At 43.3% G+C, this 119,716-nt stretch overlaps 3 protein-coding genes and 1 non-coding gene across 5 annotated transcripts; 2 read left to right on the top strand and 2 right to left on the bottom strand.

The window, feature by feature from the left end:
* Window positions 1-8,168: 8,168 nt before the first annotated feature.
* On the bottom strand, window positions 8,169-32,029 carry SNRNP40 (small nuclear ribonucleoprotein U5 subunit 40). Its single transcript, XM_045548442.1, has 10 exons — window positions 31,791-32,029; window positions 29,583-29,712; window positions 28,129-28,222; window positions 27,109-27,274; window positions 23,013-23,135; window positions 18,097-18,217; window positions 14,704-14,786; window positions 13,722-13,783; window positions 9,440-9,543; window positions 8,169-8,652 (listed from the first exon to the last, which is right to left on the bottom strand). The coding sequence occupies exons 1-10, from the start codon at window positions 31,932-31,934 to the stop codon at window positions 8,603-8,605; spliced, it is 1,077 nt and encodes a 358-aa protein (XP_045404398.1). The 5' UTR covers window positions 31,935-32,029; the 3' UTR covers window positions 8,169-8,602.
* Window positions 32,030-32,166: 137 nt separating this feature from the next.
* On the top strand, window positions 32,167-88,059 carry ZCCHC17 (zinc finger CCHC-type containing 17). Of its 2 annotated transcripts, none has more exons than XM_045548438.1 (8): window positions 32,167-32,255; window positions 42,826-42,946; window positions 50,153-50,210; window positions 63,359-63,459; window positions 65,176-65,267; window positions 71,288-71,388; window positions 73,519-73,664; window positions 87,150-88,059. In XM_045548438.1, the coding sequence occupies exons 2-8, from the start codon at window positions 42,881-42,883 to the stop codon at window positions 87,309-87,311; spliced, it is 726 nt and encodes a 241-aa protein (XP_045404394.1). In that variant the 5' UTR covers window positions 32,167-32,255; window positions 42,826-42,880; the 3' UTR covers window positions 87,312-88,059. The 2 variants fall into 2 exon arrangements, with proteins under 2 accessions (XP_045404394.1, XP_045404395.1); XM_045548439.1 differs by lacking the exon at window positions 32,167-32,255 and adding an exon at window positions 40,116-40,207.
* On the top strand, window positions 51,076-51,239 carry LOC123636056. The gene has a single exon (XR_006734298.1). It is a non-coding gene; the product is annotated as a U1 spliceosomal RNA (small nuclear RNA).
* A 684-nt stretch (window positions 88,060-88,743) lies between the features above and the next one.
* FABP3 (fatty acid binding protein 3) lies at window positions 88,744-95,909 on the bottom strand. The gene is made up of 4 exons (XM_045548441.1): window positions 95,736-95,909; window positions 92,007-92,179; window positions 89,998-90,099; window positions 88,744-89,062 (listed from the first exon to the last, which is right to left on the bottom strand). The coding sequence occupies exons 1-4, from the start codon at window positions 95,806-95,808 to the stop codon at window positions 89,009-89,011; spliced, it is 402 nt and encodes a 133-aa protein (XP_045404397.1). The 5' UTR covers window positions 95,809-95,909; the 3' UTR covers window positions 88,744-89,008.
* Window positions 95,910-119,716: the final 23,807 nt, after the last annotated feature.

Here is a 119,716-nt window from a genome sequence, read left to right as displayed (position 1 = left end):
ACAGGGATGATTCAGAGCAAACCCACACTTCCTGAGTGAGAAGGCAGGATCATGGTCAGCCCTAGACAGAGGCACGGTAGGTGCTGCCAAAGTGATGAGATTTATGGGCTGTTAAGAAGTCCCTCCCTACCCTCCCCTAAACCAAGGCTAGTCAGCAAATCCATCTCCCACCTTTAGTCCCACTGTGGGTTAAAACACTGAGGGCTTCTGAGAAAGTTCACTCACAAGATAGCTGAATGTTAAACCTAATAATTTCCCTTTCTTTCAAGTTAGAGCACTGAACATGCTCGCTAATTACAGCCTCTGGGATGTTTTCTAACACCACCCAATTCTTCACACCAGCTGGGTGGCCAACAGTCCAGTTCAATTCTGACCCTAACTAACTTAGGACTTAACTTAGACCCCGCAGGTTAAGGGCTCTGTCTCACAAGAATGTCCTTATTTCAGATGCCAGTCACAAGTCTCTGGCCACCCACCCATACTGCTGACCAAGGACCTATAAATTGGGGGTCCCTGACCCCCTCCTCAGTTTTGATAACTTGCTAGAATGGCTCACCGAACTCAGGAAGGCACTTTACTTATGTTTATGGGTTTACTATAAAGGACACAAATGAACAGCCAGACAAAGGGGTACATAGGGAGAGGTCTGGAAGAGTTCTAAGCACAGGAGTTTCTGTCCCTATGGAGTTGGGGTGCACTTGCATGTGTTTGCCAGCCCAGAAGCTCTCTGGACCTCATCGTTCAAGAGTATTCACAGAGCTCAGTCTTCAGCACCCCCATTCCCAGAGGTCAGAGGGTGGGTCTGAAAGTTCAAACCTTCTAGTCGCTTGGTCTTTCTAGTGACCAGCTCTATCCCAGGATCTGGGGCCCTACCTAAGTCACCTTATTAAGGTAAACTCAGGTGTGATAGAAAGGGGCTTATGAATAAAGAAAGAGACTCCTATCACTCAGGAAATTCCAAGGGTTTTATAAGTTCTGTGCCAAGAACCAGGCACAAAGACCAAACGTGTTTTGTATTATTCTACAATACCTAACACTTATTAAGAACAATGTGCCAGGCACTGCCTGAGAAATTTCTGTTCATTAACTCATTCATTAAACCTCACAACAGGCCGGGCGCGGTGGCTCACGCCTGTAATCCTAGCACTCTGGAAGGCCGAGGCGGGTGGATCGCTGGAGGTCAGGAGTTCGAGACCAGCTCTGAGCAAGAGCGAGACCCCATCTCTACTAAAAAATAGAAGGAAATTATCTGGACAACTAAAAATATATAGAAAAAATTAGCTGGGCATCGTAGCACATGCCTGTAGTCCCAGGCTGAGGCAGAAGGATCACTTAAGCCCAGGAGTTTGAGGTTGCTGTGAGCTAGGCTGACGCCGTGGCACTCTACCCCGGGTAACAGAGCGAGACTCTGTCAAAAAGAAAAAAAAAAACTCACAACAATCCTTTGAGGTAGGTACCATTATAATCATCTCCATTTTAAATTTTTGAGACAGAGTCTCACTATGTCACCCGGGCTAGAGTGCTGCAGCGTCAGCTTAGCTCACAGCAACCTCAAACTCCTGGGCTCAAGTGATCCTCCTGCTTCAGCCTCCCAAGTAGGTGGGATTACAGGCGCGCATCACCACGCCTGGCTAATTTTTTCTATTTTTAGTAGAGACGGGGGTCTGGCTCTTGCTCAGGCTGGTCTTGAACTCCTGACCTCAAGCGATCCTCCTGCCTCAGCCTCCCAAGTAGCTCGCGTGCTTATTCTCTTAAACCTAGCAGCTTCCCCCACTTGCCTTTCCTCTCTGGCCCCTGGATGGTGTCTGAGTTTGTGACTCTTGGGACTGTGGAGAAGCAAAACATATAAACAGACATTATGGGTGATGGAAGGAATGGCAGTAGCGTCTGTGAGGTGCAGAAACAGAATGGTGGAAAAAGTGATGAACTTTGCTTGGGATTAGGTAGTGAAAATTTCAGAGCAAAGACGATGCCTGAAAGACAGGTTGCCAGACAGGAAAAGACGTGCAGAGCAGAAATGTCTGACTTCCGCGCCCCCTGGTCTAGGAACTGTGACCCCTCTTTGCTTTAACCTCTGCCCATACTTTTTACTTCCTAATGTCTCCTTACTGCCACTGCCCCTCTCCAAACGTCCTTCAAAATCTCTGGTCCAGAGCAAATCCTCAAAGGGAAAAAAAAAAAAAAAAGGAATGGCTGAGAGAAAAGGAAGACGGTAGAAGAGAGTGCTTATGAATGGACAGGGTCCAGGGCAGGAAACCCTGAACGGCTCTGACGGCAGAGAAGCTTATAGAAAATTTCCTCTCCTTGTCTGGGCTGCGAGGTCCTGAGTCTCTAGCACAGAATCTGCTGACAGCTGAGACAAATCTCCCGTTCCACCAGCTCTTGGAGGCCACCTGGGCTTTCAGCTCAAGTCTGCCCTCAGGCCAGCCGAGCTGGGGACATTGAGAGATGGCAAGAGGGCCTCTCTCTGCACGGCCTCATACTGTTTTGGGCCTTCCTTATGCTGCACTGGGCTTGTGCAGGGGCCAGCTGGGGATAGGAGGACAGATGGGGTCAGCTCCAGCCCGGCCCCTCTCGCAGGTCCCAAATGTCCTGATGGGATTCTCAACTCCCTGCTGGCTCCCTATGCCTTGTCATTTTCCGTAGGCCCTCACCCTAGCAAACAGTTCACAGACTCTCAAGATTACCGTCTTAGAGTCTGAGGGTAACTGTCATCTTAAAATCATGTTCCAGTAGAGCGGAAGGGACCATGGAGGACCTCTAATGGAGTGGTTCCCAAATGTTAGTGTAGAGACCTCCTGCATTGGAATCAGGGCCCCACACCAGCCCAACTCAAGCAAAATCTCTGGAGGTGGGACCAACTTAAGGGTGTTTTTTTTTCTTTTTCTTTTCTTGAGACAGGGTCTTGCTCTCTTGCCCCAGGTAGACTGTAGTGGCGTCATCATAACTCACTGCAACCTCAAACTCCTGGGCTCACATGATCCTCCTGCCTCAGCCTCCTGAGCAGCTGGGACTACAGGCACGAGCCACCACAACCCAGCTAATTTTTCTATTTTTAGTAGAGATGGGGGTCTTGCTATGTTGCCCAGGCTGGTCTCGAACTCCTAACCTCAAGCAATTCTCCCACCTTAGCCTCCTAGAGTGCTAGGATTACAGGCATGAGCCACTGCGCCTGGCCCAGGTTATGAGTATTTTTAATGTACTCCCCAGGGATTGCGATGAGCAGCTCTAATTCTCTGAATCAATCCAACAGGAATTCCCGTCAAATGGTCACTCAGCTTCTACTTGCACACTTCCAGAGACGGGAAACTCCCTACCATTCTGTGGACAGCTCTCATTGTTGCTCTTTTTCTGTTCAGTATAAATCTGCCGCCTTGTAATTCACTTTGCCATGGCGCTGCGCTTTGAAGCATCCCAGAATAAGAGTATCTCCCCTCTTTTCCAAGGGAGCTTTTTGATATTTAGAGACAGTGATCTTACCTGTCTTCCCTGGTTCCTACAACGGCCCCCACAATGACTTCCTGAGAGGGCAGCCAGAACCAAAAGCATCCTCAGGTGTGGCTGACCTCGTGTGCAGAGCACCAAGCGACTGCTGGAGGCTCCCTTTCCATAGGATGAAGACAAACTGCCAACGTGGCTTTCCAGTCCCTTTGCAATTTGGCTCCAACGCTTTCCAAGGCTCCTACTCATCTGTCACTCCCCCAACGTGCTGTCACCACCATGTGTGTGTTTTTTTGAACACACCAGATTGGGCAATCTGTGCTGTTGCCCGTGTTTATTCCGCTACCCAGGTGATTTTCACCCCCACCCCCCCGTTCCTTCCCTCCTCCTCAATTTCTGGTCCTTCATTAAGATCACCTTAAGTGTTTACTTCCTCAGTGAAACTTTGCCTAATTCCTCCCCAGACACTGCCTCCCGGTGTGCAGGTATGCCTTTGACAGCATGGATTAGGTTATATTTGAATTGCTTATTGATATCTGGTCTAAAACAAGCACTTGAGAAGACACAAAGCACAGGATAAATATGCTACATCTTCCTGGAGTGTCAATTTTACTTGGTGCTCAGTCTTTGAAAACATTTTTTAGCATAAAACAAGCACAGCTATATTACAAAGCAGCGTACAAAACCACGTACATTTAAATAGTCAAGTTTACTGGGAAAAGGTAGGAGTACTACTGTTCTAGATTAAGAGACACTAGAGAGAATAGCTAAATATGTGAAACTTGATTGATTCCAGATTAAAAAATAGCTATAGAAGACACTTGACACTAGTGAAATGTTAATATGATCATTAGATGGTATTATGGAATTGCTGTTAATTTTCTTAGGCATAGTAATGCTGAGGAAGGAGAATGTTCTTAGGAGATGCTTGCTGGAGTATTTAAGAATATTTAGGAGTAAATAATTATGATGTATGAGCCAGGCGTGGCGGCACGCGCCTGTAGTTCCAGCTACTTGGGAGACTCAAGTGGGAGGGTCACTTGAGCCCAGGAGTTTGAGTTCAGCTTGGGTAACATAGTCTCTAAAAACAAAACAAAAATTATGAGTATGATGTCCGCATCTTTTTTTAAAAACTTTTTTTCACCTGAAAACCTGCTAGACAAAATTTTTCTTTTTTTTTTTTTAAGAGATGGGGTCTTGCTCAGTTGCCGAGGATGGAGTACAGCGTCAGTTTCATAGCTCAATGTAGCTTTGAGCTCCTGGGCTCAAGCAATCCTACTGTCTCAGCCTCTGGAGTAGCTGGGACGATGGGTGTGCACCATCACACCCAGCTCCGCTAGACAAATTCTGAAAGAGCTAACATTACATCTTACTTTCCATGTTCATTCAAAGTTGTAGGTCGGGGCACGGTGGCTCACACCTATAATCCTAGCACTTTGGGAGGCCAAGGCAGGAGGATCACTTGAGGCCAGGAGTTCAAGACCAGCCTGGACAATAGCGAGACTCCATCTCTACAAAAAATAGAAAAATTAGCCGGGCATCGTAGCACACGCCTGTAGTCCCAGCTACTGGGGAGGCTGAGGCAGGAGGATCGCTTGAGCCCAGGAGTTTGAGGTTGCTGTGAGCTATGATGACACAATTGCACTTTAGCCAGGATGACAGAGCAAGATCTTGTCTTAGGAAAAAAAAAAAAAAAGAAAGTTATATGTATGTATGTACATGTGTGAAAGAAAAGACCATTGACTTATTAAATCTAAGTGGAATATAGATGTAAATTTTATGTATTAGGCCGGGCACGGTGGGTCACGCCTATAATCCTAGCACTCTGGGAGGCTGAGGTGGGACAATGTCAGGAGGCCTGGATCTGCCTCCCTACAAGACTCACCCTTACATAACTCCACTAGGCCCATGGTCTCTGGGGATTACCTTCTCTCACCTCAAAAGGGGTCAACCATCCCTGCACCATCCCTGCAGGTAAGGGAAGATAGCACCATGTTGTGTTTTGATGGGTTGGCTTGTAAATAAATTGTTTAAGGGGTTAGGAGTGGATGGGATTAGGGCCACAGGCTCAGAGAAAAAACAATTATGTCAGGGAGGCCCCCAAAATGAAAAAATGATCTGAAAATCCACCTCCCTGAAAATGCAGCCCACAAAACTCAGCCATGCAGTGAAAACAGAAATTTGGCTCTTTAAGTGCCAACAGTATTAAGTGCTAGAGACTGTGGAAGTCATAAAGGGAAATTAACTGAAAACCAGAGATGCCATCACTCATTCGGGAGCAATCTCTCTCTCCCAAAGTGAGAATACGAGTTGTACCCCCTGGGGATGTTTTATACTCAAATCTTTATTCCCCAGGCTGGGGCTTCTATTTTCTTCAAGTTCTAAGTGGTGCTGCTATTTCCTGCTAATGGCTTCAGCCTCTTGAAGGCACTTGGGAGGATTGAAGAGGCGAAGGTTAGAGGAAAACCCTTGCAGTCTCCAGGGCCCTGGTTCTTCCCAATCACTGCCAACTTCTCAAGGAATTGGTAGACTTTTAAAAGTGCAGGGTCAAGGTTCAAGCTTTGTTTTATCCCAAGGCAAGAAAGGCGAGGGTGTCTGGAGGGACTGGACCAATTTTCAATTATAGGTTCAGTATTCCTTATCTGAAATACTTGGGATCAGAAGTGTTTCAGATTTTAGATTTTTTTTGCATTTTGGAATATTTGCACATACATAAGGAGACTATCTTGGGGATGGAACCCAAGTTTAAACATGCAATTCATTTTATACACATAGCCTGAAGGTAATTTTATATAATATTTTAAATAATTTTGTGCATGAAACAAGTTTTGACTGCAACACTTTACATGAGGTCCAGTGTGGAAGTTTCCACTTGTGGCATCATGTCGGCACTCAAAAAGTTCCAGGCTCTGGAACATTGTGGATTTTGGATTAGCATCCCTAGTCCGAACATAAAATTTATTTATGTTTCACATACACCTTATACCCATAGCCTGTCCACATTAGGGATGCTACCTGCATGTGGACCTGGTGCTTAAAAGGGATCAGGAAGTCACCTGTGTTAGTGCTGGAGGCGCGAAGAGCAGCTTGCATGCCATCTTTGGCCAAATCTCTGCCGGTAAAGGGCATAACCATATGTGTAAATTTTGCTCAGGTCAGAAATCTGAGTCACCATTCCCTGCAGAAATCCGACCATGCTTTGTACATTACTGGCTCTAAGCAGTCCTGCAGTAGAGAAACCAGCTTCATGCTATCTAACCCAGTCTTTCCCAAACTGAGTTGAGCATGGGACCTTTATGCCCCAAAGTACCTAACAAACTATCTGGGAAGCAGTGCTCTGTGGAATACCCTTTAGGAAATCTAAACCTGCAGGACTAAGCATATGAAGTACAAGTTCTCCAGGATTTGGCTCCTACTTAATTCTGCAACTGTACCATTTGCTTCTCCCCACCTCTAACCACACTCAAGTTCTTTTGGTTCATGAAATGTGCCACACTTTCAAGCTTGTGCCTCCTGTTTCTTGGAATACACATGTTCTTTGTCTACCTGGAAAGCCCTGCTCATTCCCCAAGTCCCAATCTAAGCATAATCACATAATCTGTGAAACTTCTACTCTCCTAGGCACAATAAATTGTTTCCTCCTGTGTTTCCAGTACACTTTATTCAAACTTCATTGACTGTATTGAAAGTAATTGGTTTCAGAGCTTTACCATCCTGCTGGTTCCTTCATTAATGAGTTAAATAAATCTTTGGCATGTGCTCACTTAAAAAAGTAATTAATTTGAGATGGTCTTTTCTACTGGTTTGGGCATTTCTCAAGATGACAAGGACAGTACCTTATCTGTGTCCTCAGCAACAATTATCATGCCTGCCACATAATGAGAGGTTGGCGCGTTTGTTGAATGATTATGTCCCAAACTCAGGGTAATATCCTCTCTCTACCTTAAGATAAATAGATGATTCAGGTTTGTGAGCTAAAAGTATAAAACCAAACATGCTCAGAACAGGTTGGAGCTGTGAAGTTCACTTTGTTCTGAGATAGGAGATTCAGAAAAAACACACGTCACTCTCCAGTGCTAGATGGGATTCATTAGTGTCTGTTTGTGTGCTGGGCACAGTTACCCAGTAATCCAGGGAGACAGTAACCTGTCTTAGTGGTAGAAGGCAACTATGAGTATTTTTTAATGTCCCTGTCAGTTTATGAAAAGACAGACAAGTAAGCAGAATCATAAAAAAAGTCTCAGATAGTGTCATGGCCAAGTTCCACCAAAACATTCCCATATTCCATTTGAGTTTGATGCAGCCCTCCAGCCAGTGTCATTTCTATCAGCTGAGACTGTTCCAGATCTGCTCACCTCAGGAGCCTGCACATAGGACTGTGGCTCAGAAAAGTGCTCTTGGCAGGAGGCAGAGTAGACACAGACTCTTTTCATTAAGCAGTGTGTGCAAAGTACACAAGAATCAGGTTCTTTTAGACTTTATCACCTCTTGGCTGCTCTGCTTCTAGTAGGAGAAAAGTATTTGTTACTGATAAGTAATTATTCTGTTTGTCACTTTCATGGAAGTAAACCTAAAAACACAGAAAACGGGGGGAAAAAAACCCAAGTGAACAGCTTCTTGGAAGTTTAAATGTATCCTATCCCTTGGCCACATCGTGCCCCACTCTGATTTATAGCACTCAAGCACTAAAGATAAGACAGCAATAAATCCAATCCACACGGCTCTTGTAAAAAGGCATCTATTTGGCTTTTAATATAAAATGACTCAAAGAAACACGGAAAGAACATATACAAGCCAGCTGCTGAATAAAAAAAAAAAAAAAAAAAAAATCCCAACCAACAAATTTGTCATATTCCCTGTCTTCGGCCCAGATTAGAAATCAGGAAACTACAAACCAATCAATATCTGTCCCTGTGAAGAAAACATATTAAAAAAAAAAGTCCCTGAAATCTGGCAGGTGGTTTTTAGAGGCCACTGGGAGCTTGCTTTAATCATCCTGGTGAAATGGGATAGAAGTGTTTTTTGAATAAGGCCATTGCCTCCTGTTTCCTGTTAGCGATGGTCATCTCAAGGCAGGATGCTAGCCTGGCAACACGTGACGCCACTTATGCAGTCTGAGGTCGCAAAGTCAAGCAGCCTTGTAGTCTTGCACCCCTTATCTTCACTGAATCTCACCCATGTATAGTCTCTTGTCACTGGATGCTGAGAGAACTGAGGTAAAAAGAACAGAGAAGATAACTGGAAATAATATAGCCTTAAGGAGACTTGGTACTCAAGGGTTCTTATGTCAAGAGTCAATTTTGGTATAAAAGAGCAATTGGATTTAGCTTGAATTCCCCTCCTAAATGCCATCCACAGGAAATTGTAGCCTGGCTTTTCAATTCAAGCCCTCTCAAAACCATGAGGGTGACTGTGCTATGGGAAATACATTATTAGGCTCTAAATCCTTTTTTTTTTTTTATTTTTACATCCATAAGCAAGAGAAAGGATCTAAATCCTGATGTCCCTTATCAGTCAAACCCCAAGAAAAAGACCTTGCCAGTCATTCTAGAAGAGAGGAATCTATGCCTGTGCCAGTCATTTTGTAAATGTGCTTTTACTTAGCCCTGGAGAGAGTTACATTTTCTCCTTAAATTTAAGTTTTAAATTATTTGGTTTAGCTAGCCAAAAAGATTTTAGTTGAAATTTGTATCTAAATATAAATTGTATTTGGATAAAAGAAACATATTCTTTTATCCAAATACCTCATTGAAGCATAGACTTGATGCAAGTAAACTCAAAAGAACTAGGAAAAAATAGACTAACCAAGCTCCCTTAGAGATGGAGAAGAAAATGAAACTTGCTCTTACTCTCACCACTTAAAACAACAATTGATACCCATAAAGACTGTTTGCATGGAAATTCACATAAAACAGATATCCACTTTTGCCTCTGTATTCCCAGGGCCCCTCCCGGGAGATTCCCAGTTTCTCTTTCCCCATAGTCAGGCCAGACTTACTGATTGGCTCTTCGGGGTGGAAAGCCACTTCATTGATGGAGCCAGCATGGCCAGGCAGCTTATACAATATTCTCCTGCTGGTGGTATCCCACACATACACAAACCTGCAAGGTATCATGAAGAGCAAGAGTAAAGCCTTTTAGAGCTAGGGGTAGGGCAGAGGCATGGCTTTTTATGGGAAATGGAAGCAACAACTATTTATTTACTTATTCTTAAGAGACAGGGTTTCACTATGTTGCCCAGGCTGGACTTGAATTCCTGGGCTCAAGCAATGCTCCTGCCTCAGCCTCTCAAGTAGCTGGGATTAGAAGCAATTATTTATTCACCCCATATTTACTGAACTGTGTTTTAGCTTTTAGAAACTAAGAGTTTGAGTAACGACATGGACCTTGCTCGTGAGCAACTAGGTAGAGACATAAACATAGCTAAAAATGTAAGTATCACTGTTTTTCAAACACAAGCTTCTGAAATGGGAAAGACCATGGAGAAGAAAAGAAAGTTTTTCATATGGACACCACACAAAAACCTTCTTTAAGGAGGCTCTAGTAGAATTAGTCTATAGTTAACCTCATAATCATCCGGGAATGTCTAAAAGGTAACCCAACTCATTGCATGTTGGGAGCCCAGGTTGTAGATCCAGGTGAATTTCTTAGTAGTGTATTCAAACAGAGCCCAAAGAAGGGATAGGAAGCTTCTGCTGTATAAACATTACCCAAATAGTCACTTGAGCCCAATTTTCCACAGATTTAATAGGCAGAAAGAATACTGAAATCTAGAATGGGAAGGGGCAAACAGAAATCAGCTAGTCTAAAACTCTCACTCTATAGACAAGAAAACTAGGGTATAGTGACTTATCCAAGGTGACACAGTTCATCAGTGGCAGAACTAAAAATAGAACTCTTAATATATTCCAGTATTTTCCTTTCTCTTAGCACTCTCAAATATCTTGGCCAAAATACAAAACAGTTCCTTTGACCCTGAACCTTGCCTGAGTCATTAAAGGGTAAAATAAAGAGTTACTGTCTTCATATAACCATGCAAAAGTAATCTGTCGGTAAATATAAAGGGCTGGTGGTTTTAAAGTAGGTATTAAATGTTATTTACATATATGTTCTGTTCAATCAGCAACTCACCAGTACTTGATTATAAAAAGGGTACATTTACCAGTACTGGATTATAAAATTCCTAGTTCTGATCCAACATTATACTTTTGGTCTAAAATGCAAATAAACAGGAGCTTCTTAATTATACTGTTTGGTTTTCATGGGCTAGGCTCCATAGGAACTAAGTGAAAGTTCCAAGCGAGATGAAAGAGAAGCAGGAACCCCATCTGTCTAGACTCCTTGGCTCTGATACTCATGCCCTCCCTACTGTCTGCTTTCCTGCCATGCACAAATAACTGGTCTTCATTAATCCAGCTAAGGGCAGTGTGGTGTAGTGAAAGAGTACAACTCTGGAGTCAGAAAGACCTGGGTTCAATTCTCAGAGCAACTATTTATTAGCTAAGTAAACTCAGACAATTATTTAACTTCTCTGAGCTTCTTTCCTTAGTTATAAGGATGGAAAAAATATTGATTTCACAGCTGTGTTGAGAAAAGTAATGAGATAATGTATGCAAAATGCCTGGCACATAAGATGTAATTATAGCTATTGTTATTATGAGTACATTCATTATCAACACAGAATCTCATGAAGTCAAGAGATTGAATAAATCACTCTTGACTGAGAGACTGGTCAGTTCCCTGGAGTCCTTGACAAGACCATTGAGGGTTTTAAGTTTGAACATGAGGAGGCGATTTGTAAGTTAGAAAGGAAAATTTGCCAAATCCAGGCCAAGCTGTAAAGCAGTTTTCTGAGGAGGAAGGATACATTTCCTAGGCACATAAAAGACAGCAGAACCCCAGATCTCCAAGGGTTTACTTCAAGGCCTCAGTCTTGATGGCTGCCAATTAGATGCTAAATTTAGAAGGGTTCCTTGTCCTCTTCTTACTTTGGCTTGGCAACATTCGGCAGGAACCAGGCTCCTTATGTAATGGAGCTGCTTGTTGACTTGGGGCTAACTGACAAGGTGGCCTATCAAATCTGGCCAACCCCAGCAAGTAGAAACAGGCTTTCCTCAGGCCAGAGCCATGCTTCTACATATAAAGTTTAAAGGAACAGTGGGGATGGAAGGAGGAAAGAGAGGACATTACAAGGCAGAAAGGGCCAATGTCAGAAGCAAACTGCTCATCAGAAAAAACACTTAACTCAAATATAATTTGAAAGCCTAATTAGAAAGGAAAGATAAATTATCTCTGCTGAAAATTACATAAAAATACTTGGAATGGTTCTTACCGGAATGCAAGATACCTTAGTCTGTTTCTTAGGGTCTTTAGTAACCTGACAACTGAAAATCTCTTAGATTCCCTATTCAAGGCAGCTTTCTTCTAAACCTGCGGTCCCCAACCCCTGGGCCACGGACCAGCAGTGGACTGTTAGCATAGCAGGAGAGCAGAGGCTTTCTCTGTATTTACAGCCACACCCCATCACGTGCTTAGCTCTCTCTTCTCCCACTCTCTCACTCTGAGGAAAAACTGCTTTCCATGAAACCAGTCTCTGGTGCCAAAAAGGTTGGGGACTGCTGTTCTAAACCACTTGGACTCAAATCATCAATGTGACACTGTTTCACCTGGACTCTTTCCTTTTCCTCCAGAAAATACCTGAATACTCATCCATTTTTCCTGGTATTAAACTTGTCAGGAAAAAAAAAGCAGACTCTAGAATTTAAGTGTATTCAGTATTATTCACAAATAGAAAGGTGCAGGACAGACCACAGTGAAACTCCTATATGGCAGTGCCAGGTCCCCAAATAGTGGAAAACCTTGGAATATGCTGAAAAGTCTGGGATAGTCCAGGAAAGGCTTCCCATTTATAGGATGGTGCTTGTTTCAGTAGGGTAGGAGGACAATCTCTAATGGGAAGAAGAATGGATGGGGTTAAACTAAAAAGGGTCCAGGCACCTCCCAATGGGAACTAAATCCACAATTCGCCATCAGAGGGTTTCACCATTCTTTACCAGCCCACATTTGCAGCCGATAAGCCTTGACACCTGAATATCCCTAATTAATCTCTGATTCATTCCTAAGTACAGGTCACCACAGACATACCAAATACAACAAATAATAACTAATAGGAGAATTCTCTCCTTTCTGCTTCTCATTTAGCACATAAATGCCTGAGACACTTTAGATTCACATTTCATAAAGCCTCAGTCTATTAATTCAGCACAGGGGTGGAACTACCTGGTCCACATAATGCTATACTCCTCACCTAGAAATTATCCCACTTCCTCTAACCCAGATCCAGTTCTGAATCATCCTCAACACAGGCAGCCATTACTAATAGCTCAGCCGATATGTAGGGTAAAATTTGACTGCCATCCTTGAGCTAGGAATTCATTCATATAATATTCACTAAGTGCTTGGAACAGCTCAAGCACTGACAAGCACTGCCCTGGGTTCAGAGATGACTACGGCTTATTCCCTGATCTCTAGGAGCAAATAATTTAGTGACTCACTATGTTTGTCTGACTGTAATACCTAATAAATGCTAATAAAGATGAGATGTATAAAGTGTGACTACAGCACAAAGTACAATTAAACTCCAGAGGTGAGGGCAAGAGAGACAGAGAGAGAGAGAAAGAAAGAGAGAGGGAAGGCCAGGGAAAGTTTACAGATAACATAGAGGTGGTTACTAAAGCGATATGGAAGTTTGGACAGTGGAGAAGAGTAAACACGAGAGAGAACTTGGAAGTGAGAATGTACAATGGAGGTTAGAATAGGAGTATTCCATGTGAGAAGCACTGTGATGATGGTGGGGGAGGTGAGTACAAATATGTACTCATTTTTTTTCTTATTTTCTTATAAATTTTTTTTCTCTCGTTTTTTCCCAGTCATGCACTTTGACTTTACTCAATATGTATTCAAATGAACTGAAGCATGGCAGAAAAATCTGATAAGGGAGACTAGAGATAGATTATTGAGTTTAAATTTTATTTTGATGGCAAAGGGAATCCAAGAGTGAAAAAAATTGTTGACCCTCCAGGTCTAAAATGTATCCAAAGAGGTTAGAAATGATGTGTTTATCTAACATGGTTTTTAAACCCTTCATACTGCACGCAGCTTCATCTCTGAGCATAGCTGTAACTGTTTGCACTGGCTCCGTATCTACATTTCATGTATTAAACATGAGAAGATACCTGCATAGCTACATCATTCTTTACCTCACACCCAGTAATCCTTACCTGTCAGCTGAGCCAGCTGCTATTTTGCTTCCATCAGGTGACCAAGAACATCTCAGAAGATTCTACAATGATAAGTATAAATCCACTGAATAGTAACACACCGAATTCCTCACTGCTAGACTACAGAATCACTGACTTTAAGTTTCCTAAGTAGTTTTAATTATTTTCCCCAGAAAGATGATCAGTAATTACCTTATACATTCTGTGGCCCCAAACAGCATACTTTGTTATTTTATACCATACAGAAACTGTAGAAAATGCTTAATTTACAGTTAATTAGATTGAACCTGGCAATAAAATTTTGTTCTTCCTATAAATGGAGGCTCCCTTTGCTCCATTTATCTTGATCCTCATTAAAATTTTTTTTCCATTTATCTTGAAGAAAAATAAAAACCAAACCCAACAAAAAATAAGATTTGATTTATAAAGTGAGACTGAATCTCAACAAGCTCTCAAAAAAACCCCATTAATCTCTATTAACAAATTCTCTGAGGGGAAAAGCTGCTTTAACAGAGCTGACCTGAAAATTTGAGGATTTGAAAAAAATCCTTCTCTCAGAACTTGGGCTGTGGTACTTACTGAAGGGAGAGATGTATTTTCAGGGCTCTAACACCTGGTTCCTTGGGAGGGATTGGGGAGGGAGGCCATCTGGATAACAGCAAAGGGAGCCTAGGTTCCATATGGAACACTGATCTAAGAGGGTGAAGTTCCCAAGTAATGTAAAGGCTGGGAAGATCCTGTTGAGGGTGGACTGAAGTGAGAAGTCCTCAGTATGAGGGATGGCCTCATTGCTATTGGGCTATATGACTGCTTTCTCCCCTATACCTCTATTAGTTTGATTTCTGGAACAGAACAGTTTTGATAAAGAACAGTGTTACTGAAATGCAGTCCATTCTTAGTAGAGCTACTCTATCCTTAGCACCACTTTAAATGTTTCTTTAAATTAGATAGACAGAAAACTCTTTTGCCATGCAGAACTCACCTTTTCAAAGTTGTGTACATTTCCTTGAAATATCTTCACACACCTCTCCTTGGGGGCAAATGGCCGGACATCCCAGACACGAACTGCAAAACAAAGCCAAAACCAACCAAATAACTATCACCCAGAGGCTTCCTGAGCAGCCAGCTGAGATTATTGTCAATGATAGATGATATCCTGGGTGGAGGAGGTCCAGCATGACACACTGCTATCTGTTAAGGCTCTTTTCTTTTTACAGCAGAAATGAAATGCATCCAAGTCCCATTAACTGGGGCTAGCTGAAGGGGCAGGAAAGAGAAATGTCAAATACACTGTTGGGGATTTGCAACAGAATGCAGTTGGGTGTGACACTAATTAAAAAAAAACATTTTGCAAATGATTCTTCCAACAACTCAGAGTCACATTCAGCAAAGATGAGTGATAATCTAAATACCACAGACTCCTGGGACATTGAATCCATAATATAAAACCAAACTTCAAATATATCAAGAGAGCACTGTACCAAGAATCAGAAAAAGTAAACTTCGATTCTAATTCTAGCTCTGCTATATATATGGGTGACATCAGGTAAATAGTGACATTGTTTGTGTCTTGGTTTTCCGCTCTGTAAAATGAGAAATTTATCTTTTTTTTGGTAATTAATTTTTAAAATTCTAAATTATTATGGGTACACAATAGTTGTATATATTTATATAGAGTACATCTGATTTTTTTTTTTTTTTTGAAACAGTCTCGGTCTGTCCCCTAGGCTAGAGAGCAGTGGCATGATCATAGCCAAGAGGATAATGGTGATGTTGTTGTCACCATCATCTAATACATAGTATTTACTTTTATGTCAGGTATCATTCTCAGAGCTTTACATCATTAATTCGTTTAATCTTTATGACAACCTCTTGCAATTTTTTTTTCCTTGAGACAGAGTCTTGCTCTGTCCCCCGGGCTAGAGTACCATGGTGTCAGCCTACCTCACTGCAACCTCAAACTCCTGGGCTCAAGAGATCCTCCTGCCTCAGCCTCCTGAGTAGCTGGGACTACAGCTACATGCCATCATGCCCAGCTAATTTTTTATTAATATTTTTTGTAGAGACAGAGTCTTGCTATTGCCCAGGCTAATCTCAGACTTTTAGCCTCAAGTGATCCTCCTGCCTTGGCCTTCCAAAGATCTGGGATTACAGGTGTGAGCCATCACACCTGGCCTATATATGATGTTTCGATACAGGAAGACAATGTAATAATCAGATCAGGATAACTGAGTATCTATCACTTCAAGTATTTATCATTTCTTTGTGTTAGGAACATTCTAATTCAACTCTTTTAGTTATTTCAAAATATACCATAATTACCTGTTCTTTTTTTATAGAACTATTTTAAGAATCAAATGAAATGATGTATGTGAAAAAGTTCTAAAAATTGGAGGCAACAAAGAAAGATAAAGAATCTACAATTTTATTATATAGCCATAACAAGAAATTCTTCTTACTATCATCTAATTACTTTTTTCTTATTATTATTTTAATTAATTAATTAATTATTTTTGCGACAGAGTCTTACTCTGTTCTTAGGCTAGTGTGCTATGGCGTCAGCCTAGCTCACAGCAACCTCAAACTCCTGGGCTCAAGTGATCCTCCTGCCTCAGCCTCCCGAATAGCTGGGACTACAGACACACACCACCATGCCTGGCCAATTTTTTTATAGTTTTAGTTGCCTGGCTAATTTATTTCTATTTATAGTAGAGACGGGGTCTTGCTCTTACTGAGGCTGGTCTGGAACTCCTGACCTCAAGCGATCCTCCTGCCTCTGCCTCCCAGAGTGCTAGGATTACAGGCAGGAGCCACTGCGCCCGGCCTCTTGCTATTATTTTAATAACCACTTAGAGAACCTCATTGTTCCTCACTATAAAGAATGCTAGAATTAGCCAGGTTCAGTGGTATGGTGCTATAATCCCATGTACTTGGGATGCTGAGGTGGGAAGTTTGCTTGAGCCCAGGAGTTTGAGACAAGTCTGGGCAACAAAGTGGGATTAGTGAGACTCTGAAAAAAAAAAAAAAAAAAAAAAAAGAGCTAGAATCAATCGTAAATCCACTGAAATCAGGATATGTGTATAAACATCCACTGTAAGTAGTAGCTGCAACCATTGTAACTGAAGCTATATCTTATAGCAGAATTTGAGTGATGTAATTTTGAATGTGCAAGAACACCAACCCTTGGAGTCACATAGGCAAAAAAGGCAAAGCTATGCATTAAAGTTTGCTATGAAGCTGAGAATACAGTCAAAAGGTAAACATGACCGTTCAATATTTATTGAGTATTAGATATAATTTTTATTATGAAAAGTCAGTGAATGCATTTTAGTTCCTGACAAGCCTATGAACTGTATACCAGGGCATTTCCAAACTCTCCCAATACTGAGCATATAATCCAACAAGTCTCCTGCCTTTTTTGCTATAGTAAACCCATTCTCCCACTCTACAACTCAGAACAAGCAAAGAGAAAGGGCAAGAGTTCTTGTTTGTGTAAATCTAGAATGTTGAGATGTTTTAATGAGAAGACACACACCAATGCTTTCAGAGTCGGGAGGGAAGATGTATAGGCAAGAAAGAACACAACAGGTCTACTGATCACTCAAGCTTGGCATGCTCTGAAATGCTTAAGAAATGCCTTAAATGGTCGGGCACAGTGGCTCACGTCTGTAATCCTAGCACTCTGGGAGGCCGGGGCGGGAGGATCACTCGAGGTCAGGAGTTCGAGACCAGCCTGAGCAAAAGCGAGACCCCCGTGTCTACTAAAAAAATAGAAAGAAATTATATGGACAACTAAAAATATACATAGAAAAAATTAGCTGAGCATGGTGGCGCATGCCTGTAGTCCCAGTTACTCGGGAGGCTGAGGCAGGAGGATTGCTTGAGTCCAGGAGTTTGAGGTTGCTGTGAGCTAGGCTGATGCCACGGCACTCTAGCCTGGGCAACAGAGTAAGACTCCGTCTCAAAAAAAAAAAAGAAATGCCTTAAATGGACCTCTAGACTCACTTCTTTCTTGTTAAACTAATCACCCAGAATTTCTTCTATACTGCTTGGATTAACAGCATACCAGAGGCAAAACGGGCCTTAAAGGTAAAGTAAAATGTAAAAACCGATGCTCAGAGAGAAGACATGCTGTGTGCAAAGTTGCTCAGAGACTAGATGGCAGATTTCAGACTAGAGTTCTACATTCTTGACTATCTCGTCTAAACCTTTCCCATTACAACATCTTTTAATTACTTGGTGGAATCTGTGAGCCATCCTCAATTTTTTCCTTGGACCCTCATTTATCCCAATACACATTTCTAGCACCCAATGCCAACTTTCTTTAGGGTCCACAGTGACTGGGCACTGGGAGAGCCTTCCTCTCCAAAGTTACCTGTATTGTCCATTGCATTGGACAAGAGATAAGAGCCTTCAGAACTTAAACTCAGGCCAGTCACAGAATCTGCATGGCCTCTCATGGTGTAAGTCAGCTTGTTTTGGCGCAGGTCCCAAACCTGCAAAAACAAAAAGGTGCTCCCAGAAATCAAATTTGCAACAGCAGAGAAACAGAATTATTCAAGAGTTAACTGCCCAGAGATACTGGTATCCCTTCTTTTTTTTTTTGAGACAGAGTCTCTGCTCCGCCCAGGCTAGAGTGCCATGACGTCAGCCTAGCTCACAGCAACCTCAAACTCCTGGGCTCAAGCAATCCTCCTGCCTCAGCCTCCCCAGTAGCTGGGACTACAAGTATGTGCCACCATGCCTGGCTAATTTTTTCTATATATTTTTAGTTGGCCAGATAATTTCTTTCTATTTTTAGTAGAAACGGGGTCTCGCTCTTGCTCAGGCTGGTCTCGAACTCCTGAGTTCAAACAATCCGCCCACCTCAGCCTCCCAGAGTGCTAAGATTACAGGCGTGAGCCACTGTGCCCAGCCTTGGTATCCCTTCTTAAACTGGCTTTCTGAGCCAAGTATTATTTTACCACAAGACACAGAATTTCTGTCAAAGAGGGAAAAAACTCATGTCTTTCTAAAAAGGGAGTCAAAGTTACTAGGTTGACTAGACGGATATAAACTAATGAGTGTCAAATATTAAGATAAAGTTCTAAACAAAAGATAATAGAATTCAGAGAGGTTATTTTCAAATCATAAAATGTATTAGGCATTAAAGAAATAACTAAATAGCATTTAAAATGCTTAAATTGTGATAATTAGCCACTAAAAAAATTATTAGAACTACATAAAAATGAGTAAACATTTGAAAAACGCATGTAAAACGTGTATGAGACAATATGTAAAAATATATATGCTTAAAATTTTTCATTTAGTGTCACAATATGTACACACACAATATGCATATGTGTACAAGTATATACATACACATATACTATAGAAAAGCATATTCATTACAAGAAAATAAATTGCAGATTCACTATTGCACATGTAGGAAAGGTAAGCTAAACAGCTCAGCTGAAAATGACCTAAATGTCAAACAGGAAAAACAGATGGTTTATTAAGTTACAGCTGACAAGCACACTGCAACACTATGAGTTCTCACACAAGAGATAGCATGACAGAGTGGAGATTTCTTAGGGTCAGAATGAACCAGTCTATCACTTAGATGTGTCATTGGGCTACTAACCCTCTCTGAGCCTGTTTCCTGGTCAGTAAAGACAGGGATAACATTATCTACTTTTTATGCTTGTTGTAAGGATGATAAAAAAGAGAGCGAAGCACATGCTTGGCACATGGCAGGCCCTCAATAATTTGTACCTATTATTAAAGCAGTTCCTAAAAATAACTCTGGAGACCAAATGTAAAAATATTTACATAATAAGCTATTAAGCAAAAAAGGAAAATACAAAACAGCATTTATATTTAGATAGACTGCAACTATGCAGAATATATATTCAAGCTGACAGACATAGGCAGGATGTCATATGGAAAAACAAGAGCAATTTTGTTAAGGTCATTCCTCTTATACAACATTTCTCTCAAATTTTATTTCATATTGCCATGTAGTTTTTCTAAGTGAATAAAATTTCTGCTGTTCCTTAAAGCAAGACACTTTCGCTCATCCAGAAATGAGTTAGGAGTTACATGCCAGGGAAGACCACTCCACTTTCTCAATCAGTAACTCTTTCATGTGTGGAGCCCAACACAAATGTTACACACAGTCATTTTTTGTGTCAAGATGTTTGCTGCCTCAGTAATCAGGAAAGCTTGAAATAGCTGACATTTTGTTCAAACTGTTTGTTCCTCCTCCTTTTCAGTGAAGGCACTATTGAAATCTTTAGCTTTGTAACAATTAGGAGAGAATGAATGCACTTTGTCACCCCTCATAGCACTTGTGTGCTATTTCCAGACTTTCCCCCTTGAGGCATGTATACCCTGTTTGTGCAGGGCCAAAAAGTATCCAGGATTTGGCACAAAAAGAATGGGTATGGCATTAATTTAAGCAAAACATTTTGCAAGCAGACTAATTAGCTGTTCAATGACAATTCAGACACCTGATTATTGGCAGGCACTGTTGGAGATTAAAAAACAAAACAAAACAAAAGACAGGCCAGGCACAGTGGCTCATGCTTGTAATCCTAGCATTCTGAGAGACTAAGGCAGGAGAATGGTTTGAAACCAGGAGTTCAAGACCAGTCTGGGCAAAATAGCAAGATCCCATCTCTTAAAAAAAAAAAACCAAAAAATTAGCTGGATTATGTTCGCATGTGCCCATAGTGCCAGCTACTCGGGAGGATGAGGCAGGAGGATCACTTGAGCCCAGGAGTTTGAGGTTGCAGTGAGCTATGATGACGCCACTGTATTCTAGCCTTGGGGACAGAGTGATAGGCTATCTCAAAAAAAAAAAACAAAAAAAAAAAGACATAGTCCCTGTTCTCAAGGAGTGTTCAGTTTAGCAGAGAAAACAGACAATGAGAGGCCTATACAAGGTGCAGTAGCAAAGAGGGCAGAGGGAGTAAGTCTCTTGTGAACAAGGATGACAGTGGGAAAGGGAAGCTTTCACAGAGAATAAAGCACTTTAGCAGGGTCTGGAAGAAGGAAAAGACTTTTTTTTTTCACTGTAACAAAGTGGAAGGGTATTCCTAGGAGAAGGTACATGTGTGAAAGCAGAGGCATGAAAAACTTGCTGGACCGTAGGGAACTAGGCACCAAGAGGCAGCAGATGATGCCTGAGAGGTAGGCAGAGGTGAGCTCACAAAAGGTTTTGAATGCCTGGCTTGGACTTTATCTCCCTCACTGCAGAGCTATAGAAGGGTTTGAAAGTAGGGGAATGAGGCCGGGCGCAGTGGCTCATGCCTGTAATCCTAGCACTCTGGGAGTCCAAGGTAGGAGAATCACTTGAACTCAGGAGTTTAAGACCAGCCTGAGCAAGAGCGAGACCCTGTCTCGACCAAAAGTAGAAAAAATTAGCTGGGCCTGGTGGTGCATGCCTGTAGTCCCAGCTACTCAGGAGGCTGAGGCAAGAGGATTGTTTAAGCCCAGGAGATTGAGGTTGTTGTGAGCTGTGAAGACACCACTGCACTCTACCCGGGGCAACAGAGCGAGACTCCGCCTATAATAAATGAATGAACGAATGAATGTAAGTATATGCATGCTTCAGATTTTGGATACAGGCTGCCTGATTGTTTTCTGGCAGCAGCAGTTAGCACAATATTTGAAATCAGGTTGCTATAGGTTTTTGTTTTTATTTTTGTTGCTGTATAACAACAGCCACTGTGCCCCACCCAAACTCTGGGTTTTGAATTGAGGTTCCATTAGTTATTAGCTATGTAACCCTGGGATAAGTTGTTGTGTCTTCTTTGGCTCAGTTTCTTCATCTATAAATGGCAATAATAGTATTTATTAATATTTCATGAGATTGGCTGGATACAGTGGTTCACACCTATAATCTTAGCACTCTGGAAGGCCGAGGTGGGAGGATGGCTTGAGGTCAGGAGTTCCAAACCAGGCTGAGCAAGAGCAAGACCCCATCTCTACTAAAAATAGAAAATACTAGCCAGGTGTGGTGATGTGCACCTGTAGTCCCAGGTACACAGGAGGCTGAGGCAGGAGGATCGCTTGAGCCCAGAAGTTGGAGGTTGCAGTGAGTTAGGCTGACACCATGGCACTCTAGCCTGGGAGACAGAGGAAGACTTTGCCTCAAGAAAAAAAAATTGCAAGAGGCTGTCATAAACATTAAATGATTTAATGATGTAAAGCTCTGAGAATGACACCTGACATAAAAGTAAGCACTACGTATTAGATAATGATGACAACAACATCACCATCATCCTTTTTCAAAAAATTTGGCCGTAAAAGAGAAGACTCACAGGGCAATGTCAAGAGAAGATGTGGAATTGAAGGAAGATTCCCCCTCCTGCCACAGAAAAGAGACCTAAGCATGATGAAATGTAGATAAGAAGTAGAAAAGCAGAAGAGAAGAGGTTAAAAGAAGGGAAGAAGGATTGAAACACTTCCATTTAAAGGAAGTGTCTAAAGGACTACCTTTAGACACAAGCAAGAACATTTCATCCATAGTAACAGCAAAGGAGGCAAGGAGGGATGGGAATACAGTACAATTTCTAGGTTAGGACAACACAGGAAGTTCAGTATTTACCTGACAGTTACTATTCTCATGACAAGGCAGAAGATAATGCCAAAGTCTTTGAGATCCTTAAGGAAACCAGTAAGTAAAGGCAGATACGAATTTTGTAGTCCCCAAATAACACTTCACTTTTACTGGCACTTGCTACGTCTAGGAACTCTAATAGGTGCTCTAATGCATTAGGCTCATTTAATCCCCATAACAACCCTATGAGGTAGATGCTATTGTTGTTGTTAGTACCACCCTCACTGTTCACAGGAGAAAACACAGGTTTCAAGAAGTTAAAGAACTCACTTGAAGTCATAAAACTAGAAAATGTTGCAACCGGGATTAGAACCCAAGTCAATTACTTGAAAGCTTGAGCTACACTGTACTGCCATATGGTTGGTAATATCTATACCTCTTTCTCTATTATCATTATTGTCTCTAATTCTTAGAGAAACGTACACAGTCCCCTACCCAGGGACTTCAGACTTCACGTTAACTGCCTGGTTCTTGACAGCACTTATATGAGCTGCAATGCAACCTTTGATTTAGGACGTCAATGAGGATAGGAGAGAAAGAAAATAAGTTCCAATAAATTCCAAGTTACTATCTTTCTTTTAGTTGCTATTAAGTGCAAAGTTATCACAATCTCTGAAATTTAAAAAGATTTGCTTCTGTGAGTGGAGCTAGATGAAAGGGAACTATAACATAAACATCAAACATACCTTGATATCGTTGTCTATTCCACCAGAAATAATCTGATCACTTGTATCATTGAAGGTCACAGCTAACACCTGGTATGTGTTCTGAAATGTTTGAATGGCTGCTTTCTTCCGGATGTCCCAAAGCTGAAGCAGAGGAACAGGAGAATGTAACAGTAACATTACTCTTAAGAAGTAACTGTACAGTATACTTATACAAGGACTGTGGACACGAACACATGTCTAATTGGGAAGCTGTTCAGAAACTTTCCTGGATATCCTAGTAAAACATAAAACACATGGTGAGAAGTGACCACAATTTTGCCAAGGGATTTGAAGGTTGGTGAAACAAATCACTTTGGTTGTATTTCCAGAATCCTTTGTCAAAGTCTGAATTAACAATAGTTAAGCAACATGCCCTAAAGGTGGAAGTCCGGTACCTACTTAGTTTATATATTGTTAGGACAAGGGTATTAACATTGTTTTTCAAACTGTAGATGCTGACTCATTAGAGGGCTGCAACCTGCATTTACAAAAATAGAAAGGGTACGTCAGTGAAAATGGCATAATAAGAAATGCCAAAAGACTGTTTCTCCACAAAGTAGTGTATTAACTGGCAAAAAACCCCCCATCAGAACCAACTGTCAGAACTCTAGAAACTAATCAAAATTTTATAGCAACCAGGCAATCCCTTAAAAAGGGGAAAAACCCCACCCAAGTCCCAGTAAGAGTGCTTCATGGTGTTTTAACCTAGGCTGGCCCCATTCCCTGCTCAGTTAAGGGTTTGAAAACAGCCAACATTCCCAGTATAGTTTCCTAGTACTAGAGGAAACAGAATGGGCCTTATTCGTTATTCTCAGAGAATTATAGTTGTTTATTTTTATCTGTCTGGTGGCTCCCTAAAGGATGAGCTTAAAGGGCTTGCATTTATTTTGCCCAATTTGGACCTTTCCTTCATAACATCTAAAGGCAAATGCATTAGCCTCTGCTGCCTGGGGCAAGGGATAGCAGTTGGGGCAAATAATATTAATGGACAAAAAAAAAAACGTTGGGATGAAAGGCTGGGGAAAGAGACAATTTAAGGAATAAGTTTTGAAAAGCTCTGACACATTCCTGAGAATCTAGAAGGCCACCTGCATACCCAGGGCTGCACACATGCTTAGAAAAGACCTTCTTGTAAGCTCTCTAGTTGACGTGAAGGCTCTACACAAGCAGAAATAAAGGATAATGCAGAGTTGTAAGCTACATAACTGAGAGCTGAAGGCAGCCCCCAACATAACACAGAGACAATCTGCAAAGACTGGGTGAGGTTTTTTTGTTGTTGTTCTCCTACGTGATTAAAAAAAAATCTCTTGTCAATCACCAGCTGACCATTAAGCTAATGGAACAAGAATTCAGTTTGTCCTACACAGGATAAAGAATACAGACTTTAGGCCAGGGGTGGTGGCTGACACCTGTAATCCTAGCACTCTGGGAGGCCGAGGCGGGTGGATCGTTTGAGCTCAGGAGTTCAAGACCAGCCTGAGCAAGAGCGAGATTCCGTCTCTACTAAAAAAAATAGCAAGAAATTATCTGGACAACTAAAAATATACAGAAAATATTAGCCGGGCATGGTGGCGCATGCCTGTAGTCCCAGCTACTCGGGAGACTCAGGCAGTAGGATTGCTTGAGCCCAGGAGTTTGAGGTTGCTGTGAGCTAGGCTGACGCCACGGCACTCTAGCCCGGGCAACAGAGTGACACTCTGTCTCAAAAAATAAATAAATAAATAAATAAATAAAAATAAAATAAAATAAAAAAGAAGAGTACGAGAGACCGGGTGTGGTGACTCACGCCTGTAATCCTAGCACTCTGGGAGGCCGAGGCAGGAGGATCACTCGAGGTCAGGAGTTTGAGACCCGCCTAAGCAAGAGCGAGACCCTATCCCTACTAAAAATAGAAAGAAATGATCTGGACAGCTAAAAATATATATAGAAAAAAAATTAGCCAGGCATGGTGGCACATGCCTGTAGTCCCAGCTACTCGGGAGGCTGAGGCAGAAGGATTACTTGAACCCAGGAGTTTGAGGTTGCTGTGAGCTAGGCTGACGCCACGGCACTCTAGCTTGGGCAACCAATCGAGACTCTGTCTCAAAAAAAAAAAGAAGAAGAGTAGGAGAAAATATTTACAAATCATGTATGTGATAAAGATCTATTATTCAGACTGAAGAATTTTTATTAATTCAACAACAAAAAAACAAACAGCCCAATTAATAAGTGGGCAAAGAACTTGAATAAACAGTTCTTAGATATAAAAATGGCCAATAACAGTCCTATAAGGAAAAAGAAAAAAAAAAAAACACTGAAATCAGTCCTATAAGGAAAAAAAAAAAAAAAGAAAAGAAAAATGGCCAATAACATGAAAAGATGCTTAACACCATGTCATTAAGGAAATGCAAATCAAAAAATTAGATACCACTTCACATTCCTTAGGATAGCTACTAAAACCCCCAAACAAACAGAAACTAAGAAGTGTTGGTAAGGATGTAGAGAAACTGGAACCCTCATGAATTGCTGGTGGGAATATAAAATGGTATAGCTGCTGTGGAAAATCTGGCTGTTCCTCAGAAAGTTAAATACAGAATTACCACATGACCCAGCAATCCCACTCCCAAGTGTGTATAAAAGAGCAATGAAAACAAAAAATTGTTTATGTATGTTCACAACAGCATTAATCCTAATAGTTAAAGTAGGCTGGAAGCAATGGCTCACGTCTGTTATCCTAGCACTTTGGGAGGCCGAGGTGGGTGGATCGTTTGAGCTCAGGACTTTGAGACCAGCCTGAGCAAGATCGAGACCCCGTCTCTACTAAAAATAGAAAGAAATTAACCGGACAAGTAAAATATATATATAGAAAAAATTAGCCGGGCATGGTGGCACATGCCTGTAGTCCCAGCTACTTGGGAGGCTGAGGCAATAGGATCGCTTGAGCCCAGGAGTTTGAGGTTGCTGTGAGCTAGGCTAACGCCACGGCACTCACTCTAGCCTGGGCAACAGAGTGAGACTCTGTCTCCAAAAAAAAAAAAAAAAATACAACCCAGAGTCCAAAATTAGTGCCAAAGAAAGAATAAAATGGTTGGTACCACAATGCAGCATTTCCTTGTGTGCCCCTCAGATTTATTTCTAGGCCTCATTTCCTTATTTGTAAAATGAGGATGCTGGACAAGGTCAGTGGCTCCCAAAATGTCAAACCTGCTACATCACAAATCATTTAAAGAACATGTTAAAAATTCTGATTCCTATTTGAGACCCACTGAATCAGAGTCTTTGGGTTATTAACAGGTTCTTCAGGTGATTCTCTCTATAGATAGGTTGGAAATCATCAGACTGAATGATATTTAAGTTCCCATCCTGCTTTACACTAGAATCATTAACAGTTTTTTTGTTGTTGTTTGTTTGCTTTAAGAGACAGGGTTTTACCTTGTCATTCAGGCTGGACTGTAGTGGTGCGAGCTCACTGTAATCTCAAAATCCTGGGCTCAAGCGATCCTCCCACTTCAGTTTCCTTAGTAGGCAAGACTACAGGCATGTGCCACCACGCCCAGTTCACTGCAAATTTTTTTTGGTAGTGATGGGGTCTCGCTATGTTGCCCAGGCTGGTCTTGAACTCTTGGCCTCAAGGGTTCCTCCTGCCTCAGCCTCCCAAAGTGCTGGGATGATAGGTGAGCTACCACGCCCGGCCCTGAGCATTTTATTTATTGTGCATAATCTCATTTTTTGCTGTCTGCCTGTTTGTAGGTATATTCACAACAGCCTTGTAATACATGCTTATTACCATCACTGTTCTAAAGATTAAGAAACTCAGAAAAGAGAACTGCCCAACGTCACACAATTAATGGCTGACCAATGATCAAACCCACAGAGTCCATTTTATTTCAAGTAACAATTTATTCTATGGTTTTAATATTATTCTGTATAGTAATTAAAACACTGATTTTAAACAGGGAAAATTTTCAGGTATCTGTTTTAGTAAATGACTACTAAAATTAAGTTGTGCAGAGGAAGGTACAGCACAGGTGGAAAGGCAAAATTAGATTTACCTTATGTTACCTCAGAAACTACAACACAGACAGACAATACCCACCTTAACTGTACCATCATCACTGCCAGTGCAGACAAGCTGGGGGCCCCTCCTGGCTGGATAACAGGAATTCACGAAGGAAGTATGTCCCTTTAGCCTTTTAACCCTCTCGCCTGTTTCACTATCCCACACTGCCACAGTTTTATCTGTGGATGCTGAGAAGAGCATACTAGGAAGAAGAAAAACAAAGAAATAAGCAAACATAAACAATAACAATGTATCTTTCCTACTTGGCCAAAATGTGCCAAATTCTTCAAGATCACTGACCTGTTGTGCTCAGCCAGTTTGGCCCACGATGTTGGAAGGCTTTACCTACCAAAATTCTACTTGTGCTCTAGGCCCAGTTATAAGGTCTATCCTGTGAAGTCTGAAATTAACTTGATATAACCAAATTTCCATATTATCTGTAGATATTCTAAAATTTTATATTCATTAAAATAATGTTTATGATAACAGATGTTAGATAAACAATGTTTTTTTTTTATTTTAAATTGGGCAGCCCTCAGAACCAGAAGAGGTTCAGTGAACACTCTAAACAATATTCAAAAAAAGGAGATGAGATCGTACATGTAATTCTAACAAATATGTAAAAACCTAAATAGTTTTGAGTAGAAAATAGGTGTTAGAAAAATATAAAGTTAATAGTGATTACCTTTGGAGTGGTATGAATGTAGTTTTTTTTTTCCTCGTTCTGCTTTTTTGGGTTTCTCAAAATAACTTATTCTATTTTGTTTATGATACAAATAGCTAACTTCTACATATAAAAATTACATTTTGCTTTACATCTTAAGAAAACAAATTTGTCTAGGCTGTTGAAATGTTAGATGACAGAGATGATATATTTGCCTACACAGACAATAAACACAGTGGGGTAACAGTGATAAGGATAATTAAGTGGCTACCCAAATGCAGTAGTTTTTGACAGCAACATCTCTTCAAAGAGGAAACTCAAGGTTGAAAGGTGAAAGGATGCTAAGAACTAGTAAGAGAAGCAGTTGTCATTCCGTTATGCAGGATACTCACCTGCCGTCTGTGTTATAATGCAGTTCCATCACTGCTCCACTGTGTCCCTTCAATGTGGCATAGTTATCACAGTCACCATAGACATTCCACAACACTGTTAGGGAGACAGGGGTTCTGTGAGCATTACCAGGCAAAAGAAAACTCATTGCTGGCTGTGGAAAGGGTACTTAAGAATTTACCAGAACAATAGTTCTCAAATTATACTCCCTTGGAACACTACTGGTTGTACCAAGTGGACTAATTTTCCTGACACAAAAATAAAAATAATGGCAATATTTTTACAATTCATAAGGCAAAAAAAATTGATCGGTATAATTTCTTAAAATCTTAATTTTTTTTTCTCCTGTAATTTAAAAAGAATTGGCACCTACTTGTCTGCACTAGGTTTGTAAGCAGACTACAAGATGATGGCACTTACAGAAGACCTAGGAAGCCACAACTTAAACATCACATGGCAATGACTTTATACTACATTTATTCATTCCACATGTACGAAGAACCTACTACATGCCAGGTGCTGGGATAAATGAGTAGACACAGTTCCTATCTGCAGGGAAGATGGTCTAGGAAACAGTGAAGTCTGATAAGCGTTATTAAGGATCACTCATATATTTATAAGATGTACATATAGACAATAGTTATTTTTCTGCTGAGAAAACTATAGTCCATTTGATGAAATTAATAACTCATATATATTCTGCAAAGATCTCTAAGCCTTCCAGATGCTTGGCCACTTATAAGCTTAAGGATCATAGAGCTAGAACATCCAAATCAAAATGGGTACTGAAGACAGACAGCATCCACCTTGAGGTTCAGAGTTAACAGAGAAGAGCCAAAGAATTCATTTCATCTCATAACCAGCAAATGAAACTAGAAGAAAAAAAAGTCAGAAGCTCCTGTTAGCTTTTTCTCATGACTCTCCCAAAATGACTTTTTCTACTTATTTCTCAAAAATGAGTATTCCTGACTTACATAACCGAGACTCTGGTAGCAGATCCTAACAAGGTACAGGTAGATTATTTAAGTGAGTTACCATTTTAGGATCCCCTCCTTCCTTCCCATATGCTAGGATCCTGGGAGTGGATCAAGAGGAGGATCTCATACTTTTGGGAAAAGAAAGGTTATCTCTCTCATTACTCTCACTAAACTTTTAAGCCTAGAATGCTAAGTGTCTTGCTAAACCAGCTCAAGATTTCCCTCCGTGAGGAAGATATTTTCAAACTAGAGCAACTCGTGTTCCAATCAGTAAAATTCCTTCCTTCTGTATTTACTACAGACACCAAGTTCTACACCCAAAATCATTCAGCATTTTCATGTTCCAGTGTTAGCATGTTAGCCATGTAATTTGTTATGTTGGCAACTTAAGACTGATAACTTCTGTGGCACCCAAGATTTTAAAAAATAGTCATTATCAAGGAGAGAACAATTACTCCAGATTAAAAACTATGCCTTACGTATCAGTCGGTCAAATCCTGCAGATGCTAAGGTGGATCCATTGGGGTGAAACTTGCAGCAGTATACTTCTCCTTCATGTCCTGACAGCAGCATGATTGGGGCTTGAAGGGAGGAACACCTTGGAGGCCCCTAAACAAAAGAGAAGTACAGCGTAGCCACCGCATATAGGCAAAGGAGGTTGCAAAATTGGGGGGTCAGGTGGGGTATGGAGGAAAAAGATCATGGAAACAATGATTGAATTTCATTTGATTTAGGGAATGGCAGGTGTTCTCCATTCTCTAAATCTAATCTGTCTCCAATTTGACACCGTCCTCAACTTTCCAGGATCTACTGTTATACCAACTCTCCTCCTCCCTCTCTCTTGCTCTTGTCTCACAACCAACTTTTGATTGGTCAAACTTGTTGAACTGATTTCTGCGTCAGGATCTTTATCCTTACAGTTGCCCCTGACAGGAATCCTTTCCCCCTAGATTTGGCTTCTTTCAAATATTCCCTCTTCAGAAAGTCTTGCCTTGGTCACTCAAAATCAGCAAGCATCCCACCTACACCCCTGTAGTGCATTAACTCCACTGTATTCCTCCCCAGCACTTATTAGTATCTGACATTACCTTCTTCATGTACTTGCTTACATAGTTTGTCTTTTTCCCCAGGGAATTCACATTCTATGAGTGTAGGAACCCTGTCGACATCATTCAACACTGTCGTCCCAGTCTCTGGCTCATTTACTGAATGACCGAACTGACGTTCCCAACAATCCTGCATGGTACAGATTATTGGGCAAAGTGGTTTTGATTAGGATCTTGGGCACTTAGTCTAGACTTTGGCAATTCATCTAAGCCTGGGCTTATATTCTTACTTGTCAAATAGGAAGAACAAGTATACTAACCATAGTACCCAAATCTCTTCAGTAGTTTCCAGCTAATTCATTTATTCAGAAAAATGTTATGTATTAGGTACTGTTTTAGGCACTGGGGAAACAGCACTGAACAAAATAAACAATGGAGCTTGTATTTCAGTGGGAAACAAGGAGGGAGACAGAAAACATGCAAAATATATGAATGGTGGTATATACTATGGAGAAAAACAAAGTAGGAATATGGGTTTCAGAATATGGGGTATCGCAATTTGAAATAGAATGGTCAGGAAAGTTCTCACTGAAAAAGTGATATTTGAGCAAAGACTTGAAGGAGCTGAATGTGTAAACCATGTGGACATTTTGAAGAAGAGCATTCCAGCTGAGGGAGCAGCAAATGCAAAGGCCTTCAGGCAGGAGCATGGAAAACAGTGACTGGAGCCAGGTGAGCAATGGAAAGTTGTTATATCATCCAGAAAAAGAGAATAAAGGCTAAAAGATTATGAGAATTTTGGTTTTTACTCTTAAGTGGAAAGCCACTGGAAAGTTTCAACAGAGGGTTATGTGATCTCATGTTTAGAAGGATTCCTCTGGCTGCTGGATTGATAATAGACCTTAATACAAAACAGCAGAAAATGGAAAACCAGTTAGGACCTTACTGCAATAATGCCAGATGAAATAATAATGGTTTAGACCATGAGGTAGTGATAGAAATTCTGGATATACATTGAGACCGGTGCCAGCAGGATTTGCTGAAAGACTGGTTGAGGAGTCGAGAAGAGTTTGCTTTCTCATTTGCAAAATGGGCTAATAACAATTGCTAAATCTTACAATATTAATGGAGATTCCATATGCAAAGCACTTAGTAAAAGGATCAATGCACGTTAGCTATTATTCAGTTATTAATGATATTAGTGCAGATAAATAAACGGAAAAGCAACTTGCCCAAGTCCCAAAGCGAGCCAATATCATTCATTTCCCTTCTTCCTCCCCTCATTCATTCATTCACTCTACGAACTTTTCTAAATGTTTATTCTGCGCTGGATCCATGGAAGATTTAGGATGCGTGAGCCCAGTCTCGGTTTTGAGCCCAAAGTTCTTAACTCGAATTCTAGTGCTACCTCACAGGGCAAACGAGAGGCTGAAAACCGGCACCAAACCGGGAAATAAGTAAGGAGCATCCGCAGGATATCGGGCACTTTTACAGTGTTTATCTGCTTTAACTCCAGGTTAGGTATTCTCGTTCCGCCCGGGCAATGCGGGAATAGGCCAGTACCGGGTCATCTATCTGATAGGCGCTCTGAGGGGAAGGCAGATGAGCTGAGGGCCCAACGCCGTCAGCTTCTTCACTTACCGCTTGCAGCAAAGCTCCCGGCGTCGCCTGCTGCTGCCCCGCTCCCGGGCCCGACCCCGCCGCTCCCAACAGCAATTCATGCCGCTGCCGCTTAACCGGGACCAGTGGCAATTCTGGGCCCTTACGCTTCTGCTGTTCTATCATGGCGGTAACCGCTCTCTTCAGCGCCGCCACGGACCGCGCCGACACCCTCAGGCGCCACGCAATTGGTTCCGACTTAGTTCTTCCTCCATAACTTCCGGCTTGGAGAGACCAATCGACATTCAATATTTCCCTCTGCACCGCCCTCTGGATAGTCTCTTGTTATTGGTCTTATCTTGCTGACGTCACGAGAACGCGATTCCAGGATTGGTGGACGGAGCTGGCGTCCCTCCTAGGCGCGCTGGGTCTTGTGGGTGGAATCGCGCTGACTGGGTTTGGCTTTTCGCAGGATGCTGCGGCGGGGAGACCTGGAGCTGACGCCGCGTAAGTGTGAGGAAGAGAGGGGGTGGTTGGCTGCATGAATCTGGAGGCGACGCCTTGGTTGTGCATTCCCTTCTCAGGTGAATGTGCTGATAGCAAGGGGCGGGAAACGGGCTTCGTGTCCCCAGATTGGGTGTGTAGTAGCCTGGGTTCCCTTTCCGGGCAGGAGCACAGCTTTGGGGTCTCTGGCGGCAGGACTCAGCCCCTGCTGCTGCCTGGGGCCCTTGTCGGATCTCTTCTTCAACAAACGTTTGATGTATCCGGCCCTGTGCCAGGCTTTCCCAGGGAGAAAGGCCTGTCTCCCAGCCCCTACCAGTGCCCGGATTGGCTGAGGAGGCCGACTTGTTTGTGTCACTGATTCTGCAGTCTTTTATAAGGACCTACTCTATGCCCCTTAGAGACTGTGATGAAGGCAATGTCCGATTCCTTCTCCAGAGCGCAGACTTGTTGAGAAATTTGAGACTCATCCACATGAGCCAGATCTTTTCCTCAATCGTCCAACTAATATTTATTGCGCAGAAGGTTGGGGATACGTTGTGAACCAAACATGGTCCCTGATCTCAGGGGGTTTGAGTCTGGTGGGGAAAATGTGTTAAACTATGATGTCACTAATAAATGGAAGAGCCCCCTAGGAGAGATACCTGATGCTATGAGTGCTTGAAATAAGCAAGAAGGTTTTTCTGAGAAAAAGATGCCTGAGCTGATATCTGAAGGAAGAATTCTAATGAATTAGGTGAAGAGGTGAAGGCAGAGCGTTCCATAGAGAACAGCATGTTCAGAGACTCTGTGCAGTTGGGAGGAAAATGACTAAAATGTCACAAAGAGCCAGTGTGGCTGCTACAAAGAGAATGAGGGGGAGTACGGTACAGGATGAAGCTGGATGCAGTAGAGGTCAGACCTGATAGGAATTTGTAGCTTTTGCTTTAAAACTGATGGGACACCACTGAGGCCCCCCCTGTCCTTGGAGTGCAGTAGAGGAGGGGTCTTGCTCCCTCCTGAACAGACTAGGGTGGGGAGAGCCCTAGTGGATGCAGATAGACAACCTAGGAGGATATGCAGTAATCCTAATCAGAGATGTCAACAAGGATATTGGTGGAACAGCATATAATTGGACAGATTCTAGGGATATACAGGAAGTAAAATGGATAGCACTTGGTGATGGATTGGATTCAAGGAGTGAAGAGAGAAATCAAGGATAACTCCTAGGTTTCTGTCTTATGTATTGGCTTATCTTTGTGGTTTTGGGGTTTTTTGAGGGGTGTGTGTGGGGTCATTTGTGGCATACAAGCAGCAGGTTGAAGTACAGCTTTGATGCTCAGAAGAAGAAATATAAATGGAAATTTATATTTCCATTTTTGTTGGAAAGATAAATTTGGGGACAATTTCCATATATGTGATAATTAAGCCATAGGTGTGGGTAAGGTCACCTAAGTCAGAACCTTGAGTAGTTCCAACATTTAATGGGAAAGAACAAGTGGATGAACCTACAGAAGAAACAGAAGAGCTAGGGAATAAGACTGGAGGAATGTCTCAGAAGCAAAAGAATAGTCTGTGATAGAAACTCCTGGAATTTTAATAACTTGACGATTGAAAAGTGTCTGTTCGCTTTATTATCATGGAGTTCATGGTAACCTTAGCATCAATGATTTTGTTGGTGTGATTGGTCCGAAAGCCAGATATGAGGCAAGGATTCAGGCAAGAAAATGGAAGCAGTGAACCTAGACAGTATTTTTCATTTATATATTGTAAAGAGAAAGAGAGGATGTGGTAGCTGATGGGGATGAGGGGTTGTCTAGGATCCACTTGAGAGAGCAATGGAGAAGTTGAATGTATGAGAAACTAGGTCATCAATGATATAAAATATCTGAGAACATAGGAACGGATGGGATTCAAAGTACAGTTAGAGGGATCAGCCTGAGGAAGATGGACAGTTTCTTCATCAAACAGAAGTGAAGAAGGCTATAGATAAAGGTTGTTTATATATTTGATGTTGGTAAGATGAGTTCCTTTCTCAAGACTTTTTTTTTTTTTTTTTTAGACAGAGTCTCACTCTGTTGCCTGGACTAGAGTGCCATGGCGTCAGCCTAGCTCACAGCAACCTCAAACTCCTGGGCTCAGGCAATCCTCCTGCCTCAGCCTTCTGAGTAACTGGGACTACAGGCATGTGCCACCATGCCCGGCTAATTTTTCTATACATATTTTTAGTTGTCCATATAATTTCTTTCTATTTTTAGTAGAAACGGGGTCTCACTCTTGCTCAGGCTGGTCTCGAACTCCTGAGCTCAAACAGTCCACCTGCCTCGAGCTCCCAGAGTGCAGGGATTACAGGCGTGAGCCACCGCACCCAGCCTTCTCATGACTTTTATTTTCTCTGTAAAGTGAGATCGTAGAGTGAGAGTTGAGAATATTGCAGATGTGAAAGTCACTGGGGAACGTGGGAGAATGAGTTTACTAGAGAAATATAGTACTGCTGGACAGAGTTAAGGGCCCATTTGAGGATCAAAATGTTTTTCCAGCACATTAGGCACTTTAGTACATACCCGTCTAGGTATGGCAAGGACTATGGCTTTGGCTTTGTAGCTTCATACACACTGTACCCTCTAATGTGTCCTCTTTTACTGAAGAATCTGGAAAGCTAAGAACCATTTTCTACACTCCCTTATACTTTAGGGGAGAACTGAATTTGGAACTGAGTTAAAAATGGAGAGAAGGAGGGTATGAGGCATCCAGTTTTGCTGGCAAATATGATATTGAGTTTTTCCAGTCAATAGCTTCCTGGTTTGGTGACCAGTGGAAGCCATAACTTTCTTGGATTATGGCAAAGGCAGTGTTATTTTGTGGGTTAGGAGTTGTTCCTGGATGTTCTGTGAAAGTCTGTTACTGTAGTGCTTCTAATAATTTTGGAAACCACATAATACCTGGCAATAAATCCCTTTCTACATAACCTAACTACAGTGGGTTCTGTTGTCTGCAACTGTCCCCCACCAGGGTAGAGGTATTGCCAGAGAGGTAAGCTATAATGACAGAGTTAAAGGGAATTTTAGGGTATTATTGGAATGATGGATTATGGAATCTAAGCTGAATTAGAAAAGTGAAGAAAAGGGGGAGGGCTGATAGACTGGCAGAAAATAGAGGCCAGTAGATCAGGGTTCTAATGAGATCAAAGAACTGTATTCTCTGTTAGAAGACTTCCGTTTATCCTAAAAGGCCTACTTTGTTGTCATCTCTTAAACTTTCTGGCTTGACACTGTAGTGTAATTGGTCACCATTATCCCTACCAGACCAGGAAGTCTTTGAGGACAGGGTCTATACTGAAAAGAGTGGTTTAGTGGCAAGTGTGTGTGTCCCTTGGAATGACCTAAGTCTTTGTCTTTTTGTAGCTTTGTGGTTTTGGACAAGTTACTTCATTCCTGTAAAACAGGATAACCTACTTTGTAGAGTAGTTTTGAGGGTTGAAAGTAGGTTTATAAAGTACCTAGCTTGGGACCTTACATATATTTACATATAAACACCAATAAATGTTGTACTGAATTAATTAACAATTTAGATAGAGTGGAATTAAATACTTCAGTATTTTAGTAGAAAGTCATAAATTTCTATGTGCCTTACCCTGTGCTAGGCACTGGAGATTTGGGGAGGAAGGATATGATGATGTGTAAGACAAGCGCATGCTCACAAGAGTTTCACAATCTAGAAAGAGCAGGGGGAAAAAAATCCATAAATATGATTTGAATCCCATTTCTATCATTCATAGTTTCACAATTTTGAGCAAGTTACTTAGCTTCTCTTGTGTCTTCATTTTTCTTTTTCTTTTTCTTTTTTTTTTTTGAGACAGAGTCTGGCTCTGTTGCCCAGGCTAGAGTGCCATGGCATCAGCCTAGCTCACAGCAACCTCAAACTCCTGGGCTCAAGCAATCATTTTGCCTCAGCCTCCCAAGTAGTTGGGGCTACAGGCATGCGCCACCATGCCCAGCTAATTTTTTCTATATATTTTTAGTTGTCTGGCTAATTTCTTTCTATTTTTAGTAGAAACAGGATCTCGCTCTTGCTTAGGCTGGTCTTGAACTCCTAACCTCAAGCGATCCTCTGGCCTCGGCCTCCCAGAGTGCTAGGATTACAGGTGTGAGCCACCGAGCCTGCCTTCATTTTTATTTTTCTTTCTTTCTTTTTTTTTTAATCCATTGTCAGAGTAGTGTCTTCATTTTTAAAATGGCAGTGATAATTGCCCATCTTATGGGGTGATCAAGAAGACAGTTAAGACAAGTAAAGCTCTTGGGTTAATACATGGCAAATATGAAGCACTCAAATATTAGCAATTAGTATTATGGGACTTTGAAGGGACCTTAGGGATAATTGACTGAAAGAGTAGTGTGGAGTAGTAGAATAAATACTGGTCCTGGGGTCTAGTACCATTGTTGCTAACTGTGAGCAACTTTTGTCAAATCACTTGGCTTCTCTTGGCCTCAGTTTCAGTTAATAAAGAGTAATAGGTTTTATGATCTACATCATTCTTTTCAGCTTTTACATTTGATGAGTCCATCTTTTGTGTTTCCCCCGGCTTTTTATTATTCTTCCTCTTTCCTGCTTCTGGCCATTTTCTCAATAGGTCCATGACTGGAGTTCAGAAGGAAGAAGCATCTGTCTAACATGGTCACTCTGGAAATTTGGTGGGATAGAGAAAGGTTAGGCCACCAGTTTGGCATTTGAAAGTCTCTCATCTGTTAACCTATTTAACATATTATATGGGACCCAGTTCCAGTTTCTTCTTGAATATCCTGTAGACCAGAATGCATTCTTTTTTTCTTTTCTTTTTTTTTTTTTAAAGAGACAGGGTCTTGCTTTGTTGCCTAGGCTAGAACCTCAGACTTCTGGGCTCAAAAGCAATCCTCCCACCACAGCCTTCTGAATAGCTAGGACTACAGACATGTACCAGGCTAATTTTTTTTTCCATAGAGGTGGGGTCTTGCTATGTTGCCCAGTCTGGTCTTGAACTCATGGCCTTAGGTGATCTGCCTTAGCCTCCCAAAGTGCTGGATTACAGGTGTGAGCCACTGTGCCTGACTCCCTTCTTCTTTCCTTACCTGTGCTTAGGACATATTAAGACTTCATTTACTCATTCAAAAAAACTGAGTAACTGTAGCATACCAGGCACTGGGAACACAAAATCAAATAAGAAATGGTTCTTGGTTTCATGTTTGAATGAATGGATCCAGATCTTGCTCATCCTAGCTTCCTCTATGAATGATGTCCTTCTGATTGGCCCATATTCATAGACTTAAAAGAATAAGTAAATTGACAAGGATTGAGGTTCACCATTTGGAGTTGCCAATCAATCCTTATTGATTCCTCTAATGCTGGGACATAGTGTTAGATGTGGACTGAATTCTTTTTAAGGTAGTGTAGCATAGTGGTTAAGAATGTAGGCTCTGGAGTCATTATTCTGTCTTTGTTCATAATCCCAGTATTTTTAATTAGCTTACTTTGAGTTCTAACACAGATGAAAGACAAACAAAAATTCCTTAACTCCCTTAGAGATGTAGTCAGTTATCCAAATAAACTTAATAACAACAAAAATCTTGACCAGATCAGTAAGGTGACACATCGAATGAAGGTCCAAAGACTATAAAGTATCTTGCCAATTTAATATTGTTCTTTAAACTTCTCATTGCTTAGGGATGGGAGGACAGGTTGTGTGGAGTTTCTTCCCCCAATTGCTTGCACACTTTTTTTTTTTTTTTTTTTTGAGACAGAGTCTTCCTCTGTTTCCCTGGCTAGAGTACAATGGCATCATCATAGCTCACTGCAACCTCACACTCCTGGGCTCAAGGGATCTTCCTGCCTCAGCCTCCCAAGTAGCTGGGACTACAGGGGCACACCACCATGCCTGGCTAATTTTTCTATTTTTTATAGAGAGGAGGTCTCACTCTTGCTTAGGCTGGTCTCAAACTCGTGAGCTCAAACAGTCCTCCAGCCTTGGCCTTCCAGAGTGCTGGGATTACAGGCCTGAGCCACCGTGCCTGGCCAACGTGCACACTTTTTAAAAAACTTTGAAACAATCACAAAATTATGGAGGTATAAATAACTTTTTTTTCTCAATTATTTGAGTTAAACTGCTGACCTGATACTCCTTGTTTTTCTACAAACAAGGACATTCTCATACGTAACCACAATAATCATAAAATTAATATTGCATTACTTTTCTAATCCTCAGGCCCCACCTCTCCATTCTTGAGCTCTGAGTCCCCATTTTGGGCTGCTCCAGTGTGTGGATTTATTTATCATCCTACTCTTCCCCACACTCTTTGCAGATTCTCCCCTTACCCAGCGTAGGCTCTGACTTCACTCTGGCCTACCATTTCCACTACTGTGCCTCCCACTTCTGCCCCCACTTTCCGTGCTCTGCCCCTCATTTTGGGAAGAGAGTGCCTAGTAATTGGCCCCTTATTGCTTCCCTACAAAACACAATTATTTAAAACATTCAAGTGAAATGAAGCCCTTGAGTTCTGCTTTCAGGACAATTGCAAGGCAACTCCAAATGGTATACCCAAATCCTTGTCAATTTACTTGTTCTTTTAAGTCTATGAATGTGGTGCTATCTAACTGGACTATATCTATCACAATATTTTATAAACTTTTTGAAAGTAGCAGAACTCCTTTTTTTCCCCAAATGAAGTCTTACACAGAAACTTAATATGTAAACTGGATCAAAACAGAATACACTGTTATGGTAGGCATCTCTCCAGTAATTCCCACCCATCTCTCCTCTTGCCACCATGGCCTACCCCAAGGATGGGAGGGTCAGTGGGAATCAGCACTAATTGACCTCTGCCTAATTACTGAGGAGAGGATCCTACCTGCCCAACTGCTCTGAGTTGGACTTCCCCCAACTATAGTTTCTTTGGGGTTCTGCTCCCTCCACTTTTGGTATGGAGGCTCTCCTCTGGTTAGCCGGCCTAGAGCCAGCCTCTTTGGTTTTCTTGAACCCTAAGGTGACCTAGACATTTCAGAGTAGACATTTAAAAAATAAACTTGAATTAACTGAGGAGCCTCTGATAACCACCATAGAATCCTAGGTTTCCACAGAACATAATTTGAAAAAAGATTTAAATCCCATGTTTTAAAATGGCAACCATCTACTTTCCTGACATTTAAAACCTGTTACAATAGTTTCCCGTTGTTTTGAGGGGATATGTTCTAAGACCCAAGTGGATCCCTGAAACTGGGGATGATACTGAACCCGATTGCTGTCAGTTGAAACATGTTTGTGTTCATATCTTCCACCCACAAATTTAATGCCATTTCCATCTTAACTAAGCGCTTATCATGCAGTGAGGCTGTAACTTCTGCAGTTTGAGGCACAATAGTAAAGCTAGCATGAATTTCTTTTTCCTTCATAATTTCACACATAGTAGATTTGTTTTTACAGTAGATATTAGCAACCCCAGGATATGATTGTTTTTCTTTCCTCCAGTTGAGAACTTTCACTTTTTCACTTAAAGGAAGCACTTTGCAGCTTCTCTTTGACCTATCTGAATGGCCTGCGTGACTGTTGCGCTTTGGGGTTATTATTAAGTAAAATAAGGGTTACTTGAACACAAGCACTGCAATACTATGACAGTCAATCTGCAATACTATGACTGAGAGGGCTACTAAGTGACTAATGGGTGGGTAGCATATACAGCATGGATATGCTGGATAAGGGAATGATTCATGTCCCTAGGTAGGACAGGTTGGGATGACGCAAGATTTCATTATGCTACTCAGAACAGTGTGTATTTTTTAATTTAAGAATTATTTATTTCTGGAATTTTTCTCTCTTTTTTTTTTTCTGAGACATGGTCTTGCTCTATTGCCCAGGCTGGAGTACAGTGGTACAATGATAGCTCACTGCAACCTTCAACTCCTGGGCTCACGCAATCCTTCCACCTCAGCCTCTTGAGTAGCTGGGACTACAGGTGTGTACCACCACACTGGGATAATTTTTTAAGTTTTGATAGAGTCAGGGTCTCACTATGTTGCTCAGGCTGGTCTCGAACTCCTGGCCTTAAGCAATCCTCCCACCTTACCCTCCTGAAGTGCTGGGATTTCAGGCATGAGCCACCATGCTTGGCCTGGAATTTTCCATTTAATGTTTTCGGACCACAGTGGACTGTGGGTAACTGAAACTCTGGAAAGTGAAACCGCGGATAAGGGGGACTACTGTACTGTTATATTTCAGGTTTTCCCTCAAAACTGCATGCCAGTTTCCTTCTTGAAGAATGGCACAGGGCTTCTCAGGTTACTGTTATACAGCAGGAGTAAACAGGGGAGCTTTAAACATAGCTTTTTATATGCTTTTCACAGCAGAAGTCTGTAAGGAGCAACATAAGTTCATTTCTGCTTTTATTGCTCTTTGCATGACTTTAGTGTGGAGAGGAACAGACGATAGACTAAGATGTTTGAGCCCAATTCATATGCCCTAGCTGCTGGTGCCTCTGTGGATTCTGTACCTCACTAATGTTCCAGATATTGGAGGAATAATAAAGGTCTCTTGATAGAACCATTGATCTCAGAGTAATAACTCCTATTCTAGCATGGGAGGTGAGGGATGCTGGGCAGAGAAAGGGAAGGGGTAGAGATGAGAACGCATAGCTGGGGAGTGGCAGAAGCAGGATTCAACCAGGCTGTAAAACTTGGAATTAACCTGTGTATGAGCCATTTCTCAAGAACTGACAAATCTGCCTCTATTCTCTCTATGTACTTTCAGTAAAGTAATAAAAAGACACCTCTGGCTGACCTAAGCAGAAAAGGGCAAGTTTATCATAAGGATAGAAGATTTTCTTATGGAACTTGAAGAAAGAAATGTTCCTGGGTCATACGATGATACTAGAACAAGGGTTTGGAAGTCTAACAGGATTTTCTTTCATTTCTGTTTCAAGCGAGGCTGTCCACTTAATGGATGGTCATTGTAAATCAGGAAGACTTGCCAACAGTAGGACACGAAATCATCATCTGAAAGTGAGAGGGAGCAGTGCGGGTTCAGGAGAGAAGAAAGTATTCACCTATGAAAACCCAACAAAAGTAGTTTCAGGTCTTATTGGTGCCAATTGTAATTGGGAGGCAAAAGAGAACTGAGAATAGTACTATTAGGTTTATCTTTATCTAGCAGTGATTTACCAGCAGAGTAAAGGGATGTGGTTAAGAGCCACTAGATTACTAGCTTCCTGTCTGTTTAAAATCAGGAGGCTGAGCAAGGGTATCTGTCAGGTCCCTTACAACTTCAAAGCTCTAAGTTTTGCTTCTTAGGCAGCATCAGCATCACCTGGGAGCTGGTTGAAAATGCCCAATTTTGGGTAACACCTCAGATAACTGAATTACAATCTGCATTTTTAACATAATTCATAAATAATTAAATGAATTTTATACATCCAACAATGTATTATTATGCAAGCATTAAAAAAGTGTATGTATATGATTTGGCTATATTATATTAAGAAAATAATGATTAATGATTTCATGATTCCATTAAAAAACCACTTCTATGTATTAAAAAGTCTGAAAGAATAAAAACAAGTTGAATTATGAATGATTTTATTTTCTTCATTATTAATGTATTTGGACTTTAAAAATGTGTGTTTTAATTTTATCGGGAAAAAAAGCAAGCTCTCCTCTGTCTTTTTTTTTTTTTTTTTTTTTTTTTTTTTTTTTTTTTGAGACAGAGTCTTACTCTGTTGCCCTGAGTAGAGTGCTGTGGTGTCAGCCTAGCTCACAGCAACCTCAAACTCCTAAGCTCAAATGATCCTGCCTCAGCCTCCCAAGTAGCTGGGACCACAGCTGCGCACCATGACGCCTAGTTAATTTTTCTATTTTTAGTAGAGATGGGGTCTTGCTTTTGCTTGGCTCATCTCCAACTCCTGAGCTCAATCAGTCCTCCCATCTCAGCCTCCCAGAGTGCTAGGATTACAGGCATGAGTCACCACACCTGACCTCCTCTGTCATTTTGAAGTCACTTTGAATTTGCTACTACTGCCTAGCGTAGTGGTTAAGAGCATGGACTTGGGTCAGCTAGGATTTGGCTACAGTTTGCTGGCTTTTTGACATAGGTTTAGTAATTTGACTTCTGGTCTTTCTTCTATTTAATATAATAATAAAAACTACATCTTGAGAGTTTTGAGAATTAAATAGGACATTGCATGTTCAGTGCTTAGCACAGTGCCTGGACATAGTAAGTGCTTGATAAATGTTAGCCCTTATTACTATTATTCCATGTTTTTGAGATCCATTTACACATACTACTCCTTCAACCCCCCCAAAATTCTTTTTCGGGCAAAACAGTAACAACAATAGCAATAAAAAAATTAAACAATAAAACCAGTAGTTTGATAGCCTTGGGTAAGTAACAAATTGTAAAGAAGTAATATCAAGGTTTCCAAAACTCCCCACAATTGGAATAGACAAAAGAAATTTGGATAAAAGCACATGGTGTTAAATCTAATGCTGTTATTCTGTAGGGACTAGCTGTGAACTGTCTGTGCATTCATTTCTTCTTTAATGCAGGTATCTCTCTCATTGTTGTCTAATTTCTTTGTGACAGGACACTCGAATTAGTTTTAGTAGAAGAGAAATGGAGGAGCCATAGAACATTAAGGATGAATTCAGGAAGGCCTGAGACCATGGAAAACTTGCCTGCTCTCTACACTATTTTCCAAGGAGAGGTATATTCTTTTCTGCTTTGAAAACCATTTATGTTAATGATAGATTGAGAGTGAAAAGCAACTGCATTTTATGCCCCTGTCCACTTGAGACTATCTTGAGCATTATAGATTAAATGGGAATGGCTAGTGGAGCATTTGGCTACCACATATAGCTCTGCTAAGCTGCAAACATCTAACTGCATACTAGACAACTTGACATACCTGCATACTTGGATACCTCACAGCATCTCTAGTTTATGTTCTAAACTGAGTTTTCCTTTTCTCACTGCTGTGGTTTGTATATGTACTCTAAAAAGCACATGTTGGAAACTTAATTCCCAATGCAATATGGTTGGGAGGTGGGGCCACCCTCATGAATGGATTAATGCCATTTATAAAAGGGCTTGAGGTTGTAAGTTTTATCTCTTTCTCTCCTCTTGCCCTCTTGCCCTCTTGCCTTCTGTCATGGGATCATGCAGCAAAAATGTTCTTGCCAGATGCTGGCACTTCGATCTTGGACTTCCCAGTCTCTAGAACCATGAGCCTAATAAATTTTCTTTTCTTTATAAATTATCTAGTCTCTGGCGTTCTGTTATAGAAACACAAACGGACAAAGACACCCAGCAATTCTATTCTTCTAGTCTTTTCCATCTCAGCAAATAGAACCATTATCTGTTCAGGAATTCAAGCTAGACACCTGGGTATCAACCTTGATTTCTCTTCTTGATCTGATCTTGATTTTCCCTTCCACTTCAGTTTATCCACAAATTCTAATTCTATCTCTGGCCTATGTACTTCTTTATCCCCTCGGTACCCCATTAGTGCAAGCTCTCCATCTCTTGCTTGGCCCTTACTGAGATCCCTGCTTCTATTATAACCCTTCTCTAATGTGTTCTTCACATTGAAGCCAGAATAACATTTTAAAAACAGATGGGTTCAGAACCATTTTATGGCACATAAAAAAACCCAAAACCCCCAGATTGGACATGCTGCTTTCTCACAGCTCTTCAGAGGCCTCTCATATAATTGAATACAAACTCATTTTCATGGCCCTTCTATGACTTGGCCTGTGCTTGATAATGTTGTTTTGTTCAGCCTGACTCATAGTCCAGCCACACTGGCCTCCTTATAGCTCTGAACCTTCTAAGCTCTTAGTTTCTCTTCTGGACTTGTGTACATGCTGTTTGTGTTAGTCTAGTTAGTCTGTTTGTGCTGCTATAACAAAATACCTGAGACTGGGTAATTTATAAAGAACAGAAATTTATTTCCCACAGTTCTGGAAGGCTGAGAAGTCCAAGACCAAGGCGCCACCAGATTAGGTGTCTGGTAAGGGCGGCTTTCTGCTTCTAAGATGGCGCCTTGCTGCATCTTACAGAGGGAACAAATGCTATGTCCTCACATGACAGAATGGACAGAAGGAGCAAACTCAAACCCTTTTTATAAGGCACTAATTCCTTCATGAGGGCAGAGCCCTCATGGCCTAATCATCTCCTAAAGGCTCCACCTCTTAATATCATTGCGATGGGGGATTAAGAGTGGGACCTTTGAGGATGTGATTAAATTACATGGGGCTCTGCCCTTGTGAATGGGATGCCCTTATAAAAGAGGCTTTAGAGAGCTGCCTGGCTCCTCTGTTCCTTCTGCCATGTGAGGACATAGCAACAAGGTGCCATCTGGAAGCAGAGAGTGAACCCTTATCAGACACCAGTCTTCTGGTGCTTTGATCTTGAACTGCCTAGCCTCCAGAACTGTGGAAAATAAATTTCTATTATAAATTATCTAGTCTGTGGGGAAAGGGGAAGAGTGCTCTGTCTGTGGTGTCTAGTCTATGGTGTTTTGTTATAGCAGCAGGAATGGACTAAGGCACTGTTCCTTCTATCCGCTTTCCCACCATCTTCCTTTCACCCTTTGGGTCTCATCCCTAATGTTGTCTCCTCAGAGATTTTTTTACCCATCGTGAATAAATGGGTTCATCCTGTATTGAATTATGTACTTGCTTAATGTCTGTCTTTTTCATAAGATACAAAGCTCCATGAGGGCAGAACTTTGTTTTGTTGTGTATCTTTTTTTTTTTTTTTTTTTTTGAGACAGAGTCTTGCTCTTTTGCCTAGGCTAGTAGGCTAGTATGTGGTGGCATCATTATAGCTCACTGCAACCTCAAACTCTTGGGCTCAAGCAATCCTCCTGCCTCAGCCTCCTGAGTAGCTAGGACTGTAGGAGTGTGCCACCATGCCCAGCTAATTTTTTTTTGTTTTTTGTAGAGAAGGGGTCTTGCTATGTTGCTCAGGCTGGTCTCTAACTCCTGGCCTCAAGCAATCCTCTCACCTTGGCCTCCCAAAATGCTAGGATTACAGGTGTAAAGCACTATATCCAGCCTATTGTTGTATATCTCAATCTTAGGTGGGTAGGTAGAAAATTACTATTGATTTTCATTCAGAAATGCTTGATACATTTTTGATGACTGAATGAATGCTCAACCTTTGGAGGAAAAGGCATTGTATTTATTTAGAGAGCAAAGGCTTTGGAACCAAACAGAATCTGTATTCTGTCCCAGCTCCTTTACTTACTGTGTGTTCTTTGAGACTGTCACTTAATCTCTTTGAGTCTGTTTTCTCATTAAATGGAGATAATAGCTACTTCCACAGGATTACAGTGATGGTTAAATAAGCTATCAACTATAAAAATACAATCCTTGAGACATAGGAATTCCTCAACCTTTTCTCCCTCCTCGTGAAGTGAAAGTAAAGCCAAAAATTGTATTCAGTGTCTTATGAGTGCCTATAGTACTTTAAGGATATCATTCATACTTGGCATTCATACTTTATGTTTGATAAAAGTTTCACCTCCTAATAATGTGAGGTCTTTGAGGGTAGACTTTGTGACTGTCAGTTGGTTATAGATAATTGTGGCTTTTGGCTTCTGTTAAGTTGATCCCAACTTATAACAGCCAAGATACAAAGAATAATAACATTTTAACAAATAGCAAACAGCTCTGCTCTTCAGAGCCTCTGTCATTTTTCTTTATGGCCCATGGTATGCCCAAAGGTTAGTAAGGTACCAGAAAAAGGAAGTGGTAACACTAGAGGTGAAAATGATTTTTCTGATCATGAAGCACTCATTTGTCAGGTGCCACACAAAAGAAAGGGGAAGAGTGCTCTGTCCTCCGCAGACTGACTCAGATTTCTAGTAAAGTAGCTCCTGACCTACAAGTTTTTCTAACGGGATGGGGCTTGAATTAGTGTAGGTTCTATATGTTACTATCAAGAAAGGATGGTCTGTGGAAATGTTCAGAAAGAACTTTATAGTTCTAACTTATTTCTAGAGCACATTTTACAATAGCATGGTTTAGAAGTGATTTGGAATTAGGGAAAGAGAAATTTTATGATGATTTATATTTTCAAGATATTCATCCAATCAACATTTAATGAGTGCCTAATATTTACAAAGAAGACAAGTTACATTAAAATTCACAAAATTGTTTTAGCTTAATGTCTGTTAGTACTTCCGTACATTCTGTGTTATTGAATTGCTCTGAAAAAATCATTAACCCTATTTAATGGATAAGGAAACTCTTCTCAGAAGTTTAGTAATTGCCCAATGATTAATAAATGATAAAGTTATTTCACAGAATCTGATATGGTATCTTGCACATAGTAGGTGCTTAGTAAACATTGGAATAAAATTGACCCCTGGCCTCATAGGACTGGTTGTCCTTGAAGAAAATAGTGGTGCAGCCCATATCCTAGCAGTTCCTAGTAGGCTCAATAGGGATTTGGAACCAAGTGATTACATAGCTGAGAAGCCAATATGCATCCTTTCCTTATCCTCTGAGAGGCATCTTTGTTCCAGAGTCCATTAAATGTGGTAGGAGGTACAAGCATAGCAATGGGAGTTAGGACTTGGCTCAGGCTTGCCATTGCCAAAGAAATGCTGAAGGGAGATTGGTGTTGGCAAGGTGGAAATAACGTTGGACTGCAAGTCAAAAAATGTCTGTGCTATACCTGGCTGTATTACTTTCTAACTTTGTGACTTTGCACAAGTAACTTATGTCTCTGAGCCTCAAATTCTTCATTTACATTAGGGGATAATGAATTTCAAGGCCAGTGCCACTTCTAATATGAAGATGAGAAATTCATTTTACCCAAGCCCTAAATTCAGTTGAGATAATTATTGAATTTTTTCCCCTGAGCTATTTGACTAATTGTTCTTGGGACACCAGGCAGATTGTGGGATCACCTACGGCAGGTGCCATCCTGTTAATTTCAACTCTGACTGCACCCTAGGAGACACAGTGATGGAAAACACCTGGTGCTGGAATTGGAGAGAATGCCTTTTCCTAGCTGAACAGTTGAGTGCATCCATTCTGGAGCACATTAACCTTTCCTTTTGGGAGAGGCCAAATTAAGGTCTGTTATATTACCTGTAAAGACCATAACATGACACTGGAGCTTTGGGACTGAAAAGTGAGATTGTCTTAATTACAGCAGCCGAGTGATTTGAGCTCCAACTTCCAGATGCTACTTTTAAGTTTGCTAGATAGTTATGCTCTTTAATGTTGTTACACAACATGAGAATTTTCAGCCCTCCTTCTAGAACCCTGGTGCAAAAGCCAATCAGAGGGCCTTGAGTTGGTTCAGAAAGATGGAATTTGCTTTGATTTTCACTAAAAGTGGAAACACTTATCTTTTATGTGGCCCTCTTTTACACAGAACAAACTGCTTGGTGAACTTGGGTAAGCACTTTGTGTCTTTGGTCTTCATTTTCCTCATTTGAAAAATGACAGGATTGGACCAGCTAATCTCTAAAGTCTTTCCTCTGGTTCCACCTTGCCTTGATTTTAAGTATCTGTGTGATTGTGCTGTTTCTTTGGGACTCTCAGCATAGCATGTTCATCAGTGTGAAACAGGAATATAGAACTTTTGGTTTGTAATGTAATCTTCATGCTGTCCCAATATCCCCATTAAAAAATCAGGAAAATGAAAGTTTTTCTCTATTTCCATCCTAATATTGAAGCAAGTGATGATAATATTTGGTGAAGTAGGAGGCACTGGAGTAGGAGTCAGGGGACCCAGGTTCTGTCTAAGTTAGCCGTGTGCCTTCTAACCAGTCACTAATCTTTTTGTACTTCATTATCTTGGACTGCAAATCATTAAAAAGTTGTACCTTGTTAATGTACAGTATGTGCCAGATGCCAGTGCCAGGCACTTTATGTACATCATTTGTTATCAGCAGCAGCACAGTGAGAACAAATGGGAACTTAAGCCTTGAAAGGCAAGTTGTGTTCAAGATCCCACAGGTAGGACATAGCATAGCTGGGATTAGAAGACACATCTTTCACTCTAAAGCCTATGCTATTTCAACACTTACTATGCTATTCTCTTTTTGAAAAAAAAAAAAAAAAAAAAAATTTTTTTTTTCTTTTTTTTTTTTTTCTTTTTTAAGTTTTCTTAGGGACAGGATCTTGCTGTGTTACCAAGGCTGGGTTGGAACTCCTGGGCTCAAGTGATTGTCCTGCTTCAGATTCCTGAGTAGCTGGGGCTACTGTGCCCTGCTATACCTATACTATTTTGCCTCATCTGCAACATAGGGACCTACCTTATATACTTCCTAGGATTGTTGCCAGGAGCAGATAGGATATCAGATATCATATTGCTTTGGGCCATTAGAGTTTTATAATTAAAGAGAACCCATGAGCAGCTCTAGTGTAGTTAAGATACTCTGGGTTCAAATCCCAGATCTGCTACTTACTAGCTTTGGACCTTGGGTAAGTTACTTAATCTCTTCATGTGTTATTTTGTCGTGTGTTGAATGGGAATAATAATACCAACTTCATACAGTGACATGAGGATTATGCAAAGCATTTTGAATAGCTTTGCATGTAGTGATTATTCAATATATATTAGTGAATAGCAATGCAGTAGGGATTGTCTTAGTCCTCTTGTTTTAGTTGTGGTAAAGCTGCAACAGTGATTGCCCAAGATGAAGCAACTAATTAAAGGCACTGAAAAGAATAATGTTTATATATATGTAAGATTGTATTGAATATTTTACAAATAATAATGAATTTAGTGATAAATTCAGTCTATAGTGACAATATTACCCCCAGTCTGCAGATGGCGGGTAGGGTGGGCTGAAGGAGAGAGATAGAGCCTGAGTTAAGTATTTACTTGGCAAGGGCTCTGGGCCTTTCTTTAGTAGTTGCCTGTTACATAGAATCAATATCTGTGCTATACCTGGCTGTGCTGCTAGGCTGTACTAGATCCATCAAGCCTCTAATTTATTTATATTAGACCAATTCTGTAAAAGACTTGGGGATAACTCTTTTTCTGTCTGATTACATCTTTTCAGGTTCTATCAGATGTCTGTGTATTGGCTTTTTATATAATTATCTTGATAAAACCCAAGACTCAGATTTGGAGTGAAATATAGTATGCTGTATGGTCTGGTTTGATTTGAAGCTTATGATTAAGGGATGTCCTACATGATGAATCCCAAATTATTAATGTTCTCTGTATTGGGATTGGAGGCCTCAGTCCCAGCTAATATAAAGTGTAACTTTTTACCTGGTTTTCTGCTATTTGTTCCTTTTGTTCATGAATCTCCTTTGGTGATTTCAGTAGTTGTAGGATTTGGACTTTCTTTGGTACCATCATACCAAATGACAACATTCCAAATCTCACTAGTGTTGGCCGGGCATGGTGGCTCATGCCTGTAATCCTAGCACTCTGGGAGGCCGAGGTGGGAGGATCACTTGAGCTCAGGAGTTCAAGACCAGCCTCAGCAAGAGCAAGACCTCGTCTCTACTAAAAATAGAAAGAAATTAGCCAGACAACTGAAAATAGAAAAAAAAATTAGCCAGGCGTGGTGGTGCAGGCCTATAGTCCCAGCTATTCAGGAGGCTGAGGCAGGAGGATTGCTTGAGCCCAGGAGTTTGAGGTTGCTCTGAGCTAGACTGACGTCATGGCACTCTAGCCCAGGCAACAGAGTGAGACTCTGTCTCAAAAAAAAAAAAAAAATCTCACCAGTGTTATTAATGTGTGTACACATAATCTGTCAGTCTAAATTTCAAAAAGAACAGAAAGAATATTTGACAGCGCATCATTTTTAGGCAGCTTTGTAGCAGACAGAGGCAGTTGGTACCAACTAGTAATTCAGGGAGACTAGGGTAAGTGCTATGGAAGAAAGATTCTCATTTGTGTGACGCTGATTTTTTTTTTGTCTTTATAGGTTGCTATGGTGACAGACTATGGAGCATTTATCAAAATCCCAGGCTGTCGGAAGCAAGGTGGGACGCTATAACTTGAAATTTAGCCCTTCCATTTCAACTCTCTGCTGTCACCCTCACCATATCCTAATTATAGGCTATACAATTTTCAGACAGTAATTTTTTATTTGTTTTTTTTTGGTCTAAATATGAATATAGACAAGTAATGACAGTTCATTTTTAGTTGGCAGGTCTTATCAGAAGAATGGCATTTTATGACTTAGGGGAGGGCTAGGGTATAGCTAACTGGGTTCATTTCTGGAACCAGCTCCTCCCTAGACTTCACCTGTGACCCTAGGCAAGTCACTTGACCTCTGTGGACACAGGATTTTGGGGAGGACAGGCTACTTCTCTTTGAGGCTGACATCGTAAGTTTTCTATTGTAAGGTACATGGAATGGAAATAGTATTGTAAATAATACATATATATTATGTATAGTATTTTAAATTTTCTTTGTAAACAGACATCTGTTGAGCATTTTTGGAGAATCCCTTTTATGTCTATAATCTTATTATTTCTCAAAACAATTGTGTTATGTAGAAAGGTAGGTTCTACACACTGGTGGCCTGCCCAGAGTGATTTAGCTAGGTATTGGCACAGCTGGGACTAGAACCCAAGCCTTCTGAATCCTAGCCCAGGGGGCTTTCTACTATATCACACTTCTGGTGGATCCAAAGACTCAACCTGCTAACTTCTTACATTAAAATAAGTTAAAGATTTATTAAAGATGTTAACATTTGAATAAAAAAAAAGGAGGTACAGTGGCTCACACCCATAATCCCAGCTCTTTAGAGGCTGAGGCAGGAGGACTGCTTGAGGCCAAGAGTTTGAGACCAGCCTGAGCAACATAGCGAGACCCCGTCTCTACAAAAAATAGAAAAAAATTATACTTCCCTGGCAGGGGAGATACCATGATCATGAAGGTGGTTTTCCAAGGATAAGGCTAATCCATTGCACTCTGGATGTACTGACCCCTGCCATTTCCCCAAATGTGGAAAACTTGACCGCATTATTTGTGGTAGCGGGGGACTGCATTTGTGCTCTCCCTTGATAAAAAAGACAAAAGTAGAAAAATTGGCTGGGTGTGGTGGCATGCATCCGTAGTTCCAGCTACTTGGGAGGCTGAGGCAGGAGGATTGCTTGAGCCCAGGAGTTTGAGGTTGCAAGGTGAGCTATGATGACTCCACTGCTCTCTAGCCCAGGCAATAGACTGAGACCCTGTCTCAATTTAAAAAAAAAAAAAAAGAACAACAAAAAAAGGCCAGGCACGGTGGCTTACTCCTGTAATCCCAACACTTTGGGAAGCCAAGGTGAGAGGATTGCTTGAGACTAGGAGTTTGAAACCAGCCTGGGAAACATAGTGAGACCTCATCTCTACAAAAAATAAAAAATTTTAGCTTGGCATGGTGGTGCACGTTTATAGTCCCAGCTACTCGGAAGGCTGAGGCAGGAGGATTGCTTGAGCCCAGGAGTTTGAGGTTGCATTGAGCTATGATGACACTACTGTACTCTAGCCTGGCTGACAGAGTGAGACCTTGTCTCCGAAAAAGAAAAAAATGTAGTATAAGAATAATAGAAGAAAATATAGAAGAATATTTCACTACATAAAAGTAAGAAACTTAATTGCAAAAATCCTCATAAGCAAAGTTAAGTTGGGAAAAAGAATTTGCAGTACATATGATAAAGAGGAAAAAGGGGCCAAGGATATGAAAAGACAACTCATAGGAGAAAAAAATATTTTTTTGTACTATATTAAGATACTCATTCTCAGTACTGATTAAAAAGTTACTCAGTTACTTTGTGGTACATTTGTATAATGGAATACTACTCTGTGAGAAAAAAGAATGAGAATGAAGTATTGATACAGGTAACAACCTGGATCAATCTCCAGAGAATTATGCTGAGTGGAAAAATAGCTAATCCAATCCCAAAAGATTATACAGTTTATGATTCCACTTATATAACACTCTTAATTTAAATGTTTCTTAATTTTTTAAAAATAGATTTATTGAGATATAATTCACTACCCCACATTTTACCCACTTAAGTGTATAATTCAGTGGTTTTTGGTATATTCAGAGTTTTGCAGTTATCACCACAATCTAATTTGAGAACATTATTGTCATCTCAGAAAGAAACCCTGTACCCATTAGTGTTCACTCCAGATTCTCTCTGTCCCCCAGCTTTAGGCAACCACCAACCTATAATACTGTGTCTCTGTATGTTTGCCTATTCTGCACATTTTTTATAAATGGAATCATTTCTAATGGAATATGTGGTCTTTTGTGAGTGGTTTCTTTCATTTAGCATAATGTTTCAAGATTCATCTGTTTTGTAGCATGTACTTCATTCGTTTTTATTGCCATTCCAAATTAATTTATTGCAGTTCCATCGGTTGATGGATATTTGGGTTGTTTCCACTTTTTTGCTGTTATGAATAATGTTGCTATGAATATTTGTGTACAAATTTTCATATGGATATATGCTTTCATTGCTCTTGGATATATACCTAGGAGTGGAATCACAGGGTCATCTGTTATGTATAACATTTTACAGAACTGCCAAACTGTTTTTCCCAAGTGACAGCACCTTTTTACATTCCCAACAGCAATGCATAAGGGTTCTACTTTCCGTACATCTTTGTCCACACTTGTTATTAACCATCTTTTTGAGTATAACCATCCTAATGGGTGTGAAGTATTGTCTCATTGTGGTTCTGATTTACGTTTCCATGTCCCTAATGGCTAATGATGTTGAGCCTCTTTCCATGTGTTTATTGACCATTTGTATATCTTTTTTTGAGAAATGTCCAAATTCTTTGCATTTTTAAAAATTGGGTTATTTTTCTTTTTATTGTTGAGTTAGGTAGGTGTTCTTTGTATAGTCTGGATACTAGTCCCATATCAAGTATATGATTTGCAAATATTTTTATGTAATTTTTTTTTTAACTTTTTTTTTTTTTTGAGAGAGAGTGTTACTCTGTTGCCTGGGTTAGAGTGCCTTGGCGTCAGCCTAGCTCACAGCAACCTCAAACTCCTGGGCTCAAGAGATCCTCCTGCCTCAGCCTCCCGAGTAGCTGGGACTACAGGCCGGCGCCACCACACCTAGCTAATTTTTTATTTTCTATATTTAGTTGCCCAGCTTATTTCTTTCTATTTTTAGTAGAGATGGGGTCTCACTCTTATTCAGGTTGGTCTCAAACTCCTGACCTCAAACTTGGATCCTCCTGCCTTGACCTCCCAGAGTGCTAGGATTACAGGTGTAAGCCACCTCGCCTGGCCTTATGTAACATTCTTGAAGAGACAAAATTACCTAAGTGGAGAACAGATTAGTTGGTAGTTGAGAGGGATTAAGGAGGAGAGAGGGAGTATGGGGAGGAAGTAGCAATGTGAGGGGCCCTTGTGGAGATGAACCTGTTCTGTGTCTTGACTGTGGTGGTGGATACACATGAAGGTACATATGTGGTAAAATTACATGGAACTAAATACATACAGATATACACACAAACCCAAATGAGTGCAAGTAAAATGGGAAATCCAAACAAGATCTGGTGGATTGTATCTGAGATGTTTTTTCCTACACCAACAATTCTCCAGTTCTCTGATTCTCCAACATCAATCGAATGTCCAACAATTCATTATATTTTATTTTACTTTTTGTTTGTTTGAGACAGGGTCTCACTTTGTTGCTTGGGCTAAAGTGGAGTGGTGTCATCATAGCTCACTGCAACTTCAAACTCCTGGGCTCAAGCAATCCTCCTGCCTCAGCCTCCCAAGCAGCTGGGACTACAGGTGCACATCACCACACCCAGCTAATTTTTCTATTTTTCGTAGAGACAGGATCTCACTACGTAGCTTAGGCTGGTGTCAAACTCCTGGACTTAAGCATTCCTCCTGCCTCAGCCTCCCAAAGTGCTAGGATTACAGGCATGAACTACCACTCCCAGCCTTGAATGCCCAACAATTCAGTTCAATTCAATTCGGATACTTACTACCTATGTGTTAGATTTCACAGATATAAGGGCTCACCCCACAAGACTGCCCTCACTTCAGATGCCAGTCCCAAGTATCGAGTCCCCAGGTTATGCATATTCTATCTGAATTTGCTACAGTTTAGGGATTTTCACACCCTCCCCCCAGGTTGGATAATTTGCTAGCATGAATTGAGAACTCACAGAACTCAGAAAAATGCTATACTTACTATTATTATAGTTTATTAGAAACGATAAAAAAGAACAATCAGATGAGGAGGTACACAGGCTGAGGCCTGAAGGGTTGTGAATGCTGGAGCCTCTGTCCCTGTGGAATTGGGGTGTGCTACCCTCCTGGCACATGGATATATGTTCACCGACTCTCTAAACTTCATTGTTTAGGGTTTTTGTTTTTGTTTTTTTGTAGAGATAAGGTCTCACTATGTTGCCCAGGCTGGTCTTGAACTCCCGGCCTGGAGCAACCCTCCTGCTTCGGTCAAAGTGCTGGGATTACAGGTGTGAGCCACCGTGCCTGGACTAAATATGTATTTCTTATACTGCAGTATCAATGCCAGCTTCCTGGTCATGACAGTATACTACAGTTCTGCAATATATTACCATTGGAGAAAACTAGGTACAGTGTACATGGGATCTCTGTTATTTCTGAATGCATATGAATCTACAGTTATCTCAGATATTTTTAAAAAGTGACTTAAAACACTCACAAAATCTTTGAAATTAAGAAATATTTAAAAAGATTGTTGTTAATACCAAGTGTTGGAAATGGGCACTTTTATTCATTATTAGGAACATAAATTCTCAGACTTTGGCAATGCCTATTAATATTTTTAATGTGCTTACTATTTTAATACAGAAATTCTTTGGGGAATTTAGTTTACAATAGAGTGTTAGATAAATTATGTACATCTGTGCTGTGGACTATACAGATGATAATAAAAAGAATGATAACTGTATTTCTGAACACTCTGATGCTTCATTTTACCAGAAAGTGTCAATGGAAGGTTTTCACACAATTCCATCACACTGCTGCCTGACTGATAGCAATAAGACACCATTGATTATGAGAAACATTTCAATTTCAGAGATGTTAAAGTGAGGGGAAAAGAAAGTGCATCTTAGAATTGATGAAACAAGATAGATCTCAATTTCCTGACATAGGAAGATGTCCCAAGATAATAAAATCAAAAAACATGTTGCAGAAGAGTTTACATACATACCCCTTCCCTACCGTTTTAAAGCAAGTGTATGTATGTCTTTACATATATATTTTCCTTTATATTTTAAAAATTATTGCCTATGTTTAAAGGAAAGTCAGGAAGTATATTCAACAAATTATTAACAATGGTAACCTCTGGGGAGTTTGGTTTGCTAAGGAAAGGATGTACATGGAAAAAGCACTTTCATTTTTGCAATTAAAAAAAAAAGTTTCTTTTAAAAAGTCCAACAGCTGATCTTTGGATAATAAAGCCATGCTGGCCGGGCGCAGTGGCTCACGCCTATAATCCTAGCACTCTGGGAGTCCGAGGCAGGAGGATCGCTTGATGTTAAGAGTTCGAGACCAGCCTGAGCAAGAGTGAGACCCTGTCTATACTAAAAATAGAAAAAATTAGCAGGGTGTGGTGGTGTGCACCTCTAGTCCCAGCTACTCAGGAGGCTGAGGAAGGAGGATTGCTTGAGTACGGTAGTTTGGTGTAGCTGTGAGCTAGGTCTAGCCCAGGCTGCAGAGCGAGACAATGTCTCAGAAAAAAAAAAAAAAAAAAAACGATGCCTCCAGCCTTGAAGACTACTATGCTGCAGATTACATCTTTGCATTAGGAATGGCTTACCAGTAGTTTTCAAGCTGGCAGTCAGCAGCCTAGAATTAAGTTTCTCATTTTATATTGTCTCAGATTTAATGAGGTGGAACTCATCCCTACCCCATGGGTTGTACATTTCTTTTTGTCTGAGGACAGATTTTCTTGGTAGTGTTCTTGCCAGTGCCTGAGAGTCTCGTTCTTGCTTGAACATTTATGTGACACTTTGGGGACTATGTGGGGATTAAAGGCCTGTGACCTTCCAGCAGTCAGTCTTCATCTCACTTGTGTCCATACCCTGTCAGGTGATGCCTCTGATTGGGGCTGACAGGTTACAAGTGAATCTGTCAGTCTGACAGCTGTGCTGAGACAAGCCTCAGCGGGAGAGCTCAGGGAGCCAAATAATTAGGTGGAAACTCTGGGAGCTCCAATCCTGAGATCTTCTGTTCGTTTATTGGATAACTTGAACAGTTGACTTCCTTATGGTGTATCTTAGCTTCTCTGCCTGTAAAGGAGGAAGATTAAGTCTCATCCTGAAAGGACTGAGTTAGGAAATAATTCTGGTCTGATTAGATCCTAACATCTTTGATTCAGGAAAGTAAACTCTGATTTGAGTTAGTTTCTCAAGAGTTCTTTAGCCACTACTGTGCTGAAGACTCCTTCCTAGTACTCAAATCTAAACTAGATTTTTCTTTCTCCTCTCATAGTGTTGTCCAGTAGAACTTTCTGCAATGACAGAAATGTTCTATATCTTTTCTGATTTGTTTTTCTGACACCAATTCTCTGGACACCAATTGGATGTCCAACAGTTCCATTCAATTCTGACATTATCTGCCTCGAATTAATATCACATCTTACGAGTTAAAGGGACTTAGTCCTGCAAGATTGCCCCCACTTCAGAAGGCAGTCACAAGTCCTGGGCCACCTGTATTTCTTTCTGACCAACCAGCTGTAAATAAGAGGTTCCCACAAGCCACCCCTTAACTTTGAGACTTTGCCAGAACAGCTCACAGAACTCAGGAAAACACTTTACATTGTTTCTTTTGAGTGCATATGAATCTGTAATTATCTCAGAGTTTTAAGAAGTGGCTTAAAACACTCATAAAATCTTTGAGATTAACAAATGTTTTAAAAGATCACTATTAATACTCAGTGTTGGAAATTTAGTTTTAATTTTTTTGGCTGGGCTCAATGACTGACGCCTGTAATCGTAGCACTCTGGGAGGCTGAGGCAGGAGGATTCCTTGAGTTCAGGAGTTTGAGACCAGCCTGAGCAAGAGTGAGACCCCGTCTCTACTGAAAACAGAAAAATAAGCTGGGTGTTGTGGTGCACACCTGTAGTCCCAGCTACTTGGGAGGCTGAAGCAGGAGGATTGCTTAAGCCCAGGAGTTTGAGATTGCTGTGAGCTAGGCTGATGCCATGGCACTCTAGCCTGAGCAACAGAGTGAGACTCTGTCTTAAAAAAAAATTTTTTTTTATTCATCATTAGGAGCCCCTTATCTGAGGCTTGGCTTTCTGTGGTCTCAGGCTAGATCAACTGAGATCCAAAAATATTAAATGGGAAATTCCAGAAACAATCATAAGTTTTAAATTGCAGTGTGATAAAATCTCTCGCCATCCTGCTCCTCCCCACCTGGGACATGAATCATCCCTTTGTCCAGTGTATCCATGTTGTATATGCTATTCTCATGTTAGTCACTTAGTAGCCTTCTTGATTATTGTCACAGCTGTCTGGTATGGCAGTGCTTGTGTTCAAGAAAGCCTTATTTTACTTAATGATTCCAAAATAGAGCAGTCATGCTGCAATTCAAATATGCCAAAAAGAAGCCTTAAAGTGTTTCCTTTAAGGGAAAAGTTAAAAGTTCTCGATAAGGAGAGAAAAAAAATCCTATGCTGGGCTTGCTAGGATCTATGGTAAGAACGAATCTTCTATGTGTGAGATTTTTAAGAAGGATAAAGAAATTAGTGCTAGTTTTGCTGTTGCGCCTCAAACAGCCACAGTGCATGATAACTTGTATTACAGTATATTGTAATTATACAGTTTATAGTAAAGGATGTAACCCAGGAACAGCCACGTGGAAGAGATGCATCGGACAAGGTATGGGTGGAGTGGAGTAGGGCAAGTTGTGGTGGCGAGCTTTCATGCCCTCTCTGGTATGCCACTTTCCCAGCACTAGGATGTGTTTACCAACCTCAAAACTTTACAGATTCTTGAGTTTTTCCAGAGGTCAGTCTCCAGGCCCCATCCCTCCCCTTCCTTGAGCTGGAGGGTTGGTGGGTGGGACTAAAACTTACTACTCTCTATGCTGGGTGGGTGCGTGCCTTTAGTCCCAGGAGGATTGCTGAACCCAGGAGTTTGAGTCTAGCCTGGACAACCTAGTGTGAGACGTTGTCTCCAAAAAAAAAAAAAGTTCCAACCCTCTAATCCTGCAGTGGTGAGCAAGCAAATATAAATAAAGCAAGTACTTTATCTGTATTTACAGCTGCTCCCCATTGCTTGCATCATCGCCTGAGCTCCACCTCCCGTCACATCATTGGTGGCATTAGGTTCTCATAGCAGCACAAACCCTACTGTAAACTGCGCATGTGAGGGATCTACGTTGCGTGCTTCTTATGAGAATCTAATGCCTAATGATCTAAAGTGGAGCTGAGGTGGTGATGCTAGCACTGGGTAGCGGCTGCAAATAGAGATTAGCATCTAGGGGCCTCATTCTGTCATCTCATTAGTGTAACCTCAGGTGTGATCAAAAGGGTCTTATTGTGAATAATAAAATATACTCTTATCACTCAGGAAATCCCAGGAATTTTAGGAGTTCTTTGCCAGGAACAGGGACAAAGAGCAAATATTTATTTTTGTATTGTACCACATCTGTGCTATCTATTACAGTAGCCACTGACTTTTTCATTTTATTTATTTCAACTAATTTAAATTTAAACTTAAAACAGTTCTGTGGTTAGTGAGCATCTTGGTAGACAACGAAATTGTCTGTACAATTGTGCAGTTCTTTTTTTCCCTACAGTCTTTTGACCTCCAGCACTAAACTGAAATTTTGAAAGCAGAGATTATTCAATGTTATACTTTTAGAGTTCCTTACTCTTATGGTAGAAGCTCAAATGTTTGGCAGTGGATTCAGTTTAGCAAATAATTATTGAGTTCTATTCTCTTGTAACCTTTTTTTGGTGGCAGCACAGAGATAAGAAAAACGTAGTCCCTGCTGCCCTCAGATTGTTCACGGTCTAGAGATGTAAACAAATTACAATGGTATATAATAAAAATGAGTGGGGTTGCACTTTATCCACTGAGTTGTAGAATAGTTAGGCTGTTTGGATGAGTCGGGGCCAAGTACAGTGCCCAAGGTATAGTGAGTGTTTAGTAATTCTTATTGAATGAATAAATGAATTCTGGTCCCAGCCCCACCATTTATTAGCTTCTTGACTTGGGTAAGTTGCTTTGTCTTTTGGCCTTAATTTCCTAATCTGCAAAATGGGAATGATTTGTATATTTTAGGCTCTGAGTTTTTTGACTTGGTAGAATCAAAAAAGGGAAGGATGTTTCATTCATCCTTGGATCCATTTTTGCCTACAATATAATAGATGTTTAGTAAATGTTTGAATGAATCAATAATCTCAATAAGATAAAGGATTTGAAAGCACTTTAACTTATGTGCTTACATTATTGTCATATACCATTGATTGGAGATGACTGACTTGAAAACTCTGGAGAGGAAATTCAGATTCCCCAAACCAAAGGTAATGGTGACCTTTTTTTTCTTTTTTTTGGAGTACAGTGGCGTTATCATAGCTCATTGCAACCTCAAACTCTTGGGCTCAAGCCATCCTTCTGCCTCAGCCTCCCCTGTAGCTGGGACTACAGGCGTGGGCCACTACACCAGCTAATTTTTCTATTTTTAGTGGAGATGTGGTCTTGCTTTTGCTCAGGCTTGTCTCGAACTCCTGAGCTCAAGCAATCCTGCCTCGGCCTCCCACAGTACTAGGATTACAGGCGTGAGCCACCGTACCCAAGCCACTTTTTAAAAACATTTAATGGCTTTATTCTGTCATTCAAATGCACCATATAATCATTTTAAGTTGTTTCCAATTTTTCACCGTTAAAGCTTCTGGAAATGTCGTATTTATCCAGGACAGAGATGCCTGAACCAAGAAAAAAAAAATCATACTTTGGCATCAGGTGGGATAAGTTGTTCATGCCATTATTTCTTTCTGCTACTCCAATAAATACACATGTTTTAGGGAAGAAAAATTATGTTCTCTCAAGTGTATTAGGTTCAACATTAATTTCCTTCATAACTTTTATTAGCAATAGAGGAAAGAGGTGAATTTTAATTATTAGAGGACAGTTGAAGCCAAAGAAATATCAAGGTGAAAGGTTTCCCTTTTCTTCATGGAATCTGAATTTCCTCTTCAAACTTTCCAATTAGGCTAGTTGGCCTCATTATGTCATCATAGGGGGAAAAATAAAACCCCAGCTGTATGGATTTTACCCAATTTGGAGATTATATGTTGACCTAAAATTTAAAAAGCTTATATAATGTATGTAAAACGTTTTGGAGGCCCCAGAGTTGTTCAGGTAGGTAGGCATCAGCTTCCCGGATTAGCTGACATAGGTATGAGAGACCCAGTGACCATGGATAGAGAAAGCAATGGCTTCCAATAGGAGCCTCTAACGGAAAAGGCAGACGCTTTGAGTTTCAGGCATTGTGCTGTTTTGCTGCGTGCGTGCGTGTGTGCGTGAGTGCATGTTTGTGTTTATGTCGTGTGTGTGAGAGAATGAGAATAGAGGTCAATAAGTCTCCGAAGTAACTTTAGAGAGAGCAGTTATTTTAGAGTGATTCCTGGTTTATTGTCATTCAAAATATTGTTCATTTATTTTCAATTTTTCCGGAATAGAAGTAATCTTCTCTGTTATTAAAACATTTGAAAATAAATGGAAAGGCTAACCTGTAATATTATAATCACTGTTAACATTTTGGGTCATTTCAATTTTTTTTAATGTATTTTAAGCATTTGTAACCATACTGTATAATTTCACATTTTGCTTTTGTTATTTAACATGGGAAAATAAATGCTAGATGCATACAATGCTTGACATATAATAGGCACTCAATAAATATTTACTACAGAATGAATTATTGACATGTTTTTACGTAATCTTTTTCATAGACCACCAAATAACTATACCATAATTGACTTAATTATTACCCTTTTGTTGGATATTGGGTTGTTTCTGAATTTTCCTGTCTTAAAAATACATGGAATATTTTGATGTAGATTACTTTTCCTGAAGCATGTAGCTCTTCCCATGTATAAGATTATTTTTTTAGCATAGATTCTCGGAAGTGATTATGGGTCAAATTATTTATTAGAGTCTAGGTTACAAGGGGCAGAAACAGCTGAAAAACATTTTGGCCAGTCTTGCTGGGGGCTTCAGCCTTGGCTGTCATGGGTGCTCAGATTACACCCTCAGGCTTTGTGTCTTGTTTCCCAGTGCTCTTCTTTGCTTCTCCCTGGCAGACTCTTGCCATCTGGTGGTAAAGATAAGCATTGGCAGTTTTTTGTAGTTCATAATCCTGACAAATGTCTTAAGAAAGATGATCGATTTAGCTGGTTTCGTGTGTCTGTCCCTGAATCAGTCAGTTATATTGTGGCCAGGAGGATGGAAGTACCTTGATTGACTAAGCCTGTGTCATGTGCCCACAGTTGGGGGTTAGGTCAGCTCCAGCCAGATTACATGGAATGACCTGATTGCTTTAGAATGTAAGGGAGGTAGTTCTCCCAAGGAAACGACCTTGGACAGACAGGAAAAGGATGTCTATGATAAATATTTTATTAAATGTTATTAAATTATTAAATTTTCAATTATTTTTATTAAATATGAAGTATATTATAAATATTTTATCATTTTTGATAGCCATTGCTAAGAGATTTCCATGTTTGTTCTAGCCTTATTAATATTATTTATTTTACTACACTTTCACCACATTGGGTATTGTTATTTTCTAAATATTTTGTTGGCCAGGCATAGTGGCTTATGCCTATAATCCCAGCACCTTGGGAGACCAAGGTGGGAGGATCACTGGGGCCAGGAGTTCAAGACCAGACTGGGCAACATAGTGAGACCACACCTCTAAAAAAAAGAAAAAATAGCCAGGCATGGTGGCATGTGCCTATAGTCCCAGCTACTTGGGAGGCCAAAGTGGAAGGATTGCTTGAGGCCAGGAGTTTGAAACAAGCTTGGGCAACATAGAAAGACCCTGTCTCTAAAAAAAAATTAAAAAAAAAATTAGTTGACCATGGTACTACATTCCTATAGTCCCAGCTACTTGGGAGGCTGAGGCAGGAGAATCCCTTGAGCCCAGTGGTTGGAAGTTGCAGTGAACTGTGATTATACCACTGTATTCCAGCCTAGACCATAGAGCGAGACCCTGTCTCTTAAAAAAAAATGCAAATTATAAAAATATATATTTTGCTAATTTAATAGATTAAAAATGATACCTTGTTTCTATTTCCTTTTTTCACTTAACATTTGTGATAATTGTTTTCTGTAACTATAATTTAAATGGCTGCTTACCAGATTTGCCATAATTTACCAAGCTGTTTTCTAGTTATTGATCATTTAGGCTGTTTTATAATTCTTCGTGTTACTTTTTTTAAAGAGACAAGATCCTGCTCTGTTGCCCAGGATGGAGTGCAGTGGTACAATCACAGCTCACTGCAACTTCAAACTCCAGGGCTCAAGCGATTCTCCTGCCTCGGCCTCCCAAGTAGCTGGGACTATAGGCATGCACCACCACACCTGGCTTTTTTTTTTTTTTTTTTGAGGTGGGGTCTTGCTTTTTTGCCCAGTCGAATCTTGAACTGCTGGCCTCAAGCATCCTTCCACCTCGGTCTCCCAAACTGTTGGGATTATAGGCATGAGCCACCTGCCTGACCTCTTATTTTTTTTTAACCTTTGTAAGTAATAATACTACAAGTATTTTATGCCCATAGATTTTTGCCTCTATTAAGTTTTTCCTTTGAAAAAAATGTCATTGATGATATTCTTGCATGAAAGGTATAAACATTTTTATGCCTTTGCTTTCAAAGAATTTTGCCAACTGGTATTTCTATCACTCTTACATGATTATAGTTATTTTATCACATCTTTACGAACACTGAGCATTATGTTAAGAATGTTCGTTGGTTGATTAGATATAAAAAGCAATCTCAAATTGGTTTAATTTACTGTTTTAACAAATATTTTTCACTGGAAACTTTCATTCTTCCCTTGCATTCCCCATTTCTTATCTTCTCCTTATCCAGTCATTTAAAGTATAAATACCAGACATGCCCTCTGTTTTATTTTATTTCTCCTTCTTGTGCCCAGGTCTGGTCCATCGAACCCATATGTCATCCTGTCGGGTGGATAAGCCCTCTGAAATAGTAGATGTCGGAGACAAAGTGTGGGTGAAGCTTATTGGCCGAGAGGTAAAGTTCTGTGCTACTTTCATGGGGTTAGAAAAAGGATTAGGAAGAGCTGAGATTTTCTTGGTATTTTATGAAAGTGAGTGTGTAAATGTTGTTAATTGTGGCTGATAATCTTATTTTTAAATCTTTTCACTAGAATCTGTCCTGAATTTAAACCTTCTGGCTGTTTTGCAAAGTCAGAAGGAATGGTGTGAACTATAAAAGTGTGGTGCAATAAGTGCCTGTTTGCAAACTTCCCTCCCTGAAGTTTACCTATATTGTGGGCAGGAGGGAAAAAAGAAAGAAAAGAACCAAAATGAGAGAAGGAAACTTGATCTATGGAACAAGTCTTTATCATAGACTTCAAAGAATATCTGCCAGGTACACTTCAGTTTGGGACAAAACAAGGACAAAGGACTTACAGTCATTTCTCCTAGTATCTATCATCATGCCATGTGTAGGATGTGAGAAAGTTCTGAAGGACCCTGTTAATAACAATTCTGTTGAGGGTATGAGGGTTGTGGGTGTGAGCTTAGCACAGAAGAAATATGAACATGTAGTGAGTCCTGCTCTTCTCCTAGAGAATGGCAGGGGAAATAGGTCTGAAAGAACTATTATTCAATAATATTTAAGTGCTTAATATGTGCTAGGTTTGGGGGATACAAGAGTGAACCAGACATAAGTGATCCCAGCTATTACGGAGTCTATATAGAATATAAGTGAAGGACAGTCAGGTGTGGTGTCTCATGCCTGTAATCCCAGCTACTTGGGAGGCTGAGGTGGGATGGTAGCTTGAGTCCAGGAGTTTGAGACCAGCCTGAGCAACATAGCAAGACCCCTATCTCTACAAACAATGAAAAATATTAGCCAGGCGTGGTGGCATGTGCTTTATTTCCAGCTCTTGGGAGGCTGAAGCATGAGGATTGTTTGAGCCTAGGAGTTTGAGGCTGTAGCAAGCTATGATCATACTACTGCATTCCTGCCTCAGTGACAAGGCAAGACCCCATCTCATAAAAAAGAGAGAGATGGGGTCTCTCTTTATAAGTGGAGGAGACAAATTTTTAAAAAGTAAACAAATATATACATAAAATAATTGCAGATTATCATAAGTGCTATATTGGGTTCAAATGATATTGGAGGTAGATTTAGATAAAGTTGTCAGGAAAGGGCTGTCTGAAGAGATGGTATATGAGCTGAGACCCAAAAGAAAAGGAACTAGTCATGTGAAGAGTTGGGCTAAGAACATTCCAGACAGAATAAATTACTGATGCAAAGACCCTGAAGTGAAGAAAGGCTTTATGTGCTACCAGAAGCAAAAGAAGACCAATGTGATTAACAAGTGTCTTCATGCTTAATGGAGCTCTAAACCAAGTCCAAAAGGAGATCTAGTCTCCTAAAATGTCCTAAAACCCATTCTGAGTTTATAAATCTCTGAACCAATCACTATGCTGAACTTACCTGGAAGAAACAGGTTTTATTTCCTGCCAGGTTACATCCACAGGCCTCCCAGAGGGAGAGGAATGAGATAAAGACTGTTTCCTAAAATTCTTCTGTGATAGGGTTTGCCTATTTTTCTTCTTTGTACCCTCAGTGTTCCTAGCACAGTACCTGGTCCGTTAGAGGAACTCAGTGTGTGTTATGACAATGCAAGTTTTGATTCTTAGTTAGATAATTTTAGACTGTGAGTCTGAATGATGTACTTAGAGTTTTTGGTAACTTTGCTTTTATCTTTTTCAGATGAAAAATGATAGGATAAAAGTATCCCTCTCCATGAAAGTTGTCAACCAAGGGACTGGGAAAGACCTTGATCCTAACAACGTTATCATTGAGTAGGTACAAGGTTTAGAAAGGCTGAAATCCTTCTATATCCCATAGAAACCATAGAATGCTGTGGTAAATCAGGCTGAACTGGGAACTCTATCATTTATAGACTTTGTGATATTGATGAGTTATATAACCTTTGTGATCTTTGGCTTTTAGAGGTATAAAGTGTAGATAACACTTTGCTGCATGGAGTTCTAAGATGAAATGTTAATACGCAAACCTCCTAGCATAGGAGTGTGCTCCATCAATAGTTTTGTTTCCCTCCCCATAATCGCTTTCTGTTTCTGCCCTTTAACCAGTGAGCCCAATAAGCACTTATGAAGTACTATTATTTACCTCTCTTCTAATGAGACCATGTCAGGGGGTTAGGGTAATCTAGGAGTAACTCTAGTGAGGTTTAGACTCCCACATCTTGGGATACACTGTGTTCTGAAAACACCACCTTACTTTCATTGTTTCTTCTGACCTTTCATTTAGGAATGGAAGATTTTCTGTCCATGTAGTTTAATGTCTGGTGATATGGGGAATTTTCTGTTTGTCTCAGAGTCTTTCTTGAATTTCTAACCAGGGGTTCTTGGATCCATAAGATCACTTGAAGGAATCTTGGAGGGTTTATTAACTGTTTTTAGTGTTTCAGAAAGTCAGCTAAAATCATACATTTATCCTTAGGTTAACCATACTGTTATTTTGTTATTTTAGATGATAAAATATCATGTTGTTTCTCTCTTGCTAATTAGGTGTCATTGATTAGTTTAAAAAAACAAGAAAAAGATGATAAATGTTATTTGAATGGGATCTTGTTGGTGAAAAGTTTGGAAACCCTTTTGTTTATAGTTCTGAGCAAAATTACTTTGGATATGAAGGAATTTTATCTAAAAGGAAGGGAAGTGATATTTATTGGATACATATTACTTGCCAGGCATTATGCAAGGCATTTTATGTACATTAGTGCATGTAATTCTCCTAACAACCTGCAAAATGGGCGTTATCCCCATTTTACTCTATATTCCTATGTTATAGCTTGGTGCTAAGTAACTTGCTTGTGGTTACATAGCAAATATCAGGGATTTGAATCTAGTTCTCTCTGACCTTAAAGCTAATGTACTTTTCACCACATAATGCTTCTAGCTGTTGCATGTGACTTAGAGTTTTTCATATTTCTGTAGTTTAGTCCTTAAATATTGACATTTGTAGGGCTAATTATTGACAAAACATTTTCCATGTTATTTAACTCTGGTACTTACTGATTGCATTATAATAAATTGCTTCTGTTCCAAAGAATCCTGTGATATACAGACTCTTTAAAAAGCAGGAAAATTTCCCAAAGCCACCCTTACAGTGGTAAAATATCAAATAAATAAGATTAAAGAACTGTCTCTGTTTCTGAGGAAAAGGGTAGGGAAGGGAAAGGACTCCCTGGTTTTGCTGTGTACCTGTCTCTATGTATAGGCTATTTCTAGTAATAATTAAGTGGCTGAAACAGTAACTTTTATAAACTATGTCTATGGCTCTCAGGAAAGAAACATGGCATAGTGGAATGATTATAGGTTTTAGAGTTACGCTTGAATGAGAAAGAGTGCATATGTATAAAAAGGAAAGAGTACTAGTTCTGCTCAGACTAGTATATGGCCTTGAGTAGATAACATAGTCTCACTGAACTTCAGCTTCTTCACTATAAAGTGGAGATAATGATACCATCTGCAATTCTGGAAGTATCTCAGAAATGATGGAATGGTTTCAGGAAAATCTTATTTGTAAGGAGCCAGCTTAGTGTCTAGACTATGATAGACTTTTAATATATGCAGCTTCTTGTAATTGTTGTTTTAATTGCCTCTTTGTTTTTCCTCTAATATCTGAGATTATCTCATCTTTTCTTTTGAAAGAATGTATAAGACCTGTAAAAACAGGAGCCATGTCTTATCTCCCATAGTGCCTGATGGGTAGCATTCATTTACTCATTTATTCAACAAATAAAGGCAACGTGTAATAAATGCTACCAGAATGGTTTAAAGAACGAGTTTAAGGAATTACCTTGAAGAGGAACAGTTGATTTCAGGCCTTGATGGTTAGAGGGTAGGTGGCATTTGAGCTAGGTCTTGAGGAACAAAGAAGATTTTGTCAGACAACAGGGGAAGGAATAGTATTGCAGGCAGAAGAAATGGTTTGAGGAAAGGCAAGAAGCAGGAAAGCACAGGGCACATTCGGGAGTGTTGTTTTAGGAAATGAGAGGGTATGGTCAAATACTAGAATGTAAGGCTTGAAAAGTATGTTGGGGTCAGATTGCAGAGAGCCTTGAATATCAGTCAAAGAATATGGATTTTTTAAAAATCTTTTTAAGAGTGGGAGAGGCTTCTGATCGTATTAATCTCCCCAGGTACCCCATTGTCTGGCCTCAACCTGTTATGCTCAATATCCTCATGTGTCTTTAGATACCCACAGTTTGTTAGCCACCTTTCATTTTCCATCAAAATCTAGCTCTTACATTTTATCCCCTCAGGCCCCAAAGTGTTAACAAGGTCATCTAATAAGTTCCTCTGCAAATGGAAAGGACCTAAAGGCAGTTTCCAATTAGGTGTAGCCAGCATAGTATTGTCTTCAGAAAGAGAGCACTTATGACTCACCACACTACAGTTATTCGTTTATAATTCTCCCTCTGCTGCTAGACTATGAGTTTCTTGAGGAAAAGGACCATGTCCTGTTCATTTTTGTATACATACTTACTACTAGCACTGGCACAAGCCACTTATTAGTTGAACTGAAAAAAAGAAAGATTAATTTGACAATGTGTACTGGTTGGATTGGAGGAGAAAAACTGGAGGCAGGGAGACCAGTGAGATTGTTATTACTCTCTAGATGAAATGTGATAAAGCCTAAACTATTACAGTATGATAGCAATGAGGACAGAAAGGGAGACATCTGGATGAGTGACACATTTGTAGAATTGAGTGTTAGGTGGGAGGTATGATTTGATTTGTAGTATGTTAGAATCCACAGAGTATTAGAATTGATTATAATGAAGGTTTGGTTAAGCTGTAGCTCACAGCCACTTGAAACTCAGCTTTACAAACAAGGGCACCTGAAAGCCATGGAGTTTATGATTTGTTCAAGTCAAGTCCCCAAGTTCCTGCCTTGGTTTTTGTTACTCATGCTTCATTATGTGTTTTGAAAGGACCCTCTCCCATAACCGGGTTGACCCCCGCCATCCTTTGAGTAAGATTCTTCTAAGGCAAAAGCCAGGAATTTGGGCATGCATTTTCAGAACTTAAATGATATGCTTGTCTGCATAGTCCAAGTGGGTAGCTGCTTGTCACATGTGGCTATTTAAATGTAAATTAATCAAAATTAAATAAAATTTAATATCCGATTTCTCAATCACACTAGCCACATTTAAAAAAAAATTTTTTTTTTTTTGAAAGACAGGGTGTTAGCCAGGTGCGGTGGCTCACACTTGTAATCCCAGCACTTTGGGAGGCCAAGGTGGGAAGACTGCTTGAAGCCACTAGTTCGAGACCAGTCTGGGCAACATGGCGAGACCTAATCCCTACAAAAATTTTTTAAAAAGAGATGGTCTTGCTCTGTCAACCAGGCTAGAATGCAGTGGCGCAATCATAGCTCACTTTAACCTCGAACCCCTTTAGCTCAAGCAAGCCTCCTGCCTCAGCCTCCTGAGTAGCTGGGACTATAGGCATGAGCCATTGCTCCTATCTAATTTTTTAAAAAGTTTTTTGTAGAGTCTTCCTATGTTGCCCAGGCTGATGTCAAACTCCTGACCTCAAACAATCCTCCCACCTTGGCTTCCCAAAGTACTGGAATTACAGATGTGAACCAGCGTGCCTGACCTAGAAGCCACATTTTAAGTGCTTAATAGCCACATGTTTGGGTAATGCAGACTTACAGATTTATAGAACATATCCATCATTGTATTCTTTTGGACAACAATGTGTTAGAGAGTGTTTGTTTCTTGAGGTCCTGCTTATGATGCAGAGAGTGAGGCCAAATGTAAACAAACCTAACCAAATGATCAGAGGGTAAAATACTGTGGCGACACAAAAGAGTAAGTTATCTCTGCCTGTGGCATCAGGGAGCATTTCATAGAAGATGCAGTATTTGAGCTGAACTTTGAAGAAGTTTCAAGTTCAGTGAATGGGACAGATACGGAGTATCTTTGTTATTCTGTTTCCTCTCGTGAGCCTGCATGTTTCATGAAACTGTTGGCTAAAATATGTGAAGTGATATGTTCATAATGTCAGGTTGAAAAGTGTACATGTGAAGTGATTAGCTTTGTTCTGCTTTTATATAGCCATCCCTTGTTTTTTTGGATAATATGGCTGATTTGACAGAATATTCCTCTGTTTTTGCTGGACTGTAGAGACCTAGTGAATGGTTTGAAAATCTTAGGTGAATGCAGCATTAAATCTTAAAGAGATTCAGATAAAGAAAGAATATTTTTGGGTGAAGAGGAAAGAAATTGCAACAAACATGTATTGATGCTTATTGTATGTCAAGCCTTGGGCTAAGGTGCTGGAGAACAAACACATGTAAGATATTTTAACTTAAGGGCTCACTTTCTAGAGAAGAAACATAAATATGTAATTCAGTAAAGTGTGATACGTGCTTGGATTGAAGTGTGTATAGGATTCAGTTAAAGTTTGAAAAAGAGAGTGATTGAGGGTGATGCTCTTCAATTAAATATTTTTCTGAGTACCTACTCTACAGGCACTGTGTGTTATAATAAAGGTGAAAAATAAAAGCTATGACAGCTGGAATGTTTATCCTCTGCTGATAGGAGTGTAAATTGGTGAATGTGCTATGGAAAACTGGCAGTGTCTGCTAAAGCTGATGCCCTAAAACCCAGCAGTTCCACTCCTGTGTGGAACTAGACATTTCCGAACAGAAATGCATGCATATGTTTGCCAAAAGACATGTACTAGAAAGTTCATAGAAGCACTGTTCATAACAGAAATTATTCAACTACCCACCGATAGTATTACAGAATACTATATAGCAATGAAAATGAATGATTCCTAACTATATACAACAATATGGATGAATGACACAAACAAAAGAAGCAAAACACAGAAGCGTCCATACTCTATGATTCCATTTATATAATTTATAAAAATAGGTAAAAGGAATCTATGCTGTTGGAAATAGTGATTACCCTTGGGAGAGGCATGGTGACTAGAAGGGAACATGAGACAGGCTTCTGAGGTGCTGGTAATGTTCTGGTTTTTGATCTAAGTACTGGTAACATCAGTATGTTTAAATTGTGAAAATCAAGTGAGCTGTATACTTACGATAAAAACTTTTCTATATGTGTATTATACTTTGGTCAGAAGTTTAGAATTTTTTTTAAAAAAATGCTATGAGAATGTGAACAAAGAGTTTAATTCTGGCTGAGGGACTCATGGAAGGAGACTTGATAGAAGGAGAGGTGGTAACTGGGCTGAGCCTTGAACTGTTGGGGTGTGGTGAAGTGGCGAGGTGGGAGTAAAGAGGATAAGCAGAGCATTTCAGAGACAGGGAACTGTTTGAACAATAGCGCCGAACCATTGACGAAGGAAAAATAGTCTTGTTTGGCCAGAGCATATTATATAAGTAAAGATGAGGCTGGAAAAGTAGATTAGAGACAGACTGGGAAAGGCCTTGAATGCCGAGGTGTGAATTTGGACTTGATTTTTTTAGAAAGCTTTTGAAAGTCTTTTAACCCATGAGTCACCTGATAAGGGCTATAGGGTGTTTAGCATGGTGAGTAATTATTAATATGTTTTCATCCTCTGTGCATTAGTGAGATGAGGCCTAGTTTCATTCATAATTGTTAATTCCAAGCCTTGTCCTGAATGAAAAAATTGGGCTATTTCACATCATTGTTTTCAGTGCCTGTCTTGTTCTGCCTAACACTTTTCCTTCTTTCTCCCTTTTCACTGCCGAAAACGAAACAAAAAACCAATATGCAGCATTACTTTGTAGTATCTCTGTCCATATCTCTTAAGAGGGCCAGCAGTCAGTATCTTTTTCATTATAGACAAGAAGAGAGGAGGAGGCGTTCCTTCCAGGATTACACTGGGCAAAAGATCACCCTCGAGGCTGTCTTGAACACCACCTGCAAGAAGTGTGGCTGTAAAGGTAAGGAGAAGCCTCTGCCATTTCCATCTGTCTGTCCTTGTGGATGTACCCTTTACTGGATGAAGGAGGCAGCCCAATGTGAGTGTAGCTCACCCTGTTTTTTAGCCAAATGATGGCCTCACCTGTTCATGCTATTGTTCCAGCCAGACACACATAAGAGTTGGTGGCTTGGTGCTTTTTCTGTTTACTTTTCTGAATGCTGCCCTGCCAGATACTATACCACTATCACCACTCTCCCCACCCCATCCCCAGCCCATGCCCTGCCTGGGCAAGGTCCCCATGAACCATGCCAGGATGAGTATCAGTGTTGGATTATGATTAACGCTCTTAAGTTTTATCTCCAAGGACAATTATTGTTCTGCGCAAATTAAGTGTGACTTGGAAATATATTCCTTTTTTTTTTTTTTTTTGAGACAGAGTCTCACTTTGTTGCCCGGGCTAGAGTGAGTGCCGTGGCGTCAGCCTAGCTCACAGCAACCTCAAACTCCTGGGCTTAAACGATTCTACTGCCTCAGCCTCCCGAGTAGCTGGGACTACAGGCATGCGCCACCATGCCCGGCTAATTTTTTCTATATATATATTTTAGTTGGCCAGATAATTTTCTTTCTATTTTTAGTAGAGACGAGGGTCTTGCTCTTGCTCAGGCTGGTCTCGAACTCCTTACCTTGAGCGATCCACCCACCTCGGGCTCCCAGAGTGCTAGGATTACAGGCGTGAGCCACCGCGCCCAGCCAAAGTTCCATGTTCTTCCTGGGCTTTGTTTCTTTAATGTTGGAGTTCTGAGTACAACAGCCTTTTACTAATAAAGAATATAGGCTAGTCACTTCCTTTTAGCTCTATTTCCTCAGGTTTCCTCTAGTCTTACTCAAATATTAAAAAGCTCTTTCAGCCTAACTTCCCTTGTTGGAGCTATGATGACAGGGATTGCCAGCTTCTCGTTTTTAGAGTGACCTCAATTTGTCACCCTTCTCCCTAGCCTTCCATGTATCCTGCTCTGTTGATTTTTCTATCATAACTGCTAGCAGATTTGTGCCCTGCTTGAAGTTGTGGGGTTTAAGCCCATACTTATCATTAATGTGGAGGGAGGAAGGGAAAAATAAAGTTGAGAGAATACCTCCTCAGCAGAATTATGAGAGCATTCCAGATATTTGGAAAACTCTATGATGTGTTCCCCTTCCAGGCACTAACCAGCTTCTGGACCTAGAGGTACAAAGTAGTTTATAAACACATAGCTTTTTGATAATCTCGTACAATTCCTCTGTGCCCCTGAGACAGGATCTACCACAAGCTCAGACAGAACTAGAGGTATAGAGCATAGCGTCTGTTAAAGCGCCCCTCAGTAGCACTATAGGCTGAGGGACAGTGGGGTCTCTTATTTTGAACCTGTGTTCACTGAGCATTACATAAAGCAGAGAAGAATAATGGCAGGTGGAATCGTCCCAGTCAGCAAAGTTCAGGCCAAAGGCATAGTTGGTTTTGGTGCAGCAGAAAGAGCACAGGGGCAGGGAGACATGAGACTTGGGATAGGTTTTAGTTCTGCTGTGTGACCTTGAGCTATTTCTCAACTCTGGGCCTTCATATCCTCTGCAAATATAGGATGTTGGATTTGATGATCTCTGTGGCCCTTGCCAGACCTGACAATCTGTGAATGTTCAGTACCCCTAGGTGACTGTACCTGTCTCTCCGTGTGTTACCTTGGATATAAGTGCCTACTTCCTGCCAGCTGCCTAAGAGCTGTCTTCCTTTAGGGCTTGGCTCCCTCTGCTAAGCATCCTGCTCTCTGGAACAGCTTTTCGCTGTCAGGAATAAGTTCCAAAATAGATCTTTAAAAATTAATAAGCCCCATTACTAATGGAGCATAAGCCTGCATCTTCATATCCTCTGTCATTTCCAGAGCAGCTCTAAGACTGTGTTTCCCACAGCTCTAAGACCAGCTGCTAGTCTGGCCCTGGTTGAGTGAGCAATGCCATCTTGAGGTGATGGAAAATCTCTTCTGATCAAACAGCTGCTCCGAGTGATCTCAATAATATTTCCTGAACCAGACCCTTTCAGGACCCTCTGGGGAAGATCCACCTGCTGGGAGGAAAGACTGCTTCCTCTTTCCCTACCTTTTCTGTTTCTCTTCTGCAGGCCACTTTGCAAAAGATTGCTTCATGCAGCCGGGTGGGACCAAATACTCTCTGATACCTGATGAGGAAGAGGAGAAGGAAGAAGCAAAGTCAGCAGAGTTTGAGAAGCCTGACCCCATGAAGAATTCTTCTAGAAAAAGAAAGAAAGTAAGTGCTGTTTTGCTTTTATTTTATTTATTATATTTCTTCAAGTTTTAAAATGAAAACATGAAAAGCCAGGTGTAGTGGTTAATGCCTACAGACCCAGTTCCTTTGGAGGCTGAGGTGAGAGGATCACCTGAGGCAAGGAGTTCAAGGCCACAGTTCCCTATCATTGTACCTGTGAATAGCCACTACACACCAGTCTGGGCAACTTGGGGAGACCCTATCTCTAAAAAGAAAAAATTAAAAATTAAAAAAAAAATTTTAATAAAAATGTACCATTTGTAGAAATTTTAGAAATACTGGAAAACAGGCCAGGCACAGTGGCTCACACCTGCAATCCTAGCATTCTGGGAGGCCAAGGCAGGGGGATTACTTGAGCTCAGTAGTTCAAGTTCAAATTCAAGTTCAAGACCAGCCTGAGCAAGATGAGATACCCCATCTCTACTAAAAATAGAAAAATTAGCTGGTGTCGTTGCCCATGCCTGTAATCCCAGCTACTTGGGAGGCTGAGGCAGGAGGATCACTTGAGCCCAGGAGTTTGATGTTGCATTGAGTTACAATGACACCACTGCACTCTACCCAGGGTGACAGAGTGAGACTGTGTCTCAAAAAAAAAAAAAAAAGAAAGAAAAGAAAAAAACTGGAAAACATAAAGAGAAAAACCAAGGTATCCTATAATCTTTCCCCACCCAGAGAGACTCTTTTATTAGTATTTTTGGTATATTCTAATCTTTTTTTCTAGGTAATAATAAATATATATAGCTACCCATATACAAATACAAAATTATGATCATACTAGATATAATTTATATTCTTTTTTCATTTTACTTATCAAAAGCATTTTCAAGTATTCTTCAAAAACTTGATTTAAGAGCAACATAGTATTTTACCCTATGACTGTATGATGCTTTATTTAATTATTTTCCTATTGTTGCAGATTTTATATTACTTCCAACCTACACTTTATTGTTTTCTTTGGATAAATTCTTAAAATTAATGAGTTAGGGCTATAAGGCTCTTGATACATTTTATCAAATTGCCTTCCAGAAAGTATTTATCTGTCCTCAGCAGTGTGTAAGAGCACCTGTCTCACTGCATTCTGTCTCCTATCTACTACTTAGAGCAGAGCAACTTATAAAACAGACATTATGGTGCAGAAAGAAACAGTGCATTTGTAGCATGCTACACAGAGAGGAAATAAAAGAACTATGCTATAGTTCGGTCAGGAAGTAGTTGTTCTCCTATCATGTAGGATTGTTGTAACTGTGGCCAATTATTGAGTTTCGTTTTTATTTATTTTATTTTATTTTTCTTTATTTCTTCTTTTTTAGAAATAAAGTCTTGGTCTGTGACTCACACTGGAGTGTAGTGGTGTGATCATAGCTCACTGCAGCCTTTAACCCCTGGGCTCAAGAGATCCTCCTGCCTTGGCCTCCCCAGTAGCTAGGACCACAGGCTTCTACCACCACACCTGGCTAGTTTTCTTATTATTTATTTATTTTTTTTGAGACAGAGTCTCACTCTGTTGCCCGGGCTAGAGTGAGTGCCGTGGCGTCAGCCTGGCTCACAGCAACCTCAAAATCCTGGGCTCGAGCAATCCTTCTGCCTCAGCCTCCCGAGTTGCTGGGACTACAGACATGCGCCACCATGCCCGGCTCATTTTTTCTACATATATGTTTTTAGCTGTCCATATAATTTCTTTTTTCTATTTTTAGTAGAGACAGGGTCTCGCTCTTGCTTAGGCTGGTCTCGAACTCCTGAGCTCAAACAATCCGCCCGCCTCGGGCTCCCAGAGTGCTAGGATTACAGGCGTGAGCCACCACGCCCGGCCAAGTTTTCTTATTTTTTGTAGAGATGGAGTCTCACTGTATCTCTTGAATGGCTGGCCTCAAGCGATCCTCCCAACTCAGCCTCCCATAGTGCTAGGATATAGGCGTGAGCCACTGCACCTGACCTTTAAATCTTGGGCAAACTTGTGTTGAGTGGTTGTTTTGTGGCAGGCATTGCAACTCTAGGAACACAAAGACTGTGAGGAGGTCCTTGCCCTCACTGGTCATTATGTGAAATTGAGATCTTTATTTTCTAAGTGAGGAAAAGGGCTTGTGATACCATTATAAGAATTAGCCAAATATATGAGTAATAATTTATTGATATGTATATTCTCTCCCTGGGTGATCCTATATCTTCTGAGACTTTAGCTGCCTTATTGACTTCCACATCCTTAGGTAGTATCCCACAGGTACCTCAAACTTTTGCTTGGAGTCAATTGTACCCAGATTCGAGGCCCTTCTGTGCTATTTACCAGCTGTTAATTTTGGACTCTCTAACTTCAGTTCCTTCATTTTCAAAGTGGGCTTGTTCTGATCTTTGATGACACAGTGTTCCTTGCAGAGGGATGCCCAACTTCCCAAAATAGATATTATTTTTACCGACTGATAATAATTTACTAATATGATCATTGACAAGTAACTTCCTAATTAGAGTTGACCATTATGACTATCATTAACTCTTTTTCAGCCTTCCCCACTGAACACATACACGCACCTCCCACCACACAAACAACTACCACCACCAAAACCCTGTTTCTATCCTTCTATTTTATATTACCCATTTTAATGACAGCAGTACCCTCCCAGTCTCCTAACAAAGAAACCGATGTGTCATTTATTTTCCTCTCCTTTGCATCCCGCATCTAGTCAGTCACCAAGTCCTGCCAGTGGTACCTTTTAGGTACATATCTCAAAATTCTCTTCCTTCCTCCCACTCCTACTGTGCAGTTTATCCCCTCACATCTCTCACATTCAGAATATTGAACTAGCCTAGGAAGTTTTAAAAAATCCATAGTTGCTCTTAACCTCTTAGGTGCGAAGTTCATAGGGCCTAGGTCTGGGCACCTGATTTTTTTTTTTTTTTTTTTTTTACAAAGCATCTTCTTCATCTTGCTGCCCACTTTTCTCCATTGTTGATTTCCCACCCTCTGCTTTAACTCTGAATGTTGGAGTGCTCCAAAGTAATCTCTTCCTGTTCTATGGTTTTTAAATACCATCTATATACTAATAACCTCCAAGTTAAGCATTTATATCGTTATTTTTATCCAAATCTGCATTTCTATCCCTGACTTTTTCTCCCTAACTCCAAATTTAGATAATGGGCTGCTTACTTGACATCTGCATCTGGTTGCGTAAGTGGCATCAAGCTTAACACACCCCAAAACTCTTAATTTTCCTGCCCAAAGCTGCTCCTTCCACATTCTGCCCTGTTTCAGTGCATGGATCACATTCACCCATTTGATCAAGTCAAAATCTGTAGCCTTTGGGTGTAGTGGGTTTTGTTTGTTTTTGAAGTTATGGTAAAATATACATAGCATAAAATTTGTCATCTTAACCACTGTAAGTGTATAGTTCAGTGGCATCAAATACGTTCATATGGTTGTGCAACCATCACCACCATCCATCTTGGCAAACTGAAACTCTGTACTCATTAAACATTAGCTCCCATTCACCCCTCCTCCCTACCCCTGGCAACCACCATTCTACTTCCTGTCTCTATGAATTTGACTTCTCTAGGTAAATCATGTAAGTGGAATCTTACAGTATCTGTCTTTTTGTGACTGGCTTACTTCACTTAGCATAATGTCCTCAAAGCTCATCTGCATTGTAGCATGTAGCAGCAGAGTTTCCTTCCTTGTTAAGGCCAAGTAATATTTGGTTGTGTATATATACCACATTTTGCTTATCCTTTTATCTGTTGTAGACACTCAGGTTGCTTCCACCTTTTGGCTATTGTGAATGATGTTGTTGTGAACATGGGTGTGCAAATATCTCTTTGAGACCCTGCTTTCATTTCTTTTGGGTATATACCCAGAAGTGGAATTCCTGGCTCATACGTTAATTCTGGTTTTAATATTTTGAGCAACTACTATGGTGTTTCCCATACCATTTTACATTCTCATCAGTAATGCGCAAAGGTTCCAATGTCTCCACATCCTTGCCAACACCTGTTTCCTGGGTTGGTTTTTTTTTTTTGGTTTTGTTTTTTTTGGGGGGGAGTAGCCATCCTAATGGTATAAAATGTTATCTTGTGGTTTTGATTAGCATTTTCCTAATGATTAGTAATGTTGAACATCTTTTCATGTGCTTATTGGCCATTTGCATATCTTCTTGGGAGAAGTGTCTATTCAAGTACTTTGCCCATTTTTTAATAAAGTTGTTTATTTTTGTTGATTTGTTGGAGTTCTTGTATGTTCTGGATATCAATACCATCAGGTATATGATTTGCATATATTTTCTCCTATACTCTAGACTGCTTTTTACTCTATTGCTAGTGTCCCTTTTTTGCCCTTAAGATTTACATTTTTGAAAATTGTGATAACACATAACATAAAATTTGCCATCTTAACTATTTTTAAGTATACAGTTCAGTAGTGTTGAGTATACTCACATGATAATATTCTTTGCACAAAAAAATTTAATCTTCATGAAGTCCAACCTACTTATTTTTTTCCTTTATTGCCTGTGCTTTTGGACACATTTAAGAAATCATCAGGCCGGGCGCGGTGGCTCATGCCTGTAATCCTAGCACTCTGGGAGGCCGAGGTGGGTGGATTGCTCGAGGTCAGGAGTTCGAGAGCAGCCTCAGCAAGAGCGAGACCACCTCTCTACTAAAACTAGAAAGAAATTAGCTGGCCAACTAAAAATATACATAGAAAAAATTAGCCGGGCATGGTGGCACATGCCTGTAGTCCCAGCTACTGGGGAGGCTGAGGCAGTAGGATCCCTTGAGCCCAGGAGTTTGAGGTTGCTGTGAGCTAGGCTGATGCCACGGCACTCACTCTAGCCGGGCAGCAGAGCGAGACTCTGTCTCAAAAAAAAAAAAAAAGAAATCATTGCCAAATCCAATGTCACTAAGCTTCTCCTCTGTCATTTCTTCTAAGAGTTTTATAGTTTTAGCTCTTACGTTTAGGTCTTTGATTCATTTTGAGCTAATTTTTATATATGGTGTAAAGTAAGGGTCCAAAATTTTTTTACATGTGGATAGCTAGTTTTCCCAGCACCATTTATTGAAAAAACTCTCCTTTCCCCATTGAATAGTCTTGGCACCCTGTTGAAAATCATTTGACTATATATGTGACGATTTATTTCTGGGCTCTCTATTCTATTCCATTGATCTATGTGTCTGTCTCTATGTCTGTACAACACTGTTTTGATTACTATAGCTTTATAGTAAGCATTGCAATCAGGAAGTATGAGTCCTCCAGCTTTGTTCTTCTTTTTCTAGATTGTTTTGGCTATTTGGAGTCCTTTGAGACTTCATATGAACATTAGGATAGATTTTTCTATTTTAGAAAAAACATTGGGATTTTGATAGGGATTACATTGAATCTGTAGATTACTTTGGGTAGTGTGGACTATTAAGTCTTCCAATTCATGAAAATGGAATGTCTTTCCATTTACTTATGTCATTTAATTTCTTACAGCACTTCAGTATACAAATCTTTCACTTCCTTATTTAAATTAAGTTTATTCCTAGGTATTTTGTTCTTTTTGATGCTTTTGTAAATGGAATTGTTTTCTTAATTTCCTTGTTGGATTGCTTGTCATTAGTGTATACAAACACAGCTGATTTTAGCATGTTGGTTTTGTATCCTGCAATTTTGCTAAATTCATTTATTAGTTTTATAGAATTTTTAGGATTTTCTACATGGAAGATCATGTTGTGTGCAAACTAAAATAATTTTACTTCTTTAGCAGATCTAGATTTTTAAGTGTGATTCTATTTATATGGTCCAAGGATTATTTTTTCTCTTTAATGTTTTAGGAGGTAAATGATACTTGTTAGATTCCTAAAGTGGTTGGATGGATATCTCATTTCTATGGGTCTTTGGTTGAGTTCTTTTTGGACTTCTGAATACACCTAGTACAATTAGTTATTCCTTTGTTTCTAAAGTGGCTTTGAGATATGTATTTCAGTTCACCAAACCAATCATTGAGGATCTGCTAGGTGTGAGGCTGTTTATGATCTGCTTAGTCAACCCATTATCCTATCCTCCATTGCCCTTCACTTAGTAGAGGGATGGTCTGATGAACAATGGCAGTAATAGTCATCATACCTTTTGTTTTTTTCCTTTTTTTGAGACAAGTTCTCAATCCCCTGGGCTAGAGTGAGGTAACGTCATCATAACTTATTGCAGCCTCCAACTCCTGGGCTCAAGTGATCCTCCTGCCTCAGCCTCCCAAGTAGCTGGGACTACAGGTAAACAACACCTTGCCCAGCACCTTATTATTTTTTTTAAAATACCTTTGTGTATATGAACTTCTAATTCATGAGTCCTCTTTGATTAAAAAAGGACTATAGGGAATTGAAAATGGTGAAGCTTCCCTCTTGATGTCCACTGTTTCTACCAAGATAACATCTAGCATCATTGCTGTTTCACCTCTTTTTAATCCCTTCATTATCTTTTATTCTTCATATTTAGTAATTTTGTGGGGTTTTTTGGGGTTTTTTTGTTTTTTTTGAGACAGAGTCTCCCTCTGTTGCCTGGGCCAGAGTGCCATGGTGTCAGCCTAGCTCACAGCAACCTCAAACTCCTGGGCTCAAGGGATCCTCCTGCCTCAGCCTCCCGAGTAGCTGGGACTACAGGCATGTGCCACCATGCCCGGCTAATTTTTTCTGTATATATTTTTAGTTGTCCAGATAATTTCTTTCTATTTTTAGTAGAGACGGGGTCTCGCTCTTGCTCAGGCTGGTCTTGAACTCCTGACCTCGAGCAATCCTTCCGCCTCGGCCTCCCAGAGTGCTAGGATTACAGGAGTGAGCCACCGCGCCTGGCCTTATTTAGTAATTATAGTTTATAAAATACCTTCCTATTTTTGTTTCTTTCTACCCTTATACAATCCTGTGAGGTAGCCAGAACAAGTATTGTTATCCCATCATTTTACACATGAAGAAAATGGAGATTCCTGAAGTCACACAAATATAAGAGATAATACTGAAATAAGAACCCAGGTCTTCAGATTAGTAACAATATTCTTTCCTATATATCACACTGAAATCATTCATTTGTTTAGCTCTTCACTTAGTCATTTACCGAACAAATATGTATTATCTGCCTCATATATGTCTAGCATTGTGTTGGGTACTTGGTATATCAGGACTCATAACGTCACTTTTTGGTGGTTTTTGTTACCAGCTATGCCTCAGCAGCCATGTGATAGCATCAATTGATGTTTCTGTTCACAACATAAGTCAAGATTCCAGGCTTCCTGTCTGTTTCCTTTTACCCTCTAAATCTTTGATTCCAATTGGACATTGGCTTTCCTTACCAGTAAAAACTTCTACCAGAGATGGACTTTTTGGTTTGTGAGTGGGAAATTTGGGTACCTGTTCCAGAACTAGTCAGCTTAGGGAGCCAAATGTAGAACAGAGTAGGTTCATCTGAAGGGAAATGCCTTTAGCAGTGCATGCTGCTGAGTTGTACAGTGGATAGCAGGAATGCCTGCTGTGTGGAAGGCATGTGTGATAGCAACTCATGTGTAATCAAGGCTATAGCACCTACCCTCAAGCAGCTGATTGCGTACAGAGAAAGATAAACAGCCAAGGTATGCATGGTGGTAAAGGACAGAAACTCATTCCATGGAGGTTATTGGATCTCATAGACATCCAAGGACAGGAAATGAAGTATAGCCAGGCCACATAGGACTGTAACCAGAAAGTCAGAAACTAAGGCCTTTGGGTTCTCATCTCTGTTTCTTCATAAGTCTGCTTCATTGTCTCACTTCTTTCTGCAGTCTGATGGGAGACAGTGTTGTAATGCAAAGCCTCTAATACAGGAGAAGATGTTAGGTATTTTGAGGAACCGGAAAGTGGCCCAGGGTAAAGAAAGGATGTCAGTTGTTCCAAATAATGCCTGTCACATAATAGGCATACATGTACTAACTACCTTTGAATAGATAGACTTCATAATCTTTGCTATCTGTAGTTCCTTGGGTTCCTTCACTCAGTGAGACCTACCCTCAGTTTGGAAAATAATAGTCATTGACTCCTACTACTGCTGCTGGGTAACAATGAAGGGAGCAGGGGCAGGAGTAAGAGATCTTCCTAACCTTGAGCCCCCCACCTCTTTTCGTTAAAACATAAATGTATTGAGTGCATGTGTTTATCCACAAGTCCAAGATGCATTCATTGGTTTAGTTTTGTGTACCTATTCAGTATCATGACAATTTTTATCCCAGTATCTGAATGTTATAAGTCATTTTTAGGGGGCATAATTAGAACAAAAGGAAACTATGTGTTGCAAATGGAAATGAAGTGGTTGGTAAAATAGGAATGGACGTTTTTGTACTGAATCCCTAGATAATCTTCTGATGAACCTGTGGTCTATGCTTTGCTGTCCCTTTCACTTATCATATGCCATCGTAGGTCTTTCTGAATCACTGCTATACTGTGAGGAAGCATATGCCTTGATCAGGCTGCCCACTCATAATACTGAAGTTTAGCTGTATTTGATGCAGAATATAATTTTCTCCTTTTGATTTGACTACTATGATAGTTCTCTGCTTTACCATATACAGAAGAACAAGAAATAGGAATGTCATCCTTTTTGACTGTAGTGCTGACTCTGTGCTTTTGTCCAGAGAACAACTTCTGGTGCCTCTCTAGAGAAAGGTTGCCAGTCCGGTTCCATCCCAATAGAGCAGAGAGAGTTGCCCAGGGTAATCTGCTCAAACGCCTTCAGTGATTCCCTTTCTTCTGTGGCATAAAGTCTGACTTCTTTTAAGACTCCCTACAATCTGTCCAGCATGCCAGCATCATCTCCCACAAGTCCCTCTGCCCCCCACCCAACTGTATTTCAACTTAATTCATTAATAGAGCTTCTACGTTCTAAGCTCTATTCTAGTCACTGCAGGCACAATAGTGAACAAAATAGATAAAATCCCTGTCTTCGTGGCACTTGGATTCTAATGGTATAGATATAGACAATAAACTGGTAATCAAATACAAAATGGTAATAATAATATGTCAGGTAGTAATAAGTGCTATAAAGAAAAATTAATTTGGTTGTGGGAGATAGGGAGTACTGAAATGGGGATGTGGGGCCAGGTAACTTACCATTTTATTAATAGATAGGGTGGTAAGGGCAGGCCGCTCATAAAGTGTCATTTGAGTGTATATATGGAGGAAATGAGGAAGCAAGCTATTGAGGTAAGTGGAGAGAGGACAGTGCAGTAAGTGTCATAGCCAGATGTTGGGAAAGAGCTGGGCATGATTACGGAACAGTAAGGAGGCCAGCGTGGCTGGGGTGAAGTCGATGAAAAGAGAGTAGTAGGAGAGGAAGTTAGATCAGAGGGAACCAGATTGTGGGCGTCCTTATAGGTGATTGTGAGGTCTTCAGTTTTCGCTTAGAGTGAGATGGATGTCTTTAGAGATTTTGAGCAAAGGAACGACATGATCTGACTTAACCTTTTAAGAGAATTATTCTGGCTACTGTGGGGAAACTTAGATGGTCAGAAAGCAAGAACAGAAGCAGTAAGCCAGTTAACAGGTAATAATCCAGGTGAGAGATGATGGTGGTTTGGACTAGAATGGTAGTGGTAGAGATGATAAGGGTGTTCAAGTGTGGATATATTTTGAAGGTAGAGCTGACAGAATTTGTTGAGGGATTGGATGTGAGGAAGGAAAGAAACCAAGTGAAGATGGTGCCAAGATTTTTGGACTAAGGAACTGGAAGATTTGAGTTAAGAGAAGGAATGCAGGAGAAGGCAGTGGGAGCAATCAGTGTACTTCGAGTTGCTGTCTGTGGAGACGGGAAAGAAAACTGGGGGAGACTAGCTTTGGGAGGGGGCAGGGATTAGGAATCAAGATGCCTCTCAGATATCCAAGTGAACTGTAGAGCAGACAGTGAATATATAGTTTGGAGTTCAAGGGAGTGGCCCATGTAAGATATATAAATTTGGAGTCATCTGCATATAGATGGTATTTATATTCATAAGATTATGTGAGATCACCTGGAGAGTAAATATAGGGAAGAGAAGGAATTTAAGGACTGAGCCCCAGAGTGCTCAACATTTAGAGGTTATGGAGTTGAAGACGAACCAGCAAAGAAGATTGAAAAGGAACAACCTGGGAAGTTGGTGGAAAAGTAAGAGTGGGAAATTAGGTAAGGAATATGTTCTAAGTAAGATGTTCTGTGTCTATATTGACTGATTGATCAAGTAAATGAGATCCAACAATTAAACACTAGATTTGGCCATGTGGACATCATTGGTAACTTTGACAAGGGCTGTTTCAGTAGAGTGGTGGGGTGACAGCCTGATGACAATTGTTTAGGAGGGTTCGGTTTCCTTTTTGTTTTTCTAGTGGAAACCATTATAGCATATTTGTTAATTGTTGAGGATGATCCAATTAAGAGGGAAAAATTGATGGAGAAGAGAGGGGGCAATTCCTGGACCAATGTCTTTGACTAGGAGAGAATGATTGGGATCTAGTGCATAGTAAATAAGCCACACAGGGTAATTTGTTGGGATAACTTTCTGAAAGCTCTTTCATGCATCTGCCTTATCCTGTCTTCTGACTGGAAGGCTCTCACTTCCCTTCTTCCATCAGCACCACCACCACCACCACTCCACTTGCCAAAACTGTATTCATGCTTCAAAGCACAGCACATGGTATATCCTTCACAAAGCTATCCTCAAATTCCTTGTACATTATTATTTACCTTCTGTATAATGGCACATTTTTTAATTCTTTTCATACATCACTTACCATCACCTGCCTAGTGTCTTAATTAGTCTTTCTCCCTGACTACACACTGTGTTCCTTGAAGGCTTATGATTCCTGATTTCTGGCCTCACTCAACTATTATTATAAAAGACAAATTAACTAATGAATATCCTTGGCTCATAGAAGGTATACAGTAAATATTTATTGAATGGATTACTGTGTGTTGATAAGGAGTTATTCTTACCCTTGTTTGATGAAGTTGGCTTAGGTTTGGAGGGAATGGTGCCATGCTCTGCTGTTGAGTGTGTTTACTTTGCATACACCCAGCACCTGCATGCTTTGTACTAGTAGGTGCTCTATTTGTCAGAATTATATTAAGCATTTGTGTTCTCTTTATCTCCTAAGCGACGCTGTATGTAACTGTGGCTCTCTAAGGCAGTAAATTTCAGTATTTGTGAATTGATTGATAAGCCTTTTCCTCTGATACTACCTTTTCCTTTTCAAGCCCAGGTAAACTGGTGCCTTGTAGGCAAGTTCTAGCTAGGAATCAACCTCTATCCTACTTCCCAAAAGTTTATCCTAGAGCATCAGTTTGAAAACCAAGTCATTTCTTGAGAAATCAGTCATTTCTGAAGAATAAATGCTTGTTTGCTTGATTGATTTCTAGCCACACCAGTGCCTTTTGGTCTAGAAAGAACATCTTCTTTGTGATCCAGCCTGAGTCAAACCCAGGTTCTACCACTTGAGCAAGTCACTTCATCTCAGTTAACCTCTCTGAGGTTATAATTTTCTTTCCTGAAAATATAGGGATAATTATGCCTACTCTGTAGATTTGTTGTGATAGTTAAATGAGTTATGTGTGCAAAGCACCTAACCCAGCATCTAAGAAATTAAATACTCAATAAATGTTCACTGTTTTTATTCTCTTTTGTGTTTTTGCTTTTATTTTTGTTTTCTTCTCACACTGGGCTCCTGCTGTCTTGTTTCAGAACTGTAGAGGAAATGAGTGGACTAGCTGCTCTAGCAAGGGGCATGTGCTTTTCCTAGCAGGCAGTCATAGAGATATTTAAGCAATGGCTTCTTTCCAGTGCCCCTCCTGGCCTGTCTGCCATGGGCTCACACCCTTGGGTCATCTTTTTTTACCCTTTATCTTCTGTTCCCCTTTCCACTTGAATGCATCTGAGGGAGCAGATGCTCATTTCACCTTCTGGCTCTCAGCCTTCTGCCACCACAACTCCCAACTTTCCTCTTGAACTATAACTTCTGAAGTGATTGTTCTACTGTTCTCTAGCTCAAGGCTAGACACAATGAAAATGATGCCACTTACTGGAGAATTGGATTATCTTTTTTTTTTTTTTTAGGCTGCAAAAGCGTTTTTGTATCAAGATTGAGGTCTAGAAGGCCATCTCCCGGAGCCCTTCTATTTAGCTAGAGTCTGTGTTCCAGGATGCCAGGATCTCCAGTAATTTGTTTTTGTCTTCCCTCCTGAGGCCACATCTTTGAAAGAAAGCAAAGTGAAATAGTGCCAAACTCTGTGTTAGAAAGTACAACAGCCTTGCAACTTTAGCCTTGGTCAACTCACTTTATGTTTTGCGTTGCAGTTTCTCCATCTGTAAAATGGAAATAAGCCAAGAATCCTGAGCCTACCAGATTATTACTATAATAAGATAAGGGGTGCAAAAAGCTTGATAAACTAAAGGTCCGTTCAGGTATAAGGCAGTATTATTACTTTCCTCGCCTATTTATCCAGGCTGGGCCAGGCTTGGAGGGAAATGGTTCGAGACTCTACATTTTCTTATTTACTTTCCCAGGACCCTGCTGGTTGGAAGCCCGTAGGAGGAGTGGGAGCCTCACCCTTCTCTGCTCTCTCCCTTTCTTCTGCCATAGTTTCTCCATCTTCTTAAAACCTTACTGAGGCAGTATAGATATTTGAAATTCAAGGAAGAGGTTTATGCAATGCTTAAAAACTTCCGATACTGCTCCACAGAAACCTGGGAATCTGTCCCCTGCCCTGTATATGGGTTTGTATTGTTACTTTGGCAGCATGGTATGATGGGTATAGTTTTGGGAAAATTCTTTCTGAGCTTTGTTCTTTATCAGTATAATCTTGTGAAGTGGTTGTGAAGTTGAGAGATGATGAATATTCAAGGGTAGCAGGTAGAGGCTCATTATTTGATGGCAGTTATTTTCCCTAGAAACAGTCTAATAGAAACCAGAAGTCAGGAGTCCTAAATCTTTTATTTGGTGATCTTTGATATGAGTCACTGTCTCTAGATAGACTAGGTAATCTCTAGGGACCCCTTTTAGCTTTAATATCCTATGCTTTTAAACATGAAACAACAGATGCTTGCTTTTTTTTTTTTTTAAATCAAGCTGGACAGAATTACATGAAGGAAAAAGTGAAAGTCCTCTGTTCTTCCCCCCCATTCAGTTCATTCCCGAGGTAACACTTGTTACCAGTTTGATGTGTCCTTTCTAGTGTTCTCTGTCTATATTAAATATATGCAGGTATGTGTAAATATCTACATAGTATATGGTGTGCATGTATATATAAATAAACATGTTATACACACTGGAATCTACAATATATACTGTATTATGTCTTGGTTCTTTTACTTGTTTTGGCTATTTTTTCTTGTTGGTACTTAAAGATTTACTTCTTTGTTTTTAATTAATGTCTTATAATTTATTAAGTGGTCCCCCATTGATTATGTGCTATGATTTTTTAAAAGCAAATATGTACAATGTTGAGTTTTTAATTTTTTTCAGGAAAAGAAGAAAAAGAAACATAGAGACAGGAAGTCGTCTGACTCTGACAGCTCAGACTCTGAGAGTGATACAGGCAAGAGGGCAAGGCACACAGCAAAAGACAGCAAGGCAGCAAAGAAGAAGAAAAAGAAGAAGAAGCACAAGAAGAAGCACAAGGAGTGAGAGTAGCGAGAGTGCAGAGGGTGGCTGAGAGTAGGAACCAGGGGCCTTGTGCCTTGTGCCCTGGCTCCCAGAAAGACTCACCAGTGAGAATATGGCTTCCCACCCCATTAACTGCACTCCCATGGGAGATGGCTTCCATGCAACAGGCAGGTTTGGGATTTAGAGGTCACAAGTAGCTGCCTGAATGAGTTGTTGTTTCCTTATCACCCCTGGTCCTTTTGCAAGTGACCCCTGCAGCTTACACATTCATTCATCCAGCTTCCTTCATTCAGCAAGAGGTCCCATTACCCTCTCCAGCGGCCACTGCCAGAGCCAGATTCCTGCACAGGAGTCCAGGCTAGAGCCACTGGGACTGCTGTGTTGGTAAGTCTGGCTGTAGTTGGAGAACAGAGTGATTGGCCCCTTCTATTGGTCTGTCTGGGCCGACTGCTGGGTGATCTCTGCTGCATCCAACATGGGGGCAGAGAGACTGGCAGCCAGAGGGAGAATGTGTTAAGAAGTGGTGCTCACTGTTTCCATCCCCCAACATGGTTCTGTGCTAGAAGGGACAGCCAGTGCCCACAGCCAGAAAACGATCATTTGCCGTGTGACTTAGCTAGTGTGTGACATTCCAGCAGACCACTGAACTGGACAGCTGAAACCAAGATCATTGTTCCACTTTGTATTTACTACTGTGTGAGTCAGTTGATTCTACTTCAGGTCCCTGCTTAAAATCCTGGCACTAAATGGAAGTGTGTTTGGTTTTAAACTTACTGAAAATTCTTATTCCTATAATCGTTCTTTCTGGGTAACTTACAGATTTAAATCCACTGAGTTGCATTAGGTGACAGAAAAACATTTAATATGTTACCTTAGACCTTGGAGAGAGGCCCAGCTGAGGTACAGAGCCAGAGGCCCTGGCACACCACAGCCTTCTTGGGAAATCACCCATAAGCCCTCTCTCCTATAATGGTCATCCTCTTCCCCCAGGGTTGTTTAGAGAAGCAGTAAGAATTTGTAACCATGAGTACTAGGCTGGTGCCTAGGTGGGAGCTCAGCAGTCATCTGGTCATTTTCTCCCTCCACCATGGCACAAGCCTGGGTCCTGTGTCCTAAACCTGCGTTCTGGAAAGGGAAAGACCACAGCATTTCACAGGGAAAAGCCAGACCCAAGATCATTCAGTGCAAGATGTGCCTGAGGTGACATTTCTGTAGCCAAGCCTAAGGAGGCCCCACCACTAACTGGACTAGCTCACTTGACCATGGGGAGGGGCAGTGTAAGGGCAGGTGTAGGTACAGCTGTTTCATTACTGAATGTGTAAGCTGGTCAGCTGACTGCCAGCCCCTGAGACTGACCCTTTCAGGCTGTCAATCAGTGCTTCTTCCTGAGTGACCCTCAGGCAGTCATTTCTGTCCACTGTCTGACACACAGGGGAAACTGAGACTCCCACAGTTATGTCACCAAAGGCGAAAAGGCAACTGGGTGCCCTTGGCTCTGCTTTATTGACCTCAGAGCACCCTTTGAATACAGTTTTTTTAAAAAAGCCACACACACAATGGGAACAGGAACTGGATCTAGGCTGGTGGCACCTGACCCCAGGAGAATCCCTCAACCAAGATGGATTTATACAAAATGCAGAGGAAAAAATGAGGCAATGTGGTTCCGAGTCGAGGGTCAGCCGATTGGCGGAGGAGCATTCAGCAAAGGCACGGGCCGGTCATGCCTCTTTCTCGTAAGTGCGAGTGCAAACTGCGCTGCCGTGGGTGAGCGTCTGGAAGGAAAGACAGAGTCAGACGGGGGTGGTGAGAATTTGGTCCTGCCTGTCACATCCCTACCAAAGCTAGGCACCTCGTTCCTAACTCCAAGGGGACCCTTGTCCCATGTGAGTGCAAGAATGCACCTTGCGGGTTACACTGACTCAAGAAGGTATGCGGTGAAGTTGCTGGAGTGAAAACCAGAGGCCCTACAGAGTTAGAAGGCAGAGACCACAGCTGGCTGCTCTCTCTGCCCCTGGGTCTTGGGGGAATTCAAAGTTCCATTCTCCAAGTGAAGCCCCCAAGCTTATCCCTAAACAGACAGATCTGCCACTCTGGTTGTGTTAACTTCTAGCCAGGCAGAGTCATGTCCTTGTGGCAGCCCAGACACAGAAAACACTGAAAGGAGGTGGGACTGGAATGGGGCAGTGCCTCACCAGTCACCAGCCTATTTCTGCATGTGACAGTGCAGTCCTAGGGAGGAGAGGGAAGCCTCTCCTAGAGGGCCTGGAGCAGATTTGGCCCTGCTTTCTTCCTCTTCCTGGGGCAAGGCAAGGTGGAAACACAGAAGGAAGAAATTAAGGACATGGAGCACCTGTTGTATTCCTCTCACCTCAGTGATGCTTTGTGCTGTGCATACACTGTCTCTTTCAAACTTCCCAGCAGCCCTACAGGTTGGTGTTATTAATATCCACTTTACAGGTGCATTTTGAGAAGCTGACTTGTCCAAAGTCATGCAGTCTACAAGCTGAGATTTGAACTGAGGCCTATGTGAGTCCAAAGCCACTACAGAGGAAATTCCCACCTAATACCACCCTGACCCTGCCTCCACCTCTCTTGTCTCAGCTTCTCTGGCTCTTGGGGGAGAATCTTGGCTTTTTAAAACAGGCGTGGCTAAGGGCCTGTAGTAGTCATCAATTAGATGTGGCTCCATAGTTGTTGTCTGTCTTACCAGAATAAGTTTCCCATCACTTAGCTCCCGCACAAGTGTTGTCTCTTGCCCGTTCCACTTCTGCACGTGAACAAGTTTGCCTCCATCCAGTGTCACAATGGACTGTAGAAAGAGAGTAGAGGCCTGAGCTGTAATCTGAGTCAGGATTGAGGGGGAGGATGAGGTATGGACAATGGGGTCATAGAGGACACAGCCTCTGATCCAAACTAGTGATGGTGAGGACCAGAGCTAATGCAACCCACCTCCCACCTAGCCCCGCAGGATGTCTAGTTCACTTGCAGCCTCTGCTCCCCTACCACCTTGCTGGTGAGAGGCAGGTAGTATGGTGGAGCCAGACAGCCTGGCTCTGAGAAGTGCCACAAGCCTTTAAGACTTATCTGTGTTCTAGGTGATGCCCACAGATGTGCCAGTCTGTGTCCCTGGGAAAGACTAGCTATGGAGATGGAGTCATCCTGAGAATCTCTCTCCAGCCTTGTGGTTATCACACTTAATATCTACAAGACCCTTGGTGATAGAAAGTATTGGAAAGTTAGACTTCCTGCTCTGTATTCCTACGCTTCTTCTTGATCCACATCATGTGACCCCTTTAGCTGAGAAGAGGGCAGCAACTACAAGGTCCTGGGGCTGGGTGCCCTTGAAGTGTTCTTCAGCTCTGGGTCAAATGCCTGCTTAGTCCTCTGGGTGCTGCCAGCCTACCTCAGCTGGTTCTCACTTGGCAGCTCTCCCAGGTCTCTCTTTTCTAGGAATTTGGGGGCTCTAGGCTAGGCTAAGGGATCCTGACTGAGCAGGTTCAGCAGGAGAATCTGAGAAGGCTGTGTGTGTTGTTTGGGGGAGGAGGGAGAGGGGGCCTGTTCCTTTGTGTGCTGTCCCTATCACCACCTTACTCCTCATTCTCACTTCCCTAATTTTTTTTGCACACTCAGGAGCTATTTAGGTCCCCAGAGGGCTATTATTGTGTTTAATTGGGGTTCTTGCCCCTTGAGAAGGGGGGCAAGCCCAAGGAGATAGGAACATGTGTGGTGGGGCAGCCACCTTTATCCAAAGCAGGCTGCCATCTTTGGGCACCATCCCCAACTCTGCTGCCAGCCTCCTGTGATATCCTGGGCGGGCTTCAGCTCCTCTCCCTCCTCAAGGAGACCAACCCTACCTTCCCTTTGCAGGGACAGCTGTGAGGAAGGGGAAACAGCTGAGGGGCTGAATGATGGCGTCATGATGAAGAAGATACAGCTATAGGGACACTGTGTACAGGTCAAAGCCCCTAAGTTCTCTCTCTTCCTGTGCCCGGCCCAGTGCTGGAAGACCTGAGGCAACCTGCCAAGACAGAGCCACTGCAGGGTGACAGAGCCCTGGCAGAGGGGGCCTAGGCTTGGTGGGAAGACACTACAAACACACCCATGACAATGTGAACGGCCCATCCTGAAACACAGCTCTTCATGCCTGTCAACTGGCAACACTGGAAATAGTTTGTCAGGGTCATTGGCCAAGCCCAGGAGTTGGAGGTTGAAGAAGCATCTGAGTAGGTCTCAGCCTCTTGTTCCCAGCTGCCTTATTTGCTGCTGGAGGCCAGGATGACCTCACTCAGTGGAGGGCCCTGCCTTCTGGGCAACCTTCCTAAAGCACTTCAGGTCACAGCCATGGCCACATAACTCCCCCATCTATGGAAAGGGAAACAAACCCAGAGCTTCTGCATACCTTTCACAAGGTCACCTAGCTGGAGCTAGAGTAGACACTGAGGTCAGAAGGACATCATCCGGGCTCTGTGCTGCCCATCCCAAGGCAGCTAACTGATGCTTCCCAAGAAGGGAGGGAAGAAAACAAGAGGATAGAGCTAACATGTATTTAGTACCTGTGGCCACCGGGCACTACACAGGCTTTATTAACCTTTTTCATCTAAATCCCTCATAATAGCCTGCATGTCAGGGTGCAATATGAGGAAGCCAAGACTTACCAGTCTGTTCCCCTCTGGGGTCTCAGCACCTTCCATTCCCAGCACCCCTTCTCTGACTTACCTTGACCTTCCTGTCATCTGCTGTTGTCTCATCAAACTCCACCCCTAGCTTAAAGCTGATCTCTGTGTTCTTGAAGGTGCTCTGCGTCTTTAGGATGATAGTGTCCCCATTCTTTTCAATGATTGTGGTAGGCTTGGTCATGTTGGCCACCTGCCTGGTAGCAAAACCCACCCCTGAGGGCAGGCAAAAAGTTATGAGTATATGGGCTGGAGCAGAGAGCATTGTACAAGGAGCTCAGTGAATAACTCAGGTCTGGGTATGAGGAAGAGGAAGACTGTAGGTTTCAAAGCCTTTGCATGGCAGTTTTTATTTTTATTGTTTTTGGAGACAGGGTTTCACTTTGTTGCCCGGGCATGAGGGCAGTGGCATGATCACAGCTCACTGCAACCTCAAACTCCTGGGCTCAAGTGATCCTCCTGCCTCAGCCTCCCGAGTAGCTGGGATTACAGGTACGCACCACGATGCCCGGCTAATTTTTCTATTTTTAGTAGAGATAGGGTCTCACTCTTGCTCAGGCTGGTCTCAAACTCCTGAGCTCAAGCAATCCTTCTGCCTCGGCCTCCCACAGTGCTAGGATTACAGGCATGAGCCACTGCACCTGGCCTGCATGACAGTTTTTAAATTCAGTCTTCCCCTTAGTTCTGTGGGGTGAACAGAGACTACTGATCCCATCAGACAGGTGAGAAACTTAAGGACCAGCAGTGCCATAGCAAGTCAGTGGCAGAGCAGGGATTAGGATAAACTACTAAGTGCTTTTTGTGTGATAAGAACTATATATATGCTATCTCATTCAGTCCTTCCTGTCCCTCTGAAGACTGTCTCCACTTTACCGATGCAAAAACTGAGATACAGTTAAAGCCCAGGGTCACGAATCTGAGACTGAAGCCCAGAATTGTTTGACTCCAGAGCTCACTTAACTGCTCAGCCATAACATCCTCCAAGGCTGGAGCACCCCCTGCCTTCAAGGGCACCTGAGCAGCTGTCAAACCACACTGTGAGGAAAGAAATGTGGACTTTGCATTCCAAAGCCTTAGGAACAAGAGTTTTCCACCTGTGGAAGTTTTTGCCCTGAATCCTAGGAAGCATTAGTGCTCTTGTCCCCCATATATGGCAACCCGACATTTTCATCTTATCTATGATCTAGGAGGTAGGTACAAAGGAAGTATTTGTCCCACTGTATACATTTAGGAGAGGCCTAAAGTAGTAGCAACAACGAGTTAAGACTCAAACCCAGGTCTCCTGACTTCCAGTCCAAGGCCCTATGGGGACTCTCCTGACCCAAGCATGGCTTCCCTGGGTTCTGGGCTAAGTCCTGAGTTTCCTGCAAGCAAGTGTCATCATGACTGCCCCCACCAACCTATGCTGAGCTATCTTCCAAGGCAACAGTGAGGCAGGAGGCAGCCCAGTGTAGTGAGGTGATGCATAAAGTCTCCGAATATTCCAGCCTTCATAGTGCTTCCAGGAAGCTAAGTAGTTTGTACGTGCTGTACATGGGTTGTTTTACTTAATGCTTTTAATAGCCCCGAAGGGTAGGTTTTATTATCCCCAATTTACAAATGAGAAGAGTGAAGTATCTCGTCCAAAGTCAAACAAAGAGTAAGTTATTGATCTAGATTTCAATCTAGGCTCCAAAACTGTTCACTCTTCCCACTGGGCCATTCTGCCCAGCACATACTCAATCCAAGCACCAAAGCCACCAGTTGTGCCTGTGGTTATTAATACTAGGCTGATCCTCTTTGTCCTCTGTGAACCCTTGGTCTAGAGCAAGAAGGGCAGGGCTGCCTCTGCAGCTGTGCAGATGCCAGCCCACCCTGCCTGGCCAGTGACTTGGCCCTACCTCCTGATATCAGTGAGTCAGGCCAATCACACTCCCCAGCACAGGGCAGGGCCTTGTCACTGCATCTCAGAGCTCTGTTTGCTTAGGACCTACCCAGAGGTGTGGAGTGTTTGAGGAAGGAAACCACTGTGGGATGAGTGAGGGACTGAGCCAAGAGAACCTAGAAAGACTGGGCTGACAGAATTTAGGAGACTCAGGAAGAGCTAGGTCCTACTTAGAAATGAAAGCTGAGGAGGATCTTTTCTCTCCAGTGGGCCTCAGACTTTCCATCAGTACAAGAAAAGCAGGCTGGATGGAACCTCAGCCCCCTGATAAGCTGCCCAAAGACAACTGGTCTTTAGGCAGACCAGTCCCCTAGCCCAAGTTCGGGAAGAAGAAGGGAACAAGGGTGGTAAGGTTGTTGCAGCTTAGTCAGAGACTTGGCTCTTTTGCCCAAATGTCTGCTTTGGAAAGAAGAACTAAACCTGGGCATTCCAACTTCCCCAATGGCTGCTGGGGGTGGAGGAGGGGGTGGGGGCTGCTTCTCTAAGAATGGCTGCCTACCTGGAGTCACTGGGTATAGTGCCCATGGTAGGGTAGGGCAGTTGAGAGCTTTGGCCTCAGGAGCCACACTTGTGGGCCCTGTTTCAGGCAAGGGTTAGGTGCAGAGGTGAGATGCATGGAGTGGACTTCCCCACCCCTTTGCATGTCTGCCACAATCCAGCCCTCCTTTCTTGGGAGGAAGGCATGTACTCTAGCTCAACCATGAACACCATTCCAGTTTTTCCTGTCCCAGCCTGGGAGACTAGCATAATCTCACAGCTGGGAATATCAGAGAACGGGTATCCTCTCCATCTAAGCCCAAACCAGAAGTGGGAGGGCTGAGGTCAGTCATTAGCTAAGCAGTTCCTACCACTCTTCCCACTCCCAGGGCCTGCAGGCCAGTGGAATAGCTTTGAGTTACAGATCTAGGAACTAGGTTTTCATATCAGCTCTATTGTGGAATTGATAAGACAAGTTTTTATTCTCCTGGTTTCAATTTCCCTGTCAAACTAGGCAAGGTACGGCGATCTCCAAGGTCCTCACCTGTAAGATTCTTGGAATCTTTGTTCTTCCCGATCCCAACACCACAATAGCTATCCTCACCCTCCTAGAGCAATGACACTCCCTGCCCTTAATAGGTCTTGACCTCGCTCTGGGACCCTCTACTGCACCCTAGAAGTCCAATGGCTTTCTCCACCCTACCCCTTGCATAGGCGGCTGAGCCGAGGGCTGTAGGAAAGGCCCAGCTGATGACAGGCCTCTTGCCCCACCCTACCACTAGGCTCATTGACAACGATTAGGCATGGTCACATACCTCTGAGGGCAAGGTAAGCCTGGGTGCGGGAGAGAGGGCATCCTCCAGCAGCAGTCCTCTTCCCTAACCCAACGTGGAGGGGCAGGAGTTGCTGCGAACTGCAGGTCCCTGTCTCACCTCCTCCCCATATCCAATTTACTGATTAACCATTTTTACCCCACTCCTGTGGGGTATTCCTACTTCTTTAGGCCATAGTACACTCCCTATCCACTCCATTTCCTTGCTGAGTTGTCTTCAATTCCTAAACCACCCATACCCGTTATTTCTCTCCCTGGCTAGCCGCCCACCTCCTGTGATCAATGCTTTCCTTTTATCCAACCCCCCCTCCTACCTCCAGATCATATACTCCTCTTCCTTGAAAGCATCTCCCATATGGAGAAGCACAGCTGGCTTCTTCCCGTGCCTCCCTACCTTGGTATCCCTCTAGCCGGGTTCAGACCATGAAAGCCCCCTCCCAGCAGGCGCGCCAGGCTCTGATCAGGAAGGAGCGCTGCGGAGGGTGAGCAGCGGCCAGCCCTTTCCCAGCCCAGCATCCCGAGCCCCGCGGCTCGCTCACCGATTGACTTCATGTAGTCATCGAAATTCTTGCTGTCCACTAGTTTCCAGGTGCCCAGGAAGGCGTCCACCATGGTGATGCTGGGCTAGGCTGAGAAAGCAGCTGCGAGAGAGGAGGCGTGCAAGGACTCTGGACTGGCAGCTCCCTGGCGGAGCTGCTGCTTTAAATAGCCCTTGCATCACATGATGAGACGTGTGGCCCACGCCCCCGGCTCCCGAAATAGGAAGCCCCAGGCTGGGACTCACCCACGAGGGGCCGGCCGCCCATCCCCCAACCCACCGAGGGGGGAGGGGACCAGCCAGTAGCGCCCGCTCGCCTGCGTCAACGTCAGCTCGGTGCCCGGGCTCCCAGTCCCTGCCCCAGGCTGACAAGACTCGCTCCCTTCCCTGGCTTCAAGGCGCTCTTTGAAATCTGAGAAGCAGCTGGGCACCCGCCTGCGAGCCAGGGCGCATGCCATGGACATCCGTCCCCTAGTCCTCCGAGCTTGGGGTCAGAGCGGAGATGAGACTGGAGGAGGAAGGGACCTTGCCCTTGGGCTGGTGCCCACGCGGGAGAAAGTTCTGGTTGACTGTTCTGGCACAGGCACCCTCGCCTTCTTTTTACAGGTGAGGAGCCAGAGGCCCCGAGGGGAACTGACAAGATCGCTAGAAATAAGGAGAGGATGAATTGGAGCCCAGATTGCAAGCCTGGTCTAGCTGGCTTCAGCGCCCGTGCTCCCCCACCACTCCCACTGCCTGGTTGCGGGGACAGTCACCAGGAACGGGGTCCGCGGCTGAGCTGCCCGTGTCGCCGCCCGCTCTGGGCAATAGCCCGGTCTTTCGTTTGCGCCGCGCCGCCTCGCACGTGCTTGCCCCTCCCTGCGGAATGTCTCCTGCCAGCGCACCCCTCCCCGCCACCCGCAGTCCCCGCGCCACCGCCACTGCAAGTGTTCCGGGCTTTTCTGGCCTCTTGGCACAGCTTCTGCTCAGGTTGTTCACCCTCACCCTCCTTCAGAAATTCTGCCAATTCGGTCAGCTCTTCAAGGCCACCTGCCGCCCTTTCTTTCACCTCTGCACACTGGCCAGCAAGCCTGCTCTTTCACAGAACTTGCCACCTCCTTAAAAGAGCCTACTGGGCGGGAGTTTGACACTTTACCTTTCGCAAAACACTTTCAATTAAAACAAGACCCACCTTACCAGCCTGAGCAAGAGTGAGACCCTGTCTCTACTAAAAATAGAAAGAAATTATCTGGCCAACTAAAAATATATATACAAAAAAAATTAGCCGGGCATGGTGGCTCATGCCTGTAGTCCCAGCTACTCGGGAGGCTGAGGCAGTAGGATCGCTTAAGCCCAGGAGTCTGAGGTTGCTGTGAGCTAGGCTGACGCCACGGCACTCACTCTAGCCCGGGCAACAAAGTGAGACTCTGTCTCAAAAAAAAAAAAAAAAAAAAAAAAAAAAAAAGACCCACCTTGTATTGATGTCTGTTGCATGCCTAGGGCTTTAAGTACATTGTCTCTTTGAACTTGTAAAACAGAATCCGTAAAGTAGCTGTATTATTATCCCTTTCTCACAGATGAACAAACGGAAGCTCCAGGGAGCCCATTCATTACTTCAGCAGTTAATAAAGCCCCTACTTTGTGCCAAGCCCTGCTTTGGAGAGAAGGGAACAAGACACTTGAGCAGCTCACTTCTGGGGGGCCAAACACAAAACAAGCGCGGTCACTAAAGTGTGGTGACTGTCCTGACCTGAGGGCCCAGGGAAGGCTTCCCAGAGGAAGGGAGGACGTGAATTGGTGACGGGTAGGAGGAGGCCCTGCACACCAGGGAGTGGGGCTGAGCTGAGAGCGCTTGGGCCAGCCGACTCTGCCACACACACACACACACACACACACACACACACAGTGTGGTGGGCCCTCCTTCCTGGGCCTCTGTTTCTCCATATGCAAGTCCCTTCCTCCCTTCCCCCCACTGTTCTGGGAAGGAGGCCAGGGAGGAAGAGCCCCTTCTCCCCCCAGGGTCTTGATTCCCTTGGACAGTCCAGTTGCCAGAAGACTAAGAGGCCCATTTCTGCCAAAGCTATAGGGACTGGCCTGAGGGCTCGTCATTCAGCCCTGGTGACCTCACTGCTGGAACAGGTGCCAGGGGAGGAGGGAAGTGGGATGGTCAGGGTCACAGCCTTCAGACATAGGGCCTCTCCTCTCAAGGACTGAGTGGCTGGAGACCCAGGGGCCAGAGCTGTCTCCTTGCATGGTCCTTACAATGCAGTGATGGAGAGCTGGGGCTAGGCTGACAGCTGCTCACAGATAGATCCGTATTCCAATCTGGATTTCTTTGGGTACTAGCTGTATGGCCTTGAGCAATTCACTTAAGCCACTCTGAGCCCCAGTTTCCTCTTTAAAATGGAGGAGTTTGGGGGTCAAATGAGATAATACATTTAAAATTCTGAGCATGGCCGGGCGTGGTGGCTCACGCCTGTAATCCCAGCACTCTGGGAGGCCGAGGTAGGAGGATTGCTCGAGGTCAGGAGTTCGAGACCAGCCTCAGCAAGAGCGAGACCCCGTCTCTACTAAAAATAGAAAGAAATGATCTGGACAGCTAAAAGTATATATAGAAAAAAATTAGCCGGGCATGGTGGCTCATGCCTGTAGTCCCAGCTACTCGGGCGGCTGAGGCAGGAGGATCGCTTGTGCCCAGTAGTTTGAGGTTGCTGTGAGCTAGGCTGACGCCATGGCACTCTAGCCCCAGCAACAGGGTGAGACTCTGTCTCAAAAAAAAAAAAAAGACAAAAAAAATTTTGAGCATGAGCTCGTGCCTATAGTCCCAGCTACTTGGGAGGCTGAGGCTGAGGATTGCTTGAAACCAGGAGTTTGAGACCAGCCTGGCCTACATAGCAAGATCCCTTAAAAATTTTGTTTAAAAATGCCGAGCATGGTTGAGTTAGTAAATGTTCACTGCTGCTGCTCCTCATGCTGCTGTTGTCATGACCTCCCTGGATAGTGCAGGACACCTAAAGCCTCGTCTGAGCTCTGCCCTCACCTGCTGGGTCTGTCACCCAAGTCAGATTGCTTTGCTTCTCTGATCCTCAATTTTCTTATTTCTGAGACAGGATTAGAAATTGCTGCAGCTGTGAAGAAGGGGCTATCGAGGTCTTCAGGACGGGTTGAGGTGGGAACACTGCCAGGAAATACTTTTGCTCCCTATCTTGGGCCCTGTCCAAGTCGAGCAGCATGGGGCTTTGAGGGACTCTCAACAAACTTCCACCAGCTCCCCTCACTGCCTTACCTCCACCTCCCCACCATGCTCAGACATAGGTCACCAAGGGTGACCCATAAGCCGCACACCATCTCCTTTCCACCTGATTTTCATCCTCCTCCCTTCTAAGTATGTACATTTCTCTCCTCATCCCTCTGAGTACCGCATCCTTCCTGCTCTGTTGTGCTCACTATATTTGGGGGAGGATGCGAGCCCTGTCCCTCTTCCTGCTCCCCTTCTTGCCCTTGGCAGATTCAGATGTGACTATAACATCGGGCAGACAGGAGAACCAGTGCCTGCCATGAGCATCATCTCCCCAGCCCTCACCCTATGGTGATGTCACTGTTCTATGTTTCCATGGCAACCACCGGCTGGGAAGATGGAGAAGAGGAGAGATGAGTAACCAGGAGTGAGCCAATGAGATGAGCCGGCAGCACCGGATGATCCATGGGGCCATGGGGAGGGGGAAGAGGGAGGCCTGCTCAGCATCTTCAGCGGTTTCCTGGACCCTCCCTGCCTCCGCTAGGGAATGTGCTACTGGCACAGCAAAGAGCCTAGAGGTAGAGGCCAAAGAAGCTGAGCTAGAGCCTCCACTGATCCAGGAACATGGAGACCCTCCTTTTGCTCCTCAAGGGTCTAAGTCTGTAGATGTGACCACCCTCATCCTGCCCCACCCCTCATACCTGCAACTGGGAATTTCCCCCTTTTGCTGGTAATGGCAGTGGGGGGCTCTCTCTGACTCTGCCTGCCATGGAATCAGCAAGTCTTAGACAACTCTTCTTTCCGTACCCTCCGCACCCCTCCCCCGTTCATGGTGTATCAGAAGCAGAATCTTTGGAAAGAGGCCTGGTTCTAAATCCCAGGCCTGCACTTACTAACTAGAGAACTGGAACAGGCCCTTCTCCCTTCTGAGTCTCTTTTTCTCCCAAATAGAGGAAGGCTGTAGGCTTCTCAGGGTTGTCATGTAACAAATGGAAAGCCTAATATCAATGAATAGTAACTTCTCTGTTCCCCCTTCCAGGTCTCCTCCCTAAGACAGTTGAGTGAGCCAAGGCCCTGTGACCCTGAATCAGTAGGAAAGGATCCAAGTGTATGGCCAACTCCTCACTGAAGTCGTGGAGTGGCCTTCAGATACTGCAGATAAGTTTCCTCTTCTCTCCCTTTCTCTTTAAATAATTCTACCAATCTTAATTGAGCACCTCCTCTGGCCAGGCTCTGCTGGCTCAGTGGGGACCCAGGGTAAAGAGGAGAGCTGCAGCCCTGCCCTCACTGAGCTCACAGTGTAGAGGGACTGCAGCCCCAAGGGGTGGACTGGAGTGTTCTTTCTGCCACTAGGAAGTCTGCTTCCTTGTTCCCCAAGAGTTCTAGATACTGTGGGTCTGAGAGAACAACTGATGGCAGAAGGTCAAAGTTTACTCAACACCACTTTGCTTCTGAGAAGCTATTGCCTGTGGCAGTTTGCTCCTGGGAAGGAGAACAATGGCCCTCCCTGCCCTGAGGGAAGGGAGCAGCTCAGCTCAGCCTTCCCAGAAACCAGCCCATCCCCCGTTGCTTAAACTCTTTAGCCTGGTCTCATCTGTTTCCTTGGTCTAATTTACTACTAAAATCCCTTTCCAAGAAGAGTGAGATAGTAGGGTTCAGTATATGGAATGAATGAATGAACATATGAGTGAGTGGGTGAATCTATCTACCTCTAGTTCTAGGGGCTCTGGGGTGCGACCCACTTGGGTTCCAATCTTGCCCTGTCACTTATTTACCAGTTCTGTGACCTCGGGCAAGTCATGATCTCCCTGGGTCTCAGTTTCTTCATCTTTGAAAAGCATAAAAGCCTATCACTGTCCCCACCTAGCCAGTCTCCCAAGGACTTTGAGAAGATAAGGCTGGCCAGGTTGCAGAATGCTGCGCCAAGGTTAATTGTTTCTCCTCCAGGCTCCTTCCCCAGCTGCACCCTGGGTGGGCCCCAGCACAAGACCCCTTCCCTGGAAACAGCCCCTTGCCTCACAGCCCACACACTCTGGCCCCTACCTGCCTCTCCCAGCTTTCCAGGCTGCAGCTACTCAGAGCTTTTTGTCCCTGGAAGGGGCGCTGTGTTTCTGTCTTGCTGTTTGCCTACAATGCTCTCCCTCCCTAGCCCCTGCTCTCTTTTCATTAACTCACCCCAGAGCCCCTAAAACTAGAGGTAAATAGATTCACCCACTCACCCATTTGTTCATTCACTCATTCCGTATACTGAACCCTACTATCTCACTCTTTTTGGAATGGGATTTTAGTAGTAAATTAGACCAGGGAAACAGATGAGACCAGGCTACTCATTTTCAGCTTTCAGCCTAACTGTCCTGCCTCTGGGTGGCCCCATCTTCCCTTTCATAGCATTCACCCTGTTTTCATGTGGCCATTTGTTTCCGAGTCTGTCTTTGACATTACACCCGGTCCATGTTGCTGGTGGAACAGTCTCTCCAGAGCAAAGAAAGCCATTTGTTCTCTTCAGTGTTCTCTGTTTTGAAATTCTGATCTGCTCCCCTTCTCCACTACCTTTATTTTATTTTATTTTATTTTTTATTTATTTACTTACTTACTTATTTATTTATTTTTTGAGACAGAGTCTCACTCTGTTGCCCGGACTAGAGTGACGTGGCATCAGCCCAGCTCACAGCAACCTCAAACTCCTGGACTCAAGAGATCCTTCTGCGGTGGCTCACGCCTGTAATCCTAGCCCTCTGGGAGGCCGAGGCGGGTGGATCGCTCGAGGTCACGAGTTTGAGACCAGCCTGAGTGAGACCCCGTCTCTACTGAAAATAGAAATAAATTATCTGGACAACTAAAAATATATATAGAAAAAATTAGCCGGGCATAGTGGTGCATGCCTGTAGTCCCAGCTACTCGGGAGGCTGAGGCAGGAGGATCGCTTAAGCCCAGGAGTGTGAGGCTGCTGTGAGCTGGGCTGACGCCACGGCACTCACTCTAGCCCGGGCAACAGAGTGAGACTCTGTCCCAAAAAAAAAAAAAAGAGAGATCCTTCTGCCTCAGCCTCCCAAGTAGCTGGGACTATAGGCATGCGCCACCATGCCCAGCTAATTTTTTTTTTTTTTTTTAGTTGTTTGGCTAATTTCTTTCTATTCTTTTTAGTAGAGACGGGGTCTCGCTCTTGCTCAGGCTGGTCTCAAACTCCTGAGCTCAAGCGATCCTCCCGCCTCGGCCTCCCAGAGTGCTAAGATTACAGGCATGAGCCACCACGCCCAGCCTCTCCACTACCTTTAACTTTCCTCCTGCCAAAGTATCTTGTCTTGTGTCCTCTTTCTCCCTCCCGAGGGCCAGGAGAGTGGGCCACTTCCTATGTGTTGTGGGGCCCCAATTTCTCCCAGGTGAGAACTGACCTTCAGAATGCGTGGGCGTAGCCTGGATCCCAACAGCTTTCTTCAGGGACATGGCTGTTCCCAGGGAGTAATTAAACCAGCCTTAGACCTGGGGCTGACTCTGGCTCCCTCCACAAACTACAGTTTCCTCCTCCATCAAATGAAAAAGTTGCCTCTGCAAAAATCTACATAACCTCTAATATTGGATTAGGTAAACCATAATTAAAAAGGTAAACTTAATGCTTACAAAACAGCACCTCACACCATCCTGAGGTCTTGGCATGTCCGTGTGCCATGTGGCCTGGCCTCTGTCCCCTCTCCTGGCACCACACAGTTCAATAGCTGCCCCTCAGAGTGCACGATATTCAGGAATAGCCCCCCAAGATTCTGCAGGGATTCAGGCAGCTCCAGGAGGCCTGACGGGCCTGGTTGATGTGGACAGATGCTCACTGTGTGTCCTTGGGTGAGGAGAGCTGGCAACCCGTGGCAGAGGCTGGTAGGGAATGGGTCTCAGCCTCAGGAGTCTGGAGTCAGGTGTGTTCTAGGAAGCAGGTACGAAGCCAAGGCTGTCAGCGTGGCTTGGGCCTTAGTAGGGGCCTGGGATTTTGGGGGTTATCTGGGGCTTGGTGGGACAGCACGCCTGGGCTCTGTAGTAAACAAAGACACCAGATAGGAAAAGGAAGGAGCCCATTTGCAGGAAGGACTGAGTTGTCTGGGGGTGACCAAGCCCGGAGCCCAGGGTGAGGGATTTCCCCTTTTAAAAGTGGGAGGCAGGGCCGGGCGCGGTGGCTCACGCCTGTAATCCTAGCACTCTGGGAGGCCGAGACGGGTGGATGGTTTGAGCTCAGGAGTTCGAGACCAGCCTGAGCAAGAGCCAGACCCCGTGTCTACTAAAAATAGAAAGAAATTAGCTGGACAACTAAAAATATATAGAAAAAATTAGCCGGGCATGGTGGCGCATGCCAGTAATCCCAGCTACTCGGGAGGCTGAGGCAGGAGGATGGCTTGAGCCCAGGAGTTTGAGGTTGCTGTGAGCTAGGCTGATGCCACGGCACTCTAGCCTGGGCAACAGAGTGCGACTCTGTCTCAAAAAAAAAAAAAAGAGAAGAAAAAAAATAAAAGTGGGAGGCAGGATGACCAAGAGGTTAGAAGGATGGGATCAAAGTCAGGAGGAGATAAGATCAGCTGAATCAGGTTGTCCTCTCCCTAGAATGGGACCATCCGGTGCAGGGGTGAGAACCACCCAGGGTGGCATCAGGAGTCAAGGGCCTGCTCACACTCTCCTGCCACTTGGTGAACCAGTTTATGATCTGTCGGGGCAAGAGGGAGGAGGTGTAAAGACCACTGGCAGGGAAGGCGGGAGACATGATACCTGGGTGAACTTGAGCAAGTCCGTCTCTCTGTGCCTGTTTGCTCCTCTGTGTGATGAGGATAGTAATGTCGAACCTTTCGAGGTTGTTGGAAGGAATAAATGAGATTGTGGGTGTAGAGAAGCTTAGAGAGGCTTTGCATGCTGTCAAGTGTGGCGCAGAAGGTGATTGCTAATGGTGATGCGGCACTCACCAACCGCCAGGCACTGGGCTTAGCAGCTTTTTGTCTTTCAACTCATGTAACTCTGACTGTGGTCTAGTGATGTAGGTACTATTGTCCCATCCCAATTTACAGATGAGAGCCAGGATTCTGGACCCAGGCAGACCAGCTCTAGTGTTTTCATGGCTAAACCACTGATCCGTAATGGCCTTCGCTGTGACAGTCTTCACCCTGCCTTGCTCTGTGACCTTGGGCCAGTCTCTTTTCTTCAGTGTCCCCAACTCCATGGTAGGGGGTTGGGCCAGATGATCTCTTTAATCCTTCAATTACTGGCAGGCCATGGTTTAGGAAGGGAACTTCCAAGTGGGGAAGAGGGCAAGGTGGGGACAGAGCAGAGAGAGGACAAATTTTCCAGTGTCCCTGCCCCTCAGCGGTGAGTAGGCTGGTGGACTCCCCTTTGCCCTATAAGTGGGGCCAAGGGAGCAGGTGATGCTCAGCCCCAGCCTGAAATACTCGCTGGTCCCTGAGTGCCACTGAGGTCTGAGTGCCAGGGCTGCCTGCCAACAGGCAGGGCCCGTCTGCCTTGGCTAACAGACCCCCTGGTGGCCCCGGCTGCAGGGCCACAGCCTTCCTGACCCAGGCTCCAGTCTCCTCCTGCCCATCCTGGGCCCCTGCCCCTTCACCTAGTGTCAGTTTATCTGGGCACCAGGCCTAGTCTGGGGCACAGGGATAGGGCTATTTCTAGATGTCCTCCCTGTCTCCTTGGCCTGGGCCTCAAGCCAGTTCAGGCCATTCACATGCACATGTGCGCACACACATACGTGCATCACGTTCTCTCTCTCTCTCATTGAACTTGACTGCTACTGGTTTGGTCTGGCTCCATGCTGATGACTGACAACAAACAGATGACCTAGACTCGGTCCCTGCCCTCACAGAGAGATGGGAGAGGTGGATGTGTCTACAACTCTGACAGTACAGAAAGGACCCCACTGTCACAGAGGGCTGTACCAGGGGAGGGAGCCACTCACTCTGCCACTCAGGAAAGGCTTCACACAGGAGGTGCCCTTTGGGCCAAAGCTTGAAGGATAGGTACATAGGAATCCACTAGGTGTGGGGAGAGGAACTGGGAAGGCAGAAGAGAAGGAATAGTTGAGGGAGGATGAGATTTTCCTGATGATTGCCCTGGGGTGAGGGCAGAGGATAAAAATGGCAAATGAAGGCCGGGTGTGGTGGCTCACGCCTGTAATCCTAGCACTCTGGGAGGCCAAGGCGGGTGGATTGCTCGAGGTCAGGAGTTCGAGACCAGCCTGAGCAAGAGCGAGACCCCGTCTCTACTGAAAATAGAAAGAAATTATCTGGCCAACTAAAATATATATATAGAAAAAATTAGCCAGGCATGGTGGCGCATGCTTGTAGTCCCAGCTACTGGGGAGGCTGAGGCAGGAGGATCGCTTAAGCCCAGGAGTTTGAGGTTGCTGTGAGCTAGGCTGACGCCAAGGCACTCACTCTAGCCCGGGCAACACAGCGAGACTCTGTCTCAAAAAAAAAAAAAATGGCAAATGATGAGAATGGAAAAGTTTAGAGCCAGACATGGGAAGGCCTTGCCCATCCATCATGTGGAAGTCTGGCCTTTCTTCTGAAGGTAACTGGGGGTCACTGAGGGTTTGGGGCAGGGAAGCTCCAGGACCTGATTCCTGTGATGGAACGAGTTCTCTGGCTGCTGAGTGGAGGCTGGAGTGGAGATTGGTTAGGAGGCTGTGGCAGCCACCAGGTCCAGTCTGGATGGTCCAGGAGGGCTCACCCACACCTACACTGCAGCCAGCAGGAAGGGGACACACTTCTATTTAAAGGCATGGCCTGGCCACTGCACACATCTGTTAGTGACATCTAGCTGCAAGCAAGACTGGAAACGCGGTCATTATTCTGGGCTGCTTTTTACTCTAGAGAAGGGGGAGATGGATATCAGGGGACTGGAAGTCTCCAAAACAGTGGTTCAGTCTTTCTCTGAAATCAGATTTCCTGAGTTTAATTCCCGCCTTACCATTTACCAGCTGTGCAGGCAAATTACTCACCCTTTCTGTGCCTCAGTTGCCTCATCTGAGGGTACAGGGAGCTAATACACACCAAGTGCTTAAAGTGGAGCCTGGCACATAGTGAGGCCCAGAGCTGTTTTCAGTTTCTAAGAGAAAGGGGACTTGGGGACAGGTGTTACCTGAATCCCCAGGTAGAGCTGAGGCATCCACATGGGGGCAGGTGTCTGGCTAGCACAGCCAGGATTTCCATCTGTGCCCTTCGGCCCCCTTCCATCAAACCCCATGGTTTAGCTGAGGCAGAAGAGGCTGGGGGCAGGGCACAAGGGTCCTGGGAAAAGAAAGGAGGGTTGATTTTAGAAGGAATTTAAGAATGAGTAGTCCAAGAAATGATGCCCCTGCATCCAGGAGCTTCAGAGGCAGCCCAGCCTGGGGCCCCTTCTCCTCATGGAATAACATCTCCCAGGACCATGGGAGGAGAAGGTGGGGTGGCCAGTTTTGAGTCAAGGTCATTTGAAGCAGAGCTCAGACTCATAACTGGTGTGTGACTCAGGCCTCTAGCTACCATTGCCCTCTCTGGACCTTGGTCTTCCGTCTAGAAGCTGGGGCTCGCTTCTCTTTGCCTTCCTGCCGGGTGGTTGTGAAGATGAGTGGCCAGTCCTGGCTCTAGAATTGGGTTGTACCCTGCAGAGCGGAGCACCTAGGAGGGATGGGTTGGCCACAGGTGACAGTGCGCCCCCTCCTGGGGAGGGCAAGCATGACCACTCGGTGCAGCTGAGCCAGGCGGGCCCTGTCCTGCCTTCTTCCTATTTGACCTGTGTTCCTTTCCCCAGAGTACTGGTTGTAAATCAGGGTGAGATAAGAGAGTAATGAGGGAGGGAGAGAAGAGCCCAGAAGGATGGGGGTTGGAGGAAAGGGGAGGGAGGAGTATAGCAACTTCAGGAAAAAGGCAGAATGGTAAGATTGAGGGCTCATGGCCAGGGTAGGAGAAGCTTAAGGTGAAGGTTAAGGTTAGCTTTGGAGGGACCCCCTCTCCCCATATTTAGGCCCAGATGGGGAGCTTGCCGAAGGCAGGTGCTGTGCCTTATTCATCTCTTTGTCCCCTTCAGGGCACAGCAGAAGCCCCCACTGAAAGCAGGGGTGCCGTCGGAGTTTGTAGACCGAACCGCAGACTCAGCCCCCCGTGGGCCTTCATGAAGCCTCCCCACCCTGGCCCTGCTGGGGGGGGGTGGTCTGAAAGGCAGCAGGAGGTAGGGATCCAGGGTGTGACCTGGGACAAACCACTTGTCCTCTGGAGCTGTCTCCCCAGCTGAACAATGTAAGTTTGGGGCTGTGGTTTGAGAGCCCCATTCCACACCACATAATCCTGTCTTCAAACAAATTAGTACATGGAAGTCAGGAGATAAAACAAATAAAAGGGAGCTTCACTGTTAGAAGCCGGGAAGGCTCCTGGAACCTACTTGTGTGGCCCCGGGAGCCTGGAGAAGCCAGTTTAAAGACCTGCTCCGCTCTCTGGGCCCCCAGCAGGCCGGCTGCCCCACCACTGCCTGCTGTCCAGTCCCCGTCGCCCCAGCTTAGCATGTTCTTTCTGCAGCCTGCGGGCGGTCCAGCAGTTTTGGCAAAGAGCAAGCAGCGCCCCTCCTGGAGTTGCCCAGCACCACACACCCTAGCCCCACCCTACTCAGACACAGGGGTCCCACCCCCAGAGAGCCCTCAGATTCCAGGGCCCCTGGGTGCTTAGCAGGGATGGATGTTCTAAGCAAGGGGCCAGGAAGAGGAGAAATGAGGGTGGAGCATGAGATTTGGAGTCCAAAGGCTCCTGATACCACCTGGCTAAGTGATCCGGAGGAGCCACTGCACCTTTCTGGGCCTCAGTTTCCCCATTTGTACAATGAGGGATGAATGTGATGATATCCTCAAACTCTTTCTCATTAGTGACTGGCAGAAAGATAGGGGTGGGGACAGGGACAGAGATTGCGCTGTGGGGGCTGAGTTTCCCAAGAGGGACAGAATCCTGCTTATAGTTCAGAGCCAGTGATGGTGGCGCAGCAGTGGAGGCACGGGGGAGGGTTGGCAGGAAGACTTGGTGGAGCCCTGGCTCGGCCACTAAGTTGGTGTGTGTTGTCCCCTCTCAAGACCACACTTTCTCCAGCCGTCTAATGGGACCAGATGCTCCCAGATGCAGGAGTCAGAGACTGGGGCAGAGGCCTGCAGTTGGCCCAGGGTCAGGGCCAGGGTCCTGCTGGGCAGAACCAGGAGTGGCTGTCAAAGTCAGGGTGGAAAACTAAGAGTCAGGTAGGACGCAAGCACCGAAGGGACTTAGGAGTCATAACATCCAACTTTTTTTGTTTTACAGATGGGGAAACTGATGTTTCACGGGGGAATTAGTTGTCCAGGGTCCCAGAATGGTTGGGGACAGAGTCAGGATGAAAACCAGACTGTGGACAATCTATTTCAGCTTCTCCTCACAGGAAGCCCTGATCGAGAGGTGCAGGGAGTAGCCTTGACTGGGAAGTAGGGAGACTGGCCCCCCGCATCCTGGGCACACAAGGCAGGGAACACAGAGAGAACACAATGCATGGGTTCCCCCTCCTGTCCTCTCTCTGTGCATGTCCTGTGCTCTCTCCAGGACTTGGTGATCTCAGAGGTCCCCAGTTACCCATCCCAACATCCCCACAGGAGCAGCAGGTCAGGGGGTTGGGATTTTGCAGCAACAAAGAGGTCCTAGCACGGGGGCATGAGGTTGAGTTGGGAGGTGTAGAGAGGAACTGAGGGTAGAGATTTTCCCTGTGTCTGGAGTAGGCGTGGAATAAGTTTGCCTTGTCATTTCTGGAACCCGTTCAGAGACCAGCATTTTCTGGTTTCCAAATTCAGAAGAAGAGACATCCCAGACATGCACATTGCTGGGGCTCAGAAAGCAATACCCTGAAATGAAGGCCTCAAAAGCAGCCCCAGAAGCAAATGTTTTTCTCTGACCTTCTCCGGCCCTCCTGTCTCTCAGTCCCACTCTCCCCTGAGGCTAGCCATAGAAACTAGAATCCCTCTTCCCCAAGGCAGGTCATAAAAGCCAGAATCCCCTTTTCCCCCAAACCCACCCATAAAACCTAAAGTTATTACTCTCATTTTCCCTCTGCCTTTCAGGGTAAAAACTGGCCATAAAGAAATTATCTGACCCTTGTCCTACCTTGTCCTGCCCCACACCCAGAAGGAAGGAATGCTGTTCAGAGGCCAAGAAAAATCTAGACGGACTGGCCTTGATGGGTTTCCCCACTCAATCTGTACCCTTTTTATTTTATTTTTTTAGAGAGAGAGTCTCGTTTCACTCTGTTGCCCAGCTGGGCTGCAGGGGCATGATCATAGCTCATTGCAACCTCAAAATCCTGGGCTCAAGTGATCCTCCCACCTCAGCCTCCCAAAGTGTTGGTGTTACAGGTATGAGCCACCTCATAGCCCAGCCAGACCATACCCATTTTTGTTTTCAATCTTTTTTTTTTTTTTTTTTGAGACAGGCTCTCGCTGGGTTGCCTGGGCTAGAGTTTGGTGACATCAGCCTAACTCACTGCAACCTCAAACTCCTGGGCTTAAGTGATCCTCCTGCCTCAGCCTCCTGAGTAGCTGGGACTACAGGCATGCGCCACCATGCCCAGCTAATTTTTTCTATTTTTTAGTAGTGATGGGGTCTCACTCTTGCTCAGGCTGGTCTTGAACTCCTGACCTCAAACGATCCTCTAGCCTCGGCCTCTCAGAGTGCTAGGATTACAGTGAGCCACTGTGCCGGGCCAGATCATACTCTTTTTGTCCAGTCATATTTCTACATGGCTGTCCATACTTTGTTGAACCTATGCTTAAAAATGAACAATTTCCCCTGTATCTTTGGGTCTTCATTCTGAAGGCTGCCATGTGTAAATCCCATGTATAAATGTTAAATAAATTTGTATTCCTTTTCTCCAATGAATCGGCCATTTGTGAGTTGATTTTTCAGTGAAACTTCAGAGGGCAAAGGGGCAATTTTCCCTTGGCCCCTACAACATGCACATACATACAACCACACAAAACCTCATACACACACCCAGGCGTATACACGCATGTCCCCTGCGCGTGACTGGCTACATAACCGGCTGGGCCCAGCACAGAGTGAAAATGTGAGCACACTGTTCAACAATTATTAAGAATTTCAAGATGATGACAACAGAGCATCACACCAAGAGTGGGGCCCTTCTGAGGGCAGGGTGCTGTTCCACTACACAGGTGGGTTCACACCCGTGACATCAGCCCTGCCCATACCACGCCACAACCACTCCCAGTCCCACAAACACCATCCTGCCAGAGACACACTCACCCAGAGACATTCACACTCCTAGACCCACCGCCGCTGAGGGCGCACCCACCCCTCCTCCCCAGACAACCACAACTGCGCCAGCCCCAGCACTGCTGGAGCCTCCCCCTACGCAGAGCCGGAGCCCTCCTAGCTGGGTGGGTCCGGGAGCCCCCACCAGGGTGGGCATAGTGCCCTTCTACTCACCCCTCACCTGGGCTGCCACTTCTCTTCCACCTTCCTGCTCCACAGCCCCGCCAACCCCCATCCACGCCAGCCTGCCTGCTGGGTGGGGGCTGGAGGATGGAGGAGAGGACAGTGCCAGCCCCTCCACCCATTCATGGCCAGCCTGCAGGGGCCCAGCTGAGAATGAGGTGCCAATAATAATAATAATACCTAATACTTGTTGAAATGTACCTCATGCCAGGCACTGTTCTGACACTGTATAAATACTAACTCATTTAATTCTCACAACACTATGAGGTAGCTACTGTTTTTTTATCCCTATTTTACAAATAAGGAAACTGAGGTGAAGAGAAGTTAAATCACTTGCCCAAGGTCACGCAGCTATTATAGTAAGAAAAGGAGCTGGGATTTGAACCTGGGCTGTCTGCTGCAGCGAGCGCGCTCTGTCGGTTGTGGATGTGGCTGCACAGGGGCATGTCAGGCACTGTGGACCCGGTGGTTCCCGGGCCACCCCTGCGGAGCTCAGGGCCTCTTGCAAAATGCAGAAAAAAGATGATTCTAATGCAGCGTCACATTGACTAGGGTGCCCAGGATGGTCACCAGACTGGAGACACAGAGAGACTTACTTTTATTACAATTGCAATATTTGGAAGATGTCTGTGCGAGAGACATATCCCTTTTTTTACCTTTTTACAAACAAAATTGTCAAACCTGTAATGAAGGCATTTTCACTGACAACAGTGTATGTGGTCAGACAACGGACAGTCTAGAGAACTTTCTTCATCATGCTACTTAGAATGATAAATTAAAAAAAAATAGAGGACTTCCTCACCAGCCGGAATGAAGGGAAACCCGCCCTGCCAGTGTGTTCCGGGTGAACAACGGGCCTCACTTACGACCTAGTTTAATATAAACCTGCCCTGCCCAGTCCATGCCCCACCCTCCTGCACAGAGAGCTGGCCCTCCCCACGAGGTGTGGCCCCTGAGGCCACGTTTGTATCCTGTGACTCCCTGACTGACTGGCCAAGGAATGTCTACCTGATCCAAATGGGCCAATCAGATCCCTAGTCCAGGGCTTGTCCCCTGGCTGGGGCTGGTCCCTGAACTGAGAATGTTAAACTTGGGAAATGTAAAGCAGCCATCTTCACTTTTACTGTGGTTTGCATACGCACAAAAGAAGCAGAAAGCTATCTACAGGGGCAGAGAAGAAAGAAGTAAAGATGAGGGACAGGTATGGGGCCAAAGAAGCCGGCAGCCTCCTGCTGCAGGCCACAATGGTTCCCCATGCCCAACCTTTGGGCTAGCTCCTGCTTTTTGTTTCAGTTAGCATGAGAAAGGTTCTGTTACTTGTAGTCAAATAGCTTTATTATTTTTTTTCCTGCTGCTGTGAACAAAGAATAGCTTTATTTAAGGCACTTAAATTAGAAAATGTCAAAAAAAAAAAAAAAGAGAAAAAGAAAAAGAAGAAACCCAGGAGTTTGAGGTTGCAGTGGGCTATCAGGACACCACTCTACCCCAGGCAACAGAGCAAGAAAAAAAAAAGGAAAAAAGTGCAACAAAGCTCTTGAATGTGTAGATTGCTTTTATTGTCATTTTGAATATGATAGACTCCAAAGCCACCAGCTAACATGTGTCCTGGGAGTTTCCGCAGTGGAAGCAAGAGGTCATCTGTCTGTCCCGAAAATACTTCCACTAGTGGAGATGGCTTCCCCAAGAAGAAATTTGCTTTGGAAGGACTTTATTAAACTTGGACTTTCTGCTAGTAAATGACAACTGGTTCTTCCAAAATCCAGATGTATACATTATATATGTACACATGTTTATTATAAATTTTACTGATATAAAGGATGTGTAGCACACAATTTACAAATAACACAATATACAAACTCCTGTTTTTGTTTTTTGTGTGTTTTTTGAGACACAGTCTCACTCTGTCACCTGGGCTAGAGTGCTGTGGCATCACCCTAGCTCACAGCAACCTCCAACTCCTGACCTCAAATGATCCTCCCGCCTTGGCCTCCCAGAGTGCTAGGATTACAGGCGTGATCCACCATGCCTGGCCTGTCTTGTATACTGTTCTACGGCCAGTGCCCAGTGCAGGGCCTGGCACCGAATGTTTTCTCAATAAATATGTAAGATTAAAAAATCTGAATGCGTATTCAATGCTATGTGGCCTCCTATTAGCCCTGGGAAATGATTTTGACCCAGTCCTTCCCTCGAGAACTCTTCTTGGGGTCCCTTGTACCTCCTATTAATCTCCCTAAACACATAGTTCCCACTTGGACTACTGAATGTCAGAGCCAGAGGGGTCCTGAGGCCATTTGGTCCCAACAACTTGTGTGTAGTTGGGGAAACTGAGGCTCAAGGAAGGGCAGGGACTTGCTTAAACTCACGCATCTCATCAATGCATTAAAAACCAAGTCTTGGCCAGGTGTGGTGGCTCACGTCTGTAATCCTAGCACTCTGGGAGGCCGAGACGGGAGGGTTTGTTTGAGCTCAGGAGTTTGAGACCAGCCTGAGCAAGAGCAAGGCCCCGTCTCTACTGAAAATAGAAAGAAATTAGCTGGACAGCTAAAAATATATAGAAAAAATTAGCCGGGCATGGTGACGCATGCCTGTTGTGCCAGCTACGTGGGAGGCTGAGGCAGGAGGATTGCTTGAGACCAGGAGTTTGAGGTTGCTGTGAGCTAGGCTGACGCCACGGCACTCTAGCCTGGGCAACAGAGTGAGAGTCTGTCTCAAAAAATAAAATAAAATAAAATAAAAAATAAAAAACCAAGTCTTATGCCTCCCAGGTCAGGACTCAACCTACTAACTCCCTTCTTAGAGATAGGGAAACTGAGGCCCAGAGAGAGGAAGGTGAGCACAAACTCACACAGCAAACAAGGGCAGAGGCAGAGCCTGGGAATTCTCCTGGCCCAGCCAGATCGCCTCAGAACCCTCACCTTCCTCTCGAGCCCTGGAAAAGAGGCTTGTGGGCGCCTCCTCCAGGCACCCACGGCCAGGTGTCAGGACTGGGAGGGGCGATTCCTGCGCGTCCTCTTCGCGGAGCTGAGGGAGGCATGCACCAGTTTGTCCACCGGGGGGCACCACGGAGCCCGGCCAGGAGAGCCGGCTCGCGGAGCCTCCGAGCCCCCATTCATCCGCACTTGGGCCGCGGGGGAAAACGGGTGGCCCCGGAGGAGAGGGCTTTGCGGGACAGAGGTCACCCTGAGAGCTAGACACAGAGCTGGCACTCGACCCGGGCCTCTGGACACCCACCAAGTGCATTATTCGGGGGCCGAACGTGCCCCTGTCCCACCTGTGGGGGCGGGGCTTCTCCCTCCGTCCCAGACGACAGCCATCAGCCAGGGCCCAGCCCAAGCGCGGGCAGGCCCGGCACTGCACCTCCGCCGACGCTGGCTGGTGCTGAGCCACACCCCGCCCCGTCCCGGCTCTGTCCCCCCTCCTCCACCCTCCCTGCCTTCCCTCCCGCCCCCCATATAGCACAGGTCTTTGTGGTTTTCCAAACATTGTCACACTCTTCGCTTACCTTCCCTGCATGGAGAAAGGGAGTGGGCCTGGGACCACCAGTCTCAGGCCGGCTACTCAACCTCAGACCCGGTCACACAATTGCTTTGTGCCTCAGTTTCCTTATCGGTAAAGCAGAGGTAATATGAATAGTTCTTATCTCACAGGGTTGTTGAGAGGATTGAGATAGCACATCTAGTCCTGGGGAACTTTTTGTCGTGACGGAAACCCGCACAAGCATCCTAGGAGAGCGAGGACACTGCCTCCACCTGACAGATGGCAGACCTGAGGCTCGGAGCGGTTTCGCAGTGAGCAGTAACGAGGAAACTTTCTATTGAGTGCCAGGCAGGATTGCCCGCCACACTCAAGGGTGTAAGAGGTAGAACCTTCTTTTTCTCCAATCTGGAGTTGTGTCTCAGGTGGGGTGGGAGATAAAGTTTTGTACATCTAAGGCTTGGTGGGTCCCTGTGCTTCCCGGTCATGTGTCTGAATGGGTCACCTTTTGACTCCCATTGTCCTTTTTGTTTTGAATGGCCTTTCCAGGGCTGACGTCTCCCTGTACTTCTGGGTATTACTGGAAGGTACTAGAATCATTTTGCTGAGTTGAGGTCATGATGTGGCTTGGGGTCAATCTGGTTGGTCCCCATATGGGCTCTGGCCACACTGCAGGGCCAAGGTCCTGCAGTTACCACTTGCTCCGTCATTCCTCCCCTCTGGCCTGGAGAAGCCTGACAGGCCCTCTGCTGAGCTGGGAGGGGGAGAGTGAGAAAAGGGCAAATGCCCAGAGAGAAACAGGGGCTCAGTTGTTTCCGTACATATTTCTGGAGTGCCTTTTACATAGCAAGCCCTGTTCCAGGCCCTGGGGCTACAGCTATGAGCAGGCAGACACAGCCCCTCTCTCAAGGTGACCTAGAGGGGGCACACAGTGACGGTCATTGTGGCTGTCATGTATGGAGCCCACTGTGTGCCAGGCCCTGAGTTATCTCGTCTACGACTTCCAATGACGTAACGATGTAAGTGCTGCTGATACCTCACTTTGTAGGCGAGGGAGGAAAGGGAGCACAGAGAGGTTCAGTGACTTGAGCAAGCTGGTAGCTAAGAGAGGTCGGCTTCCGACCCAGACTGTCTGAAAATTAGACAAGGTCGTGGGGTACGAAAGGGCTGGCTCCCTCAGCAAGGAGGTGGTCTCCGAGAAGCAGCCATGAGTAGATCCGGGGGTGCGCGATGCAGGCAGAGAGAGCAGCAAGTGCAAAGGCTGAGATGAGCACGGACTTGCTGTGGTCGAGGCCGGAAGGGAACCCACTGTGGCTAGGAGGGCAGGAGTGAGGGGGAGAGAGTGGCAGGAGGTGAGTGGAAGAGTAGGCGGGTTGCAGACTGGCAATATAAAACCCCTCAAGGGGTTTGCAGCCATCGGGCCCCTTCCCTTGTGCAGGCAGAGCCAAGCCCTGTGCCCACACACCCCGAGAGGCCATCATCTCTCCATCCCCAGGGTGGCTGAGGCACCCACTGCAGGGACTGCCCCGAACCTCCCACTGGTCCCACTGGTCCCACTGGTCCTGGGACCCCGATGACCTCCAGTTTCCGGGATGGGAGGGAGGAGGCCTGGGATGGAAGCCTGGTGCCCAGAGAAATCTTTTAAGGTGAAGCAAGGTGGGTGGGCAGGAAGTACTGCGTCAGAGGCCTGGTGTTGGCAAAGGCACTTTGGTTGGGGTTATTAAGATCACCAAGCCTTTATGTCAAGCTGTCCCATTGGCCCTCCAGCCCCTCCACTTCCCGGTCTGACCTCTTGCCAACCCCAAAGACAGGAGAGTCCCCTCAGAGGGCACTAATTAGCATGTCCTCTTCTGGATTCCAGGGCTTTCTCCCTGACCCTTGTTGGGGAAACAGGTCCTTCAAGAATTCCAGCCATTGCCTCGCCCTCCCACTGCCACCAGATCCTGGGAGTTTTGCTGAGGCCAGGCATTCCCAGGCCTCCTGGGCCTGCCCATGGTGAATTCTCGCCCGTGGGTACCTTTGCCCGTGCTGTTCCCTCTGCTTGGAATGGCCTTGCAACTTTTGTCTGCATTGAAAATTCCTCCTGCCTTGCTCTTCAAGGAATAACAGAGTCATTCCTTTCATTCATGTGATCATTCTTTCTTTGTTTTCAGCCATTCATTCATTTCATTCATAAATTTGGAGCATTCATTTGGCTTTTGCCAGGCACTGGGAATGCAAGAGGGGGTAGGACCAGTCCTAAGGTCAAGGAGTGTCTACTGTGTGAGAGGCAGAGGGTACACCAGCGGTCAGCCAGCAGGACCTGCTGCATAATCAGCAGGTCCCAGTGCAGATGAAAATGCAGAGCCCCTTGTCCAAATATTAATATGAATTTTTAAATGGTGACACCAGAGCATTAAACCACACCAGGGACCCTTCCTAACAATAGGGCTCTTCTGCAAAGGTCGGACGCCCATGAAGCCGGCCCTGCAAACAAGTCATTCCTCAGCGATGTGTGGTGGGGTGAGCCTGGAAGTGGTCAGGGAAGAGGTGATATCTACAACTGTCAGAGCCAGGAGGAGAGAAGTCATAGGGCTATTTCTGGAAACTGCAGGTTGTCCAGACAATGGTGAGAAAAAGGGCCAGGAGCAGCTGTAGTCAGACCGTGCAGGGCCTTGTGGGCCAGTTGGGGAGTTGTGTCTTTATTCATGGGCAGTGGGGAAGCTCCGAAAGTGCTAAACAAGGGCATGATCAGATTTTTCTTTTAAAAAGATCATTCTGGCAGCAAATAATATATATAAATAATGAGCATATGAAAAAATACAAATAATAATACATGTGAATAATATGAAAAAATAAAAATGCACATGAAAAGAAGTTCTACCTCACTAGTAATTTAAAAAATTAAGACAAAAGCAATCAGAATACTGTGGCAAAAAGAAAAATAAAAGAACAAAGCTGGAAAATGGTGAAAACGAAGCTTCTCCACTAGCAATGGGCTCCTCAATTAGTTGGTGCTGCTTTCTGGTGCCAATATGCTTTGAAAGCCTCAAAAATGTGCATCCTAAGATGTTTTGGGAAGGATACTTAAGAAACTGGCGTCCTGGTTGCTTCTGGGGAGGGGGCCTCAGGGGAGGGGAGGAAGGAAACTTTACTTTTCCCTGTACATCCTTTGAAGTTTTGTGCCATGTGTTTAGACTTTGAATGTGTATCCCTTAACCAAATAATTCCATTCCTATGAATGTTTCCTAAGACACACAAATCTGTACAAAGCTGGTGATCACAGTGTTATTTACAACAAAAACATTGCAAATGACTTTAAACCACACACTCAGGCTGGCACCCTTGCCCTCAGGGGTACTGAGCAGTGTGTTGGGGTGCTCTAGGCATATGATAGACATGGTGCATGGTTGATTTTATTTGATGATAAGTAATTTAGAACCAAACCTTTATATTAAAACCGACATAGCATTTCACACCACTAGGCTGGCTAAAGTAAAAAAGACAGACGATAACAAGCATAGGCAAGGATGTAGAGAAACTGGAACCCTCATGCATTGCTCCTGGGAACGTAAGATGGTGTAGCAACTTTGGACAACAGTTCAGCAGTTCCTCAAAAACTTAAACATGGAGCTACCATATGACCCAGCAATTCAACTCCAAGGCATATACCCAAGAGAAATGAAAACATATGTCTGCACAAAACTTGCATACGAATGTTCATAGCAACATTATTTGTAATGGCCACAAAGAGGAAGCAACCTAGATGTCTAACAACTGATGCATGGATACACAAAGGTGGTGTATATCCATACCATGGAATGTTATTTGGTAATAAAAAAGAATGAAGTAATGATACATTGACATATGCTACAACATGGATGAGCCTGGAAAACATTATGTTAACTCAAAGAAGACAGACAGGAAAAAAACACGTTTTAAGCCAGACATAGTGGCAGTGTAGTCCCAGCTACTCTGGAGGCTGAGGCAGGAATATTGCTTGAGACTGGGAGTACAAGGCCAGCCTAGGCAACATAGGGAGACCTCTGTCTCTAAAACAAAAACAAAAACAAAAAAACTTAAGAAAACCCTCACATATGAAATGTCCAGAATAGGCAAATCCATAGAGAGACAGAAAGTAGATGAATGGTTGCCAAGAGCTGGGGGGAGTATGAATGAAGGGGGTTTCCTTTTGGGGTGGTGAGAATGTTCTGGAATTAGATAGTAGTGGTGATCACACAACCTTGTGAATGTACAAAAACTACTGAACGGTGCAATTTAACATAGGTGGATTTTATGGTATGTGAAATATATTTCAATGAGCTGTTTTTATTTTAAAAAAAAACTATGGCTATGATATGGCATAGAATTAGGGTGACCAACTGTGCCAGGTTGCCCAAGATTGAAACATTTTCCAGGACATGAGACTGTCAGTACTAAAACCAGAAAAGTCCCAGGCAAAACAGGACAAGTTGATCTGTTGGTCAGACTTTACATTTATTTTAATGATAAAATATGAGGCTTTCAAGGAATTTCCTTCTTGTGGTCCATTAGGGGTACTGCAGAGGGCACGTTTAAGGAGCACTGACCAAAATGTCCAACAGCAGAAGGTAGTGACATTCATTCGTTCATTCTTTCATTTCCCACTAGAACGCAGGCTCTACGGGGTCAAGGACTTCTGTCTGCTTTGTTCACTGCTGTGCTCCCAGGGCCTAGAATTGTGCCTGGCACCTGAGGCCTCCACAGATGTGTTGAAGGGGACCATGTGCTGGGTGCCAGCAGTACACAAAATAAAAAAGAAAAAGGAAAAAGAAAAAAAAATCTTGGGAAGGCTGGGAGAATGGAAAAAAATAAAAAGTCTTTAAGCATTAGATGAGAATAAGATATATTAAATTTTTTTTTATTTTTCATTTTTTTTAGAGATAGGGTCTTGCTCTGTCACCCAGGCTAGAGTGCAGTGGCATGATCATAGCTCACTGCAACGTCAAACTCCTGGGCTCAAGCAATCCTCCTGCCTCAGCCTTTGAGTAGCTGGGATTTAAAACATTTTGAGGGTGGGAATGCACCCTCAAAAATTCTTTTGAATTTTTAAAAACATTGCTGCATTTTTCCAATTTTCTAAAACTCAATTTTATTCACCCTGTGCAACACCTTACTAGGTGCAAATCTGAGAGTTGAGATCCTGTGGTGAACCAGACAGACGAGGTCCCTGCTCTCGTGGAACAGATAGGATTTTATAATTGGGGCAAATGAAACCCAGAGTAAAGGAGTAAAGTTACCTTTTAGAATGACCGATGGAACTGAAGGTGTGCTGAGGAACCAGCTGGAAGCTTGGAGCCAGGAGGCAGTCGCAGCAGCTGGGCAGACTGGCGTGGGGGATGGGGGCAGGGAGTCAAGGGACACCTGTCAATACATACCCATTGTGTGCTTTTGTGTAAGCCCCTTCCCCTACCCTGGGCTCAATTTCTCCATCTGTTAACTGAGAAAAGGCACTGGATGTGTAGGTGTGTGTTTTCTCTTTATCATTCAAATCAGAGAACTTTTAAAAATTTTTAATTGACAAATAAAAATATATACATTTATGGGGTACAACATGATGTTTTGAAATACATATATACATTGTGGAATGGCTAATTGAGCTAATTAACATATGCATTACCTCACTTATTTTTTTGTGGTGAGAACAGTTAAAATCTACTCAATGATTTTTAAGTATACAATATATTGTTTGGCATCATCGTAGCTCACAGAAACCTCAAATTCCTGCACTCAAGCGATCCTCCTGCCTCAGCCTTCCGAGTACCTGGGACTACAGGTGTGCACCACTACGCCTGGCTAATTTTTTTATTT

The sequence above is a fragment of the Lemur catta genome, chromosome 3 (genome assembly GCF_020740605.2).
Source record: "Lemur catta isolate mLemCat1 chromosome 3, mLemCat1.pri, whole genome shotgun sequence".
Taxonomy (NCBI): Eukaryota; Metazoa; Chordata; class Mammalia; order Primates; family Lemuridae; genus Lemur; species Lemur catta.
This window is presented reverse-complemented; position numbering and strand designations above follow the sequence as displayed.

Coding starts and splice junctions, on each gene's coding strand:
- SNRNP40 (XM_045548442.1), bottom strand. CDS start 31,934: ATGATAGAACAGCAGAAGCGTAAGGGCCCAGAATTGCCACTGGTCCCG. Junction 23,136..27,108: donor GTGATGATGGTACAGTTAAG/GTGGGTATTGTC, acceptor CCTCTGCTTCAG/CTTTGGGACATCCGGAAGAA. Junction 13,784..14,703: donor ATGTACACAACTTTGAAAAG/GTGAGTTCTGCA, acceptor TTATCATTGTAG/AATCTTCTGAGATGTTCTTG.
- ZCCHC17 (XM_045548438.1), top strand. CDS start 42,881: ATGAATTCAGGAAGGCCTGAGACCATGGAAAACTTGCCTGCTCTCTAC. Junction 42,947..50,152: donor ACACTATTTTCCAAGGAGAG/GTATATTCTTTT, acceptor TTGTCTTTATAG/GTTGCTATGGTGACAGACTA. Junction 71,389..73,518: donor CAAGAAGTGTGGCTGTAAAG/GTAAGGAGAAGC, acceptor TCTCTTCTGCAG/GCCACTTTGCAAAAGATTGC.
- FABP3 (XM_045548441.1), bottom strand. CDS start 95,808: ATGGTGGACGCCTTCCTGGGCACCTGGAAACTAGTGGACAGCAAGAAT. Junction 92,180..95,735: donor TGACTACATGAAGTCAATCG/GTGAGCGAGCCG, acceptor GCCTGCCCTCAG/GGGTGGGTTTTGCTACCAGG. Junction 89,063..89,997: donor GTGATGGGAAACTTATTCTG/GTAAGACAGACA, acceptor CTTTCCTTCCAG/ACGCTCACCCACGGCAGCGC.